Below are 124,393 nucleotides of genomic sequence, written 5' to 3'. Positions count from 1 at the left end.
CACGAGATATAGTCCCGACAGAAATCTAGGGTTGCTACCCAAGCCAGCTGGTCCTTCGTTCTATTGGTTCGGTTCCCTTGGGCACGACCCAAGTAAAGTATTTTTGTTCTAAATCTATGGATTTTGTTGATGGCTGGCAACTTCCTTTTCCTTTGCTAGCTAGCCAACTTTAGCTAACACAGTCATGTCAAACAGTGCAGCTAGAATAACATCAACATAGCTGCATTCGCATTTGTTTAAGCTGTTTTCTAGTGACGTTATTTGGATACATCCATAACAATGAGCTAATGATGCTCAATTTCAACTGGCATAGAAAATGTGTTCTCTCGTCGGGGTACTTGTTCAGAGGAGCTAGCCAACAACACAACTAACCCAGTCACTTCAAACTGGAAAGACTGAACTAGCAGCATTTTGTTTGACCTATTTTCTGTTGACATGTATTTGTATATATCCATAAAAAATATGGTGGTTCATGATTTCGACTGGCTGATAAAAGCTGTCTGCCTGTCTGTCTCATCCCGACCCTACAGGTTCATTGCTATGGGACAGCTGGAGATCGAATTTCAATATTGAAACAATGTTACAAATGTCAGAGACAGACCGCAAGGTTTATACAAATCTCTGCTATTGAAAACCAATTGCTAGTCTAAAAGAAATGGGAGAATGTCTAGATGCTTTTTACAGTGGAGAACAAGTTAATAAATTGTCTGGCTGGGCTGATGAGACGGTGGATTGCGCAGTGAGATGGAACAGAGTAAACAGTCATTTTAACGTCATAGTTTTAGCCGGTGGTAACTTGTGGGATGGACACCGGCTTGAATGGGGTTTTAACCAATCAGTATCCAGGATTAGACCCACCCGTTGTATAAGTCTAAAAAATGTCTATGCTACTCAGAGCAGGGATAGGTATAAATGGCATGGAGAGTGGATCATTCTAAGCCAAGTTATCAGGATCTAACCATCATCAAACTACATGGACCCATTATTTATGTATGCATGTATGGCAATCTACCAAAACTAAAAATCATATAGAATGGAGATAATGAATAAATTTACTTCGACATTAATCATTTCTGCCTTGAAGAACATGTGGGACAACGCATCATCCAACGCAAGTCGAGGTACAGACAAATATTACAGGAGACATCAAATATCACTAAGGAGAACTCGACTTGACTTTGTTTGATGAAACATTTCTAAATTAAAGCTTGAAGAGACAATCCCACATGACATGTTGGATAAGGAGATACAATACTTTACCTTGTTGTGTTTGCATTGATGGTGAAGTTTGGTCGTATTATTGCATTGTTAAAGTACAGAATGTAACGTATAGTATGTATGTTTCCAGTGTTGTGATGGTGTTGGAGAACGTTGTTGATTGACAAGCTTTTATTAACAGTCGTTGTGTGAGTAATAGTGTTTTGTGTGCAGGCTCTTATTTCAGATTTGGTTTTAGTGGACCTGGTACTTAGGCAGTGTGCAAAGTCTGCATCTGAAACGGCACCCTATTCCCTATATGGTGCACTACTTTTGGCCAGAGCTGGCCAAAAGTAGTGCACTACATGGGGATTCAGGTGCTATTTCAGACACATATGGCACAAAGGAATGGATACACACTGGTATAGAAATGCCACTGCTTTGTGGAGTTAACAGGAATAGCCTTTCATTTCTGAAGATCTATATAGATCTGTAAATTACTTCTATACCGCTTTTTGTACCAATACCTTACACATTGTTTTTGTAATGTTCAAAACGGATGCTGTGCATCATGCTAATTATTATTTTTTAACAGTTGGGAAAGCAAAATGCCTCAAACTCCAACCATGTTGATTGAGCTGAGACATAAAGTTGACTTGTTTTTGTGATGGTTGGCGGAGAATGTTATTTGCACAAGTTATGTTTTGAATGTGTAATATTAAAATTGTTAAAGAACTTGAATTTGTCTCTTGGGTGTGATGTTTGGTTCCTGTGGCGGAGGAGATCCAAAGGAGAAGATGGATTGGCCACACATTCTGAAAGCCTCCTCCAACATCACCAGGCAAGCTCTATCCTGGAACACACAATGGAAACTGAAAAGTGGGCACCAGAGAAACATCTTGTGGTGGGAGCTTGAAGCAGACCCCAAAAGATCAGGCACGGGATGGAACGAGATTGACAAGACAGCCTAGGACAAAGTGCGTTGGAGAGGTATCGTCAATGGCTTAAAGAGTTGGGGTGGGAGATGATCCTGAGTGAGTTGTCAAGCCATAGGCAATGGGAGCTAAAATGTGGAGGTGTAGATGGAATGGCTGCTTAAAGTTCTAATCATAATATATATATTTTTTAATGTAACCTTTATTTAATTAGGCAAGTCTGTTAAGAACAAAATCTTATTTACAATGACTGTCTACATGGGCCAAACCCTAACCAGGACGACCCTGGGCCAATTGTGCGCCGCCCTAGGATTGAACCAAGGTCTGTTTTGACACCTCTAGCACTGTGGCACAGTGCATTAGACCACTGCGTGATACCTACTTTGTCTAATTTTATTATATGACTGACACTGGTCTGCCACACTTGCCTCTTTTGAATCAAGAAAACTACAGTGACGTTGATGAATTGATGTCTTGATATGTTTAGTGATGGGTGGGGAAAAGGTCTGCGCAGACTGTAGCTAGCTCTCCAGGATATGGTGACCACTGCTTCATAGGAAAAAGTCTATCTTCTCCTTCCACTAGATGTCAGGATAGTACAGAAGCATAGTATCTACTACTGTATATTTTCCACCAAGGGTAGGCGACAACCGCCACGTGACTTTTCAAGAAAACCTGACAACCACAGTTACAAGACCAGACACCCTCGGTGAACTGTAGTGTTTAGATAGTTGCAGGTAGAAACATGTCATGTAGACACAATTCCACATTCTGTATGACCGGTCTGATCGAGTACATTCAGGTCATGTATTATGTAACCTTGATTTAACTAGGCAAGTCGGTTAAGAACAATTTTGTATTTACAATGATGGCCTTCACCGGCCGAACCCGGACAACGCAATCACGGACGGTTGTGATACACCCATGATTCCAACCAGGGTGTCTGTGGTGACGCCTCAAGCACTGAGTTGCAGTGTCTTAGACCACTGCGCCACTCGGGAGCCATTTCTGTTAAGTTGCACCCATCTGGATATTAAACCCCTGGCATTAGCCGCTGTCTGGTAATGCTATTCAGTGTATACATATAATGAGCTCTGAAAGTATTGGGACAGTGACACAATTTTAGTTGTTTTGGCCCTGTACTCCAGCACTTTGAATTTGAAATGATCCAATGACTACGTTTAAAGTGCAGACTGTGCTATGCTACCATGATTACAGCTAGTCCTGAATGAGTGAGAAAATCAGACACATGTCATACCCCCAAGACATGCTAACCTCTCACCATTACAATAACGGGAGGTTAGCATTTTTGGGGGGGTTTGATATTTATGCCCCTAACTTTCTCACTCATTCACAATTCATTCAGGATTATCTGTAATCATGGTAGCATCCACTTATTAATGTAGAGGTGTTTAGAAACATATTCTTATTTACAATAAGCGACTCCAAAATGACACAATACATGATTTAGCATTCATTTCTATTGGGCACAAAATAATCTGAAACAAAAACAAAACAAACAGCAAAGCATCCAACAAGTTTGTAGTGACACAAGTTTGATGTAATCATTGCCTCCTTTTGACAACTTTGATACACATATGTGAGTTTGTCCCAATACTTTTGGTCCCCTAAAATGGGGGGACTGTGGAAAGTGCTGTAATTTCTAAACGGTTCACCCGATATGGATGAAAATACCCTCAAATTAAAGCTGACAGTCTGCACTTTAATCTTAGTTATTGTATCATTTCAAATCCAAAGCACTCACTGTCCCAATACTTTTGGAGCTCACTGTATAAATCATGTTAGTATGTGAAGATATTGTATGATAACACACTTCTTTCTGATATTTGCATCTAAGCAACATAAATGTAGATGCCTACATACTGTATGTAGTACATGTATTCTTATCAGACCTGGGTTCAATACTATTTAGTATTTTACTTTCAAAGTAAGGATTTGGATATTTTTTCTTTGAAAATACAAGTTGTTAACTATTGGAATGTATTTGGAAAATCACTTGGAAAGTATAGGCAAGTATTTGAGAATGCTCAAATACACAGACAAGTGTATTTTCAAATACAAATATTGAAATACTCCCATGCATGTGAACCCAGGGCCCGTATCCACAAAGCATCTCATCGATCAATTTATCGATCAGTACTCCTACTCTGAGATGCTTTGTGGATACAGGGGTCTATTTGGTATTTGAAATAATGAAAACACTTTAAAATACATCCAAAGGAAGTAGTTGATTCAGGCCACATCGTTTGAAAATACTCAAACAGAAAATAAGTATTTAAATAACAAATTATGTATTTGTTTAACCCAGGTCTGATTGTCACTGAATATCGATTAAATTGTGTGTGTGTGTAATAATTAGACAATATAAAACTCCTGTATTGTCCATACAAGTTTGCAGTGAAGACTTGGAAAACTATATTGCCCTGCTTGGTGTAGAGCAGGGCTGCCAAATCCTGGTCATGAGATTCCGTAAAAACACGCCATTTCTTTAGTAGGAGGTTAGGAGAAAGGGTAATTAGATAAGGTTAGGGTTTAGCGAAAATGCTCTCCTAACCTGATACAAAAAGTCACTGCCGGTCGAAGCGAGATTTTTTTTAGGGAGTTCCCAGCTCCCGAAGGGCTGAAACATTTCTTCTTCTAATCGGGGATTTATATAGTCCAGGGACACCAGGGGAGTAAAATTAACTACCAGGTAGAAAAAAAACAGAAGTGATTTTACCCTCCAAGACCAGGATTGGGAATGCTAGAGTATTTTTCGCTCTTGAATTCTCAGTCATGCCCCTATGTCATTTACAGGAAGGGCGGTGCCGTTCAGGTAAGGCAGAGTCAACACTGAACCACTGCGCCACGCAGAGGAGCTACTGTGAGCGACCAGTAATCAGTTGGAAAACAACCGTGGAATACATGTGCCAAATAAGAACATATTTTATTGAAAGTAACAAGTGAGACATTCGGATGCAAAGTAGATCATTGCGCAAATCTTGAAAGCTGTGGAAAATAAGGAAGTCAAACGTTAGTTCTTGGTTTGGGAACATAGAAGAACAGCAGCATCATGTTTAGTTGGGTGAATAATGAACAAGGAGGCAGAAACAAGGACGGCGAGATGTACCAAACTGTAACGGAGGGTCTTCAACAACTTTACACCAAAAAAATATTACCATTGGAAGAAACGTACCTTTTTCATGATTTCCATTCACCGGCGTTGGAGGCAGCAGATTTTCAGAGCAAGCCAATGGTTCTACTGGTTGGACAGTATTCTACGGGGAAGACGACGTTCATAAGGTAGTCCATCCAGACATCTGCAACAGTTATGCAGCCTCATTTTTGTGACAACTGTATTTTACCTACAGAGCCTGCATGTCAAATTATTGAGTTGTTAAATAATCCCTATGCAAGTACTTTGACAAGTTGAACTGTCAAAATGTAAATGAGGAAACAACCACAGATGAAGGTTGTTGCCCTCTGCAACCTAATATGTAGTGTTAGAAAATGATCTAACATTATGTTGAGGTTGTAGATGGTTTGTTTTTTAAATGTTTCTTTTTAACCTATTCCATGTTCACATTCAATACAACATGAATTAGACTTCCCATTGTCCTTAGATCAGGGGAGGGAGGTGCCACACTAACTGCTTCTTAGATATGTTTTTTTTTAAATGTCAAGAGGTAGTGACATTAAATGTGTGCTGATGGGTGTACTCAAGGACTGGAGTTGGGAAACATTGCTTAGCGAGAACAAGTTAATCCACCAGCCTGTTCTTGATTGGTTGCTTTCGAGTTTCCGCCATTAATATCAATGACACGTCTGGTGACCATTGAAACTTAAGTCTTTTGTGCACTCCAGGTCTCTGAACAACCAACCACAATCGGTGAGAAATAATAGAACCATTATAAAAGTCTAACTTCTCAGTTTCAATGGCAATTTTGAACACATTATTTTTGACTCATCAGGCCTAGAGCAAACACTGTCAGTTTAGTAACTTGGTGAGCGGCAGGTTCTGCATCAAGATGGGACATGCAGCTTCACTATCTTTAGGAAAGGAGCCTCTGGTGGGCTGCCAGCCTGCTGAAAGTAGATGCACAATACTGAGAATTAGGTCAACACACCCATTTTTGTCGCAGGGGTCACATCTCACATTGCAGATTATGTGCACACAAGAAGAAAAATGGTTTCAATTTAGTCAAATCCCTTTTATTACTTGACCTTAAAGTTTAAAAAAAAGTTTCTAAAAAATAAACTTGAGTGAAAACAGTTTCTTATCCTAAGTAGACTACACAATTACTTGGTGTTTGTACTGCTCCTACACAATAGCTGATTTCATTCTTGTAGCGCTCAGTTACATCAGACAGAATCCCACCCAATTCTAAGGAATGTAAATGATGAATCAGGGGAGTTGATCATTGCCTGATCCCATATATGTTTGTGCTGTCTTGTCAACTGCTATGGTCATTGTCAAGCTGAACGTGATGTGTTTGGTGGAACAATGACCACAGGAGTTGGCAAGACTGCACACAACGATATAGGACGGGACTAGGGTAGAAAGCCATTAACAGTCCTCCTAAAGACATGTCTTCTCCTTTGAGTGGATGTGGCCACAAGGCAAGCTGGCGTTCCTCTTTTTGAAGACCTTTGACACAATGTCTTCCCCTCACAGGAAGGGCTGAGTACCTGTAGCATGGCCAGAACTTTGCAGGAAAAACAATGTTCGTTTTTTTTTTTTGTCTTGGGGGGGCATATATCAAGCACTCCGCCAGACTCCGCCAGACATTTTCAACTGCCTTGGCAGATAAGCCCATATCAAACAAAGTGTTTGTTTTTTAACACTCTTGTACATGCTGAATTTGGAATGCACATGAGCGAATGAGAGAACAGATGGGACGCGAGCATCTACGGCGTCATAGCTCTTCAAATTAGAAAGCGAGTCTATTTTTCTGGTGTCTATGCAGAGTAATGCTGGTCAAATAAGCAGATAGATTGCGTGGGTCGTTTTGTGGAAAAGGAATTTGAGGAATTATGATCTTCCCTATGCCAGACTAAAGATGTATTGGGCTGTAAGGTTTATCAGCGTAGTGGTTAGAGCGTTGGACTTGTAACCGAAAGGTTGCAAGATCAAATCCCCGAGCTGATAAGGTAGAAATCAGTCGTTCTGCCTGTGAACAAAGGCAGTTAACCCACTGTTCCTAGGCCGTTATTGAAAAATAACCATTTGTTCTTAACTGACTTGCCTAGGTAAATAAAGTCAGTCAAATAGGCTACAAATCAAATGTATTTATATAGCCCTTCTTACATCAGCTGATATCTCAAAGTGCTGTACAGAAACCCAGCCTAAAACCCCAAACAGCAAGCAATGCAGGTGTAGAAGCACGGTGGCTAGGAAAAACTCCCTAGAAAGGCCAAAACCTAGGAAGAAACCTAGAGGAACCAGGCTCTGAGGGGTGGCCAGTCCTCTTCTGGCTGTGCCGGATGGAGATTATAACAGAACATGGCCAAGATGTTCATAGATGACGCACTTTGCGCACACTTTCTTTTTTGTTGGTTTACATCTCACATTATTTTACATTTATTTATTGTAATTTTGGAAATTCAATTGCGCCCTGGTCATGTGACCCACACACCTCAAACAATGTTCCTAATGTACACTGTGGGCCATGTGACCTACAACCCTCAAACTACTTTCAGAACTTCCAGTCACTAGCCTTATATATTGCACACCCTTTAGTTTGTCTATTTTTATCTCAGGGGATTTTACATAAATGTTTCTGTTTTTCACTGTTTCTAATTTCAATAGCTCCTTGGTCATGTGACCTGCTGGACTCAAACAAGGTTCAGAATGTACACTCAGTGGGCCTACACATTGCACACCCTTTAGTTGGTCCATTTCCATCTCACATGTTTTTAGATTAATTTTGTCAACTTTACAATTGCAATAGCTCCCTGGTCATGTGACCAACTGACTTCAACCTAGGTTCAGATTGTCCACTAACTACCCTTCTATATTGCACACCCTTTAGTTTTTTAATTTATCTCACACAATCTTACATTGATGTTTCAAAAATGTTAGATTTCAATAGCTCATTGGTCATGTGACCTACTGTCCTCAACCAAGGTTAAGAATGTCCACTGACTACCCTTGTATATTGCACACTCTTTAGTTTGTCCATGTTCATCTCAAGTGAATTTACATGAGTTTTTCAAAATTTAAAATGACAATAGCTCCTTGGTCATGTGACCTACTGACTTCAAACAAGGTTCAGAATGTACACTCAGTGGGTCTACACGTTGCACACCCTTTAGTGTGTCCAATTTCATCTTGCATGTTTTTACATGAATTTTAAAATGTTTTTAATTTCAATAGTTTTGTGGTCATATGACCTACAACCCTCAAACTACTTTCAGAATATCCACTGACTAGCCTTCTACACGGCACACCCTTCTGTTCGTCAATTTTCATCCCACACGATTTTACATTAATTGCCTGCTCCGCTCCCCTGAAGGACAGTGTCACTCACACACCTATTCACTTGGCCTTCTCCCTGGGGCTTTCCTGACCCCCAGGCAGTCCTCCATTGACCTGGTGACCTCTGACTCCAGGCCTCTAGCCGTACACTCCCTGCCCGCCTGCCTGCCCTCTCCCTGGGCCTGAGAGTGTATAGCTTACTCCCTGGAACTATAGACCTCCAGGCCTCCACACCTACTCTCCTTACCCGGTCAACCCCCCTCTCCCTTGGCCTTAGAGCAGGGGTGGGCAAACTTTTTTTTGGCTCAAGGGCCACGTTGGGATTTTGAAATTCAATGGAAGGACGCATTTTTGGGGGGACCAATTGTTTGTTAAAATCAATTAGCAGGGTCTTCCCAAGTGGTGCAGTGGTCTAAGGCAGTGCTTGAGGTGTCACTACAGACCTGGGTTCAATCCCAGGCTGTGTCACAGCTGGCTGTGACTGGGAGACCCATGAGGCGGCGCACAATTTGCTCAGAGTCGTCCAGGTTAGTAGAGGGTTTGGCAGGCCGAGATGTCCTTGTCCCATCGTGCTCTAGCGACTCCTGTGGTGGGCCGGGCGCATGCATGCTGACACGGTCGCCAGGTGTACGGTGTTTCCTCTGACACATTGGTGCGGCTGGCTTCCGGATTAAGCAGACATTGTGTCAAGAAGATACCACGAAAATGGGGTAAAAAATAAGTACATGTAAGGTTGTGTGTTCCTTCTAACTCACAATAATTCACAAGGGGTACATAGTGAACACAACAAATAACTGTTTTATTATGGATTCTCATGGCAATTAAGTTGGCATATGCTGTGCTGTGTATGTGCATTGACAGTCTCCTCTCGCACGCAGGTTTTGATGCCGTTGACGGCGTCTCTGTGTGATTTCAACTAGGCAGATGGCACTCCCATAGTAGTGTAGTATAGTATGTGGCATTCACATAAATGTGTATATGCAAGTATTCTTTAGTCGTTCTGCCTAAACAGAAAGGCCTAGTAATAGTAGGCGTTGGCCTGGTGTTTGTGCAGATGTTTCAGTCGGATGTTTCACTCGAGAGCTTTGTAATCATGTTGGAGTCAGATGATCATTACTGCTGCTGTTCTATTACTTCATCTTCATCCACCATCATGCCAAGTCCTGTGTTGTATTGATGTAATGTTTTGCAGATCTCAAAATATATAAATGTCCACAGTAGTGATTTACTCTGTTCTGTTTCAGGTACCTGCTGGAGCAGGACTTCCCAGGCATGCGGATTGGCCCAGAGCCCACAACGGATGGCTTCATCGCTGTCATGTATGGGGAGAACGAGGGGGTTGTCCCTGGTAACGCTCTGGTGGTTGACCCCAAGAAACCCTTCCGTAAACTCAACGCCTTTGGTAACTCCTTCCTCAATAGGTAAAGTGGACAGTTTTTTTTTTCTTGTTTTTTTATTACGGCTAACACTTTACATTAAAGGGGAACTGCACCCGCTGATTAGGCCTCGTTTTTTGGCTTGCTCAAGAAATGCTTTGCGGCCATGCCCAAAGCCAAACGTGATGGCTTGGGGGTGTGGTTTGATGTGGGCTGTGTCCTTGCCACCACCAAGACACACCCATCGTCAGAACCTTGCTCGCAGCTGTTTCCCCCTGCTCAATCACAACAAACAAACCTCCTGCAGGTTGAGTTCAATAACTACAGGCAAATGTATGGTGAGATGCCTGAAGAATCTTTGGATAGGTCAGTAGCCTACAGATTAATATGAGAATGCATTTGCTGATTTTATGGAGATATTCTAAATGTTTTTTTGTTAAATTTTAAATGTAGTAACAGGTCCATGTAGAATAAACTAAACTTTACATAACACCATAGACGCAGTGTTCTGCTAATATAACTAACAATGTGTACCTTTCATTGTCATTCCCAGCCAATACAGATACTGTGCCTATCTGCATTATGTCTGGTGGTAATGGTAAACTTGGCAAACAATTTATTGGTCATACCTTCCTGTGCGGTGTCCCATATACAACAGGAGTTCCCTGATCCTGGTGCAGAATACACAGGGTTTCTCCCTCCCCATATTGACTGAAGCCATTCAATTAAATAATACAAAAAAGACAATGCAAGTCGAATTTGTCTAGTAAACTTTTAATGCTGAGTTCCAGGTCTCTTCATTCAGAGACATCAGTATCAAGCCTGTCTGTCAGTCTGGACTTCATCACATCATTTTGCAAGTCTCCATGTTCTGGCTCCATACATGTTTTTGTGAACACCAATGGCAGTTAGGATAGGGGATATCTGACAAACAAACATACTATGTTGAAGTTTGAACAGGTCAGACTAAACCTACCTAATTCTGGTCTAGCCATCAAACGACTGAGGCTGGCTTCTGCCTATTTCTACAGATGGAGAGTACTGTAGATGCTATTGCCAGAGTTCATGCAGAGTTCATTTGTGACACATGGAATGAAAAGGGTGTTGGAAATACGGGACATTTCTGCTGTACTGTATTATTAGTAATCACCTTCAGTCCCACATTGTGGATGTGTTGAGTGCCAGGTCTCTCTCCATTCAGAGACGTCTGTACCAAGCCTGTCCGTCGATCAGGACTCCATCACATCATCTTGCAAGTCTCCAAGTGCTGGCTCATTTGATCCATCTGTGAACACATGCACACATAGTCACTGTTCTAATACCAATGGCAGTTAGGATAGGTTATATTTTACAAACAAACATACTATGTTGAAGTTTGAACAGGTCAGACTAAACCTACCTAATTCTGGTCTACCCATCAACAACCGTTGGTGAGCAGACGAGGTGGCTGGAGGTAAGGTCTTTGCCAGCTCCACATTGGTTGGCATGGCAGCGTAGATCAGCTCCTGGCCCCTCATCAAATATACTGGTTACACACACACACACACACACACACACACACACACACACGATTACATTGTCAATGGTTGTTATGATTAGCCTGGTGCAACCAACCTGATCGCTGTGTTCACCTTTCTGTTTCACTTCAGATATCATATGATGTGAAATGGAATAGTGAACACAGCGATCAGTTTAGGTTATGCCCTAGACATTATATGGACCTAGGAAGTAGAAAATAAGCAACAAATAATATCAGTTTGAATAAATTATGTTTCACTATTGGGTTATCAAATGTATCAAAGTAATAAAGTGGGTTACCTTCTGTATTTGTACAAATGAGCCTGTGAAAGCTGTTTCCGCTGACAGGTGAAGGTTGATGGCCGGATACTTACCAAAATGTGTCTGACTGTTCCATTCATAGGAATGCTCAAAGCGAGAGCATTTCTGCATGATGCTGATGAGAGCCCCCTTGCTGGTCTTCTCTAGGCTGCAAGCTGGACATCCCTCAAGCAACTGCAGCATGCAATCTTATGAAGTGGTGTTGCCTGGGAGGGCCTGTGAAAGGGTGATGTAATTGACGGCCGAGTGGTAAATTGCATTTTTTTCTAAAGAAAGAACAACGTTTTTTGCTCGTGCAGTTCATGACCAAAATGACGACTAGTTATAACTGCTTGGCTGGGGAATAAGCCTACTAGTTTATTAAGCCAGGTATTTTTTTATACTACAATTCACAACATACCTTACCTGTCATTGTTGATGGAGCCATCTTTGTCATCAGGGCAGTAACTCGGGTCAATATCAGAGGCCTCATGATGGCGTGTCCTTTTCATAAGAGTCGAGGGAGATTTTGGCAACAATGGAGGAGGTGTCACAAGGGTAATTCTCCCATGACGCACATTTATTTGGAGGTCTTCCCTGACAAGCTGTGAAAATAGCAAGTGAACAGTGAATGAAATGATTTTTCGAGGTCAATTGCAATCATATTTCTGGACATGTTAATATACCCACCTTTGCTCCTTGTGGTACGTCCTGGCGTCCGTTCATAACCAGGGGATCAGTCTGCACCCAACTGCACTTTGTCTAATAGAAAAACAGGGTCAACGATTGTGATCATCCCTCACTTATGCATATAGTTAGAGAAATAACGTGATCACGCTTGGAAGCTAATTCTATGCTTTACCAATGTAGACTGACTGGCTCCAAATTGGATTCAGGCCGGTGACGCCGTTACACTATGCAACCAAATGTGACATGTTTTGTTATGGCCCTGGGTTGGTTTGTTTGTTGCTGCTAGTTTGAACACTGTTGTAGTCACACGGGGCGGGAGGTAGCTTAGTGGTTAGAGCGTTGGGCCAGTAACCGAAAGGTTGCTGGATCGAATCCCCGAGCTGACAAGGTAAAAATCTGTAATTCTGACCCTGAACAAGGGAGTTAACCCACTATTCCCTGGTAGGCAGTCATTGTAAATAAGAATTTGTTCTTGGATCTACCCATCCCGGATCCGGGAGAATTGTCATCAACTGACATTAATTATCATAACGCAACGGACACAAATATTACTAGAAAATGAAATCACAAGTGAAATATTTTGAAACACAGCTTAGCCTTTTGTTAATCACCCTGTCATCTCCGATTTTTTAATTATGCTTTACAGCCAAAGCAAGACAAGCATTTGTGTAAGTTTATCGATAATCTAGCATAGCATTATGCCTAGCTAGCAGCAGGCAACCTGGTCACGAAAATCAGAAAAACAATCAAATTAAATTGTTTACCTTTGAGCGTCGGATGTTTTCACTCACGAGACTCCCAGTTAGATAGCAAATGTTCCTTTTCCCCAAAAATATTACTTTTGTAGCCGAAATAACTCCGTTAGTTCTTCACGTTTGGCTGAGAATTCAACCGGAAATTGCGGTCACGTCAAAATATTCCTAATTAGCTCCATAATATCGACAGAAACATGGCAAACGTTGTTTCTAATCAATCCTCAAGGTGTTTTTCAAATATCTATTTGATAATATATCAACCGGGACAGGTGGCTTCTTAGTAGGAAAGAGAGAAACAATGGCCGCATTTGTCTTTTTCGCACATATCACTCAGAGCCTCCAGCTGACCACTGACGCAATGTTGACGTTCAGGCTCATTTTTCTAAATAAAAGCCTGAAACTATGTATTGTGACACTAGACACATTAGGGAAGCCATAGAAAAAGGAATCTGGTTGATATCTCATTCACTGCTCAATAGGGACGCATAGGAACGCAGAGCTTTCTAAATAAGAGTCCCTTCTTGATTGGCTTTTTCTCAGGCTTTCGCCTGCAATATCAGTTCTGTTATACTCGCAGACCAATATTTTACAGTTTTGGAAACTTTAGAGTGTTTTCTATCATAAGCTGTCAATTATATGCATATTCTAGCATCTTGTCCTGACAAAATAGCCCGTTTACTTTGGGAATGTTATTTTTCCAAAAATGAAAATAGTGCCCCCTAGATTCAACAGGTTTTAACTGACTTGCCTAGTTAAATAAAATAAACACACAAGTTAGCTGCATCCAATATTTATTTGTGCCCTAGACATGTGTTGCACATGGTAGGCTAACTTGACTGTAAAAGTAAGTTATGGAATGACATTGCTCAAGTAGGCAAATATCTGTTGCCATTACTGTTAGTTAGCTAATATACACTGGTTCCCTCAATCTTAGTTAGCTGGCAAAATTTATAGCTACTGCATCTTAAGTCAATCTGGCGACATCACAATCATGACAAAAGGTGTTCCTACTAATTATTTGCCTACTTCTGAAAGGTTATCGTGTTTTCAAGCCAAATCTGAGTTGTATTGAGGTAGGCTAACATTAGCCAGCTAGCTGGGTAGCTGTGCTAGTGACCATTGGGGACTAACAAACTCCAACCACGTATTCCGTATGGTAGGGACCTTCAGCAGGGCGTGCAAACCATAGTTGTGCATCCTGCTGGAAGCATGCATTGCCGAGCCGGAGGCATGGTCATTCCATATAGGGCTTTTCAGTCTCAATGGCCATGATCCTTTGAGCCCATTGAGGGAGACGAATCAACGGAGCCCCATTTTAATGAAGGGGGAAAAGTGGGCGGAGGGGCGATTTGCACGTGTAGTTTAGCAAAAGGGGGCATGACACATTTACTTGTTGTGGCGCATTCAGGTTTAAAACTCCGTTTTAGACGAGGCTGAATTTATGACGACAAATTCCTATTTACACGTTGTAGTCAATACTAGAATATATGTTGCTGACTCATATCGATGCGACAGGCCTTTTTCAAAGAGATTAGTTCAGGGGTGGGCAAACCTTTCGGCTCGAGGGCCACATCGGGATTTTGAAATTCAACGGAGGGATGCATTTTTCCGGGGACCAATTGTTTGTTAAAATCCATTTGTGGGGGCTTCCCGAGTGGCGCGGGCCTTCACTACAGACCCGGGTTTGATCTCAGGCTGTGTCACAGCTGGCCGTGACTGGGAGACCCATGACGCGTCGCACAATTTGGCCCAGCGTCGTCCGGGTGAGAAGAGGGTTTGACTGGCCGACATTTCCTTGTCCCATTGCGCTCTAGCGACTCCTGTGGCAGGCCGGGCGCATGCATGCTGACACGGTCGCCAGGTGTCCGGTGTTTCCTCCGACACATTGGTGCGGCTGGCTTCCGGGTTAAGCAGACATTGTGTCAAGAAGTAGTGCGGCTTGGCTGGGTCGTGTTTCGGAGGATGCACAGCTCTCGACCTTCGCCTCTCCCGAGTCCGTACGGGAGTTGCAGCGATGGGACAAGACTATAACTACTAATTGGGGAGGGAAAAAATGGTAAAATAAAAATGTCTTTAAATATATTTTTTAAGTGTCTCACGGCTAGATTGAATTGCCCGGTGGGACGTGCTTTGTCCCCCCTTGGATTAGTTCGTTTTTAGGGGCAGCCGTTTTTTAAGTTGCTCTCACAAAGCTGCTTTCACATTTATGTAACAACAATATTGTAACAAGTAATTAGTGTTACACACAAGTAGAAGCATAGAATTACATTACTTTAATTTGAAGGATCTGTGGGTATAAGAGCAACTCAATGTCAGGGATTACCCACATAGTTACAATTATTACTGAAATGCTGTGGCATGTGGAACTTTCCATTACATAAATAGGCAGCTGAGCCTTGGCGGAGGCTTTGAGCAGAGATATATGTGGAACATCCCCCCTAGCTGATAACTCAAGGTGAAGACATTTTCTTTGATATGAGGATTGATTACGACCAGACACCACCTTCCACTGCCCCATGATCTATTATCTTCTCTACGTTTACCTCCCTCTCTCACTTGTCCTAATAAATCAGACATTAGTGACATGGGGGTCCCTATTCATTATAACATCCTGTATAATTCATTCTCGTGCAACGAGAAAACAACATATTTGAAATGTTTTTTTTTTTTCACATTCTAAATATGTTTTGTTGACTACATTTGTCCAATCCTGCATTCCTGCAGTGCAAACAAACAAAACATGAATTTGCTTTTCTCTCCCTGTGGTTAGAAGGTTTGGTTGGATCCATTTTTTTAATGTAATCATGTTTTAAAAAAGCAGAAGTTAGCGATTTATTTTGGTATTGTCGTCCCATTTCTTCCTGTCAGCCCAGCCCTTTTGACATAGCTGTCATTTTTTTCTGAAAACAGTTAGGAGAGGGAAGTGACTGTCACTTTTCCTTTAGTGTGTGCTGCAACCACAATATCTTTGATGTCTGTTGTTGGCTCAGTCAAGAGGTTCTCTTAACTTTAACTTTAACCAAACAACACTTGTCTGAAGCATGTTTCCTATTTCCAGATGTTTGTAATCCATGGGAAATGGTTAAGTACTTATATGACACTTGGCCAAGTTAAGGTCAAAGACATTCCTGACAGGACAGAGGACATCTCCTCCTTTCCAGAGGAACCTCTGACAATGCACATTGTTTCCAGTGGACGTTAATGTGCGTCACACAAGATGTCACTTAGAGTATCAGTTATTTTACATAGCGGAATTTATATAGCTTAAGAAGGCACACTGGTTGCATACTAGACCTACATCATGTTTTATTTTTGCAGTTGAATCCTTCCTGCCCAAGTGCCCAGACAAAAATAATAGACATCACCGGTGTTGGCCTGAATCTGCCAACAAGCCAGATTTACCGCAAACACTAAAGCTATCTCTGTTACCATCACACGCGATCTGATCTGAATGGCTGAATCACTGCCCTTCCAAAGCAAAAATATACCAGCTTAGAAATGGGAAAGAATGGGGGTAAAAAAAGAGGAAGAAAACATCCTTAATATGTTTAAAATCAAATTTTATTTGTCACATACACATGGTTAGCAGATGTTAATGCGAGTGTAGCGAAATGCTTGTAAAGGTTTAGCAGGGTGTTTTTCTGGAGCTGCTCTTCAATTCATGTCTGTAACATGTATTGTGTTTTCTCTTCTCCTGAAGGTTAATCTGTTCCCAGATCCCTAACCAGGTCCTCCGGGGTATTAGTATAATTGACACACCAGGAATCCTGTCTGGAGAGAAGCAACGCATTAGCCGAGGTCAGTAGCTAGCTATCGAGCTGGGATGTGGCATTGATTGATACAGGAGGAAGGTCTGCATCAATCAAACTACCCAACTTGGGAGCGCTATGGTTGTACATTGCTTTAAGAAATCAAAGTTATTTTGTTTATGATGAATCAATTTAACAAGTCTATGCTTGTTTGTATACATTTCACAGGTGCAGATATTTAACATACTGGCTTTTTATTCAAAAGTGGAATAATTTGATAAAACTAATGGTAAATGGGTAGCTATCAAGTGTGATTTTAAATTGTCAAAGCATGGGTTGTATGGCTGTTTTAAGTGTGTTGTGTAGTTCTTGTCAACAGATAGGTCACTCTATGCCAGCTGTTTGTCCTAATTGTACCAATATTACATCTGATAATATCACAACATGATGCAATGCCTCCAGTGCTGTTTCTCCATAATTAGAATCCAACATTGGCTTTCCAAGCCTCCACTGGAGACCCTGAGATATGAAGTCATACTGAAGTAGGTCTTATGACCCTGCTACACTGCAACCATTGGGCAACTGGCGTTGCAGTCAGACATCAGCCATTGAGGGAATGCTTCCTTTAAAAATCAATGAAAGCTGCTCTACTGCCCATGTTGCGCTCATGTTGCGTCGCGTCCAATGAAAGCATCCAAGCTCAATCGCAGAGGTTCAATTCTTGATGCCTGCATTCATTCTATCTTGTGAATTGAAATTGTGAAAAAAAACTTGATTTTGGCTGCTTATCTTATTTGGATATCCATTAGCTGTTGCGAAAGCAGCAGCCGCTCTTCCTGGGGTCCACACAAAACAGGAAACATGACAATACAGAACGTTAATAGACAAGAACAGCTCGAGGACAGAAGTACATAAATGTAAAAATGACACACACAGCCTACATATTAATACAGACACACAAAATATCTAGGTCAGGTAGGGGAGAGCTGTTGTGCTGTGAGGTGTTGCTTTTAGGGCTGTCCCCGACTAAAATAAATATTGGTTGACTTAGATTTGTCCTGTTTAAACCAATCGATTGGTTGAAATGTTTTTACTTATTTTTCCAAATATAGACAAAATAAAATCAACTGCATATCCACTGAGCTTGTCTGATGCTTTAAGCACACTGTTTTGAATAATTAAGACATGTAAATTACTCAAAAAAGAGCCCGATGGTCACACTATGTTAAAAGAAATGACAGCGAGTGCCTGTGTGACTGGCGCAAGTTGTTGCTCTCCTCCCTGCTGCGGTGAAAAGGCACCACAGCACAGCAAGTTTTTATCACACTGTCCTTGCTGAAGCTGTAACATAATTACAGCCATTTTAGTTTCTTTCTAGTTTGTGACTGAAAAGTTCTGTTACCGAAATCACTTTAAGAAAGACATTCCCTCTTCCCTCAGCCCGTGCTCTCTTTACGTGAAACATGTAAGCATCGCATGCATGTGACCAATAGGTCCTGCCCTATAGCCTATCATAATCACATCAATAAATTGGTTAAAACAAAATGGTTGTGGAGGACGTGAGAAATAAACTCAAAATGAGCAAGTGTTTACTGGTTGCTCAGGAGGGAAAAGGGAAGTCAGATCTGTGGGAGACATTTGACTTACTTGTGGAAACTACTGGAGGGTATAGGAGCAACCATTGCGTGAGTATTATGTGAGCCAAACCGTTGCTGTTAGATTACAATGTTATATTTTTTTCTGACCATTTGGAACAATGTAAACAACCCTAAGTGAATCAGTCTGTTCTAACAATTTTTTATTTATACACTACCGTTTAAAAGTTTGGGGTCACTTAGAAATGCCCTTGTTTTGTAAAGAAAAGCACTTTTTTGTCAATTTTTTTAAAAGATATCCTTAAATTGATCATAAATACAGTGTAGACAATGTTAATGTTGTAAATGACCATTGTAGCTGGAAACAGCTGATTTAAAAAAAAAAAAAATGGAATATCTACATAGGCGTACAGAGGCCCATTATCAGCAACCATCACTCCTGTGTTAGCTAATCCAAGTTTATCATTTTTAAAAGGCGAAGTGATCATTAGAAAACCCCTTTTGCTATTATGTTAGTGTAACTGATGTGAAATGGCTAGCTAGTTAGCGGTGGTTCGCGCTAATAGCGTTTCAATCGATGACGTCACTCGCTCTGAGACCTTGAAATAGTTGTTCCCCTTGCTCTGTAAGGGCTGCAGCTTTTGTGGCGCGATGGGTAACGATGCTTCGTGAGTGACTGTGGTTGATGTGTGCAGAAGGTCCCTGGTTCGAGCCCAGGTTGGGGCGAGGAGAGGGACGGAAGTTATACTGTTACATTAGCACAGCTGAAAACTGTTGTTCTGATTTAAAGAAGCAATAAAACTGGCCTTTAGACCATAGTACGGTGGCAAAACCACTTCACACACCAGCGTCACCTGGCATTTTTTGGTCTCAGAAATTCAACCATTTGCAACCACCGCTCACACTGGGGTTAGCTTAGTCCTAACTATTTGTGACCACAGCTCACACTGGGGTTTGCTTAGTCTGACGTGAATTGGTCATGAGTGGGTTTTATATGTAACAGTAGAAAAGGGTCCATGACACCTAATCTGGGCCTGGGCTCATGGGGGTGTGGCCACTGACTGACTAGTTCATCTTTATGGAAATCCATACTCTTATTTAGAAGGTTAATATCATATTACATCTTTTCACAAATAGTTTAATGTTTAGTCACATACTTTTCACAATATTTAGATGTAAACTTGATAGCTGGGGAATGTACACTTTAAGAGATACCAATATGTGTGTTTCCTGTACCTCATGAGATCATCAAATGAAACACACTCAACATGACTGTCCCTTAAGTGTCCAGGGATCATTCTCAAAAGCAGAAACAATGTTTAATTCAACCATTTTGGTGAATTAGGTGTCTCCAAGTGTCCATTATTCTCTCTCTGTGCTCTCTTTCTGCACGACCAGGGGGAAAGAGTCTCCGCCAGGAATTTATAACCTGAGATAACAGAACCTGGGTGTAGGAGAGGGGAGGTAGCCACGATCTACACCCAGAAAGGGCCACATCATGACAAGATCTACAGTGCATTTGGAAGGAATACAGACCCCTTGACTTTTTCCACATTTTGTTATGCTACAACTTTATTCTAAAATTAATTAAATTGATTTTCACTTTGTCATTATGGGGCATTGTGTGTAGATTGATAAGGAAAATGTTTGTTTTTTTGTCCATTTTAGAATAAGGCTCTAATGCAACAAAATGTTGAAAAGGGGAAGTAGTCTGAATACTTTCCGAATGGATTGTATATGGATGATTTACAAAGCCAGGCACATTTAACAGTTAGGCTATTGATTATAGACCTACAGTTGAAGTTGGAAGTTTACGTACACTTAGGTTGGAGTCATTAAAACTCGTTTTTCAACCACTACACATTTTTTGTTAACAAACTATAGTTTTGGCAAGTCGGTTAGGACATCTTCTTTGTGCATGACACAAGTAATTTTTCCAACAATTGTTTACAGACAGATTATTTCACTTATAATTCACTGTATCACAATTCCAGGGTGTCAGAAGTTTACATACACTACGTTGACTGTGCCTTTAACCAGCTTGAAAAGTTCCAGAAAATGATATCATGGCTTTAGAAGCTTCTGATAGGCAAATTGACATCATTTGAGTCCATTGGAGGTGTACCTGTAGATGTATTTGAAGGCCTACCTTCAATCTCAGTGCCTCTTTGCTTGACATCATGGGAAAATCAAAAGAAATCAGCCAAGACCTAAAAAAAAAAATGTAGACCTCCACAAGTCTGGTTCATCCTTGGTAGCAATTTTAAAAAGTGCAAATCAATCCCACTGCTCCAAAACCGCCATAAAAAAGTCAGACTACGGTTTGCAACTGCACATGGTGACAAACATCATACTTTTTGGAGAAATGTCCTCTGATGAAACAAAAATAGAACAGTTTGGCCATAATGACCATCGTTATGTTTGGAGGATAAAGGGGGAGGCTTGCAAGCCAAAGAACACCATCCCAACCGTGAAGCACGGGGGTGGCAGCATCATGTTGTGGGGGTAATTTGCTGCAGGAGGGACTGGTGCACTTCACAAAATAGATGGCATCATGAGGAAAGAAAATTATGTGGATATATTGAAGCAACATCTCAAGACATTAGTCAGGAAGATAAAGCTTGGTCGCAAATGGGTTTTTCAAATGGACAATGACCCCAAGCATACTTCCAAAGTTGTGGCAGAATGGCTTAAGGACAACAAAGTCAAGGTGTTGGAGTGGCCATCACAAAGCTCTGACCTCAATCCTATAGAAAATCTGTGGGCAGGACTGAAAAGCGTGTGTGAGCAAGGAGGCCTACAAACATGCCTCAGTTACACCAGCTCTGTCAGGAGGAATAGGCCAAAATTCACCCAACTTATTTGGGAGGCTACCTGGAATGTTTGACCAAAGTTAAACAAATTAAAGGCAATGCTACCAAATACTAATTGAGTGTATGTGAACTTCTGGGAATGTGATGAAAGAAATAAAAGCTGAAATAAATCATTCTCTCTACTATTATTCTGACATTGCACATTCTGAAAATAAAGTGGTGATCCTAACTGACCTAAAACAGGGAATTTCTACTAGGATTAAATGTCTGGAATTGTGAAAAGCTGAGGTTAAATGTATTTGGCTAAGGTGTATGTTATCTTCTGACTTCAACGGTATGTAGTGCACTACTTTTGACCAGGGCCCATAGAGCTCTGGTCAAAAGTAATGCACTATGTAGCGAATAGGGTGCCATTTGGGACACATACCATGGGGATATGGGCGTTCTTCTACATCTGTTGTTGGTTGCTCTCTGTGTACAGCTGAGGTTGCATTCCTCAAGCTCTAGCTATTTAAACATTCTTTCAATGACTCATCATAGCATCACGACATCGGTAGTTTTCATGTTGAATTATATTGTACATTTTTAAAGGCCCACTCCTCAAAATCACAGTGGGCGTTTTTGAATAGGATTTAAACATCATGGCCAAATTAAGTCATTCATGATTACTGGACTTGGTGAACTCGGAGTAGTTATCAGAATAAGAAGTGGTATTGATATATTTCCAAGTTCCAATTGATTCAAATTAGTCATACCGATTTAAGTTTGTTTCATGAGTGTCCGTCTATACCAATGTCCTCTGAGTACTCTCTCACGTCATTACAGCGTTGACAGTTCCCACACTATCCTCTCTCAGAACTCCTCCTAAATGGCTTGGCCCTTTTAGGCTGCTCTCATTTTTTATAACCTTGTAATCCCTGCCATTTGTTTGTGTTAGCAACACAGCATTAAAGGGAAATTGATTGCTGCTCGAAGGCAACTTTTTACATTTTCCTTTTGAAATTGAAGCACAATTATTTGAGGATTATTGCTCATTCAAGAAAATCACAATATGCCTCGTCTTCCAGGCAATCATTTGATTGTAATGTCCTTTGCAAATGCATGTATGCACACTTTTACTGGCGACCGTCTACGATACTTGTCAATGGGCCAGCATATGACACGCCTCCTGAAATCTGTAAGACGATCTAGGTGTCTGTCTTTGTGGACCCGTTTTCATTACAACCTGACATGGTTTATTTAGAAAAGGAGTGCCACAGCTGCCACATGCACATTTTGTTTTACCTGGCCCTGTAGGCTAGTGTTTGAACCTCCAATAGTGTGTATTTAGTCAACAGAAACATAAAGGATATATCTGTCATTCATATGTCAACCCTCATTCTATTTCAGGAGGCCCAGAGTGTAGTCACTGGTTGGCTGTTGTATAAACATTAGTGGTGACCTTTAAAGAGATGGTGTGCTCTTTTTCTACTTACCCAGTCAGATTAACTCGTGGATACTATTTGTATGGCTCAGTGTCCAGTTTGAAGGTAGTTTCACTAGCATTTAGCCCAATGATTGGAAGTCTACCGGAACAGCTAGCATAGCTGCAGAGACATAAAAATGGTAGCGGAGAAATACAATTGGTATCTATGAGTTCATCTGACTAGAAGTAGAAAAAGAGCTTAATTGCCAAAATCTCGCACTATCCCTTTTAAGCCAGCAGCATGCCACCCTGCATACCACTGCTGGCTTGCTTCTGAAGCTAAGCAGGGAGTCCTGACTCTCTGAGGTCATTAAAGATCCCATGGCACTTATTGTAAGAGTAGGGGTGTTAACCCCGGTGTCCTAGCTAAATTCCCAATCTGGCCCTCAAACCCTCATGGTCACCTAATAATCCCCAGTTTACAATTGGCTCATTCACCCCCCTCCTCTCCCCTGTAACTATTCCCCAGGTCGTTGCTGTAAATGGGAATGTGTTCTCAGTCAATTTACCTGGGAAAATAAATAAAAGATGGTGCTTTCACCCTTGGGCCACTGTAGAGATCTTAGTTAGAGGATGTATAAAAATCAGACTTTTTGTTGGATTTGTGTCTGATTATTTGTTTGTTCCATCTATCTTTTCAAGTGCAGGAAATCATCACATTGCAATAGATTGTAAATCAGGTGTTCTGCAGACAAGACTGTAACCAATAGCAGTACAGCTACAGTGGGGCAAAAAAGTATTTAGTCAGCCACCAATTGTGCAAGTTCTCCCACTTAAAGATGAGAGGCCTGTAATTTTCATCGTAGTACTTCAACTAATGACAGACTAAATGAGAGAGAAAAAATCCAGAAAATCACATTGTAGGATTTTTTAAATTAATTTATTTGCAAATTATGGTGGAAAATAAGTATTTGGTCACCTACAAACAAGCAAGATTTCTGGCTCTCACAGACCTGTAACTTCTTCTTTAAGAGGCTCCTCTGTCCTCCACTCGTTACCTGTATTAATGGCACCTGTTTGAACTTGTTATCAGTATAAAAGACACCTGTCCACAACCTCAAACAGTCACACTCCAAACTCCATTATGGCCAAGACCAAAGAGCTGTCAAAGGACACCAGAAACAAAATTGTAGACCTGCACCAGGCTGGGAAGACTGAATCTGCAATAGGTAAGCAGCTTGGTTTGAAGAAATCAACTGTGGGAGCAATTATTAGGAAATGGAAGACATACAAGACCACTGATAATCTCCCTCGATCTGGGGCTCAAGATCTCACCCCGTGGGGTCAAAATGATCACAAGAACAGTGAGCAAAAATCCCAGAACCACACGGGAACCACCTAGGGAATGACCTGCAGAGAGCTGTGACCAAAGTAACAAAGCCTACCATCAGTAACACACTACGCCGCCAGCGACTCAAATCCTGCAGTGCCAGACGTGTCCCCCTGCTTAAACCAGTACATGTCCAGGCCCGTCTGAAGTTTGCTAGAGAGCATTTGGATGATCCAGAAGAAGATTGGGAGAATGTCATATGGTCAGATGAAACCAAAATATAACTTTTTGGTAAAAACTCAACTCGTCGTGTTTGGAGGACAAAGAATGCTGAGTTGCATCCAAAGAACACCATACCTACTGTGAAGCATGGGGGTGGAAACATCATGCATTGGGGCTGTTTTTCTGCAAAGGGACCAGGACGACTGATCCGTGTAAAGGGAAGAATGAATGGGGCCATGTATCGTGAGATTTTGAGTGAAAACCTCCTTCCATCAGCAAGGGCATTGAAGATGAAACGTGGCTGGGTCTTTCAGCATGACAATGATCCCAAACACACAGCCCGGGCAACGAAGGAGTGGCTTCGTAAGAAGCATTTCAAGGTCCTGGAGTGGCCTAGCTAGTCTCCAGATCTCAACCCCATAGAAAATCTTTGGAGGGAGTTGAAAGTCCGTGTTGCCCAGCAACAGCCCCAAAACATCACTGCTCTAGAGGAGATCTGCATGGAGGAATGGGCCAAAATACCAGCAACAGTGTGTGAACCTTGTGAAGACTTAGAGAAAATGTTTGACCTCTGTCATTGCCAACAAAGGGTATATAACAAAGTATTGAGAAACTTTTGTTATTGACCAAATACTTATTTTTCACCATAATTTGCAAATAAATTCATAAAAAATCCTACAATGTGATTTTCTGGATTTTTTTTCCATTTTGTCTGTCATAGTTGAAGTGTACCTATGATGAAAATTACAGGCCTCTCATCTTTTTAAGTAGCAGAACTTTCACAATTGGTGGCTGACTAAATACTTTTTTGCCCCACTGTATATCAGTTATAATTGATGTTTATCGAAGAGTGATACCTCTTCAATGTTGGCTGAGCGTCATGATTGTATTTTTTTATTTTTTTTCACTCAACAGGCTATGATTTCTCAGAGGTGCTGCGATGGTTCGGGGAGCGGGTGGACCGCATCATCCTCCTCTTTGACGCCCACAAACTGGACATATCAGACGAGTTCTCTGAGGCCATCAAGGCCTTCCGTGGCCAGGACGACAAGATCCGCGTGGTGCTGAACAAGGCTGACCAGGTGGACAGCCAGCAGCTGATGAGGGTCTATGGAGCTCTGATGTGGTCCCTGGGGAAGGTGATCAACACACCCGAGGTGGTGAGGGTCTACCTGGGTTCGTTCTGGGCCAAACCCCTGCGGAACACGGAAAACCGCAGGCTCTTTGAGGCAGAGACGCAAGACCTCTTCAAGGACATTCAGGGCCTGCCTCGGAATGCTGCCTTACGCAAACTCAATGACCTCATCAAACGGGCTCGACTTGCTAAGGTAATAAGCTGCTACGGTAACTCTACCGTTACTGTTCTCCCCACTCTGCCCTGACAAATCCTGTGCTTTCTGCCCTGCCCAATCAGCTGCTTCTGAAAAAGCTAACAGGGATCTAAATAAACAAACAAACAAAAACAGGAATCCCGCAGCTCTCTGTATTTCTTCCTTCTATGCTGAGAGTGTGTGAGTGTGAGACCATGTGATGTAGTAAAGCACTCTGTACCCCCAGGTTGGCCCTTTTCCCTGGTCAGTGGAGAATGTATGACGTCCTAACCAAAAACTAAGACCCTGCTTACCCACCCGCTCAACCTCTCCCACCCTGTCCCTGCCAGTCTGTCTGCCATGTTTACGCCGACCTTGTCTGTCTTTGTCTGTCTGTTTGTCCATCCCACAATGCCTGCCTGCTTCCAAGAGGAATAAACATGGAAACTAAAGGCAAAACCTTACCTTGTCCCCTGGAGCGAACTTCCTTCCCTTTATTGAGGACATGTTAGTGTAAACATTGGTGTGAATGTTCCCCTGGCAAGGACATCTTAAAAGGTGTAGTCGCACTTGCGAACACATTGATAACCCTGCTGGTCCAACAATGCTTGGAGAGGTTGAAGGACACTGCTGAATGAATGCAATCAACTTCTTTCCGATGTGTTCTATTTTTAACCCACCTTATCATTTCCCCTCATACAATTTGAGTTCACACATAATGTGCAAGTCTCATTATGAAATCAGATGAAAATATCAAAGCATGGAGAAGGAAGGGAACCACACAGATGTAGACCGAGTTTGCTCGACAGCAGCATGACCCCATACCTACAGTGTAATAGGAACTTTATTTCAATATGTGGAAAGCTGAAATCTGCAACTGAATTCAAAAGACAAGTGGTTAATGCTGAAACATACTAATACATTACCTCTCTCTCTCTCATAGGTGCATGCTTACATCATCAGCTACCTGAAGAAAGAGATGCCGTCGTTGTTTGGGAAGGAGAAGAAGAAGGAGGAACTGATCATGAGACTTCCTGAGATCTACACCATACTGCAGAGAGAGCACCACATATCCGCTGGAGACTTCCCCAACGTCGTCAAGATGCAGGTCAGCTGGGTTACCATGGCTCCAGAGAATGAACGCGGCTGTGTCCCAAATGGCACCTTATTTCCTATATAGTGCACTACTTTTGACCAGCGCTATCTGTGCCCTAGTCGAGAGTAGTGCACTATAAAGGGAATAGCGTGCCCATTTGGGACGCATGATAGGTTATCATCTAGGTGCAACTCAATGGCTCATCTGAAAATGCAGAGTATTGTCAAATATTTAACCCTTAATCGGTTTTGTTATCTTGAACACCTCAAGGGAGTTGTGAGACCATACGTGTAGATTCAAGTAAAGGGGATAGGTCATCAACAATGAATCAGAACGTCATCGTTGCCGGACGTTTCCATCCAGTTGAAAGCGAGAGACGGCAACGCCCCAGCCACGCCCCAGCTCTGTGTGAACGCAGCTGTTTTCTGTCAGCTACACAGGAGAGTGAGAGCTAGGCCTTAGAGGTAGACTGAGCCTGGCTTTGGAAGGGAGTAGCTCAACTCGTTGAACCTAGAAAATCATCACAACACTTGGACGCGAGAGCATTGCAGCTGGTTATGAGACATTGTCTAGAGAGAATGCTCCACATTGAGCATGTTCTAGTATGTATGGATCCCCGAGGAGCAGTGTTATGCCCGGTCCTGTTGTTGTGTGTTGAGGAGAGGGACCACCCGCCATAGTCTCAAATTCCTCTGCATTTTAGTCATGGGAGTTTTACTTAACTAAATGTTCTACACAGCACCTCAGAGACCTGTCAATCAAAAACAGTCAAACAATGAAAAGTAACCGTAACATACCCTTTGGTCAACCCACCGTAATCTTAACCCTGATATGATTTTAGGATCCCTTTAATCCAGATCCTACCTGCACCCTACTTATTGGTTGTATGTAGGAAGCCTGTAATGTGTGATTTTGTGCCACAACAAATTACATTGATCTCTGAACGTTCTTTGTTTCTTTTGTTTCTATCTTTTGTTTATACAGGAGCAGCTCCAGCACTATGACTTCAGCAAGTTCCCCTCCCTGAAGATGAAGCTGATCGAGTCTGTGGACAAGATGCTGGCCAACAAGATCTCCGGCCTGATGACCATGATCCGCGATGAGGAGAGCAAGGCGCCACCAGCTATGGTGAGCGGCGGGGCCTTTGAGGGCTCCCAGGATGGGCCCTTTGGCCAGGGCTACGGAGAGGGCATCAGCGCCGGGTCTGACTGTGACGACTGGATCGTGAGCCATGACAAGCACAAGTACGACGAGATCTTCTACTCCTTGAATCCCATCAACGGGAAAATTAGTGGAGTCAACGCCAAGAAGGAGATGATGAGCTCCCGTCTGCCCAACACAGTCCTGGGGAAGATCTGGAAGCTGGCGGACTGTGATAAAGACGGCATGCTGGATGACGAGGAGTTTGCCCTGGCACAGCACCTGATCAAGGTGAAGCTGGAGGGGTACGAGCTGCCCTCCGAACTACCTCAGCACCTGGTGCCTCCCGCTCACAGGAAGAACGAGGTCGCTGACATCCTCTACAACCATGACGCGGACTAAGGACGAGCAAAAGAAACACCAGTGGAGGACACTCCAACTCTGTGTCCCAATGCCCAAACTCATACATTTATGTAGTATGATATGACGTGATGTTTTGGCCATGCATACTAAGTAGTGTGCTAGTGTGAATATTGGGAAATAGGCAGTGATCCAGTCTTAACAGGAAATAAAGCGGGGGGAAATTTGATTCAAAAACAAGCAGTGACCTTACTAAACTAAACTTTTTGACCCAAAGCTTTTATTTTCATCAATGAAGGATTTATTTAAAAGATTGACACTGCACTTTAGTTAATTAGTGAAGGTTAGTTGTATAAGTATCCAGGAGCGGTGCTTACCATACAATGCCTACAGTACCATTCTGCCACACAATTTCACAATTGTCTCAAATATGTTTAGTCTGTAGTCAAAATATAGAGAGGAAATATGCGGAATTGTTTTCTTGAACAAATACATCCTGGGAAGCTGTCTGGGTGAGATACAGAGGAAGTTTTCACATGGAGAGGTTGATGTCATAGACTTGACAAAGGTTAGAGTGCATCTCCTCTTGTTTTAAGTGGCTTGGCCATTTTACCTACCGGGAAAGAGATTTCTATTTTCAGAGAGCACAGTCTGGTTTTGAAAAATCAAGCATTGAGGCAATGGTGGTCTTTTTGCAACAAAATAAACAGTTTGGGTAACAAAATCAATTTTGTCCCATGTTTGTGTGCTTAGGACAGGAGTGGATTCCTTGAGGACACATCACTGATACTCGCAACAAGTTTATGATTGTGCCTTTTGTATAAGTTCTTGTCTGTATAGTTAAGTTAAAATGGTGCACTGTCTTGCATATAGAGAAACTCAAACATTTTAAATGTAATAAAAAGTTAAAATGTGTTTTTGTAACATTTGTTATTGAAATAGTTTAAGTGATATGCATGTTCATCTCTTCAGCCTTAAAGCGACAGTCTGACATTTAGGCAATTTAAACCCTTTTTTTTCTACTTACCCAGAGTCAGATGAACTTATGGATACAATTTGTATGTCTGTGTGTGCAGTTTGAAGGCTGTTGAAGGTAGTTTCTGGAGCCATTGTTAACTAGTGTTAATGCTATGACTGAAAGTCCACAGGAACAGCTTGTTAGCTACCTTCAACTTCCTCCTCTCTGTAAGTAGAAAAAATGTTGCGCTGTCCCTTTAAAACTTCTATGCAAATCCTGTTTTATTTCACTTTATCCAGGTATTTATGATCGGAGAAATTTCCGTATTATTCACCCAAAACAGACCTGTCCTGAGGCAGAATTCATGTTTTCAGAACATAGTTTGCAGGGCGGGGCAATAGTAAACCTAAGATCTCATGCATACAACACTGTCTGTTGCTCTTGGGAGATGTGCTTGAGTGTAAATTCCTGCCTGTCAACATTGAAAAAAACAAAACAATTGATATTGTATAATTTCCTCTCTTGGGAGGTGGAGGCTGTTTTTGCTTGTGTTGTAAAAATGTGTTGTGCATTCGAGTGATTTACTCATTCTAATGACTTATTTTTGGCTCACTAAAAATGTCCAAATTAGCTGGAAAGGGAGGTGAGTTATGAATATACAGGAAACTCTATATCAAATGGGTCAAACCACACGTGATGCACTGAAACCCATCTGAAACATTTTGATTTCTCCTTTGTCAAGATAATCCATCCACCTAACAGGTGTGGCATATCAAGAAGCTGATTAAACAGTATGATCATAACACAGGTGCACCTTGTGCTGGGGACAATAAAAGGCCACTCTAAAATGTGGAGTTTTGTCACTCAACTCTATGCCACAGATGTCCCAAGTTTTGAGAGAGCGTGCAATTGGCATGCTGACTGCAGAAATGTCCACCAGAGGTGTTACCAGTGAATTTAATGTTAATTTCGTTACCATATGCTGCCTCCAATGTTGTTTTCGGGAATTTGGCAGTACGTCCAACCGGCCCCACAACGGCAGACCACGTGTATGGCGTTGTGTTGGCGAGCGGGTTGCTGACGTCAACGTTGTGAACAAAGTGCCCATGATGGCGGTGGGGTTATGATATGGGCAAGCATAAGCTGTGGACAACTTACACATTTGCTTTTTTAATCGATGGAAATTTTAATGCACAGCGATACCGTGATGAGATCCTGAGGCCCATGGTCGTGCCATTTATCCGCCGCCATCACCTCATGTTTCAGCATGATAATGCACGGCCCCATGTCGCAATGATCTGTACACAATTCCTGGAAGCTGAGTGTCCCAGTTCTTCCCTGGCCTGCGTTCTCACCAGGCATTTCACCCATTGAGCATGTTAGGGATGCTCTGGGTCAATGTGTACGAGTACGACTGCAATGTTCCAGTTTCCGCCAATACACAGCAACTTCGCACAGCCATTTGAAAAGGAGTGGAACCACATTCCACAGGCCACAATCATCAGCCTGAAACTTATTGCTTTGCATGAGGCAAATGGTGGCCACTCAATATTCTGACTGGTTTTCTAATCCACACCCCTTACTTTTTTTAAAGGTATCCCAGTCATGTGAAATCCATAGATTAAGGCCTAATGAATTTATTTCAATGGACTGATTTCCTTATAGGAACTGTAAGTCAGTAAAACCATTCAATTTTTTGCATGTTACATTTATATTTTTGTTCAGTGTATAGTCGTAGCCAAAAGTTTTGAGAATGACACAAATATTGATTTCCACAAAGTTTGCTGCTTCAGTGTCTTTAGATATTTTTGTCAGATGTTACTATGGACTGCTGAAGTATAATTTCAAGCATTTCATAAGTGTAAAAGGCTTTTAATGACAATTACATGAAGTTGATGCAAAAAGTCAATATTTGCAGTGTTGACCCTTCTTTTTCAAGACCTCTGCAATCCGCCCTGGCATGCTGTCAATTAACATCCTGACTGATGGCAGCCCATTCTTGTATAATCAATGCTTGGAGTTTGTCAGAATTTGTGGGTTTTTGTTTGTCCACCCGCCTCTTGAGAACCACAAGTTCTCAATGGGATTGAGGTCTGGGGAGTTTCCTGGCCATGGACCCAAAAAATCTATGTTTTATCCCCGAGCCGCTTAGTTATCACTTTTGCCTTATGGCAAGTTGCTCCATCATGCTGGAAAAGGCATTGTTTGTCACCAAACTGTTCCTGGAGGGTTGAGAAAAGTTGCTTTCAGAGGATGTGTTGGTACCATTCTTTATTCATGGCTGTGTTCTTAGGCAAAATTGTGAGTGAGCCCACTCCCTTGGCTGAGAAGCAACCCCACACATGAATGGTCTCAGGATGCTTTACTGTTGGCATGACACAGGACTGATGGTAGCGCTCACCTTGTCTTCTCCGGACAAGCTTTTTTCCGGATGCCCCAAACAATCGGAAAGGGGATTCATCAGAGAAAATGACTTTACCCCAGTCCTCAGCAGTCCAATCCCTGTACCTTTTGCAGAATATCAGTATGTCTCTGATGTTTTTCCTGGAGAGAAGTGGCTTCTTTGCTGCCCTTCTTGACACCAGGCCATCCTCCAAAAGTCTTCGACTCACTGTGCGTGCAGATGCACTCACACTTGCCTGCTGCCATTCCTGAGCAAGCTCTGTACTGGTGGTGCCCCAATCCCGCAGCTGAATCAACTTTAGGAGACGATCCTGGCGCTTGCTGGACTTTCTTGGGTGCCCTGAAGCCTTCTTCACAACAATTGAACCACTCTCCTTGAAGTTCTTCATGATCCGATAAATGGTTGATTTAGGTGCAATATTACTGGCAGTAATATCCTTGCCTGTGAAGCCCTTTTTGTGCAAAGAATTGGCCTACGTCTCGTCTTCCACTGTGCAGAATATAAGATCTCAACAACGATTGGAGAGACTGGTTCAAATGTCTGACTGAAATACGGGACAAATCTACTTTTTTTAATAAATTAATGGTGTTTGAATTTGTTGTTACAATGTGGGACCTGGTTGTTTGGTTCCGGGACGAGGGTCAAAATGCAGGATTGTTCCGCACAATCCGGGACATGTGGTCCCAACTACCAGGGGCCCCCCACCCAGAATTATTATTATTGGGAAACCTGCTAAACGTCCTGTTATTCTACACATTTTGCCATGAGCTTGAGACAAAATGTTGCAGTTTTAAAGCTAATTTCCTCCAATTCAACAAATTTTGCCATGGATATTTACATGTTAATATGCTATCTGGGGGGCCACGACCCTAAAATCCCCCAAAAGCGAGGTCGGTAATCCTGCCCCGACTGTGCTTTAGATCAAATCAGAATCCACATCTACTTCCTTCTCACGCCCCCTTTCTGCAATGTAAGTTGCCTATTCAGCATATTACTCTGTCTGCCAAATTGCCCTATAACGCTAGCCCTTTGCCTCCCATGCAGTCAGGTGAGTCAAGTGTTCATGCTGTAAATCCCTTACTCCAATGGTTTCAAAGTTCACTTCCGCATTACTGGACATGAGAAGGACCCCCCCCCACACACTTAAAATCTGCGAGATGGGTAGATGAGCGTCTCTGAGATTTATTCACATTGTGCATCACAATCTCAATTGATAAGGATACTTTAAAAGGAAGGTAAGCAAAGAAGCCATATCTTTCCTCCTATGGGTTTACGATTCTCTCGTGTTTACTGTGTATCTCCAGATTTGTCTTCCGTGATTTATTTACGTTATTCAAGAGATAATGCTTGTTATACTGTATGTACTGTATGTGTTGACAACAGGTTCATGATGAACACTGTAGTTTACCTTACAAAAGTTTTTTTTTTCAAAAATAAGGCCACATAATACTGCTACAGTACCGATACTGTGTTACCTAAAGTCTTCTTGTCATGCCAGTATTTAGTACGTCCTGTGTACTTCACAGTATGTATGTTGTTTTTAACCTCGTTGCATGTTCAACATATCTTTTATGAGATATTGCTCGTTGTTGTAACTACAGTAGTTTAGGTTGACCAGACACCAATGTCTTAACTAGTTACTGAGTAAGGTTTCTTAAAAAATAAAAAAAACGGCTGTCACATGACTTGGCTCAGATGAAGGATTCCGATGTTGAGTTGAGACAGTTTTAACACTGAAATGTTTTCATCTCTGAGGACGGAGAGAAGGAAAGGTTTGTCCGGTATAGTGTTCAGTTTGAATGTATGTGGGAATAATAGCCTGTATTGTTACTGTAAAGTATAAGTAAGCACCAGCTAAAACCTACTACAAAGAATTATGGATTTAGTTTATCTTAGTCCAAAAAGTACAGTTGAAGTCAGAAGTTTACATACACCTTAGCCAAATACATTTCAACTCAGTTTTTCACAATTCCTGACATTTAATCTTAGTAAAAATTCCCTGTCTTAGATCAGTTAGGATCACCACTTTATTTTAAGAATGTGAAATGTCAGAATAATAATAATTCTTTCATCACATTCCCAGTAGGTCAGAAGTTTACATACACTCAATTAGCCATTTATTTTGGGAAGTGCACCAGTCCCTCCTACAGTAAAGCACCCCCACAACATGATGCTGCCACCCCCGTGCTTCACACCCGGGATGGTGTTCTTCGGCTTCCAAGCCTTCCCCTTTATCCTCCAAACATAACGATGGTCATTATGTCCAAACAGTTCCATTTTTGTTTCATCAGACCAGAGGACATTTCTCCAAAAAAGTACGATGTTTGTCCCCATGTAAACCGTAGTCTGGCTTTTATGGTGGTTTTGGAGCAGTGGCTTCTTCCTTGCTGAGCGGCCTTTCAGGTTATGTTGATATAGGACTCGTTTTCCTGTGGATATAGATACTTTTGTACCTGTTTCCTCCAGCATCTTCACAAGGTCCTTTGCTGCTGTTCTGCGATTGATTTGCACTTTTCGCAGCATAGTATGTTCATCTCTAGGAGACAGAACGTGTCTCCTTCCTGATAGCTGCGTGGTCCCTTGGTGTTTATGCTTGCGTACTATTGTTTGTACAGATGAGCATGGTACCTTCAGGTGTTTGGATATTGCTCCCAAGGATGAACCAGACTTGTGGAGGGCTACAATTTTTTTTCTGAGGTCTTGGCTGATTTATTTTTATTTTCCCATGATGTCAAGCAAAGAGTCACTGAGTTGGAAGGTAGGCCTTGAAATAAATCCACAGGTACACCTCCAAGTGAAATAATCTGTCTGTAAACAATTGTTGGAAAAATGACTTGTCATGCACAAAGTAGATGTCCTAACCGACTTGCCAAAACTATAGTTTGTTAACAAGAAATTTGTGGAGTGGTTGGAAAGCGAGTTTTATTGACTCCAACCTAAAGTGTATGTAAATGTGCAACTTCAACTGTAAATATGTTGGAAATAGCAGACTTCAAACACAGTTCCCAGTCCAGGATATGAGCTGGCATTGCCCTGTGAATACAAAGAGCATGGCATGATCTGGATGATATTATCTATAAAGCCAATCATTTTTACAGTCCTGTTGAATAGGCCAGTAAAAGAAATGAGGAGGTATAAAACTATATGGTCAGCAGCAGGGTTAGGTTGGACTAACTGTGATAATTTCTTCAGATTCACCGTATTGACACAGTCCAAAGACAGAACTTTTTCACTCTGTACTCAAACCATGGGAATCGGGAAAATCATGTTCAGCCACCGGACATAGACGTTGCTATTTAGGCTGATTTGCAAACGGACTACCTTACAGCAATTGCGAGTACTGTTTAGTGTTCCAACCAACAAATAGTTTGTTTTGAAGTGACACAAAATATGGAGATTGGAACGAATACTCAAAACTTTGCATTGAGCCGGGTACTGTAGGCTGATTTGACAAGTAATGGTAGTGAGGTTGATATTACTCTCTCCCTACAGGTATATATATATATAACCGTCAGGATGGACGGGGAGGAGTTCGAGACAGGCCGTATCCAGGTGCTTCAGGAGCAGCGTATGGCTGTCCAGAAGAAGACCTACACCAAATGGATGAACAGTGTCTTCACCAAGAACGGGGTAAGAGGAATGGAGGAAAGCAAATGGCCCTCTGAGGCTATAGCGGGTGTCAACACCCACTGCTTCTCCCTCAACTGTTTAGGGTTTAATCAACGGCCTGGTTCAGTGCCTAGTCCTGCTGCCTTTGTGTAAAACGCCTTTTGTAATTGTTTTGGGGTAAATGTTTTGCTCAGTCATTGTTCTTCATGCGTATCAGCTTTTTAACTGTCGTGCCTTTTAAGTACCGTGCTTATCAAGTGTCTCAAAGTAATGTCATACACTAATCACATACTCTTGGTGCTGGTCGAAAGGTTCAACTTGAAAAAGACCAAAGACAACACTTCACTTTAACCTCTCCTTAGCAGCTGGCTGACCTCCGAGTCAGCCCTTGCAAAAAATGTTTTTAGTTTTTAAACTGCAGTATAAGTCCACTAACTGCAGTCGACTCTGGTATTTTAAAGGCTGTAATTGCAGAATAACGTCGGTGTACTGCAGTGGAACTGCACTGTAACTGCAGTAAAACATTTTTTAAAAAATGGATGCAGTATTTGCAGCATACTGCAGGTATTCTGCACTCTCTCTGCAATCTTTTTTCATAAAGGAGACCTCAAAGTATCTGATTAGCCACTATCTGTGAAAGCTGTAACAACATGTTGAAGCTTGACAAAATCATAATTATCTCACAGACACTAATCAGCTGTTGGCTCTGAGGTAATATTGGCTAATAGCAATGTAATAAGGAAATAGATCTGTGGTAGATCAATGCCAGCAATATTTGATGAATCCAAAATTAGATTAAGATTAAGCTGTGAAATGTGTTCCATTTCGCTACATTACATTCCATCCATTCCTCTGAGATGTACTCAATATGAGCCCGATGGTGCAAAACTGAATGTAATTGGCAAGAAGCTCAAGTTATTCAATTCAATACACCTTTATTCATCCCCTCATGGGCAATTTAGATGGGTAGGGCTATGGCTTCTTATCTCAGATCAGTTAGAGAGGACATGTAGGGCCAGAACTGAGGATTGAACTAGCTGACGGGACCATCATGCTTTATGGACTCTAGACAGGCAACAGTGCTGACGCTTGGTTAATATGTAACCTCACTTTATCATCTATGGCAGGGAGAGGGGAGAGACAGAGAGAATCCAAGATCTGGCATAAATATTGCACCAGCCAGACACACAGGAAGGAAAGAGTCTCTTTTTATAGCATTAGCTTTGTTTAATGTTCCATTTCTAGGGTAAGATAACATTGTTATTCAGATCCCATCACGTCAGATCTCTCCGAGGAACTGAAGGTAACATAATTGGTCAGAATATGGGCACTGTTCTTTCTTTTATGTCCCTCTTTTTCCTGCATGGGAACAAGGCATATTACGATTGTTGACACCCACACCATGTGAGGCAGATGCATGGTTCACCACATGTATTTGAAATGCTTCCCCTTCCCTTCCCTCCCCTCCTCCTCCTCTCTCTGCCTCTCTCCCCCTGAGTGTTGTTCTATCGAAATCATCCCACAAGTAACATTTGCGGTGCATATCACGGTAGTGGAAATGTTGCATGGCAGGCAGAGGCCTGTATATAATCTTTTGACTGGACACCACTTCTCTGGAATTACCCATACATAAGCATTTCACTGTAAGGTCTGTTGTATTCGGAGCATGTGACTACAAAAAAAAACGGATCACAAACACACCAAGTCAACCTGAATCTGTATTTACAGTAAAGCATCATGCATTGCCAACTCCTATGGTCATTGTCATGACATGGTCATAGGTATTTTTTGTATTTTATTAGGATCTCCATTAGCTGTTGCAAAAGCAGCAGCTGCTCTTCCTGGGGTCCACACGAAACATGAATCATAATGACATAATACAGACAAGAACAGCTCAAGGACAGAACTACATACATTTTTTTAAAGGCACACGTAGCTTACATATCAATACATACACAAGCTATCTAATAGATCAAATAAGGGAGAGGTGTTGTGCTGTGAGGTGTTGCTTTACCTGTTTTTTGAAACCAAGTTTGCTGTTTATTTGAGCAATATGAGATGGAATGAAGTTCCATGCAAAAAGGGCTCTATATAATACTGTACGCTTTCTTGAATTTGTTCTGGATTTGGGGACTGTGAAAATAACCCTGGTGACATGTCTGGTGGGGTAAGTGTGTGTGTGTCAGAGCTGTGTGTAAGTTAACTATGCAAACAATTTTGAATTTTCAACACATTGTTTCTTACATAAAAAAAAAGAGGAGTTGGCTATAAAGCACAAACAGATCTGGGATCAGGCTAAAGTGCTCTATGCTGTACTGTAAAAATCTACAAAGACTTGAGCCAGCAGGCGTGCATACTGCAACAGTGATGTATAATAACCAGTGTAATGATGTAATGGATGAGCCCTGGCCTGGTACCCCTCCCAGCCTCCCACCACCGTGGATCCAGAAAGACCAGGGCAGATCAGGCCTACTTAGGCGCTCCCATAATTACCCCTCTAGGAGAGAGGCAGTCAGCAGACCTGAGTAAATACTATTTGAAATCTTTCAAATACTTTGAGCAATTGTTCTTGCCTGCCTGGAGTGGTGGGTTTTGCCGTTTTGGAACTAATGTGTTGGTCCATTAAGCCAGGCAAGCTCAATCAAGCACAGAAAGTATTTGAAATTAATTAGAATAGTATTTGAACCCAGGTGTGGCTGTCAGGAGGTAAAGCAATCTGTTCTGAGACATGATTTCCCTGGCGTCTGGATTAGGGAGTGGCTGTCACACTGGTCCAAGAGGATAGGTGCAGGAAAGGGCGGGAAGGAGAAAAGAGAGGTCGGGGGAGGGAGGGAGGGAGGGAGGGAGGGGAAGGGTGCTTGTCTGAGTCACACTTTAATGGAGCACAGTGGCAGCAGGCCTAACTAACAGGCCCCGATGTCAGAGCCTCATAGCCCTGGCTGCAGCTGGCTGACTGGGCCGGAGCCAATCTAACATTTCCTGTACCTCCTAACCCAATGTCTCAAATTTACACAGGTCACTGAAAATAGACACCACAGTATGTATGAGAAAGTGAATTGGATTTTTGCAGAAGTGAAGGTGATGACGAGTTGATCATAGTTTCCTTCCTGACTTGCACCATCTGTGAATAAAATGTTTCATCACATAAGCATATTGCTAAGGAAGAGATGAGCAGGTTTAGAGCTTTACTCTAACTAGCCGCGTTAGCTGGGTGATCAGGTGACGTCACAGAGGTGCAGTCTCATGACAGGTTTCGTAACACGGGTCAGTCATACAGGTGTTCTGTTAAACAGGAAGTGATTGTTTATCACCTATGTCAGTACATCTTCTATCATGTTACAAATCATGTTACAAATCTTCTATCATGCTATGCTTCCAACTGAAACTACTACTACAATAGCAGGAAATTGGCTAGCTGGACGAAGCATGATCATATATTCAACAGTCCAGTATAGCCATTCTGTGCTGTCAACTAAAACTAATAGTATGGAATTACTTGGCTGGAACATGTGACTGAATAGAAGAAACTATGCACACATATCATGTTTCCGAGTGCATGCAGAAAGTAAATAACGAAAAAGGAAGAACCTCCAGCACTCTGGGGATCATGGACGCTCCACATACAGTACCAGTCAAATGTTTTAACACACATACTTATTCAAGGGTTTTTCTTCATTTTGACTATTTTCTACATTGTAGAATAATAGTGAAGACATCAAAACTATGAAATAACACATATGGAATCATGTAGTAGCCAGAAAAGTGTTAACGAATCAAAATGTATTTATATTTGAGATTCTTCAAATAGCCACCCTTTACCTTGATGAGAGCTTTGCATTCTTTCAGCCATCTTCACCTGGAATGCTTTTCCAACAGCCTTGAAGGAGTTCCCACATATGCTGAATATTTGATGGTTTAGCAACCAATATCTTTTGGTTGCTAAATTATTCCATATGTGTTATTTCATAGTGTTGATGTCTTCACTGTTATTCTACAATGTAGAAAATAATAAAAAGTGGAAACTAGTAAAAATAGAAGTTAAAATAGAAAAACTCTTGAATGAGTAGGTGTCTGTTATTATCTATGCATAGTCACTCTAATATCTCTACCTACATGTACATATTACATCGACTAACCGGTGCCCCTGCACATTGACTCTGTTCCGGTACCCCCCTGTATATACAGTAGTATCGCTATTGTTATTTTACTGAATTACTTATTTTTTAACGTATTTTTCTTAAAACTGCATTGTTGGTTAAGGGCTTGTAATAAGCATTTCACTGTATGGTCTACCTACACCTGTTGTATTCGGTGCATGTGACAAATAACATTGGAATGGTGTCCAAACTTTTGACTGGTACTGTACTTACAGCATTCAACAATTTAATGGACTTCACACCAATGTATTTTTTTACTAGACCTTCATCAGAGTTTGACAACCCCCCCTCCCATTTACCCCCCCTCCCACATGTTGTCTGTCCCTCTCCAGGAGAAGCTGTCCCTTAGTGATGTGTACACAGAGCTGAAGACAGGGGTCCCCCTTGTCCGTCTGTTAGAGTTAATCTCCAGGGAGAAGCTGCCCACTCCCAGCCGACGCACCCTACGGGTCCACTGCCTGGAGAACAACAGCATCGCTATCAACTTCCTCAAGACTAAGGTACATTCACAATACAGAGTTTAGTGAACTGAAGGATTTAGAAATCCCCCAAAATATCTTACCCCGGGACACTTCGCATGATAACTAATTCTGCAAGGGTCTTTGAGGTAAATTTTTAGGGAAACAGGCCTGTGAAGTGTCATGGGGCAAGACGTTTTTTGGGGCTTTTACAGTTCTGTGGTTGTTTCTGAGTTGTTGGGGGTATTGTTTTGCCTCTGACAGTAGTTCACATGAACAAGTATGCTTACTTTTGTTTTGCAATTTCAGAAACTAAAATTGGATTATTCCATCTAGACTAGTCGATAGCCATATTTATTTGATGTTCTCATGTACCCCTTTTACGACTGTACGTTTTGGATTTCTTCTGAGTAGTTATCAACCAGTACCTGCTGACCTTTCAGATTCGTGTGGATCTGATTGGCCCTGAGAACGTTGTGGATGGAGATCGGACCCTGATCTTGGGCCTGCTGTGGATCATCATCCTACGGTTCCAGATCGGAGCCATCAATCTCGATGAGGTATTTCTCATATCAATTTAAAGAGTAGAACAGGCTAGGAACCTCTGGCCAGAATAGTTACATTTCTATAATACACTACATGACCAAAAGAATGTGGACACCTGCTCGTCAAACATCTCATTCCAAATCATAGGCATTAAAATGGAGTTGGTTCCCCCCCTTTGCTGATATAACAGACTCTACTCTTCTGGGAAGGCTTTCCACTGATGTTGAAACATTGCTGCGGGGACTTGCTTCCATTCAGCCACGAGCATTAGTGAGGTCGGGCACTGATGTTTGGCGATTAGGCCTTGCTCGAAGTCGGCGTTCCAATTCATCCCAAAGGTGTTCCATGGAGTTGAGGTCAGGGCTCTGTGCAGGCCAGTCAAGTTCGGACTGCCAGATGGACTGCCGTCGGACTACCAGATGGTGAAGTGTGATTCATCACTCCAGAGAACGTGTTTCCAATGGCGGCAAGCTATACACCACTCCAGCTGATGCATGACATTGCATGGTGATCTAAGGCTTGTGTGGGGCTGCTCGGCCATGGAAATCCATTTCATGAAGCTCTAGGCGAACAGTTATTATGCTGACGTTGCTTCCAGAGGCAGTTTGGAACTCGGTAGTGAGTGTTGCAACCGAGGACAGACAATTTTTACGCGTTATGTGCTTCAGCACTTTGCAGTCTCATTCTGTGACCTTGTTTGGCCTACCACAATATCAGCACTTACAGTTGACTGAGGCAGCTTTAGCAGGGCAGACATTTGACGAGCTGACTTGTTGGAAAGAGGGCATCCTATCACGGCGCCACGTTGAAAGTCACTGAACTCTTCAGTAAGGCCATTCTACTGCCAATATTTGTCTATGGAGATTGCATGGCTGTATGCTAAATTGTATACACCTATCAGCAACGGGTGTGGCTGAAATAGCCAAATCCACTATTTGAATGGGTGTCCACATACTTTTGTATATATAGTGTATTTCCTCTGTCCTGGGCGTGACCTGGAATACACCTCACTGAATGAATAGAGATTATACACTGAGTGTACAGAACATTAAGGACACCTGATCTTTCCATGACATAGACTGACCAGGGGAATTTAGGTGAATCCAGGTGAAAGCTATGATCCCTTATTGATGTCACTTGTTCAATCCACTTCAATCTGTGTAGATGAAGAGGGCGGGACATCCGCCGTTCAGAGGGTGAATGGACAAGACAAAAGATGTATGTTCCTTTTTGAACGGGGTATGGTAGTAGGTGCCAGTTGCAGTAGTTTGTTTCAAGAACTTCAATGCTGCTGGGTTTTTCGCGCTCAACAGTTTCCCATGTGTATGAATGGTCCACCACCCAAAGGACATCTAACCAACTTGACACAACTGTGGGAAGCATTGTAGTCAACATTGGTCAGCATCCCTGTGGAACGCTTTCGACGCCTTATAGAGTCCATGCCCCAACGAATTGAGGCTGTTCAGATGGCAAAAGGGGGTGGGTTCAACTCAATATTAGGAAGGTGTCCTTAATGTTTTGTATTATATGTCATACTATATTTGAAATTTGAACTTCATGTGGCTCAAAGAAATGTGAAAATGTTAATTAAAATTACAAGATGTGATACAGTATATTGTTCTCATCAAGTAAGTGCCAGAAATGCAGACTGCATACTAAGTCTGGTCTACCGGTTTCAGGCAAGTGGGGGTGCCAGCAACGCCCGTCGTTCTGCCAGGGAAGCTCTTCTGATCTGGTGCCAGCGTAAGACAGCAGGATACTCCAACGTCAATGTGCAGGACTTCTCAGGAAGCTGGAGGAATGGGCTGGCATTCAACGCCCTCATTCATGCCCACCGGTACAGAGCAGCAAGGGGAAAATGGCAGGATAGTTCCGAGCGGCAGTTTCTAAGATTCAGATTAAGCCTATTTTAATGGAGAATCTCCATTTTAAAACTGATTTTTAATCATCCAGAAGTACATTTGCTTAATCCGGGTCTGAGAAACTCCCCTAGGAGTTTACAGATGTATAGTTTTTGTTTACTGTACCCATCATATTTTTTTTAATGGATTTCTTTTTGTCGCAGACCTGACTTGTTTGATTATAATCGTCTTCGTGAGGAGGACCCTAAGAGGAACCTGGGCCATGCCTTCTCTCTGGCCGAGAATGAGTTTGGCATCCTACAGCTGCTGGATGTGGAGGACATCGATGTTAAACACCCAGATGAGAAGTCCGTCATGACCTACGTCTCTCTCTACTACCACTACTTCTCTAAGATGAAGCAGGGACAGACCATCCAGAAGAGACTGGCCAAGGTCAGAATCCAAAAACGTTGTTACTAAGATGTGTGAGGAAAGCTTATCCTTGTGTCATATCCACATCAGATCTAGCCAGGGATGGGCCCGTCTGGCCTGGTGGCTCAGTTGGGATGATGATAACAACATCCATTCTCTCTTCAATGTTGACAAAACAATAGGCGAGGCGACTGTGCAGTGTACACAACACACACACACACACACACACACACACACACACACACACACACACACACACACACACACACACACCACATTTTCATATCCAGACCTAGGATTCAGGTGCCCTCTGTAGGCCATTAGTTGAACTGCACCTCTCCTAATCTTGAATGTACTGTAATTTCTAAATGAAGGCAACGCCTCCTCTGACTGACCTGTGGATTAGGCCGGGGATTTCACTGTGGAGCAATGGGAGGACGGGTGGTGCTACTGCTAGAGCTAATCAGATCAGTACAAACACCGATCCTGTAATGCAGACCAATGACTGCCCGTTGTGGGGAGAAACAGACACTGAGACACACTGTAGCCGGAAGCTAGGGGCATAACCTGAGTTTAACCTACTACTCACTGACTGACAACTCCTGCAAGATTGGGCCCAGCCAGCAGGACTGACAACTTGGAAGGAAGGGCTTAATCTGACCCAGTCAGTGAGAGAGACTGTGCAGTTAGTTGCTCTGTAGTGGTTCTGAGGTCGAGAGAGAGACAGGGAGCTCTATCGAAGGACAGTACGCTAGCGTCGTTTATGTTAGCACAGTGGCCAGAGTGACCTGACCTGCAGCAGGACCGAGTGGAGTGCTGTTTGTTTTGAATGTACTGAGCCTGAGGACTGAGCCAAGCCGGGTGACACATCATCATCCTCTCATCATCACCACCATGCTAACACGTGGAAACAGACACAGCAACGTGTTTCTGCAGTGCTGAGGGGGAGAGCGAGAGCCTCTGTGGTGTGATCATAAAGGTGTATTACAGTACAGTAAAGGATGACTGGCAGGTTGCGTCGGGGATAAGGCGGCAGTGAGAACCAGACACTATGAGAATTTACAAAGAGCAGTGGAGCTGACAGGCATAACATGTCCTTCGGTGGCAGTTTGAGTAACCAATGGTTTAGATGGAAACACAGGAGGGAGTCCACCATTGGACCCCGAATGGAGAAACTGAGCAAGGTGTGTACTGGTGTAGTGTATGTGTAGGCCTAGTGTGTATGTACAAGTATAGTGGGTGAGGTGTGTACAGGTGTAGTGTGTGTGTATGTAGCCCACTTGTGTAGTGTGTATGTACTGGTGTAGTGAGCAAGGTGTGTAGCTATGCCTGGACTTAGTTTGGCTTAGAGATTTGGCCTTCTGCACTGTGGGTTTCCCACAAAGACAAAAATGTGGTTGAGAAAGCCCTCAGTGCTGAACTTCTGAATGTCAGTAAATGGCTATGTGACAATAAGCTGTTACTTCACCCTGGAAAAACAGAGTCCATCTTGTTCGGATCCAAAGTGAAACTGAGGAAATCCCCTGATTTGAAGGTGGTAGTAGGGGACATAGTAGCCACAGCAAAATACTCTGTTAAGTATCTTGGATCTGTGCTAGATAACCATCAGACAGGGGAGAGCATGGCACAAAACCTTATCTCCAAAGTGAACCATAAAATTAGGTTCCTGGCTAGAACCTCCAAATATCTGGATAAGAATGCAATGGGGGCATTGTCAGGGGCTCTTGTTCAATGCCACTTTGACTATGCGTGTTCTTCCTGGTACAATAGTGCCCCCAAGATAATGCAAAATAAATTGCAGACATCTCAGAACAAATTAGGATTCTTTTTAAACTTCCAGCAGTTAACCATCTTGACCATTCCCACTTTGAAAGTGGTATGGGGAAAGAAACCTTTTTTTTAAACTCAGCTGCCTTTCTTTGAAATAATCTTCTGAAAAATGTGAAATGTATTACCTCCATAGGTAGTTTCGAGTTCTCACTGAAAATAATTATTCAATAGTAGCATGTCTCAAACGTTTGTTGTATGTGGCTGAGAAGGAAAATGCCCGGGATAGCATATGGTCTGCCTTTTGGTGCCTCTTGCTTATCATGTTGTGATTGTCTTGAATATATTAGGGATTGATTGTTTCATATATTAATGGTGTGTGAGACAAGAGAGATGTACCTGCCCATAGTTGTTTATCATGAAAGGGAATTGTACTAATTATCTGATGTTATGAATCAAACAACAATTTGGTCTCATTGTCTGTTGCCACTACTATTGTCACTTAACTTAGTTGCATTTCCCCTTCCCTCTTCAAAAGGACCACAATGGAAATAAGCGTTTAAGCTTATTGTGTTATCCTTGATGATTTGTCTTGAATTGCATGTGGAGGCGTCACCGGCGAGCGCCCTTGTGTATGATTTAAAAAAAAATGTTTGTTGTCAAATAAATTCAATCAATCTTAACCCTTTTAAAACTCTTTTTGCAACTGCAGTGTATGTAGTAAACATTGTTTGACATCATTGAATAGAGAATAAAGAATGACTGATTGCTCCCAAGCAGCCACAAACTATAAATTATGCAGAATGCACAGTGCCCTCTAGCCTTCAGATTGAATGAGATGACATGAACTTTATTTCAATATGTTTTCATTATCCATAGGAGGTTCTACTGTATGTTTCATGTGTATCTTTCTGATTCGTTAGTTTAATAACTCCCTCCCTTCTTCTTCCAGATCGTGGGTCTCCTGAAGGAGCTAGATGATCAGAAGATCCTGTATGAGAAAATGGTGTCTGACCTCCTGCGGTGGATCAAGACCAAAGTGGTGGAGCTCAACGATCGCTCCTTTCCCAACTCCCTGAGGGACATGCAGCAGCTGGTGGCCTCCTTCAAGACCTACCGCACCGTGGAGAAACCCCCCAAGTACCAGGAGCGAGGGGCAATCGAGGAAAACTTCTTCAGCCTGCGCACCAAGCTCATAGCCAACAACCAGTGGGCCTATGTTCCCCCAGAAGGAAAGACCCTGGGGGACATCGAGAAGAACTGGGCCTTACTGGAGCGGGCGGAGCATGAGAGAGAGGACGCCCTCCAGAGGGCGCTGCTAAGGCTGGAGCAACTGGAGCAGCTGGCCCAGAAGTTTGGCAGGAAGGTAATGTTTTTTGTTTTGTAACTTATTTTTTTTTTATTATTAGGTGTTATTTGATTTATCATTGAGGACCACTTCGGAAAGAAGTGTTTTATTTAATAATAATGCTTGCATGTCTTGGTCTTTGGTTACACTTTCTATAAAGCACATGCATATAATGCTCTATAACATCCTTTATAATGCCTTATAGTACACTTCTAATGGGTTATGACACTGACTAAAATTCAATTCCATCCATTCAGGCAGGGCTGAGGGAGGGCTATCTGGAGGACACAGCCCAGCTGATCAGCAGACAGGACCTGAGGGGGTTAAACAGCCTGGAGGAGGCCCAGGCTGCAGCCCGGAGACTGGAGGCCCTGGGGACAGACACCCTGGCTAGGGAGCCTCGCTTCAGAGCCATCAGCGACATGGCAGCTGTCATCGAGAAGGGGAACTACCACAGCAAGGCCCAAGTCATCCGGAGGTAAGGCTTATAACTAAATTACCACGGTAAGGACCAAGTCACCTGGAGACTAGCAGTTGCCATTGGCGTTGGCTAATGGGGATCCTAATAAATCAAAGTCACCTGGAGGTAAGGCTTAGAACTAAATGACCACAGCAAGACTCAAGTCATCCAGAGTTAAGGGTCAGTTACCACAGCAAGACTCAAGTCATCCGGAGGTACAGTAAGATTCAGTGCTGTAAGACAGTGAAGGTAAATACTTAGTAAATACCCCAACAATCAGTATGTTTGTTTCCCATTGGTCCAAATAATTCATCAAAAATGAAATTAAGCCTACATGATTGAATAGGAACAGTGAGCATGTAGGAAGCATATCTGCACTGGTGTTTACCGTCCGTCGTTTCAGAGAGGTGAGCATCACAAAGCGCTGGAAAGACATCCTGGTTCAGTTGCAGCAGAAGAGAGAGCAGCTGGGGGACATTGTGAACACACTGAGTGTCCTCAGGGACATCGAACTGGTTGCCCAGGAGCTCAGAGATCTACAGGTACACAACTGATGGACAGCAAACAACACAGTAGAATGTATAACAGTATTACGCTTAATGCTTCATCCTTCAATTTTCATACTTAATGTAGGTTTTAGCAGGGTCCTCTGACATTGGGAAGCAGCTCCCGGAGGTGGAAGCCCTGCTTCAGAAACAGGACCTGCTGGAAACACAGATCTCTGCTCATGGAGAGACTCTGAGTGCCATCAGTAACAGTGCCTTAAAGGGGACACACCGAGTTGCACAGCAGATCCAGACCAGGGTCAAATCACTCAATGCTCAGTACAACTCTCTGGTGGCCCTTAGTAAGAACAGGTGAGCACACACACACAACAACTTAGGCCCACATTTAATACATTGTAATAAACCCCTGGTTTATTTATACAACTATTTTAAGTATAAGTGTGGTTGTACCTTAGCAATGACAATATTTGTGTGACAAACGGCTTTCGTGGTGTGTTTGTTTCAGAGTGGTTTACACAGTGTAAACACAATCTGCAATTGATTGAATTGGTTCTTAGTTGGAACTTACTGATAATTGAGACCTATTAGTAGTGTAGTGCTTTGTCAAATCTAGATCCACAGGAATGGTAACTGTTGATTGATGTGGGTCTATTTAAGTGATAATGCCCGAGAAGCTGGTGTTTTGGAGGATATATTGGCATGGGTGTTCGTCGAGAGCCGGTGTTGTGCCGAAAATCTCCCCCCCCCCCTGCCAGAATTCCCCCACCCCCTTCGCGTTCTTCATTGCTGCCACTTGCTTGCGAGTTGAGATTTCTGCTCTTCACTCCGTTGTCAATTTAGCCTACATTTCACTGATCTAAGTAGCAGAAAGCATTTTTGTCTGCAGTTTTCGGTTTGGCTATTTGTTCCAAGTGTATGCGGCGGTTCTAGCTTGTATGGCGCCCTGGGCGAACCCCCCCTTCAGCACCCGCGCCCGCCCCCGGCAAGATGACGAACTGGGCGGCTGCCCATGTCGCCCGTACCTAAATCCGCTACTGATTTTGTATCTATGTAGTCTATTAAATACATCTCTTTGCCAACGTTTGTCATCTCTCCCATGTCTTATTCAACTAGTATTTTTGAAAGTGTAAGGATAATAATTCAGCTATAGTTGTTCTGAAATGTTTATTGCTTTCCAACATTTTTACTTTCCAACATTTTTATTTATCTTTTCAAATCAAATCAAATTTTATTAGTCACGTGCGCCAAATAAAACGGGTGTAGTAGGCCTTACAGTGAAACGCTTACTCGAGAGCTCCTAACCAACAGTGCAGTTTCAAAAAATACGGATAAGAATAAGAAATAAAAGTATCACGTTATTAAAGAGCAGCAGTAAAAAATAACATGTACAAACATTGGTTTCGAGGGCATTATCATTTTTATACAACGGGTTACCAACATATTCAAATAATGATTTACATATTTTAATCAAAAACGTTATTTTTAATAATTTTTCATATAATTTAATCCTTCCACAAAGTCCCTAAACAAATCTAGGGATGCTACCCAAGCCGGCTATTCGCTCTATTGGTTCGGTTGCCAGAGACGCGACTCGGCCTTTCAGTCTTTTTATTCTGTATCTATGGGCGCGGCGTAGTCGTTTGTTCTAAATGTTCCATTGATAAAATTAACTTTCTTATCCCTTGCTTGCTAGCTAGCCAACCACGGCTAACTTACAGTCATATCAAACAGTGCAGACAGAATAACAACAGTAGCTGCATTTGTTTAAGCTGTTTTGTGGTGACATTTATTTGGATACATGCATAACAATGAGCTGAAGAGACACTCTTGTTGGGACACTGTTGTCAAGGGAGCTAGCCAACAACACAGCTAACACAATAACTTCCAACTGAAGCTGGAAAGACTGCAAACTAGCTACACTTCGTTTTGTTACCTTTTTTCAATTGATATTTCTTTGTATTTATCCATAAAAATGATGCCAGCTGATTCACGATTTCGACTGGCTGAGAAACGCTGCCTGCTTCTCTCTCGTCCCTACTCCGACCCCTACAGGTTCATTACCATGGGACAGTTGGAGATCGAACTTGAATATGGAAACAATGTTGCACATGTGGGAGAGACAAACAGCAAGGTTTATACAAGTCTCCGCTGTTGAAAACGAAATGTTAGTCTAAAATAAATGTGAGATAGTGGAGATCAAGTTGATAACTTCCCTGCCTGGGCTGATGAGACAGAGGATTGAGCAGTCAGGTGGAACAGAGTAAATAGGCATTTTAACTTCATAGATTTAGCCAGTGGTAACTTGTGGAATAGGCTGGAATGCGCTTCTAACCAATCAGCATTCAGCATTAGACCCACCCGTTGTATAATTAAGCAATAAAGCCTGAGGGGGTGTGGTATATGGCATATATACAACGGTTTAAGCGCAGCTCTATCGTGCATAAATTTATTTTGTCCCCACACACCAAACGTGATCTCGACACGCAGGTTAAAATATCAAAACAAACTCTGAACCAATTATATTAATTTGTGGACAGGTTGAAAAGCATTAAACATTTATGGCAACTTAGCTAGCTAGTTTGCACCTGCTAGCTAATTTGTCCTATTTAGCTTGCTTGTTGTTGCTAGCTAATTTGTCCTGGGATATAAACATTGAGTTGTTATTTTACCTGAAATGCACAAGGTCCTCTACTCCACCAATTAATCCACAAATAAAATGGTCAACCGAATCGTTTTTAGTCATCTCTCCTTCCAGGCCTTTTCTTCTCTTGATTATATTGCGATTGGTAACTTACATAAATTAGGTGCATTAGTGCCACTGGCCTCGTTCGTCTTTCAGTCACCCACGTGGGTATAACCAATGAAGAGATGGCGCGTGGGTACCTGCTTCTATAAACCAATGATGAGATGGGAGAGGCAGGACTTGCAGCGTGATCTGTGTCAGAAATAGAACTGACTTCTATTTTAGCCCTTGGCAACACACTTGTTGGCGCGCACAAGCAGTGTGGGTGCAATAATTGAATAATATAGATTTCTAAATTTATTTTGCAATGCTCGCGCACATGACACGAGCGGTGTAGTCAGCCTGTTAGCTGTGTATTGGCCATACACCACGAACCCCCAAGGTGCCTTATTGGTATTATAAACTGGTTACCAACATAATTAGAGCATTACAAATAAATGTTTGGTCTTACCAGTGGTATACGGTCTGATATACCACGGCTATCAGCCAATCAGCATTTAAGGCTCAAACCACCCAATGTATTATGTTGGTTATTGTTTTAATAATGAATCAACAGGAGGAAAATGCTAGAGGGCCAGCTGAAGCTGTTTGAGTTTTTCCATGACTGTGAGGAGGTGGAGGCGTGGATCTATGAGAGGTGGCTTCCCCTTCAGTCTGCCAGTCTGGGCAGAGATCTCAGCCAGATCCAGCTGGCAATTCAGAAACACAAGGTCAGACCTTGGTTGCATCACAAATGACACCCTATTCCCTATAGTGCACTACTTTTGACCAGGGCCCTCGTCCAAGTAGCACACTATATAGGGAACAGGGTGCTATTTGGGTCAGGCCTTCTTCAGTCACACAAACAGTGATTATTCAACTTCAAGTTTAATTAAGCTTACATAGCAGTCAATATAAACTTAAACCCATGGCATGATAAATACTTTGGCATAAGCCTATCTAAATACATTGGCATTTAAACAAATGAAAATATGTAATGTCATAATGTGAACCAAACCCTCACTTTTATGTGTTTGTTGACCCATCGCTGTTTTGGCAGGTTCTTGAAGCCGAGGTGCAGTCTCATGAGTCTCTGTGCTCAGGGGTCATGAGTAGAGGTCAGGAGATGTGCAGAGGGAAACACCCCAGTGAGGAGGACATCCAGAAGTCGGTCCGGACGCTGAAGAAACAGTGGGAGCACCTGAAGGATGATGTGGTCAATCGCAAAAACAGACTGCATGCAGCCATCGTTATCAAACAGGTTACAACTATTAAAACAATGCAGAAATAAAAGTCAGAGAAACAGATGGTTTGTCAGAGGAATTACATATAGGAGTATGTACGTAATAGGCTGGTTCATTGACATTCTCTATTTATTTTATAGACCGTGATAGTTTGAATGTAGAGGGGAGACAGATACAGAGGGAGACAGAGAGGAAGGACTGAGACGGGATTTGTACCCACGTCACTAGGGGTATATGTGTTTCGGATTCTGGGGGGCTAACCACAACGCCAGACTCTGGCATGTGATATTCTCCTTTCCAAAGAATTAGATAGAACACTAGATTGGACATTAGCAACCTGGCAACATAACTACAGGACAGCCATCTTGGTCAGGGAAAGTTTTGTTTAAATTGTATTATATTATTTATTATCTGTTATTTTCCTCTTCAGTACTTTGCTGATGTGACCGAGGCCAACTCGTGGCTGAGTGACAGGAAGCCCCTCCTGATCAGCGAGGATTATGGGAAGGATGAGTCCTCCACCAGCGCCCTGCTGCAGCGCCACCTACGGCTGGAAAAGGAGATGGGAGCGTACGTCGTGGAGTTGAAACGCTTGGGAGAACAGGCCAAGGGCGCCTCCCAGCTGGCCCCGCTCACAGTAAGTTCCCCATCAATCACTTCAGAAAGTATTCACACCCCTTTTTCCTAATTGTGTTGTGTTACAGCCTGAATTTAAAATGGATTAAATAAAGATTTTTCTTTCATTGGCATACACACAATACCCCATAATGTCAAAGTGGAATTATGCTTTGACATTTTTACAAATTCATTAAAAAGGAAAAGCTGAAATGTGAGTCAATAAATATTCAACCCCTTTGTTATGGCAAGACTAATTCATTCAGAACTTAAAATGTGCTTAACAAGTCACATAATAAGTTGCATAGTCTCTGTACCCCACACATACAATACTGTATCTGTACAGTCCCTTTTTATAAAAAAAAATAAAATAAAAGTTGTACTAATTTTAGAATTTTTCTTCCACTTTGACATTGAGTATTTTGTGAAGATCATTGACAAAAACAATTCAATGAAATCCATTTTAATCCCACTTTGTAACAACAAAATGTGGAAGAGGTAAAGGGGTGTGAATACTTTCTGAAGACACTGTAACTAAACCGCAGCTTTTTAATGTCATTGTGTCATGAATACATCCTCAAACACATTGGTTTTAATAATAAAAAAAATGCTTATTATTAAAATCCACCCCCATTGACTTCCAAGAGTTGCTGAGGACTTTCATATTTTTCCGCAGGCTGAGGTCCAGCAGAACAAGATGCCACAGTACAGTGATTCCTCTGGTGACGAGGAGGGATTGACCACACCTGGGAGAGTGACCTCCCTCAGAGGAGCAAAGATCACTCAGACATCTACCCAGACCCATACACAGGAGGCTAATGCCAAGATCAGGTTTAAATACACAAGAGGTACAGATTCTCAACTTCAATAGATTATGGATTATTTATAGAAACAAATTGTAGAAAATAAATTGTGAAATGTTTTTCATGTTACGTTTCTAAGGTAAATAGTCTCTGTTTTCCAGGTGTGACGGTGTGGGACCGTGGGGAAATTGTGACTATCCTCAACAGAGACAATGAGGATACGTTTCTAGTGAGGGACAGCAAAGGCAACGAACAGCTGGTGCCAAAGACGTACCTCACAGAGCTCCCATCATCTACAGTAAGCCTCACTATTAGCTGTCTCTGTGGCCTAGTAAAGAGCTTTATGGCACTTTACCCATTTGAATCATCGCAAGTACAATTGTGTGCCTACATTAACTCATTAACCGGCCCGCATAATCCCAGGTTGAGATCAACGATCTACACCCCTCAAATTCAAATCTGGACCTCAAAACCAGTTCCACTGTTTTTCCCCCTGTATTATTCCCCTCTAGTCAGGGACTGATTTAGACCTGGGACACCAGGTGTGTGAAATGAATTATCAGTTAGAACATAACACCAGCAGTACTCCGGACCTTGTAGGGTAAGATTTGAATACCCCTGGTCTACACAGTTTAAACTTCATAATTTTCCATTTTAACTAGAACACTCCCTCTACACCACCTCCATCCACCAATGGGGTTACTGAAAGCCCCACAAAGAGGGTGAACCGGGCGCGTCGCAGACGTTCCATGCGCCGGGGGACCGCTGAGATCCAGTCCTCTTCGATTCCTGATCCACATTACCAGAGAGAAACCATAGAGAGTGCCCAGAGCAGTCTAGACCGGGACTTCAACAGCCTGCACAACCTGGCTAATGTGAGAAATAAGACCTGGGGTTTCAGATTCTCCTCTACATTTTTGGGGAGAAAAATGGTTTCCCATTGCATCACATAAGCAGTACAGCAATACAAATCATTACACTACATCTAAGTTATCTACATTATAACGCTACATTTTGTTTTATGCTTTGACATCTTTGTGAAGACATCTTTGATGATGTAGTGGCAGCGCCCAGTACAGAGAATAGGACCTAGAGTGATCATCCTGTAGCACACATGTAAGTTGTCACATACTGGCAACCAAATTGTGTATTTGTGTCTGATTTCTCCACCATACAGTCCAGGAGGAAAACTCTGGAGGAGACGGTTCGGTTGCACCGCTTCTACAACACCTGTGAGGAGTTTGAGTCCTGGATGGAGGACAAGGAGAACATCCTTAACACCTTCAGTCCTAACTCTGACAACGTGGGTGTGGTGCAGGCCAAATATGAGGTAATAAACCAGCCTCATCACTGAGATTATTCCGGACTTCATAACACATTCATAACACACACAACAAAATAATTAGCAGTACATCAGTGTTTGTCTCTAGTGCTATTATTTACTTGATATAATAGTTGGAACTCACCTTCTCATGAACTCCCCATGTTCCAGAACTTTCTGACCGAGCTGGCAAGTGGGAAGGGCCAGCTCGATGACATCACCAGACTGGGGGAGGAGCTAGTGAAGAGCAGACACAGTAAACACAGAGAGATACAGGCCAAGCAAGGACAAGTCACACGCAGGTAGGTGGACTTGCAGAAAACTATTTTGTAATAGTACTACTGACATCTACTAAGAATAACATGATCAACACAGTTTTTCAGATTAGATAGTTCTTGATTGTCTGTTGTTCACAGAAATGTTTATTGCGTACAGAAAATGCACTGCGTTTTACTGAGACGCACACACAATGTTTAATCATTGAAGAGAGCTGTCCATGTTGTTATTGTTGTTGTTGCTAGGTGGGAGCGCATGCAGAAGCTGAAGGATGAGAAGGGCCATGAGCTGCTGAGCACGGCGGATGTGCAATCCTTCCTCCAGAGCTGTGAGGAGGCCCGTGCCCAGCTCATGGAGCAGTTCACCCAGCTGGACACTGTGGACGGTGTGGGTACTACCTCCACAGCCCTGGACACTGAGGAGAGGGCCCAGGCTCAAGCACAAAGAGACATACAGGCCCTGGAGAGGAAGATATCATACCTCAAGAGTGTGGCTAAAATGTAAGGCACAATTGTAAACCTCTATATGTGTCAGACAACCACCACTAGTCCAAGACTTTATACTGTTACTGTTGATAGTTTTGAGTGTAATGCCAGTTAGTTATTCATCCATCCATTCATTCACGTTCTACTTATCTGTGTGAACCAGGAAGCAGGACTGCAGCCCAGCAGAGGCCGCAGCCATCATGGAAGAGGTGCGGGGCCTGGAGGCTCTGCTGGAGCAGGTGAAGGGCCAGGCATCAGAGAGACAGAGGCTTCTGGAGGAGGCCAAGCGGCTGCAGCTGTTTCAGCAGGAGACCAGGGACCTGCTGCTGTGGGCCGGGGCCGCCCAGGACCGCCTACTGGAGGACGACACAGCCTCGGACGTGACCTCCGCTCAGACCCTCCTGAATGACAACCAGGATCTGAGGATAGAGATCGACGCGCAAAGGGAGAGGTGAAACAGAATTTTGGGTTCTTTCCTTTCTGGAAAATGTACTTATGTTTATAATAATATGCTATGTGCTGCATGCTGGGACATGGAGGTATCTGATGATGTTTTCATTGCAACTATTTCTCAGGTAAGCAGTGTTTCTAAGGTAATGTAGTAGGAGAAGGATAGTTTGTGATGAGACAATAGGAAAGCATACACAGTGGTTTTTTTGTACTGTCCTTTATTTAGTTTCTTACAGACATATTCATGAGTCATGACGCTGGGAAAACATACAGTGCCTTGAAAAAGTATTCAGCCGGCCACAAGTTCTTCTTCAAGTAGTCCCCCAGCCACAAAACCCCATAAGGAAAATAGTAAACAATAAAATAATACAAATAAAAAACTGAAATGTCATCATTTTATAAGTATTCATCCCCCTGGCTCAGTACTTGGTTGAACCACCTCTGGCAGTTATTAAGTCTCTGAGTTTCCCTCCCCCCATCCGAAGTTGGGTAGTCATCCCAGTGACCGGCAGACCACCCCTGCCCCCCCAGATTCCAGGGCCACTGAGAGACCCATCTTTTGAAAAGAGCACACAGAACAGAAGCAGATCAACCGCCAAAAGCATTTCCAACGCCCTCACCTCGATTTGTATTATATATAGTTATCAAAACACACAGAACCAGTCAAAAGTTTGGACGCCTACTCATTAAAGTTTTTTTTAATAAAAAAAATAATAATAATACAAATGTAACTCTTTTCTACATTGTAGAATAATACGGAATACATCAAAACTATGAAATAACACATATGGAATCATGTAGTAACCAAAAACGTGTTAAACAAATCCGTGTTAAGCCACCCTTTGCCTTGATGACAGCTTTGCACACTCTTGGAATTCTCTCAACCAGCTTCACCTGGAATGCTTTCCCAACAGTCTTGGAGGAGTTCCCACTTATGCTGAGTACTTGTTGGCTGCTTTTCCTTCACTCTGTGGTCCAACTCATCCCAAACCATCTCAATTGGGTTGAGGTCGGGTGATTGTGTAGTCCAGGTCATCTGATGCAACACTCCATCACTCTCCTTCTTGGTCAAATAGCCCTTACACAGCCTGGAGGTGTGTTGGATTATTGTCCTGTTGAAAAATAAATGATAGTCCCACTAAGTGCAAACCAGATGGGATGGCGTATATCGCTGCAGAATGCTGTGGTAGCCATGCTGGTTAAGTGTGCCATGAATTCTAAATAAATCACTGACAGTGTCACCAGCAAAGCACCCCCACACCATCACACCTCCTCCATGCTTCATGGTGGGAACAAAGACACACCGGTTGGAACCCAAAATCTCAAATTTTGGACTCATCAGACCAAAGGACAGATTTCCACCGGTCTAATGTACATTGCTCGTGTTACTTGGCCCAAGCAAGTCTCTTCTTATTATTGGTGTCCATCTGAGGTGCAGTTAACTCTAATGAACTTATCCTCTGCAGCAAAGGTAACTCTGGGTATTCCTTTCCTGTAGTGATCCTCATGAGAGCCAGTTTCATCATAGTGTTCAATGGTTTTTCAAATCAAATTGTATTTGTAACATGCACCGAATACAACAGTGAAATGCTTACTTACAAGCCTTTATACAACAAGGCTTTAAGTTAGAGCCAGTTTGCGCTCTTCTGTGAAGGGAGTAGTACACAGCGCTGTACGAGATCTTCAGTTTCTTGGCCATTTCTCGCATGGAATAGCCTTCATTTCTCAGAACAAGAATAGACTGACAAGTTTCAGAAGAAAGTTCTTTGTTTCCAATGTCAAGTCCTAGCTGATGGAGCTCAGGTACAACCCCTTCCCCTGAAACATGCTCTTCCCCCGTTGTGACCATTTTCCCAAGTATCTCTGAGCAGTCAGACCTTTGATCATTCCATGCCACCAGGGCCACAATACTTTTCCCACTCTCTGATTATCTGAGTGTGACCCCCTTCCTATGGGTTACTGCAGGCAGTGTTGCCAGCACTGCCACTACCTGGGTGGGAGCACCCCACCGGAATCCCCACCGGCTTGGTACAAGGTCATCAAGGTTCTCATTAGCAGCTTTGAGAAAATCCTTGTATGTTATGCTCACCCATCAGGGGGCTTTGCCAGGCAGACTCAGAATCTTGAAGGGGCGGTGCTGCTTTAGTAGGTCTCTGATCGCATTTATCTTTCTGTTTTGGCTGCCTATCGGCTACTTGCAGTAGGCCCATAAAACAGATTAGGACTTCTCCTTAGTGTGAGGGTCGTTCAGATCGGTGTCTAGGGTATAGGGTTGGAGACTGTTCCATCATGATAGGACAATAAATAAATCAACTATATTTAGAATTTATTTCAAAATGTATATCCCATATCTGCACAAAATTGAAAGCTCTCTCTTATAACCCCTGCTTTCAGACACACACAAGTCTCTTAACTTTGCACACAGTGATGGAGCACTGTGTTTTGGATCATTGTCATGTTGAAAGACCAACTTCTTCTGCAGTTTGATTGTTGTGGTAGAGGGGCGCAGGTTTTTATCTAGTATGTCTCTTTATTGTGCGTCATTCATTTGATTTGACATGGTGCTCTGGGCTTTGTGGATCAATCTGAGACAACAAAACATGGTAAAAGTGTTGGAGGGTGAATACGTTTTTAAGGCACTGTATGTGTGACACATTTGTTTTTGTAAATGTCACTGTAATGTACTTGTGTTCGTCTAACTAAAAGGGTGAAAGACATGGAGAAACTTGGAAAGTCTCTTGAGGAACAATCGAGGGGAAACCGAGGTGTGAAGGACGTCCAGCAGACGCTGGGAAAGCTGAGCCAGGAGTGGACCAAGCTGGACAAACTCTGGGGCAGTAGGAACAGGAGGCTGGAACAGGGGGTGGAGCTACAGAAGCTGAATCAGGAGGCTGATCGTATCGAGGCAGCCCTGTCTGGGCATGAGGCCAGGCTGAAGGTCAAAGACCTGGGGGTAAGATAAAATAGACTGTACGCTGTTATACAATTAATGGGAATATAATAATAAGCCTTATGGGTATGTGGCGATGGATGTGTCTTTGTGTATGTATGTGTGTTTGTTCAGGTAAGACCACCTCTGTTCTCATCCAGTGTGTTTGTCTCTCCCTCTCTGTGCTCAGGACTCTGTAGACAATGTCCACAGTCTGTTGGGCAGACAGGAGGAACTGGAGGGCCTACTGAATTCTCTGGACCAACAGATCAGCCTCTTCCAAGACAAGAGCAAGGAACTCGTCAACAAACGACACTTTGCTGCCAAACAGTAAGGCTTATGTTGATGACCAGTTTGGAGACATTTCCCCCAAATGTATAGCAAATGTGTAGCAGTGAACAATGTATTGTTCAAATAATTTTTTAAAAACATTGAAATAATCAAATCATTTTTTAATGACTTTTTAGAATACAGGAGAGGTCACAGACTATTCAAGAGCGCAATAAGAAGCTTGGAGAGAGCTGCAAACGAAGACGGACCCTCCTGCTTGATTCACATAAGTATCAGGTACACTTGATACAGAAACCCACATTCTGGGTACCTTTTACAATGGCAGTTAAGCGCTTGAACATTTCTCATGTGTTTGTCATCAGGAGTTCCAGAGAGATGCTGAAGAAATGCTAATGTGGATGGAGGAGAAGTCCAAGATAGCTGAAGACGAGTCGTACCGGGACCCTACCAACATCCTCCGCAAGCTGAAGAGACATGAAGCAGCTGAGAAAGAGATGCAAGCTAACCAAGTGTGGCTAGACAGACTCACACAGGTATCACAGGGCTTTCGCCATCCTATCTTTTCTATACCTAATGGCTCATAATGACACCTTCTCTCATCTTCGCCATGAATCGTGGCAAAACTACAACAACAAAAAAAGCACTTATGGAGAAGAAAAAAAAGTCTGTTCACTGTTTGTTGCTCCCACTTCTTAATAATGCTATTGGTGATACAGATGCAAAGTTTCAACCAACCTGATAGAAAACTTGACAAACGTTCAGTAAAACTGGACCACTAAAACCAGTTGGGGGAGGAGATGCTTGTGGATGAGCACTACCAGAGCCAAAGCTTTAGGATGAAGGCCTCCTACTGTACTGTACTGTTAAATCTTGTACGGTAAGCCTAGTCGCTTTCCATTCGTTTGGGGAGCAAATGCTACTGTTACTGTACTGCTATATTGTACTGTAAGTTAACCTGTTGTCTGGTTCCATCAGTTGGGAGAGGAGATGCTGTCGGAGGAGCACTACGAGAGCCAGAACATCAGGAGGAAGTCGACCCAGGTTAACAGTCGCTGGGTCAGGCTCCAGGGGAAGATGACTGAGAGAGGAGACAAGCTGAGACAGGCTGGGCAGCAGGAGCAGCTCATGGAGCTACTGCAGGTAACACACTAACAACCTCTACACTACCTACCTGGATCTAGTTTGGCTATCGATTTGTGGGTAAGAATGCTGTAGATAAATGTGGGTAGCACGCTTCATTTTACGGTACCTTTTCCACTGGTATAAAATAAATTGGTCAATCATAGGTTATTATTAGGATGTTATTACTATTTTACAAAGTAATTTAATTAGTTATTTCTTGACCATAAATTGAAATGTGTTGATGATGCTTATGATGCCGATCATAATTTGGTCTCGTCCACCAGCCAGCTCTCTCTCTCTCTGTCTATATGAGCTAGCAATTGAACCTGAGGATGGGGTAAATTGTAATCACATTGTTCCCAGGATGCCAAGCTGAAGATTGAGGCCATCCAGAGGATGTTGCAGAATGCAGCCAAAGGTCACGACCTTCGCTCCAGCCGCCAGCTCTTGAAGGAGCACCAGCAGCTAGAGGCAGAGGCCCAGGAACTGGCTGACAAGATTATCACCATCGTGACCCGGGCCAAGCACCTGGCCACTAACCACTTTGACTCCCAGAGGATCCTTCAGGAGACAGATACGTACATGAAGCTGTAAGTAGTAAGGACCGATTAATGTGATCTGTAATTAGTAGCAGTAAAGCAATCCACGGATCGATCCATTGATTGATCCAATTGATTGATCCATTGATTTATGCATTGAATTAGCTAACCTAGTTCTCTATCTAGGGCCCAGAGTTTTTCCGGTTCAGGTAACATGGTCAGAAAAAACATCTGTCTCCTATTCATAATCCGTGTGGATATTTTTGAGACATCATCTCTGTATGCAGGTTCAAGTCGCTGCAGAAGCCTCTGGATTGTCGCAGGGCCCAGCTGGAGGCGTCCGTGGCTCTGTTTGGCTTCTATCACGATGTAGACATAGAACTCTCCTGGATAACTGAACACTACCCATCCACTGGCTCCACCAACTATGACAAGTCCCTGGCAGGGGCTATCAACCTCATGCAGAAACACAAGGTATCAGTCTGGTAACAAGAAAATAATGAGAAAGTTTGATTTACATTTTATTTTATGTCTAGTCATTTTTGTCTCTCTTATCCAGAGTGACTCTCATCCAGTATTTTTGGTTAGTTTGTTTCCTGCCCAGGGTGGACAGATGTAAATGAGTTAAAGCTGGTGCAATATATGTGTTGTGCATAGTCCCTGACAAAAATCAAATGTGTGTTCTGTGATCAGGAGCTGCAGGCAGAAGTGAACGCCCACCGTAAACACTTGAACCGGGTCCTGGAGAAGGGGCAGAGCTTGGAGAAGTCCAGCCAATATGATGGAGAGGAAGTCCAGCAGAGGAATACACACCTGGCCACAGAGTGGGAGGAGCTAGAGGCAGCCTGTGACAAGAGGGCCATCCACCTGAACAGGGCCATCACTAGAGAACAGGTAGGGCTAACAGGAAAGCAGAATCCTGATTGTGATGGATCCAAAGCATTCCAGCCGGTGTCTATTCCACAAGTTACCACCGACTAAATCTGTGACGTTAAAATACCTATTTACTCTGTTGCATCTGACGGTGCAATCCACTGTCTCATCAGTCCAGCCAGGCAATTTTTAATCACGATCTCCACTATAAAAAGCATCTAGACATTATCTCACATTTCTTTTAGACTGTACCTCTGAAGGACAATAATCATTATACCTCATCACTGTACTTTTTTGCTCCTAGATCTTGCTTGACTGTGCGGAGCTGGAAACCCGTCTTTCTGAGACTCTAGCTTTGGTCAGCACTGATGAGTACGGCAAGAACGATCTAGCCACCCAGAGCCTTATCAAGCAACATCAGGTACTGTAACCCCATTCTCCTGTTCTCTTGTGTTTGACTGGCTGTATTCAAACTATACGTCACTGTCAACAGTTCTGTTGTTTGGATATAGTTGTTATGGATAAAGCCATCTGCTGAATGGTCATAGTATGCTGTGATAATCAGAGGAGTTAGTTAAAGCATCTACAGATCTAGGGACCACTGTCTAATGCATCTGTACGGTGAGGAGCATGGTGTCTAATGCAGCTGCACGGTGAGGAGCATGGTGTCTAATGCAGCTGCACTGTGAGGAGCATGGTGTCTAATGCATCTGCACGGTGAGGAGCATGGTGTCTAATACAGCTGCACTGTGAGGAGCATGGTGTCTAATACAGCTGCACTGTGAGGAGCATGGTGTCTAATGCAGCTGCACTGTGAGGAACATGGTGTCTAATGCAGCTGCACTGTGAGGAGCATGGTGTCTAATGCATCTGCACGGTGAGGAGCATGGTGTCTAATGCATCTGCACGGTGAGGAGCATGGTGTCTAATGCAGCTGCACTGTGAGGAACATGGTGTCTAATGCAGCTGCACTGTGAGGAGCATGGTGTCTAATGCAGCTGCACTGTGAGGAACATGGTGTCTAATGCAGCTGCACGGTGAGGAACATGGTGTCTAATGCAGCTGCACTGTGAGGAGCATGGTGTCTAATGCAGCTGCACTGTGAGGAGCATGGTGTCTAATGCAGCTGCACTGTGAGGAGCATGGTGTCTAATGCAGCTGCACTGTGAGGAGCATGGTGTCTAATACAGCTGCACTGTGAGGAGCATGGTGTCTAATGCAACTGCACGGTGAGGAGCATGGTGTCTAATGCAGCTGCACGGTGAGGAGCATGGTGTCTAATGCAGCTGCACTGTGAGGAGCATGGTGTCTAATGCAGCTGCACCTTGAGGAGCATGGTGTCTAATGCAGCTGCACAATGAGGAGCATGGTGTCTAATGCAGCTGCACAATGAGGAGCATGGTGTCTAATGCAGCTGCACTGTGAGGAGCATGGTGTCTAATGCAGCTGCACAATGAGGAGCATGGTGTCTAATGCAGCTGCACAATGAGGAGCATGGTGTCTAATGCAGCTGCACGATGAGGAGCATGGATTGTGTAATGCTGCTGTCTCTGTTGTGTGTACTGCAGGCGGTGGAGGGGCAGATGGAGGTGCTGAAGGCCCAGGTGGAGGAGCTGGGGGATAGTGTGGCGTCAGCCGTCCATGAGTGGAACCTGGACGAGGTCAACAGACCATACAGCCGCATCAGCAGTCAGATGAGCCAGCTGCAACACCAAGCCCAAGTCAGGTGAGCTCAAGCAATCAAAAACATGACATTTGATACAAAGATGCCATGAGATCATGGTTTAATGCCCCCCCCCCCCCCCCCCCCCAAACAACAGGCACCACAAGGAGACATATGTTATGGGTGAGTGTCTTGTGTGTAACAGAGGAGTTGTCTACCTTCTCTTAGGGGCCAAAAGCTGAGGGAGGCTCTCCACCTCCATGAGTTCAGACGGGAGTCTTCAGAGCTGGACGACTGGATCACACAGCAGAGACAGATAGCCTCCTCTGAGGACTATGGAAATGACTATGAACATGTAGTGGTGAGAAATACCATCTACCACTACTGTCTATACAGTATATATTTGCACAGATCTCCAAAATGTTCAGTTGGAAAATATCATCCAGATTGTGAGCGTGACTAATGCCTATTTCTTCCAAAATGTGGCATTTGTCATTGAAAACAAAATTTCAACAAATGTTCTTGATTTCCCATGATAGCTACTGAATGGTAAATTTGAGGCCTTCCTGAAGAATTTGGACGTGGGTTTTGATAGGATGCGGAGCTGCAAAGAGCTTGCTGATAGTCTCATTCAACAGAAGCACCCTCAAGCTTCCACCATCAGGGATACACAACATCAGCTCAGGTATGGGCACCTAATCGATACTCTTTATTGCTCACACTACCAGTCCACTGTATAAATTAACAACGCATGTATCCACATTCAAATGATGAAATACAACTCAAATCTGGTTGAAATGACATCATTACATGCTTCTTAACTTGTTGCAATGATGATGTCATTTCAAGCAGCTATGTCTACTGGGATGAAAGTCATGTTAAAGAGATCTTACCTGAGGACCTGAGTCGGTTGTTTTTGTCTTGTTTCCCTCCTGTTTGATAGTTTGTCATGGAAGGAACTGCAGGACTTGGCCAAAGACCGCAAAGACCGTTTGCTCAAAGCCGAGGAGTGTCACAAGTTTTACAGAGATCTCACCGATGCCTTAGGACATATTGAGGTACAGTTTAAGCATAAATAAATATATTTTGGATGAATTAGAAATTGTCTTGAAAGTAGGGCTCGTGAGTGGCGCAGTGGTCTAAGGCACTGCATCTCAGTGCTAGAGGCGTCACTACAGACACCCTGGTTCGAATCCAGGCTGCATCACAACCGGCTGTGATTGGTAGTCCCATAGGGCGGTGCACAATTAGCCCAGCGTCGTCCGGGTTTGGCCGGTGTAGGCCGTTATTGTAAATAAGAATTTGTTCTTAACTGACTTGTCTAGTTAAATAAAGGTTTAATCAAATAAATACTCTACCGTTCAAAAATGTAGGGTCACTTAGAAATGTCAATGTTTTCCATGAAAACATGAGTTCCAAATTAATAGGAAATATCGTCAAGACATTGACATGGTTATAAATAATGATTTTTAATTGAAATAATAATTGTGTCCTTCAAACTTTGCTTTCGTCAAAGAATCCTCCGCTTGCAGCAATTAAATCCTTGCAGACCTTTTGTTGTCAATTTGTTGTGGTAATCTGAAGAGATTTCACCCCATGCTTCCTGAAGCACCTCCCACAAGTTGGATTGGCTTGATGGACACTTCTTACCATACGGTCAAGCTGCTCCCACAACAGCTCAATAGGGTTGAGATCCGGTGACTGTGCTGGCCACTCCATTATAGACAGAATACCAGCTGACTGCTTCTTCCCTAAATAGTTGCATAGTTTGGAGCTGTGCTTTGGGTCATTGTCCTGTTGTAGGAGGAAATTGGCTCCAACTGAGCGCCGTCCACAGGGTATGGCATGGCGTTGCAAAATGGAGTGGTAGCCTTCCTTCTTCAAGATCCCTTTTACCCTGTACAAATCTCCCACTTTACCACCACCAAAGCACCCACAGACCATCACATTGCCTCCACCATGCTTGACAGATGGCGTCAAGCACTCCTCCAGCGTCTTTTCATTTTTTCTGCGTCTCGCGAAAGTTCTTCTTTGTGATCTGAACACCTCAAACTTAGATTTGTCTGTCCATATAACTTTTTTCCAAACTTCCTGTGTTCGTTCTTTTGCCCATCTTAATCTTTTCTTTGAAATTGGCTGAGATATGGCTTTTTTCTCGCATGGAATAGTCTTCGTTTCTCAGAACAAGAATAGACTGATGAGTTTCAGGAGAAAGTTCTTTGTTTCTGGCCATTTTGAGCCTGTAATCCAACCCACAAATGCTGATGCTCCAGATACTCAACTAGTCTAAATAAGGCCAGTTTTATTGCTTCTTTAATCAGGATAACAGTTTTCAGCTGTGCTAACATAATAGCAAAAGGGTTTTCTAATGATCACTTAGCCTTTTAAAATTATAAACTTAGATTAGCTAACACAACGTACCATTGGAACACAGGAGTGATGGTTGCTGATAATGGGCCTCTACGCCTATGTAGATATTCCATTAAACAATGTGCCAATTCCAGCTACAATAGTCATTTACAACATTAACAATGTCTACACTGTATTTCTGATCAATTTAATGGACAAAAATTGTGTTTTTCTTTCAATAACAAGGACATTTCTAAGTGACCCCAAACTTTTGAACGGTAGTGTATAATAGCTCAGTGCCTTGCTGAGAGGCTCAGTGTTGCTCAGAGTTCATATAGAGTTCATCTCTGTGTAAAATTATCAGTCTTGACCTACAATGTTTACTGTGCTCCTTATCCGTGTGGTGTCAGGACGTCAACTTAATTTAAGGCACTGATCTGACATCCATCCATCCACCCCCCCCCCCCCCCCCCCCCCCCCTCTCTCACTCTCTCTCCAACCACCACAGGAGAGGTACAAGAGCATTCCTGATGACATCGCCAGGGACCTGCGAGGGGTGCTTTTGCAGCTTCGTAAACACGAGGCTCTAGTCCACGTGCTAGCAGGGAACGAGCAGCAGGTACTAAACACAACACATCAATAGTTTACCCACAACTTTTGTGAACAAATGTTCTTATTGACTCGCTTTAACAACAATGCAATCAATGATAATCCGTTCACCCAGAATTCCGATTTGTTTTTGCCCTGTATTATACTGTAGATTGTATAAAACTGTCACTTACTCTTCCATTTTCTTGATCTAACGATTGAGCTAGGGCTTTCTAAGCTGTTCTTTGAGGATATTTCACTCAGTGGTTACTGTAATGGAGGTTTTGTGAGCCACGCTTGTATGATAAGTAACCTTGCCTTAGACTTGCCCAGCGGGCTAACACAATCTTGTGGCGCACAGGTCACTCAAATTACCATCCAGGCCAGTTGTGGGGGTTGCCTGCATGTCTTCATTGTCCATCTATGAATCTTCCTGTCATATGGGTTGTTCTTAGCTCCAGGAGTTGCTGGATATGGCAGACTCCACCCTGGACCTGTGCTCCCCAGAGATGAGGGTTCTCCTGCAGGATCAACAACAGAAGGTGGTGGAGCACTGGGAGAAACTGCGCCTCCACATGGACCAGAGGGAGGGAGACCTCAAACGGGCACGCCAGCGCTACCTCTTCCTCAACACGGTAACTGACTCTATATTAACCATTAGAGACACCATTTCCATTTGCAAACTCTCTCTCTGAGCCTTTACCAGGACTAATAAGCATTGTCAATGGCGATTCTACATTGAACGTGCTTTTTAGTCCAGGGTAGACTTCATTTGAGTCTAGGAAATCAGCATTAAGAGTTTCCTAGTTCTTGTCACACTGATTGTTTTGGATATTACATGATGTATATATTGCATGTTGGTTTTAACGTCAATCTATTTTGGTGTTCTAGGTCCAGGACTATGCTCTGTGGTGTGCCCAGGTGCTGAATGTGATGACAGCGGAGGAGTCTATTAGAGACGTGGCCACCTGTGACCTGCACCTGGCCCAGCACCAGCAGCTGTGGGCTGAGATCGTGGCCCGGGAGGAGACCTACGACCAGGCAGTGGCCATGGGGCAGGAGCTGCAGGTGCAGGACAGACACAACGCAAGAGAGGTATTCAATTTAAGAGATCTTTATTGCCACAGAAACACAATTCAGTTGCAGCAGAATTACACACATTGAATACACACCCTGTATGAGCATATACACACTCTGTATTCCTGTAAATGTCTCAATGTTTTCTGTGAAAATATTGTCTACTGTCCCAGCATTCTGAGGCTTGAATACATACAAGATGAGAGAGTTGGTTTTACATAAATGGTACCTAAATAAGCTGGCAATGTGTGGTGTCTTCCTCCTACCAGGTCCAGGATAAGCTGAGTGGTCTACAGGAGGAGAGGGACTCACTTCATGGCCACTGGGAGAGGAAACAGAGAGGCCTGGAGGGGACCCACCTGGAACAGGTCTTCTACAGGGACACAGAGAGCATGGAGAAGATCACCAACTCCCAAGAGGTCAGAGGTCAAAGCTGGTCAATCAAAGAATATATGCTCTGTTTCAAGACTCACATTGTCAATGCAAGCCCCTCTGACGGTGCAATTACATCCATTTTGAAGCAAAACACATGTTCTCCTATGCTACAGTACATGTTCATATTTTGAATGCCCCCAACTTCTTGTTTTGCCTTCCAGATCCTTCTGAAGAACAGTGATCTGGGGACGTCAGTTGATGAGACAGAGGGACTCATAAAACGCCATGAAGCCTTTGAGAAACTCCTCAGCACTCAGGAGGACAAGGTCTGAATTCAATCCTCCGCTGTCCGTCTTTATGAAGGGCACTATCCTATTGTCCTTAACTCTGAAAGCGCCAACATCATTTTAGCTTACAAACACCAACTGGGATCATTTTTGATAATTAGTAATGATTTCGAAGAGATACAATTGGTAATCATTTCAGAGAGATAATGTCTGTCAAGCAGTGTTCCCCCAAATAAGCATTGGATTTTTTTTATTACACCTTTATGGTCAAAATGTGATGGATCAAAATAGACACGTTTGTATGTTTTTCATGATTTGAACAGATATTTTGATTAATTTCATCCATGGCCACTTGATATTAACATTTGTCTGTTATTCATTCAAAGTGTTGTTTCTGTGGTACTAGGAGGCTGAAAGAGGTGGCGATTGAGCTAATCTGACATACCTGTACGACGTAAAATGGCAACTGATATTGGCTATATAGGTAATAGGTAATATAGGTGCCGGTGCCATCACACTTTCAACTCTACCTTTGGAACATTATGGGCTATCAACTCTGTTCCAATTGCATCTGAAAGATGATAACCACAACTTGGTTATGTAGATTGTGTTATAGTGGCTGCTACGCTCCTGAGGGGCCAAATCTGGGGTTGCTCCATATCTTTAAACGCAGCATGCAACAATTTCAACGATTTTACTGAAATACAGTTCATATAAGGAAATCAGTCAATTGAAATAAATGAATTAGGCCCTAATCTATGGATTTCATGTGACTGGGCAGGGGCACAGCCATGGGTGGGAAACATGGGACCAACACTTTACATGTTACGTTTGTGCCAAATTTGGTTTACAAAGTTTACTATTGAGTCAACATTTTCAGGTTTGCCACACACCACTAGTATACAAAATACAAGATTATTTTTAATTCCTCCATATTAACACAGAAATCATGGTAAAAAAAAATGTAGGTAACTAGTTGCTTGACAAAGTCCTAAAATGTCAGTAGGATAAAAAAAAATGTTTTAAATAAAAAGACATGGGTGATTACATTTTTAAATTGAATCATCTATGATATAACATACACTGTCAAGTGTTCTGTGTATGTGTCTCAGCCTGTTCAACCACATCACTCTCATTGCTCTTTAGATATCATTGCTGAAGGACCTTGCTGAGAGACTGAAGAAGGAAGACTTCAGTCGTGAGAAAGCCGGCCACATCCACAGCAAGTTGAAGGCCCTCCTGGAGAGGCGAAGCAGGATTAAGGGACTGTCAATCAAACGCAGAGAGGAGTTGGCCATCTCCAGGTTGCTCTGCATCTTCAACCGCAATGCTGCCGAGGTACAGTACCCCACATCACCTGTGGTCAGACATGGGTTCCAATCCAGGGGCCAGGGTTCCGGGCCAGAAGCACGCTTTTGACTACACTTACAGTTTTGCTTTGGTACTGCAGTTTAACTGATGTCTGGCCCAGAAAGACAATTCCGGTAGACGTCGACATGGAAAAGTCAAATTTGAACATTTCTAAGACGACACTTTAGTCATCACCTTTGAGTACAAACTATCCATTGACGTGCTTAGCACGCTCTGACAGAGTTCCAAGAGCATGTTCGCGTGATACTGCTGTCTGTCCAGTGTGCACTGAGTGCTAGTGTGCACTGAGAAAGAAAGAAAGATGTAAAGAACCACGAAACGGTGTATGCGAATGTGAGTGGATTACGTTGAAAACTACGGTCGGCCATCTTGGAAGCAGTCTAGTTCTTTTATTCATCAATGATTCAAATACAATTTGTTTTCTTTCAACTACTTTCACCCGTTGAGCCTGGCTGACCTGGAGTGCCAGATGGGCTTGGACTTCGAGACTAGTCCTTTAGTTCCCTTGCACCAGAAAAGCTCAATCAAGTGTAGATGGAGTATTTAGAGATAAATAATTATGGAAAATAATGACTATTTGAACCAAGGTCTGCCTGTGGTAGATGAAGTGATGTTGTGATGTTGTCTGTCTTTGGCCCAGGCTGAGGAGTGGGTGTCGGAGCGTATGCAGAAGATGCAGGAGGACTCCAAGGTGGACCTGAGCAACCTGCAGACCAAGATGAAGCTGCTCCAAAAACATCAAGTCTTTGAGGCAGAGATTCTCGCCCACAGCAGAATCATTGACTCAGTGCAGCTGGTATGAGCTGTTATTAAACTACACTGAGGAGGGTTTCTTGTCAGTGATAACTACAGTGCATAGTTCAGTAACACTTCATCCTTATAATCCTTTACAACTTCTTATAAGGATGTAGGAGCCTTTATAATGTCTCATAATAAGTCATAATATGTCATAGAGATTCATGTATCAATGTTTGAGCTGACTCAAACTGACCCCTGTGCTGGCCTAGGCTGGTGAGGAGCTGGTGTCTCTGCATCACCCTAAGTCCCAGGAGGTTCGTCGTAGTGTTGCAGCTCTGGAGAAACACTGGGAGGAGCTGAAGCTGGCGGTGGCCGCCAGGGGGAAGGTTCTAGAAGACAACAGAGACTTCTTGGAGTTTCTGCAGAAGGTGGACCAGGTGGAGGTCTGGATCAGACAGAAGGTAAGAATGGACTAGAACAATTGATGAATTGATGATCCTAGAAGAGCTATGAAAAGAAGTCCCTGCACACTTGAATCAGATGCAAGTTTCAGTGTTAAATGTGTTAAGCTTCAGTCAACAACAATCTTTTTTGTCAGAGCACACCACTTAGAAAAACAATGTATGAAGGAACTTTCAAGAGGAGGCAGTATGGCAATGTGAGACTTTTTAGATGAGAATGCAACCACAAAACGTTGGATTCCAAGAAGAATGCAGGAGCTACCACGATACCAGTAGTTGTCAGCATGTCTCGCATATTGATAATATGAAAAAAACAAACATGGAAATCATTATTTTTTTACATAGATTTGTTATGTGTTTTCTGTTATTTTTCAGGAGGTGATGATAAACATAGGGGATGTTGGCACAGACTATGAGCATGGGCTCCAACTGCTGAAGAAACTGAATGAGTTTAGAGGGTCAGGCTCTGGGGTGAGTTTGTTTCTGAACGAACATACGGAATTTACAGTACTGACGTTTTCCATCGCTGCTGGACTTGGAACTTTGGGTGAGTTTAGTGACACTTATCAAGAAGGAGAATTGGAAAATTGAATTGAGTGCGTTTTATTTCAGGAAGTCACAGTGGACGATGCTCACATCAAGGCCATCAACAGCCTGGCTGCTCGGCTGGAGAGGCAGAACAGTGACGACCTCGCCACAGTGAAACAGCGCAGACAGCAGCTTAATGACAGGTGACACCCAACCTACTGGGAAAATGTGTTGATGATGATGATGATGACTGTGGTGATGTCTGTCCTTCAAGAGGAAAACTATTTCTACCGCTCACAGGTTCCATTGCCTTTATTCAACCAGAAAAGTTGTAATGTGCTGTACACATACTGTAGTGTAATTATATATTTGTTGGACCTGCTCTAACACCTTTTCTTTTCACCACACCTTCCATCAGATGGAGTAAGTTCCATGGCAACCTGAGCAGCTATAAGAAGAAGCTGGAGGCAGCGCTGGTGATCCACTCTCTCATCAGAGAACTGGATGAAGTCCGGGAGAGAGCCAATGAGAAGGTTGGAATGGCTTCATCTTAACCCTTCTCTATAAAACCTACTTAATATTAAGTCTCTTACTGTAACTTACTGTAACAGATGTCATATGAAGATATCACAGTTCTCAGTTTCAGAGTACAGTATTTGAGTATACACCTGTCATGATATTTTCTAAAGTAATTTCTCTGTAATTAATATTACCTGATTAAACTAATCATGTAAATGTAATTAACTAGAATGTCGAGGCACCACGGAAGAATGTTTATAGAGCTGTTGTCTTCCGAATAAACTCTTAAAGACCTGGTAATCTTTTATATCAATAGCAGTCAATTATTATTATTCTTTATTTTTCACACCTTTTTTCTCCCCAATTGGTAGTAGTTACAGTCTTGTCTCATCGCTGCAACTCCCGTATGGACTCGGGAGAGGCGAAGGTCGAGAGCCATGCGTCCTCTGAAACACAACCCAACTAAGCCGAACTACTTCTTGACACAATGCCCATCCAACCCGGAAGCCAGCCGCACCAATGTGTCGGAGGAAACACTGTACACCTGGCAACCGTGTCAGCGTGCACTGCGCCCGGCCTGCCATAGGAGTTGCTAGTGCGTGATAAGACAAGGATATCCCTGCCGGCCAAACCCTCCCTAACCCGGATGACACTGGGCCAATTGTGCACTTTCGCCTGGGCTCGAACCCAGAATCTCTGGTGGCACAACGCCACTCGGGAGGCCCAATCAATCACCTTATTCAGTCTCATCTGAACGTCGTAAAATTCTTGGTTATCTTCAAGAACCCTGGCTAACAAGTTGAATAAGCAATAAAAAATTGGTTTAATTATTTATTTACTAAATACCTAAATAATCACACAGAATTGCATATACATAGGATGGATCATACATTGATTACTAATTATGTCATACAAGAAAACGTCCCTAGTGGATGGAACCGATATGACAGCTGGTTACACAAAGAAAAGGGGTTGAGTTTGAATTAAAGCGCGGGAAGACTGAGGAACAAAGGGATTGGGTCTCTATCGGACCTTATGAAGCTATGCTATCGGAAATACAGAATCTTATGCATTCTAAATAACCGCTCATTTTGGAAAAGGAAAATGTAAGAAATATTTACTCTGAGCTGTGCTTCGATAGATTGGTTGTAGATGGAAGGCTGGGTTGCCCAGCAGAGATCCCTCTTGTCCTTTGAAGAATATGTTGTGTGGTAGAACGGATACGTTGTAGTACCCTGTCTTTCTGAAGAGATTGTCCGTTCTTTCCTAGCCCACGTTTACAGCTGCTGCTGCTAACTTGACATCTAGGATGTATCACTTCTTTAGTGAATAAGAGTTCAAAGTTCATACCAAGTTGCCATACTTTAAGCTCATGCTATATTCTGTCTGGTATAGTCTAAATTCATCCTTCCAGCGTGTTGATCACCACCTCCACGTTGAAATTCGCCCTTTTAAATGTATGGACATCAGTCCTCACTTCACCGGGAACACAATGTTAATTTCGCTAGGTTGTAGTCGTTCAACCATTTGCAACCAGAGCTCACGCTGAGGTTGGCTTAGTTCTGTAGTTGGTATTAGCCCTTTTAAATGTATGGACAGCAGTCCTCACGTCATCGGGTTCACAAGGTTGACTTTTCCTCAACAGGCTTTTGTAGTGGTGGAGAGAAGGGCATGTTTCATAGTTTACAACCAATGTCTGTTCACATGGTTGGGGCCACTGAGTTGAGCATAGTTCACTTATGAAAACAATTCTCTCATTTAGATGCTAAAATTACATTTCATCTTTTCACAAATAGCTTCATATTTAAACATTTAAATTGCACAATAGTTCCATGTGAATCTGATAGAATGTGTAGACTTTCCAAGATACAGTTTATGTCATCCTATCTTCAGTAATAATGTCTCAGACTTCAACTGATTTGACATCATATTCTTTAAGTACCAACGGATATTTTCAACTGGTTGGATTACCGAAATATGGTTCCGTTCCCCACCCTTTTGATGTTACCAGACTCTCTCTATGTTAGCTTTTCCAAAAGTCAAGTCTGTAGAGTAGAGAGAGGAAAGGGGGGAAAGGTATTTATGGGGGTCATAAACCTCACCAACAAGGCAACGTCATGACACACCCTTGTTGTCTTGACAGTGTGTCCACATCATATTATATTTAATTCCTATCTGCTGGGATTCCTATTGTAGATGCATCTGCTGCAAGGCCAGGACTGTGGCTGGGATGTGGAGAGTGTGGAGAATCTGATACGACGCCACGAGGAGACTGAACGCGAGGCTGGAGTCATACAAGAAAGAGGCAAGGTAAGAAGAAGCCACAACATGGCCCGATAAACTGTAATACGATTTACAGTGAAAAATAAAAATATAGTTGAATTGAATCGAATATTTGAAAGACCAACTAATTGCATCCTGGTCTTGTGTTGATTTGCCAGGCACTGGAAAAGGACACCGCTGACCGCCTAAAAGCTCAGTCTGTGATGGCCGACAAACTGAGCAAAAAGCAGAAAGAGGTCAAAACCGGCCTTGTGAAGCTGGAGAAGGACATTAAACTCAGGTGTGTTGCAAATAATAACTGAAATATCCTGAAAATATGTACTCTTTCCCAACGTGATACACTACACGACCAAAAGTATGTGGACACCTGCCCGTCGAACATCTCTTTCCAAAATCATGGGCATTAATATGGAGTTGGTTCCCCTTTGGCTGCTATAACAGCCTCCACTCTGCTGGGAAGGCTTTCCACTAGATGTTGGAACATTGCTGTGAGGACTTGTTTCCATTCAGCCACGAGCATTAGTGAGGTCGGGCACTGATGTGGGAGATTAGGCATGGCTCACAGTTGGCGTTCCAATTCATCCCAAAGGTCTTCGATGGGGTTGAGGTCAGGGCCCTGTGCAGGCCAATCAAGTTCTTCCACAATGATCTCACAAAGTTGTAAGCTCAGAATCGTCTAGAATGTCATTGTATGCTGTAGCGTTAAGATTTCCCTTCACTGCAACCTAGCCCGAACCATGAAAAACAGCCCCAGACAATTATTTCTCGTCCACCAAACTTTACATTTGGCACTATGCATTGGGGCAGGTAGCTTTCTCCTGGCAGATTAGACCGTGGGACTGTCAGATGGTGAAGCGTGATTCATCACTCCAGAGAACACGTTTCCATTGCTCTAGTCCAATGGAGGCGAGCTTTACACCACTCCAGCCGAAGCTTGGCATCAACTTACAGTTGACCGGGGCAGCTCTAGCAGGGCAGAAATTTCTGACTTGTTGGAAAGGTGGCATCCTGTGACGGTACCATGTTGAAAGTCAATGAGCTCTTCTATAAGGCCATTCTACTGCCAATGTTTGTCTATGGAGATTGCATGGCTGTGTGCCTTATTTTACATACCCGTCAGCAACGTGTTTGGCTGAAATAGCCAAATCCTCTAATTTGAAGGGCTGTCCACATACGTATGTGTATATATAGTGTACTTTGATCTTGCAAAAATGACACAATGGAATCATTATTCAAGTCATTATGACAGTATAGATGTGTGTGCTCTGTTAGGATACCATCTACTTCCATTTGTATTATTATGGGGTATGGGGAAGCAGCAGAGAGACTTATAGGAAGTGATGTTACAGGAAGGAGAGGCTGCAGGAAGCTCACCAACTGCAGCTGTTCAAGGCTAACCAGCGCCTCCTACTGGACTGGACCCTGAAGCAGAGCTCTGAGATGGGAGAGAAAGGCCTGCCCAAGAGCAAGAACGAGGCAGAGCGATTCATAGTAGAACATCAAGACTGGAAGGTGACGACTGATTATGATATTCAAGTTATCTTGGCTCTCTTTCTAGGTCTTGCTCTTTATCTTTCTAGATCTCACTAGAAAAGGAGGTTTACAAATATTTTAACCTCCCATAAGACCCATTTTTAAATTGCAAACGTATGTTTCCGGAAGAGATGAAATGTGTTAATGTGTTCTAGACTGAGATTGATGCACGGGGGGAGCGTATCGACTCTGTCAGAGACTTTGGCCTGAGTCTGGTAAAGTCTGGACACAGCTCATCATCAGAGATCAATAAGTCTCTGACCAAGCTGGAAGAGGCCAAGATGGGTCTGAGCCAGACCTGGCAGATCAGGAAGAAGACTCTGGATCAGGCTCTAGGCCTACAGGTAACCCTAACTTAGAGACATTTGTACAATTTATGTTGTGAATGTAGCTCATCGAACATTATGCATGTTTTCCTGCTTATTTATTGCTTATTGGCAGTCAACGCACCTAATAAAATAAGGGTAAAATACATTTAAACAAGTTACATAAATCTTGTTTTCATTTCAGATATTCCTTGGCTACATGGAACAAAGTGAGAGCTGGTTGAGCAACAAGGAGGCCTTTCTGGCCAATGAAGATCTTGGGGTAGGAACTAAAATGTATTTGCTCATAAATTATGTGTGAACAATTTATGTAGGCCTTTTTAAAGGACTTATGAAGGCTGCATCAGATGTGTTGTTTAAATTGTAACATTGATTGATTATTGCAGAGTTCTCTATCTGATGTGGAGACCCTCCAGAGAAAGCAAGCCCTGTTTGAGAACACTCTGGATGCTCAGATGGAGCAGGTGGAAGGAGTGGAGCGGTTCGCCCAACAGCTGATCCAGCAGAAACACTTTGACTCGGACAATATCAAGTGCAAGAGCGAGTCTGTGCTGCTCAGGTAGAAGCCAACAATGAACTATGAGCCAAATATTTCCCTGTTTTCAAAGACTGCCCATATACAAATTGTATATTGTAAATTGTATATGTATATTGTTTGGTGTATGCAATGATTTCTTCTGCCTTTGTTTGCTATACCTGACTCAAAAAACATGCCTCTCTCCAGAAAAGGAAAACTGTTGGAAATGAGTAAGGTTCGCCGGAAGGCTCTTGAAGAATCTCTACAACTCCAGAAATTCCTGGGTAGCAGTTATGAGGTATGAGAAGTTGGGTCTGCTTGATGAGTCCACTTTAACCAACTCAATGTTAGTGTGGGTCTATGAGGTTGGTATGCAAGACTAAAACATAAGTGTACCCCTGAGTCAATACTTTGTAGAAGCACCTTTGGCGGCAATTACAGCTTTGAGTCGTCTTGGGTATTTCTCTATTAGCTTTGCACTTCTGGATTTGGGGATTTTCTCGCATTCTTCCCTGCAGATTTTCAATGGGATTCAAGTCTGGGCTTTGGCTGGGCCACTCAAGGATTTTCACATTCTTGTTCTGAAGCCATCCTGGTGTTGCTTTGGCTGTAAGCTTGGGGTCATTGTCCTGTTGGAACGTAAATCTTCGTCCCAGTCTAAGGTTGTTTGCATTATGAAGTAGGTTCTCATCAAGGATTTGCCTGTATTTGCCTCCTTTCATTATTCCCTCTATTCTTTCAAGTCTCTCAGTCCCTGCCACTAAAAAGCATCCCCATAGCATGATGTTCCCCCCACCATGCTTTACGGTTAAATGGGTGATGAGCTGTGCCTGGTTCTCCAGACATAGCGCTTTGTATTCATGCCAAAACTTTTTGTCTCATCAGACCACTAAACCTTTTGCCTTATGATCTCAGTCTTTTACATGTCTTTTTCCAAACTGATGTGCTGTAGAGACTGTTGTCCTGGCAGGTTCTCCCATCTCAGCCAAGGAACTGTGCAGTTCTGTGTGTTCATTGGGTTCTTGATCATCTCCTTGACCAAGGTCTTTTTTGCCCGTTTGCTCAGTTTGGTTGGACGGCTAGCTCAAGGCAGAGTCTGGGTAGTTCAATATTTTTTCCATTTCCCAATGATGGAGACCACTGTGGTATTGGAAACTTTAAACACTCTAGAAATGGTTTTATACCCTTCCCCAGATATATGCCTCATCACATTTCTATCTCGGAGATCTACGGACAGGCCCTTGGACTTCATAGTATATTTTCAGCTCTGATATGTTCTGTCAACTGTGGGACCTTATATAGACAGTTGTGTGTCTTTCTAAATCATGTACAAACAGTTGAATTGGCCACAGGTCAACTCCAATCAAGTTGTAGTGACATGGATTATCAAAGAAAATTGGATGCTTCCTAAGCTTAATTTGGAGGTTCATAGCATCGGGTGTGTGAATACTTATGTAAATTTGATATTTCTGTGTTTCATTTTCACTTTGTCATTATGGGGTATTGTGTGCAGATGGGTGAGAACTAATCTATGTAATCAATTCTGAATTTAGGCTGTAACACAAAATGTGGAATAAGTCAAGGGGTATGAATGCTTTCTGAAGGCACTGTAAGTAATGTGTAGTACCTTGAACCTGTAAAGTAATGTGGGATAACTGGAACCTGCAGGTGTGCTCGTGGCTCAATGAGAGGAATGCAGTGGCCCTGGATGAAAGCTGGAGAGACCCCATCAACCTCCAGGCCAAACTGCTGAAACACCAGAGCTTTGAGGCCGAGATCTTAGCCAACCGTAACCGAGTTGACACTCTTACTAAGGTATGTGTGAAGAAGTGCTTTCAGTGCACATTAATCACAGAGTATTATCTCAGTACTTTCCTATGGCTTATGACAGCTCAATACACCTTAAGATAGAATAACATAGCTCTCTGTCCTTCATAGAATCTGCAAGCTCTGAGACCAGTGTCTCGGCAGATGTTATCCACAGTATAGTTAGTTAGCAGTGACTGGTCTAGGCAAGTGTTATTGAGTCAATGTTCACCACCAGGAGGGGGAGAGAATGATAGCAGCGGGTCACTCCACTCCTGGGAAGATCAAACCGTGGCTGAAGGACCTTAACCATGGCTGGGACCTGCTCCTCAACAACTGTAAAGAGAAGAAATCTCGTCTGCAGCAGGCCTACCAGGTATTTGCACCTCATAGATTGTACTCATCTTTGATGATAGATACAGTAGATGATACTGTGAAAAAGAGAATGTAACTTTTATGAGATGATAAACTAAAAATCAAATAACATTTTATTGGTCGACTACACATACAAAAGTATGTGGATTCGGCTATTTCAGCCACACGCGCCGTTGCTGACAGGTGTATAAAATCGGGCACACACCCATGCAATCTCCTTAGGGAAACATTGGTAATAGAATGATCTTACTGAAGAGCTCAGTAACTTTTAATGTTTTTCCGGAGCTTCGTGAAATGGGTTTCCATGGCCGAGCAGCCCCGCACAAGCCTAAGATCACCATGTGCAATACCAAGCGTTGGCTGGAGTGGTGTAATGCTCGCCGCCATTGGACTCTGGAGCAGTGGACACACATTCTCTGGAGTGATGAATCACGCTTCACCATCTGACAATCCGACGGATGAATCTGGGTTTAGCTGATGCCAGGAGAACACTATCAACTGCGAGCCAGGCCTAACCGCCCAACATCAGTGCCCGACCTCACTAATGCTCTTGTGGCTGAATGGAAGCAAGTCCCTGCAGCAATGTTCCTGCAGCAATGTTCCAACATCTAGTGGAAAGCCTTCCCAGAAAAGTGGAGTTTGTTATAGCAGCAAAGGGGGGTCCAACTCCATTTTAATGTCCATGATTTTGGAATGAGATGTTCGATGATCATGTGTCCACATACTTTTGGTCATGTAGTGCATTTGCAGAGACAACATCCCCTCCAGGTAAAATAATCAAGTAATAAAGCATTCTGCTTTAAAGGCCGAATGCAGCTGTTTTTATTTCAATATCAAATCCTTTCTGGGCAACAACCTGACTTTTATAGTTTTCCATAAAAATGGTTGAAAATAAACAAAAATAGCTTTTTAACAAAAAAAAATTATCAAACAAGAATTTAGCTAGGACTGTCTGGGAGTGGTCGGAGTTAGACTCTCTTTAGTTATTGGTCTATATTAAAACAGCAAAACCTGCTGAATAGAAGGTCTTGTGTAGATTGTTGTACAATATGTTTTAAAACATATTTTGACTGCTCTTGGTCTTTAAGTAAAGTGTTAAGCTATAATTCTTCTATGAATTTGTTATTTTCTACCACCAGGCTTTACAGTTCCAACGTTCTCTGGACGACATCGAGGAGTGGCTTGGGTCCGTAGAAGTTGAAGTAACCAACGAGGACTGTGGCACTGACCTGCCGTCAGTCAACAGGCTGCTGAAGGCTCTACAGGACCTGGAGGAGGTAGTGGATGGCTATCTGGAGAGGGTCCAGGGCCTGGTGGATACAGCCAAGGACTTCAGCTCCAAGGGCAACTTCCTGGCCCAGGAGATCCAGCAACGAGTAGGCCAAACTGTCAATAGGTAAGTTGTTGTTTTTTGTCGAAGATATATAAATAATACTGGCAAAGCATATTATGTCTTTGATTCTCCCAAACTACATTTAAATATTAGTCCGAGTACGACACAGATTAACAAAACACATGTTTATTACTATGTAACAGAGCACATACACACCAATACTGCATGGCTGTGAGACTGCGCTTGTGAAAGGAATTGTAAGGGTTTTGCACAGTAGTAAGTTTTGGGACTTTTTTTTTTTACATGATCCTTCAAAACTGATTTTAACCAAATTTCGTTATTGCAGATATAACAGTCTGGCTGAGCCATTGCAGAACCGACGGGAGACCTTAGAATCCTGGCAGCTGTTGTTCCAGTTCTACCGTGACATGGAGGATGAGCTGGTCTGGGTCCAGGACAAACTGCCCTCTGCCTCCGCCAAAGACTGGGGAACCTCCCTACAGAGTACTCAGTCTATGGTCAAAAAACATCAGGTCAGAGACAGGGATGGTCAATGTTCCAGTTTGCAGTTAAAATACTAACAACAACATTGGGCTTGGGGTTCTGTCAAGAACTTTGTGAGAAATGTATTTGTAAAAAGTGTTATGCATGTATGATTCCATTGGTTGATTGATTGAACCTCTGTGTGTATGTGTGTGCAGGCTCTGGTGCAAGAGATAGCGAGCCGTACCCCTCTGGTGCAGGCTGTCCAGAACGCAGGGCAGAACCTGGTGAGGGGCAGACACTTTGCCTCGCATGAGATCAACGAGAAGCTGGCTGAGCTCAAGAAGATTTTTGAGAGCCTGACGAGAGAGTCAGAAAACAAGGGCCGACTGCTACAGGAGGCTCTGAAAATACAGACCTTCCTCTCTGAGGTAGATAACTTTGACCACTGACCATACTCTCTATACATTCTCTTTGGACACAAACACAGGTTCCACAATCCACAAAAACTCTCTCCTAATACATCTTTCTACAGTGAGGGACTTATGTGCCTCCCAGATATGATGCCCACTGAAGAACCTTTTATAAGCTTACGTTTCTCTTTAGGTTTCAGAACTAGAACTGTGGATGGATGAGCAGAGACCAATGTTAGAGTCAAAAGATTTTGGGAAGAGTGAGGAGGCCACCGAGGTCCTCCTGAGGAAGCTGGACTCTGTAGACCTGGACATGGAGAACCAGCGGCTGAAAGTAGAGTCTCTTCAGGAGACTGGCGCTAAACTGGAGCACTGTGGCCACCCCAACAGGTACAGTATACAAACCTTACAGTATGTAAATTTTTCACTTTATCTGTTATCAATGTCAGGAATTAACATATGTGGTTTCACAGATATATTCATATTCTATATTCACATATTTAACTACATTCGCGTATTTGAAACATGTACATTTAGTGATTTCTAAATCCATTTAGTTTATTTCTTAATGTTTGTCTCTCATTCCAAATGTTGTAAGCCCATTGACATGATACCATGTCTCTCATTTCACGTCAGCCATTTAGTGAGTAAGAGTCTTCCAGACGTGCTGGGTGAGTATGAGAGTCTGCTGCGTGTCTCTGGCTCGCGACGGGCAGCTCTGGAGGATCAGCTGAACCTTTATGTGTTTGAGAGAGAGGCCCGGGAGCTGCAGAACTGGCTGTGCTCCCGCAAGACCCTGGCTGAGTCAGAAGACTTTGGACAAGACCTGGAGGATGTGGAGGTATAGATGCAGAGTGGACTATTCCATTGGTTCCATTATACAGAGCAAATTAGGTGCAGCTCAAGTGTTTTTAAAAGTTTTGACCCATGTCTTGGAGGATGGGAATAGGGCCAGTATGGATAAGCCAAGTACTGGACAGTTTGTTTCAGCTGTTGGGTGTATGTAACGTTTATATATTGCTGTAGCGAAAAAATAATCTTTGTGAGATTACAGTCTTGGTAAAGTACTGTAATCAGACAAGTAATGATCGATATCGAATGCATTTTAGTTTAGAGGCAGGCCACACTTTTCATAATAAAGTTACTGTCTTCCAGATGTTGCAGAAGAAGTTTGAAGACTTTGTGGCTGAGGTGAACACGCTGGGCCAGAGTAAACTCAACACTGTTCAACAACTACGACAGGAGGTGAAGTCTGCTGAAGGCCCGAGACGAGAGGCAGCGCTGCACAAATTATGGGACGACCTTAACCAGAATGTGAAGATTAGAGAGGAGGTAAAAGTCTAAGTCCAGTTCTTCTATCAATAACATTATAAGTCACTACTTAAGTGGGACATTAAACGGTAGGGCAGAATCTACTCACAATTCTATAGTGGCCCTATTTCTTTTCTTTCCCCCAGCTCCTGTACCAAGCTTGATGTGCGTTAAACACGCTCCTTCTAAGTATTGTTTATATATTACTGTGGGTAATTGACCTGAGCCATGGTGATTTAGCAGCCATTTTGTGTGACAGAACCTGAAGTCTGCCCGAGAGGTGCACCAGTTTGACCATGACGTGGACGAGCTGAAGGGTTGGATGAGTGAGAAGGAGGTGGTGTTGGACTCTGACGACCACGATCACGATCTACTCAGTATCCAGGCACTCATCAGACAACATGAAGGACTGGAGGTACAGTACACAATCCAAGTTTATTCAACATGTTTGACTGAGATGGTAGCAGAGCAGTTTCTTTGAGGCAGACTCCATTAGCCATCCAAGGCCTGATGACTTGCTTTAGCTCCCTAAACGAATGCATTTAACTCGGTGGGCTAACAGCCGGTTACACTAACTCACCCATCAAATAACTGTTTGTTTCCAGAGAGACTTGGCGGTCATCGAGGGAGAGGTGTCTCGGACTAAAGAGGAGGGGCGGGGCCTAACCAGGAAGTACCCCCAGGTGCAGGCCAGTCTGGGTGAGAGACTACAGGAAGTGGAGGCTAGCTGGGCTAGTCTGCATGCCAAGGCCATCCAACGCAGGAAGAGACTGGGGCAGGCTGAGGCTATGCAGAGATACCTCACAGAGTGGACAGAACTCATGTAGGTCTACTTCTTTTGATTTCATGTAATTAGGTTTGATAAGCTAAGACCCAAGATGAGACCCAATTCTGTAATGTCACATTTATGATGTGCTTATAGATGTGTAATGTATGCTTTATGAACGTATAATTATTGAGGTGTGATTGATCTAATTTGAACATTTTAAAGGAAATTTAAGTGCGATTACGTTTTCAATCATGAGGTTATTTTATTTTTCCCTGTGTTGCCCAGGGCATGGCTGAAAGAGACCCTGTCCCTGGTGAGAGGGGAGGGGTCAGGAGGGGAGGGTGCTGACCTGGAGCAGCTAATCAAAAGACACGAAGAGTACCATGTTCAGATTGACAAGCAGCTCAAGAAATCACAGGCTGTGAAAGATGAGGGCAGATACCTCGTGGAGGAAGGCAACTTCATGTGCCAAGAGGTAATAGCACAGTACTTAACAATTAAGACATAATGTCAAAGAAACCTAAACATCAATGTAATGCTAAGATACGGAAATGTTACGTTTCTCTTTTGCTATTGAATTTTTAGCATTATTTTAAGCATTATTGTCCTTGTTTCTATTAATATGTCTTGTGCCACAATGTTAAACATTGTTATAGGAACATTGAATAAAGCTATCTATTGCTGCCAAATTGCAGTTGGAGGAGCGTCTTCTGGAGCTGCAGGAGCTGGAGACGCGGGTGCAGGAGGTCTGGGAGGAGAGGAGGGTGTTGTACCAGGAGGAACTGGAGATCCTACATCTACAGAGGGAGCTGGAGCAGGCAGAGCACTGGCTCAGTACCTACGAAGCTACTCTGAGGGTAGAGGAGTACGGGGTGAGTCTTTTAACTGGTGGACAGCCCAATTAAAAGCCTAGGTGTTAACATAGGATTGTGGCGCAGGAGACCAGGGTTTGAACCTTGTCACTTATATAAATCATCATGCTTTCTGACAATAGTATGAAATAGTGAATATTTTCTTGAATTCCAGATTTTTGATGATACTGGTCATTGGTTTTTAGTTCTATGTAATTTCCTTTTTGACCCACTAAGTGAAAGTTGGTTAAGCCTGGTTAAGATGCTCAGTGATGTCTCCTTTCCCAGGACTCTGTGTCAGACGTTCTGGAGTTGATGAAGAAACAGGAGGACTTGGAGGCTATGATTCAAGCCCAGAGTGACAGGTTTAGCACCTTACAGAAGAAGAAAACCCAGGTGAGTGAAAGATGAGAGGAAGCTATTCACCTTTCCTGACAGCTGATGTTGAATTTTGGCTGTTGAACTTTGGCTAACTCCATTAAACCACACAACTCCTTTTGGTTTTCTTTGAACAATGACAACCCAAAAGATGGCTTTGGCATGGATACAGTACATTACTCTCACACATAGTTTTATAATATATTTTTTTAGAGAGAGCAGAGATTACAAAGCTTCCATGGTGATGATGGAGACAATTCCAGGAAGAAGCTTTCCAGGGTGACCTCCCTGAAGAGGAAACCGTCTGACCCGAAGACCCCCCGACACACTGGCCCTAAACCCCTAAAACCCACAGACTGGGTCCGCAGAACCAGCACCGGCAAACCTGATCCAGATTCATCTCCCTCCATCTCCAGCGGCCCCAATCCCAGCCCCGCCCCTAGGGCCCTGACCACCCAGAACCTTGCCTCTGTGGCCCTCTCTAGATCCCCACGCTTCGCCCCTCCAGTCAACCCTCCTCCATCCCCTCCATCCTCTCCCGCTACAGAGAGCAGTAGCCACTCCTGCTACAGACCCCATAGATTGTCAGTGAAGGAAGAAGAGTTGCCTCCCACAGATAGACCATCTATCGCCCCCAAGCCAAGGCTCTCCCTCAAAAAGACCTTAGCCAGGCATGAGGAGCTGGCCCCAGAAACACCTGTGTCGGCCCCAGCCCCAACCTCACCTGAGCCAGCCTCACATGCATCTCCCCTACCCTCACCTGTATCTGCACCTGTCCTCTCTGAAAATCCTGAGCAGCCAGATAACGAACCCACCACACCCCCTAAACTCCCTCCCCTCTCCGGAGATGTCCCTCCCCCCTCCGGAGACCTGCCCCCTTCCCCTCTACTGCTACACCACAGGAAACTAGAGGACCTACCAGAGGAGATGGCTACGCTGTCAGACTCCACATCTGATGTGAGATCAGATCACTAACTAACTAATTAACAAACTACACTCTGAATCTGAGTGGATAGCACATGTTTGTTTACATTTTACACTATGTCTACTGTTTTCCATCTTGAGAACTGTGTTGTTTACATCTGTGTAGGTCAGTGGTCAAGTGCCTGCCAGAATGGATGGGATGTTGGAGATCAAGGTGAAACAAAGCGGAAACAAAGTAAGACCCTGTTTTACTTTCTCAATGCGGAGGACCGAAACATTCTGACCTAAAAACAATTGTTGATGCTAGGTCATCTCCAGTGTTTTTTTTAATGATCAAATCATTCATGATTTACAGTAAGATAGAGCAGTAGAACTGTGAAACTGTATTGGTTTGCAGGGGTTGGAGAACTGGGATGCTGTCTATGCATTACTGGAGAGGGAGACACTCAATCTTTTCAAAGACAGAGACGCAGCTACAGAGGTACTGCGTATTCATGAAGTCTACAGAACAATATTTTTAAGTTAAATTCACAGGTGCTTTTAGAGAGAATAATGACTTTTGAACGTACAGTATGTCACTACTTTTTTTTTTTTTTTACAGAGGTCTTCCCTATGGCCCCCCATCAATATGGTTGGAGCAGTGTGTAAGGAAAACCCATACTATAGGAGAAAAGACCATACCTTCAAACTAACGTGAGCCTTAAACATTACTGAAAGAGAATCCATGCTTAAAGTGGAAAATCAAGCTATTTCTAAGTACTGTATAAAACATGCCATGTTAGAAGTTTGAGGATTTGTAGATAAAGTATACAAAGACTGCCTCCTCTGACAAAATGTAATTGCATGTGACCGTCTGTTCTGCTGTCTGTGTATGTCCGTTAGTCTGGATGATGGAAGTCAGTACCTGTTCGCTGCCTTTAGCCGAGAGCAGCAGCTCAAATGGGTAGAGGAACTTCAGAACTGCACCAAGTCTGGAAGCTCCTCTGACTCTGAGGATTCTGAGTAAGGCAACTGTCAAACAGAAGGTCCATTTCTTAAAATGTTGTTATTATAAATTAATAACACATCTTTTACCAGTGCCTTTACTGGAATAGTTTGCCAAATAAACAATTTATTTGAATCCTGGTGTTTTTGAGTGTTGTTCTCATTATAAAATTGAGTGAATATAGTATCTTGATATTTGAAACATTTGCCAATTCCCATTTCTTTCAGGAACTCCTCAAAGGACACAGTAGATCATCAGTACTCCAAACAGGTCAACATCAATGATGCTTCTGAGAACAAAGGGTTTCTCAGAGTTGGCTCCAGTGAAAGTGTTGGTTCCAGAGTTGGCTCCAGTGAAAGTGTTGGTTCTAGAGTTGGCTCCAATGAAAGTTTTGGTTCTAGAGTTGGCTCCAGAGAAAGTGTGGTTTCCAATGAAAGTTTTGAGAGCGATATAGGGCCCCCACCAAAGCCCCCCCATACCTATTACAACAAACACCGCTACCCTACAGGAGGGGGGACCAAAGATGAAGGTGAGACTACACATGCATTAGTTTCCCACAACTTGAAATATTACAAAAAACAGCCATTTTGAAACTGAAATAAATTCCAGGTGAGACTGCATAACCAACATAATGGTTACAAACAACGATTTTGGTACACAAAGAAATTAAATTCTTCACTACATTTTTTGGCATGTTAACATTGTAATTATATTAATAAATCCTTATAAAATACTCTGAAATACTTTGATGCCACATAACATAATGTGCGGTCTTGTTCCAGGGACTGTAATAACTCAGAGCCTGAGTTCCTTACAGGGGAGGCATCCCCCCACCGCCCAACCTCCTCTACCGCCACAAAGCCTCAATGACCCTGAGACCAAAGACAAACCCAAGAACAAGAGTGTCTTCAAGAAGCTCTTCGGAAAGTGATTTGGGATATTTCCTGTGTTATTAGAATAGAGTCATCTTAACAATTTATATCTTAATATTACCTTTACAATGGTCAAATCAAATGCCACAATCTTTCTGTCGTTAACCATTAGCATTGGTTTATGATATGTTAGCAACAATTTCTATGTTCATTTTCTCCTTGTGCTGATCTACTCAAGATGGCTGCATGCTCATGAGATTTTATACCAGTGCCTATATAAAAAGCGAATGTATTTATTCAATAGAAATAATTACATTCAGTTTGGCCTATTTCATTTTACACATTTCAAACCACAATCATTTTCGAATCACCACATTTGGTAATTGAACTAATATCTCTTGTGTAGAAACGTATAAATAGATCATCCTTACCATGCTCAAACGAAGTTTCACGTTAATTATGCATTATGTCAATGACAGATTTGCCGATATTAGAATTATACATGTCTATTTTAAGTAAATATGTCACCGATATTTAATTGTATGGATTATAGGCTGCCAATCTTGTTTTGAAAATGTGAAAATATTTTTAACAGCATATTGAGTGAGAAAGAAATACATGATATGAAGTGTATTCTTTAAATAGTTTAATTGAAATGAGAGGACATTTTTCAACGTTAGTATCATTTTTGCAATTCATTTTAATGATTATGATGGGTGTACTTTTACAACTTTTACATTATACATTTTGCAAAAGTCATTCGTATTTTAATTACTTTCGGTTTAGACTGCAACTAAGAATCAACTAAATGACATATTTTAGATTGGGAATGTGTTAGTATAATAAAAGCCTGCATTCAGATAAAATAAGGGGACAATTTTTGTCATCCAATATTCCACATGTATTACGCTTTTTTGTGTAGGCTAGTAGCCAAAATACCTTCACTTTTGATCATCTCATTAAACGGTTATGAATGTTTTGCGGATTCTGTAAAAATAAATGTCTTTGATGGAAATGTTCAATTTCACTGGAATTGAGAAATGCGTAAAGAATCGGACCACAATATACAACCCTACAATAAGTGTCAGCAAAGTACATGCCACAAATGAATGATCTTTCAGCATTTTCGATCCTAGGCCTTCCGGACTATATGCCTTCTTGAGTCAGCAACATTTGCTACCGCTTGATGGCGTCAGAGACAATAAAGCAACAAGACAGTCTATCCCTTGCAGTTAATTCGAGATGTTGCCGTGTGATTTAACATCTTGAGCTTTGTCTATTTGTGATTATTGCATTTAACTTGTTAAACAATTTGGGTAATGTGCCATGATATTTCAGGTCATGGGTTTGATTACTCATTTGGTGTCATTAAGACTAGACGTGTGGGTAGAATAAAAATCATAAAGGGGATTTCATATGTGGGCTCTTTTATTGCCTCAAACACAATGATTGTAATGTATAGAGGTTATGGGCAAGATAATTTATTTTGGTAGTTTGTTTCTGGATCATTTCTGTGCGGTGGTTAGTATTTATAGTAGGTTTATTTATTACGTTTACATTAGTTTGAGGTTTTCCAGTAGGCCTAATTAAAGGACATTGTGTTTTGAACACGGTAGCCTTAGTTTGAATTGTAATCGAAAAGAAAAAGAAAAAAAAACAGCCCAATTGTATAGTAATAATAACACATTTGACATTTTCAACAATTTAAGGCTTAAGAAGGCCTATACAGAGAATCTTTAGAAATCATTCATAAGCAAATGTCATGCTCTACCAGGTTACAGGGTGGAAAATGGTTTATTTGTCAAAGCACCAGATGTAGCCTTACAAATTCTATTGAATATTAACGCATAATATATGTGCCTGTATTTCCTGTTCTACAAAATCACATCATTCCGCTTGCTTGCAAAAAATATTTCATTGTAAACTATGTTGGTAACCCCAAGCCTATAGAATTGTCTTCATTCGATAGGTTATTTGATCAGAAGCCAGTCCCTAGTTGTTATTCGGATCACGCGTCTCCCAAAGCAGCTGCAGCTGATTTAATGAATCACCACACAGCTCAAAGATTTAACAATGTTGTTCTCGGCCAGTAAAATCAGTCAAATAAATCGGAAATACATTATTCTTGAGAAAATAATTTTAAAACTCCAAATGATAGGCTATTTCCCAAAATGACAAGATTGTAAAAGGGACACATCTCTTATCCTCAATTTTGTGTTTTGTTTCTAATTCATTCAATAGACCTATACACGATAGTAAATTAAAACCCCCTGATGTGTATTCAAATTGGCTTTATATTTAGCGTTACTTTTCATCTTTAAGATTTATTGCAGGATACAAATGTATGCCACACACACATACCCAATTTAAGCCTGGTTAAATTGGGCTCCCACTCCTTGAGTAAACCAATAAGTTCATAAAATAGCCGACTGTACATTAAGGGAAAACGAAAGGCAAATAGTCTCTATTCACCTTTTGAAGTATGGTTCAAATATCCACACATTACTACAGAACACAACAGTCAAAATACTGTAGACTTATCCGACTTATTACACAGCAGCACCTCTAAACGACAAAAACAGCATTGTAAAGGTTGCCGGTAGGTTAGGTCCATAAAAGGAATCCACAACCACACCAATTTGATAATCAAATGTATGATCAAATAATATCGAATACATGATTCATTATTATTTATCAAGTTTATAAATAAATATAGACGGTTTGCTGTGACAACAGTTGTACAGATACTTTATCTTCATACCTCAATTAGCAAATTGTTCTAAGTTGCTTATAAACTGCAGGGTGAACTTGTTTTAATTTTTCCATTAAAACACATGCAGACAATAGTTTTAGGTGAATTTTATTTAAAGTCCCGATCAAACATTGAATTTTCATTGAATCAATTTAATCAAAATTCCTTTCTCCATAAATAATAAGATTCCCTCTCCGGGATACGCCTGCTTTTTAAACCAAAAGCCCTTCGCTCCTCTACCGCTAGGGGGCTCTCTGCTCTCACAGATGTGCGCCAGTTTCCATCAGTTTTATAACGGAGTTTTGCGGTATGTCTGCTTGCCTATCGTCTTATTTCCACACAACACTATTTATTTGTGCCCTAAAGTGAATAATAATGTGTTTACATCAACGGCGTGTTTATAAATATTTTGCAGTAGCCTATGTGTCGAGCAGCCCTGTCATTGTATTCAAACAAATCCATGCCTACACTCAATTTATTATAAAGATTAAACTAGTACTTTCAATAAATTATGGTTGTCAGTCTGAGATTAAATTGTAAGCGTTTTGTTTTAGGTTTGCATCTTTTTTTATACGTGAAACATAACATGATTGGAATTATTGATATCATTCTAGTTTTATGGCCGTAGTTGTGTTCTAAATCAAGGATGGGCAACTTTGGGGGCCACAAAAAACCACACACTCAGTCAGGGCCGGCCCTAGACTTTTGGGGGCCCTAAGCCACATTTAGTTGATGATTACAAGTTTAGATAGCTGGCCACTATACTAATTTACCAATCTTAGCGGACATGGGCTAATTGAGTGACTGTCAGTCACCAGGTTTACATGCAAGCTTTTTATGCCTGTAAAGTAGGCTACATGTAGGATCAAAAACGACAGGACAGACCTGATGAAAATTGAAAATTTGTGCCGGTAAACTTTTCAAATGTAAAAAAATATACTAAATACACTAGGCAAGGTAGGTTCTCTTTATGAGTGTAAAATTAATTATATGAGAAATGCTTGGCTGCCTTTTGACAAATACAAATAATCTCGCTATTTTGTCCATAATAATCTCATCATGTAGGCTATACCTTCTTGGTAAACTTTCCAAATATCGACAAAACTAAATATACTAGACAATGTGGGATCTTTTTGTGTAGGTAAAAGGAATTATGCAAGAAAGGGCGGTGTCAACTGTTTTATGCGCAAATATTGATATAATAACAATCATATTGAAGTAAAACTTGAAGTCACACGATGACATGTTGTGTGGTCCTCCCACTACCATTTGGGAAAGCATACCGTTTATTAGGCTACTGATTAAATAAGTGGCTAGAGCACATATGCCAATACCAGAGTGGGCACACTCGCTATATAAAGCAACATTTTTAGTGACAAACCATCAGTAGAGTTGAAAATACGATGGCATTTATTTATTTTTCTCTACATGGGAACTGAACAGCAAAAGTAATTTTTATGTGCACTATGTCTTCACGCATAGACATTGACCGGCAACAAGTCATTTTGATCTGATTCAAATTGATTCAAGTCAATTTGATTTGATTCAACATCTCTGATGTATAAACATTTTATTTATGCAGATTTTTGAATATTTGCATGAAAATCTGCCGCCAATTGGATGGAAACCTAGCTACTGACTGACACAAGAGAAAAACTTCTGATGCACAACCAAATTGTACCTGGTGTATTCTACTATTCTAACTCTCAACAGTAAGTTGAGACCTCAACTGAGTTCCTAATACAGTACATTCAGCATATTATATATATTAGGAACTCTGTCGGTGTCTCAACGTACTGTTGAGAGTTGAAATAGTAGGATATATAAGGTGCAATTTCGAAATTATATGTGTGTGATATATACATATTTCTTCTTTCGTTTTTGGAAATTGATCCTCTGGCCTACAAAAAGGTTCGCTGCCAGTTGCCCATCCCTGTTCTAAACCAATAGTATCATTCTACCATTTGTTTAATGTAGGTTCCCTTATGGAAATACGGTTTCTATAGTATAAGAATAACATTTTATTTTATTTAAGATAGGTCTATATCACTGTAAACCCCAAGGCATGTTTTAACTCAAATACTTCTAGTAAGTTGTACTCAAAGTCAATGAAAAGTAATTATTACTTAAAACGTTAGTACCACAAACTCAAAAACGAAATGAGAAGTCACACCAACATTTTTTTTAAAAGATATAACAGCATGCTCTACTGCAGGTCGATTTTTTTTCTAGAATTGTTATTAATATCTGTATTTTTGCATGTACATTTAGTGATTGATTGATTAAATGTTATACTACACAAAGATAAAAAAAATTCTAAACTAATCCAGTAATTTCATTTTTGCGCCTGTTACTGAAATGGGTGTTCCAGTTTAAATGGCTTAGGCTATCCAACAGTTGAACTACCCAACACTGGCTATATTCCAATAGGAATTACACGTTACTTTGCATGCCAGCACAATGTGATTTACAGTTTCTGGTAAATTTCCCAGGTTTTCCAGAAATCCTGGTTGGAAGATTAATATATATATATATATATTTTTTTTTTTTTAATGAAAGTTTGTGGAATTTTGCAACCCTACTAGTAGGCCTGATGTGGCTTGTAAACTATGACTTTCAGGCCACTGTATACCGGGAAATTATTGAAGGCGTGGCTTAGTGGGGGCGGGAAATGTAAGAGTCCCTTACAAATAAAATGCATTTGTATTACTCATATGAAGCTAGTACGGCTCACTTCAGCTATTTAAGTTTCTTAACTGAATTTGTTTTAGGTCATCGGTTTCCTCAAAATGTTTGTGTAGCCAGAACTTATCCGGATTTACAGTGTAGGCAACCATTGTAAATCAGAGAGTAATAAAAGTGTTTTATCATGCATTAGTCGCAAGAAATGCTACTTTCCTACTCTTGACTATTAATCCTCAACAGAGATTTGCTGTGCATCAGGCCTGTGCATGGGTTATTGTAGTATGCTAGGTTAGAATGTGCTATATTTATACACCTTATGATTCAGACTTGTATTATTTACTTTCAGTTGCACTCCCAAAAGTCATCATCATCATCAGTAGCTGCAGCATCTCCAACTGTGCTAAACCCTATGATTGTGTTTATTAAAACAAATGGCCTTCAAACATACACTCAACAAACGATTTTTGTAATCCTAATTTGTAAAGTGTAGAATTTTGATTTGTGATGAAATCGGATGCACGTGCTTGAACACCATGGGCACAGCACATGACTATAATTGTCTTTCATCCTATATTTCAAATATATTTAAAGTATAGGCTACTACTGGTAGTTTTCTACTCATATAAATGGCATTTATTCGTTACATTTATTAAATAATTTATTGGTGGAGTGCAAACTAATTTGCTACAACAAAATAGAGGATACAAATTGCAGAGATAATACCAGGCGCTCATGACCTTGTTTGTTAACTTGCTGAAAGAAAGCGTTGACAACCAGTCCATTCCTTTTAAGTGATGCGATAAGGCTGTTCAGGAGTATCACATTCTTTGTACAACAGCTAATCTCTGGGATAGTTGGACTCATGACCACCATGAGAATGCAAGACAAACCATCAGATTGCGCATAGATGAGATATGAGCGTTGCTAGTGCTTGTAGGCCTACACAGTTTACCTTTCTTTTGCAAACCGGAAATGAAATTACAGGACTAAATAAATCGTTTGCACTTGACAATTATATATATCTTACCAAGGGTGTTGATGAAATTTAACTTACCGATTATATTTGGAAAAATGGGCCTACTCAAATATACTCATCATGCTTTGTCCCATGTTTTTGGCCAGTGTTTCTCCATTGACAAACTATTACATGTCTCTCCAGAAATGTGATAAAAATGAAGTGCGTTACAATAACAGCATCACTATTGTTATTATTATTATTACGTAGGCTATTGTTGCGGTTATTATTATTGTGGTAATAATAGCAGCCAAAAGTATCCATGGTAGCCATTCGTCATAGCACTGTCTTGAATCATCCGTGACTAACCACAAGACGACATATTGTATATCATAACAACATAATGAAATGCCCAAAATAGGCTAAATAACATGCTGTTTTTTGTTTCATTGTGTTGTTAAAGGAAAACGAACTATGACTGTTATACAACTATGTGTTATTTTTGGATATCTATGCGTATATGTAATCACTATTTTAACATTTCTTAAAACACATGATGTTGGCTTGACATTTTTAACAAATGCCACTAATATTTACATGAGTGTGCATCAACAGTAGGTCGAGCCAAAAAAAGTCACCTTGTGGGAATTCACGAGGCTCTCTGTTTGTATCTCTCCTTCCCATCAGTTATTTCTCTCCTGTGCGCTTGTGCGCTCTCTGCTTGGTGAATTTGTCTCTGCGTGTGTGTGTGTGTGTGGGTGTATGTGTATGTGTGTGCGCGCGCGCGCGTGCGTGTGTCGCTCATCCTGACAAATATCCATATGAGTTTACCTTAACACACAAATACAACAACGCAAATAGACAGCTATAATATAATAAACTGGCCTGACCTGGAGCTGGTCTGAGCTGAGCTATGTGAAAACCTATGATGTTCAACATTTAGTCTACTCGTTCTCGCAAGGCTGTTACGCACCTGGACTAAAGTAATACATTTGTGTTTGAATGTAATATTTCAGATGAAGACAATGGAGGATGGGTTATGACAATTGACTCGAAGGTGCAAAACTTGTTTCTTGGAGCGTTATGACTACTGGGGACACATATTTGTAGGCTAAATATACTAGTACAGTTCTCCCCTATCGATAAATTCCCACTATAACTGAGAACCCTTCGTAAAAAAAAGGATTAAACAGTTTTTATGTTTATAATCCCGGTAAAAACGTCTCACCCTTGCTCTATAAATTGCAACATCCCTTGTTACCTTGTTACCCGTCATCGTGATTTACTAGTATGGTGATAATTATTCTCATTATAGTAGTAGCCTACCACCAATATGAATACTAGGCCTATAGGCTACTATACTAGGCATACAACTATTAGCAGGAAAGCCTACTACAACTGGTAGGCGAGTTATAGTAAGCCTAACAATTCTACTAATAATGATATGTTGGTGATGTTTGCAACGCCGCATAGCCTATTGGAAAAAAATATATGGATTACTTCTCAAAACCGTAACTCCAAACCATTACGCACGAGCGCACGATGGAGATCTTGGGCTCCAAGTAGCGGTGGGCCGAGGGTTGAATTTACTTGAGCTCTAAAAAGATGGACCGTAAACAAACATTATTAATTATGAATTAAGTATCTTTAAATACTACCTGAACATGTAATAATGACCACTGTGTTACTGTGGAGATCTCCATATAAAAAACACAAATGAATGTCCATTCTTTAACGTCTAATCTAATATCAACATTTTAATAGTAGGCTACTTATGCTTGAGACATAAAGTAGTACCTCTCCTCGGTCGCTACATTTATGTGTCCCTCTTGTGTTTATTACCATGGGAATGTACACAAACTTTTGAAGACGCAGAGATATGTTGAATCAGCAATCTGGAAATATCAAGAGCAGTGAAATGGATTAAGGTTAGTCATATGTGGTATATTTTCTTGGTATGAATTTTGTCCGAGAAAGAAAACCTTTGTTGATGGGGATGAGCCCATTCTGCGTTGCATTGGTGGATGTGTATCCTTGCGCACTTCAGCAACAGCTAAGAACTGCTCTGTGATTGGCTGGAAGGAGGGAGGACGCGTTAATACTTATGGTGCTGTGGTTGGCTCTCAACTGTAAAGGTTCAACCATTTTTTGTTTACATCTTAGTGTCTGTGGCTCCATAATTAATTGTAGCTATCTGTCTCCTATCGATGTGCTGTAAAGAACATGAAATAGTAGTTTTTTATTAGCAGAGTTGCAGGCGTAAGAGATTGAGACACAACTGTGCTGCTGCTTGTTGTCATTTTACCTTGCGTGTGATGTTGGATATGGGAGAACGGAAAGAAGTGAAAATGATTCCTAAATCATCGTTCAGTATAAACAGTCTGGTGCCTGAAGCCGTCCAAAGTGACAACCACCACAGAACCGTCCACGAGGAAGAGGAGAAGATTCCTTTACCTACCCTGGTGCAGGACCCAAAGTCGGAGAACATTTGCACCAAAATCGAAAATTCGTCCAATGAAACGACTTGCACTGACGAGAAGGAAAAACAGGAAGAGAAGAAGGATAGCAAAGAGGGGGAGAGCGGTGGGAAAGATGGTGAAAAGAAAAACGGCAAGTACGAGAAACCACCATTTAGCTATAATGCTTTAATTATGATGGCTATTCGGCAGAGTCCGGAGAAACGACTAACTCTGAACGGTATTTACGAGTTCATTATGAAGAATTTCCCCTATTACCGGGAGAACAAGCAGGGTTGGCAGAATTCCATCAGGCATAACCTCAGCCTAAACAAATGTTTTGTTAAAGTCCCGCGGCACTATGATGACCCGGGTAAGGGGAACTACTGGATGCTTGACCCCTCGAGTGACGATGTGTTTATCGGTGGGACAACCGGCAAACTTCGCAGGAGATCGACCACATCCAGGGCAAAGTTGGCTTTTAAGCGAGGCGCTCGCCTTACTTCCACGGGGTTGACCTTTATGGATAGAGCCGGCTCTCTATATTGGCCAATGTCACCGTTTCTTTCGCTTCACCATCCGAGGGCCAGCAGCGCGTTGAGCTACAATGGGACATCATCGCCATACCCTAGTCATCCTATGTCCTACAGTACAATGTTGACTCAAAACAGTTTGGGGAACAACCATTCTTTCCCTTCTTCCAATGGCCTGAGTGTTGACAGACTTGTGAATGGAGACATTCCCTATGCCACTCATCACCTAACGGCGGCGGCGTTGGCGGCCTCTGTGCCATGTGGTCTATCGGTGCCCTGCTCCGGGACTTACTCTTTAAACCCATGTTCGTCCATAAACCTCCTTGCAGGACAGACAAGTTACTTTTTCCCCCATGTCCCGCATCCATCAATGACCTCCCAGAGCAGCGCTTCGATGGCGGCCAGGGTTGCCTCCTCCTCCTCCTCCCCGCAGGCGCCCTCATCTCTTCCCTGTGAGTCCTTAAGGTCTTCTCTACCAAGTTTCTCTTCTGGACTTTCTGGAGGACTTTCTGATTACTTCACACATCATAATCAAGGGTCAACTTCAAATCCACTTATACACTAACAAAACATCCCACGGGAGCAAGACTGTAAGTGAACATTTTACACCCATTTACATTGTAAAATATATAAAGAAAAGCGAAATTAAACAAAGAGAAAACAAAATGAAAGCAGCCCGAACTGAAGCCCAGGTATTTTTTATTAATATTCTGCATTTATTTCTCTGTACATAATGTAATGTGTCGGGGAGTTGTTTATTATTCCACTGTCAGCAACGTGCAATGTGATACGGAAAAAAAAACGAAGAGAACGTAGTTTTTGGACTGAGGCATTACCTTAGAATGTGTATTTAAATAGTGTCTGCAGATTTGCCTAATTTTAATATTAAGAATCTTGTGATCTAATACCATCACATGAACCACCAGTCTCCATGTTTGCAGTATTATCACGTATCATGAGTGCGCTGGTGGAATATGATTGTTGCAAAGCAATTCAACACTAATTTTAATTGTTTCTTTTCAAATAAATGTGTTTTTAAAATGCAGAATAACCATACCAACCCATGGCTCTTTGTTATTTTGTCCTCTCCCATAATGAACAAAGTAGTAGGCTACTTTATACTGACATTCATTTATATATAGGCTAATATTTTCACAATGTTATACTTTATAGACCAAAGAATGGGTTTAGAAAAAATACTCGAGAATTTCACTATTCAACACCAGAACAGATTCAGAAGGGGACAAAATGAACGAATGCCTTTTAACTTGTGTTGTGCATATTGTACTGTATGTGGTCACCACCTGGTCACATCCATTTTGTAATTAGTCAAATGTCAATATACCTATTGTAATTATAGGTTAACTTTGCGAACGTGTAACCCGTGTTGAGCAAATGCCTCATAAAAATATGGAGTGATTGTTTATGTCGTCTTTAAATTTCATGGTTGTGATATTGTGGTCTTATTCCCGTGTTTGTCGCTAAAACTGTTTATCGAACAAAATAAAAGAATAGGTTACGTCCATATCTGATGAAAACTTTGTCTTTTTTTCCATTCGTATTACAATAGTAGTACGTTTCGGTTGTTATGTTGTATGTGGTTGTTAATTGGATGGCTGCGCAGGCAACATTGTGCGGGTATAGGACCTAGGCCTTTTTCGTTCAGCGTTTGGCTTTGAGAACAAACTGGCACAGAAATGTTTCAGCTTCCTTTGCCTCCCTTATTTTGACCACTTGGTACTTAATATTTGTTAGTTAAAAACAAACCAGTCCTACCCATGTTAAATAAACTACAACCACAAATGACAAGTAGTGTTCTAAAGTGATGCGTAAAAGTAGACACATCTAGTAGTAGGCCTGCATAATGCCGAGACTAATCATGGTCTCGTGCAGGCTGCTTAAGGTTTTGGATACGGTTTGAACGCTTTAACCGCTGTTGTTTGTGTGGTCTTGTATTTGGCCTCCTCCCATCTCATATCTTCTATTTGATGAGTAATGATGTATTAGCTTCGGGGGCATAACTTGTTTAAAAGTGAAGTGTTATGGATTGCAATGTAGACCAGGTCATACATGGTTTCCTAAAGGCACTGTGTTTTAATATAGCCTACATAAATAATAAGGAAATGCATGACATGTCTACTACGACCTGTGGAATACTTTCCACTTCCTGGTTTCTTTGTTTTTGTTTTTTAAATTCCAAATGATAGTAAGGCCTAATGCAAATGAAACACAACATAAGCGTATAACTTTCAATACTGTGCGGTCAGTAATTTGTTAATTTCCTAAAGACCATCGTGTTAAATGAGTCTGAATGTAATGCAATAACCTTACTGCTTTTCACAATGGACTAGTGCAACTCAATATCTCCTCGCTAGATGTTATCGTTCAGATGTTAAATGGGGTGACCACTCAAAAGACAAAGACCGAATGAGGTAGGGTTAAATCTTGAAGAAATATATCTTCCTAAACTACGGAAATATATAGGTGCTACTAGAAATATTGATACATTTGAAGCAGAAAATGTCGTTTCTCACCCATTTCTAAAATAGTATTTAGATGTATTCGTAGTTGAATAAGAAATTTAAAACAGCGAATTCTGTAAATATTCTTATTTCAAGTTTAGGCTATGCCCACAGGGAATATTTGGAATAAAATAAATTGCAACTGGCAAAATAATACTTCTTAGGTTTAAATTTAATATGATTTTTATGCTTATGATTATCCCTATGATTATTATTTTGTATTTAACCTTTATTTAGCTCGGCAAGTCAGTAGAGTACAGTATTTGTTTATATATCAATGTGCGAGTTTTTCGCTTGCCCCTGCCTTCAGTCTTCCTCCTGAGTTTCAGCCACAACAATTAGTAATCAATATACCTGAACCACAGAGGACTCATATTTATGTATTATATTTAGAACAAAGCATCAACTGAAGGATTGCGTGCCAAGCGTTGGTCTTTTATGACTGGGTTGCTTTATGCTGTGCTGTGTGGATGATGTAACAGCTAATCAAGGCGGAAATATAGGCTATAGGTTACTGTCTGTCAGCAAAATAGTAGCTATTTTTAAAGTGAAGAACTTCAAGGGATTGGGTAAGGGCGTGGTTGTACCTCATAGCGATAGCATAGCGATTTGAGGACATCCTCCTGCCTTGTAATCTCCCCATATAGGCTATGGTTCAACCCAGCCACCGGCTACTGAAGAGGCCTAGGGCTACTACAAAGCATATTACCACCGGAAGTGACAAAATCGATTACATATCTAGACCAAAATCTCGACCTTTAGGCCGTGTTAGACAAAATAAACATTTTGAAGTAACCCACATAGGCCTATGCACAATCAACTAAACAGCCTACGACAAACACACATGTTTTTCTTCAAATTAATGATACCACTGATTTTAGAATAACGCCATATCACACGGAATGACATGGACCTCAATACATAGAAACCCGCCGCTTAAGGTAGTTAACAAATATACATATTTACGAATATATGTTGTCGCAGTCAAGTAATGATACCAATTGACTGGGCATTTTTACGCACGTTTACGCACTGATGGGTATAGCGGGCATGTCATGTCTATTTGTTGTCCAATAAGACGCTGCATGCACCAAATCCTGCTTTACTGCATGTAACTAACAGCTGTGTGGCAGGGCACGTGCAGTCACATACTTGATCCTAACCGGCTTCAGTATACACTTAGAGGAGCAATCCCGAGGCTCAGCGCGCACGGGCCTAAACAGACACCCAACTCTCTGACCACAAACATTAACGTCATCAACATGAACAACAAGAGCAACAACAGCCATTGGTGCTGCTGCGTAAGCAGCAATAATAATAATAATACTTACTTTAATTGAATTAATTCATTGTCCGTGTGTGTGAAGAAAGCTCGCATTGGCCATTGTCTAGAATGCGGTGTAGGTCTACGACTCGCAGATTGAGGGCGCTAGAATCTTTTCGAATGCTAGAGCAGATATAACATATCATGCTCTGGGTGTCTTTTTTGATAGCCACCTTAACCCTGCATGGCTAACAATGCGTGCTGTGATGTGGAGAGAAGCGTTAGGGTTATGATAGGGAAGAGCAAGGCTGGACAAAGTGCAGGCAAATATATTTTCAGTTATTTATGATTCCCTCCCAGTAATAAACAAAGTAGTAAGGTGCTGGTCAGAGACGCTGATGTAAAAAGTCTCAATATTAAGTAAACATCTGTCCATTATATGTAGACCTGTAACATATTTACAACACATTGGTGAAGTAATTAGTTTGAAATAGTATTATTGTTTGTGTGTGTGTGTGGGGGGGGGGGGGGGGGGGGGGTGGTAGGTGTACAGGTCGCGGTTAGTTTGTTCATGCCAAGGACCACACCACACCAGTGCGACTAAATGTTGCGGAAAGCTGGTTCAACAAGGCACTTATTTTTTGCGGCAGTCTGGCAAACTTGTCCCCAGCTTGTGAGAAGCAACAGGCTTCCATCAAACAAGCAATAATAAAATATTTGTTGTAGTCTCTGACTGTATTGCTTGGCTAGAGGTTCGTGTGAACGAAGTAGAAAACATTCGACAGATCGTGAATAATCGTTTTAATGAGTGTGTAAAGCGTGCGACTTTGTGCACGGAGGTGTCGGGTTAAACAAACAGCCCCCGTACCCTGACGAAATCCGATTGTGTCATTTCAATTGACGTATTCTTTCCGTAAAACTACAGATCCTACACGGGGCTCCAATCGTATGAAATAACAACTATTTCTTCAACCGATATGATCTCTATTTATTGTTATTTGTAGCCTATTCATGCTCGAACACTTTCTTTCAATAACCTATCGATACAAAAACAAATAGCTGGCCTCGTCAAAGGGCTACTGGCCCGATTTAATTAACGAAAAAAACTTGTGATATCCTTTTGTTCCCGCAGGCTACAAGTTAGTTATAGGTTACATCAAAATACATAAATTGCGCTGGAACTTATTCCATAAAGTTGACTAAATCTCAATTGCTAATATTTGCATTATTATAGACGGTTCTTATTATTTGCCTCGAGCAAATATTAAAGTTTTAGCTATAGGCCTATATAACTGCAGATGCCTACAATCATGCGAAACATTATTAGGGATATTGATAGGTGACAGTGACAGAAAGTGGCAAAACTTCGTGTGTGTGATCGCCGCCGGTAGGTTAGTATCCTGTGACCAATATGTTTGTGCACACGCCTGTATTGGTATGCACATGTTGGGGAACATAATCCTGTTGCATACAACCCAGTTTTATGAATTTGTCAACAAGCAGATTCATCCACAAACAATGAATGATTGCTTCGCTTCTGCCTTGTGGAAATTAGAACAATGGGAGGGTCCGTGTTTTGGCGAGCCAATATGTATCTTGATCAAGCTTCACGTTTAGACTAGGGCCTACTTGACAGATTCCTAAGCCTACAAAGTACCAACATTCCTGATTTTATGGTAAGTTTCAAGTTGTATTTGTCACATGCACAAGTAGAGTGAAATGCTTAACTTGCAAGCCTTTCCCAACAATGCAGTAGCCTATTCAATATCAAAATAATCCGAAAAATAAAATGGAAACATGAGAAAAAATAAATAAGAAAGGAATAGAAATGTGTAGGTCTTTAGACGAATTTACTTCAAGTTGATTCATGGTTGAAGACTGTTGGAAGCGTACTTATTGTCGATATTGAGACATTATTATGTCCTTTGATTGATCACGCCGGGCGCGCACCTGAGGCAACTTGTCACACTCATGCGCATGTTGCTGACCTGGTGCTCAAAGTTGATTGTTTAGCTTAAATTTGGTGTAGGAGGTGCATCATCGCAACTTTTATATATTAAGCTATACTAACGTCCGTTGCTGCTGTTGTTTATAACGCTGCCCTATACCCAGGCATATACATAGACTAAACCTAAACCTTTAGCAGTGCGACCAAATTCTAACCATAGTCTGAAACATTGGTGCTCGTCTAACTGACAGCGAATACAATGATGGACAGATTTTAAGAACAATTAAGCCTACGAAGCATGAGAGCGATTTTGGAGAACTGTTATTTTTACAACTTGGCAAAGCTTGAGGTATAAGGCTATACATGGCCAGGTCCTTTGACATAATCCCGCAGAGTGGTATTCATTCAATAGAGGCCCAAATACTATTTCAGAGAGTTTTCTTTCTACACAGACGGCATGGTTAAAACCAACATTTGTCTGTTGAACGTGGTCACAGAAGGGGGCACCACCTGGGTGAAGGCAACCAGGTGATGATTGTGTATAATAATAATAATAATCATAATTGTAACATAGCTTTTGGAATGATCAATGATAATGACAGAATATTTTTTAAATAATCAAATATTTGTTATTATTAGGATATTGTTTCATTTTATTTTGCAGTATTGTATTGTTATTACTTCACTACTAAATATAATACTAATGTTGACAGTGGGCCATTTCTCTTCTCTCTAAATGTAACTATTATTTTGGTTTAACCCGTGCAATAGGCTACGCGTTCACACATACATTTCCTTTGAAGACACCTGGGTATATAGCCTAACCATCAGAAGTGTAGCATATTCAAGCGATGGCTTGGATTCACACCTCTGATGGTTTCATGTATCAAACTACATCTATACACTCAGAGCCACAAAGCGTTGTGGTTAGCATGGATGTTTCCAAGAATGTAGACTACAGAAAAAAACATTAAAGATATCGTCGATTTATTAGAAGCATAGTAATAGCGATAGTATGAAATATATTCACTTCATAATTCAATTTGTAGTTTTAATTTCAATATCTTAACTTTAGTTCAATGTATATTTTATATTTTCGTTTTGTCAACTTCCGTGAGAGAGAATGATTTGCCTTGCCATGTTTATACTTTGTGGACTTTTTAAATTAATATTTTTAAAAATCTAATAATATAGCACATATGTTTATGATGATGATGATTATTATTAGGCCTAGTAGTAGTGTAATAGTATACCTATTCCTAGTGGTACTGGTAGTAGACTAGCCCTATACGTGTAATAGTATACAGTAGTAGTATCTTGACAGCAGTTGTGACTGAAGCACTCGCACGTTTTGTCTGGTTTCGGTTCCTCATGCGTTGTAAGATGATATTTGGAAACGAATAGCAACTAAACCGGTTCATATGCTACCCCAACCACCGGATAGTTGATATGCCTACAATTTACGGACATTTCTGTCCATATATGCATTGTTATAAATGCCTGAATGAGCTCAGTACAACCACACCTTTACACAATACAACTACTACTGTTGTAACCTCCTCAGCTTCCGAGAACAAGAGGTCCAATTGGTGAAGATGCTTCTGAAGGGTAGGTCTGCAGCAGGCTTTATAGGCCTACTTTGAACAAATATTTTATTTTATACAGTAAAAAGGTTTAATAAACATATTTCTCGTTTTTTTATTACGGTATTTTGAACCATTAGATCCATAGGTCTTGTGTGAAAATCATAGCCTACTGACTGCACCTTTAATGGGGTAGCGGGTGTCGGTCTCTACTGCTGAACAGGCTAGTTAAAACCATTCAAGTTTGAAGTGTCTCAATTCTTTGTTCTTTAAAGTAAAAACGTTTGATATATCTCACACACACATGACAGCGTTATATATATATATACAAGATGGCTATTAAGATGACTGTTAAACCCGCTATATCTATTGCAACTGGCCCATTATAACGACTAGGCTACTTCATGGCCTATATTCGAGTGACTGGCGCTTTGATGCATTCTCAATGAGCTACAATACATTTCGAATTGATATCAAGACAGGATGTGATGAAATATTTTTGCTCTTCGTTATCGATATTTAAGAAAAATCAATACATTCGGTTGAATTTCCTCTTGTATGTGTGTTCAAATAGATGTAATTTGTTAAACACTTCCATGATTTTGTTGGACATTTAAACAATGTCACATGAATCTACAGGAATTCAAATATAGGCCCTAGCGTTCGCACATTTTTTGTTCAGATCGCTTGTGCTAATTAGTTGGAAATTAGATTGCATACAATTATTCATATCCCTTCCACATGTTCAGCACTGCCTAATTTCCTCCCTTGTTGCGTGTAGAGAGATAGTGGAATGGATTATTCTCCGATGACAAAACAGTCTGCGCGTAATGGCAGGGATTAAATCCGCAAACAAACATAATTAGATTGCTGCTGTATTAAGTTCTAAAATATTTTTCACACATTGGACTCAGTTCTCAGCTTCTCACCCACTTTTCGTTTGACCCCTGAAAAAAGAATGAAGATTTTTTTTTATCCCGTCTTTTGGGGGTGAGGTAGGTTGTCTGTCAGTGAGGTGTAGGCGACAGTCTGTCTACAAGCCGTAAGCTGATCTGGAGAGTGCTGGAGGAAAACGGGCAAGATTCCGGGCTTGCAAGTCGAGATATCGATCTACCTCAACCGCCTAAACAAAGACTCACCTGTTTGCCTTGTTCATACTTTATTTTATGCAGTCTAATGCTTGTTTTGTTTGACTTTTCTTTTATTTCCATGGATCTGAGCTTTGATACACTTTTGGGAGTACATAAACACCGTGTTGTACCTGGACATCCCCATCTCCCGTGGAGCTCCCGTGGTTGAAAGTCAAGACCCCCCCCCCCCTCTCTCTCTCTCTCTCTCGCTCGCTCGCTCGCTCTCTCTCTCTCTCTCTCTCTCTCTCTCTCTCCTCGTCTTTTCTCTCGCCAGCCTCACCCACTCATAGACCGGAACAGAAAATTACTCTTCGTTGTATTTCGAATCAGGCTGGGCATAAAAGTTTTCATTCAGCCGAATAGTGTCCAATAACATCCAACGTGATATACGACTAACTACTCCATTATGGCCTCCAGTTAATGTTTCATAAATTGGATCCACTAAAGGGTCGTTTATTATTTATCACCCTTCTCCTTGAGCTGCTTGTTAAACATATCAAGATTAGTTTCTGGGGCTTGTATGACTATTCAGCCCCAGTAGTGGCGCGCAGATCCCTCCATTCACCATTGACCACTCCTTTAAAACAGTTACAATATGACAGTGTTATGTGTTGTGGTGGAGTGTTTGTTCTGAATTTCCTTTTTAAATAAATAATCAACAGTCAGCGATGCTCCATAAAGCAAGGATATTGCGTTTCCAAACCGTTAGAGATTGAAAGATGATCAAAAACGGTTGATAGTGCGTTTTTATGAGGAGGCTGCATGCCTCTTGGTAGTATAGGCCTACCAAGACGGTACATGTGAGTCTATAGTCTCAAATATGAGTCTATACTTTCAAAAAAATCATAAAATATATTGGGAGATCGCATTCCCACCTGAAGCCATTACAGAAATCACGTCTATAAATTGAAATGCGGATATCCACTCTCTTACGCACCATTACGCTCGGACTCAAAGACCCACTCCAACAACATGATGCGGGGAGTCTCGATTTCTCGATTTCTATTTTAATTTCAGCGTTCTTATGACAAACGTTGTAATTGCATGACAGATTGAATTAACCCCTGTGTTATGCAGACCTGGCATATCCTGCTGACATTTTGCACTCCCACACCGGAGTAATAGCGGGCTAACTTATTTAGCTGCTGTGTTTTAACAGGTTGGGTCATTGCGTGCTCTGGTGATCTATAAGCCAGCATTATAGATCCGTAAAGTGGATATCACATGTAGCCTATTAGTGCCAATGGTGAGGGTAATAAGTCTAACCTTAGAATGAGGGAAAACCCTCTCCACCAAACACACTAAATTATTATTTCGTAAGTAGATTTGAACCGTAATTAATATTCTCATCAATACACGGCATGAAGTATACTGATGGCTGCATCTTGATTAAGTAGTATGCACTATGGGTAGAGTTATAGTGGGAGTGTGTGTGTGTGCGTGTACGTGTAAGTGCGTGTAAGGGGCTGTTGTGCTGTGCATGGGCATAAGTTGTGTTATGTGGAAACAGGGGTGTTTGGGGTGCCCTCTTCCTGACCTGAGCCCCTGGCGCTCTAATAGTCTGTGCATGAGCCCGTGACTCTCTGAATAGTTTTCACTACTCATCCCTCCCTGCCTGACCGAGTGCGTGCTTGAGAGAGAGATATTTTGGATTTCATTTTCAATTAAAAGCATTAAAGTAATACATGCACTTATATAAACAAGCAATTATGCAAAGAATATGGTATAATTGTCTGTACATTTGGGATGTAGGCTATAATCAAAACAAGTCACTTCATAGAACATCTATGTCATTGTTAACATCATTAGGACTTTTGTTTTGGATGAAAAAACACTGCATGAAATAAAAACATCAACTGAAATTTTAATGATTTTATTTTAACAAGTAATACAACAACAAACATATTGGCACACTGTTTCAATGCTCCAGCACCCGCCCCTATCTAGGATTACTGCATTTAACCTTTTCCCAAAATGTTTTATGAGATTTAAAAACACATTGGGAGAGATCTTAGACCATTCCTCCATCCACAATCTTTCCAGATCCTTAATATCCTTTGTCTGCACTCATGCCCTCTTCAATTCAAATCACGACTTTTCAATGGTGTTCAAGTCCAGAGACTGAGATGGCCATTGCAAAATGTTGATTTTGTGGTCAATTAACCATTTCTTTGTGGATTTTGTTGCTTATTGGCACCCCTAAAGAAGATCCACTTGCAGCCAAGTTTCAGCCTCCTGGCAAAGGCAACCAGGTTTTGGCTAAATAGTCCTGGTACTTGGTTGAGTTCATGATGCCATTGACCTTAACAAGGGCCGCAGGGCCAGTGGAAGCAAATCAGCCCCATAACATCAAAGATCCAACACCATATTGCATAGTAGGTATGAGGTTCTATTCTGTATATTCATCCTTCTTTTGAGGCCAAACCCACCGCTGGTGTGCGTGGCCAAATAGCTCTATTTTTGTCTCATCTGACCATAGCACCCAGTTCCAATACAACCTGCCAATGCCGTTTAGCAAACTCCAGTCTTTTATATTTGTTTGTTGCTCTCAATAAAGGCTTTTTTTTATGGCAACCAAGATGACCCCAAGATATGACCAAGTTCTGTAATTCTCCCACTGTGGTCCTTGGACTTTTCTTTTCATCCTGAAACAACCATCCTCACTATGCGTGGGGACTAGATACACTTGCGTCCAATACCAGTTTTAAACGTCTTAATTGTTGCCTGAATAGTGGTAAGTGCATATTTGTTTTTTTTCAGTCGTTTTTTTTTGTACCCATTGTCTGATTTATGAACGTCAACAACCATTTGTCTCTTTGTATTTGTGAGTTCTTTGCCTTTCCCCATGGTGATGGATGACAAAGGGATTTTACATGAGTGTTACCTCATTTTTATACCCCAGTGAAACAGGACACCATGGAAGTCCACAAGACAGTTCCCTAAGCTGAGATACATTTTTTACAAAGTAGAATGTTAATGCTAATATAATTTTGTTTGATTTTATTAAGTCTTTGGAGTTCCCAATATTTCAGATTTTTTGTTGTTGTTGTACTTGTTAAATAAAATGTATTTATCTGAGCTATTTTATTAGTATAAAATGATATAATTGTTATGTTTTGTTGTTGCATATGATATAGGGTGGTATTTGTATTATTTATTTTATACAGTCTTTTTTTTTTCATCTTTATCAAGGGTTCCAATATATTTGAAGGTGACTGTACACTGAATCCCCAAATGTACAGCTTCTGTCCTATTGAGAGTATGTATGCCCGGTTTGTAGTCTGCCTTATATGTTGTCTTGGGCATAAGAATATTTTGGCATCCACTGCATCTCTCTGACAGTCCAATCTGGTGAGACATGTTTTGCCAATATTAGTGGTAAAAATGTTTCCTGCTGCTAGCCATAATGCATGTCCGTTAACAACATTAATACATTCTCTGCAAATGACAAGTAGGTTTGTATGCCACCAGTATACTGTTAGAATGCCTTATATGGGTGGTATTTTTTTCTTCTATTTAAACAGAATAGGGGCCCTGTGCTCTAACAATGGCATCCCCCTGAGCTTTGTTTTAATGTTACCTTCTCCCCTGTCAGTCAGGCTAGTCGCTAACTAGATCTGCACTGTTGGGAAAATGACAAGAAATCCACAGATGTGCAGGTCTGTTAGTTTTGGTAACTTTACACACATGAGGCTCCTGAGGGTATCCTAAACATACACTAATGTTACCTTGACAACAATAACAACAGAGCTAGGTTATCAGTTGGGTCCTTTCAGCCATGATTCCCACAAAATAAAGATAACCATCTCTAAACATGACAATCTCTTTTTGTTGTTGAAAAAAAAAAAAAAAAAAACCTTCAGCTAATTCGTCAAATAATGTCTTGCCAATTTGAATTACCATTCATCCACCAACATTGTGCTGCTGGATGTGCTACAGTACTGCCCTTTACAAAACACTGCAATTCAAAGTCACTTTAACATCAACATCATCATCCTGTGATTCTATTTACCTCTCCCCTTCCAAAACAATCAAAGGAGGTTTTATGGTTTTGACAGTAGTCTAGTGCAGAGCCAATACAACTCCTTAGGTTTGTTATTGTCTTCCTCCCAGCCTCTCTAGCAGTGGGAGCAGCAGTAGACTGCATCCGCCCCATGATGTGTTGCTCACCCATGCTGAGAATGTTTACTGTTGTAATCAAGGTCCATGTAACTTGTTTGTGAAATGTTTTGCCTTTATGTTTTAGAGGTGCTATATAATTTGCAAATAGTGGGGCACGAAGTCACAGTTTGATTAAATTGCTGTCTGCAAAAAACGAAAACAAAAGAAGCGTTCCACAAAGTGGAGATGTGTTTGAGGAGAAAGGAATTTCCTGCTTCCCGAAGACAAGCTGATCTAATATTCAGCAAATGTGAGAGTGCGAACGTGTATTTTCGTAGGTGCCATTTATATTCATATTTAAAGGAATATTATGGATACATAATGAAACGCGTGATTGTTCAATGTGACTTACAGATGATTTCTCTATTCTGTTTCATCTTTGATTCAATAAGCTATCTATTCTTTACATTCATTAACATTATACGTCAGCTTCTATAAATAATTGCACATCAATAACAATATGCCAGCTTCTGACAGTAATAAAATGAGTAGCTATCAGAATTTGTACGTTTTCTAATGATACCATGTTGCATACAGAGCTTCAAACATATGTGATGTCACTATATGGTATTTAGATGATGATGTAACCCCTCGGAGACGTTGCATAGAGCTCCTGGGTTACTAGCTGTGTTTCCCCAACTTTTCCTCAAGTTTGCTGACAGAAAAGAGACTGTGGCTATAAACAGACTCCTCTGTGTGCTTAAAAGCTCTCAGCCCCTGGGATCCCCGAACAGTGGTTTGAGCTGTCTGAGACCTTTCCAAACATGTTCAGAGGACTAAGGGGAATAAACATTGACAAACACTTGATTATGAATGATGTTGCTGGTATTGTAGTTAACATTTTGCATACAATCTTTTCCTAAGGTCAAGGTGGGTCTGTGGAGTTGAACTTTATGCTGATTCAGGTTCCAGCCCTTTGTTCCAGATGGATCTGTCTGTGTTTTTTAGGTTCAAAAATCCCCTCGACTTTTTAGTATTTTAAAAGTAAAAAATTGGTTGGTGCATCTGTCTTGCTCTGTGCCTTTTGATACCTTGCCAGGACTGTCTCATTTTGAATGTTGATAACAGATTCAATAAACATTTAACACACCTTCTTCTCTTTTTTATTTTATTTACAGTGGGTGAATCAAAACACTCCTTTTGGGGTAATTTCATTTTGTGTTTGTTTTTCTCAAACGTGTTTGACCTAAATACCATGTGCTATGTTTCTTTTATGTTGTCATGTTTGCTTCAGTATTTATTCCATTGTGGATTATTTCAACTGTAATGCAAATGATGCATTACTGCTACGTCATATCAGTAAGGCAGAATACAATGAGGCCAGGTGGTATAGTCGAAGGGTGAGACCCCCAGCTGCAGCTCACAACAACTCATAGCTGATTGTGAAATTGGTGAACATGTTGTGTAGAGGATGATCAAATTCACATGGGATGACATTTGCTGTTTTCCCCAATACCCAGTGCAACACATTAAACCTTGTCACTGTTGTCATGTCTGCCAGTCCTCCAGTACAGCTCCCAATGTAACTTTCTTGTCAATAATGAGCTTTTCTGGAGTCCCCTCCATCTCCCCCATCTCCCTTGCTCCCCAGGTACTGCCAGGTACTGCCAGCTACTGCCACCTGAAAACGCAACAACAGAAACATATTTTTTTTTTTAGGGTTGGTGGTCTCGCTGTGAAGGTTTCTGAAATTTGTGAAAATCAAAAGGGATGTAGACCCCACCAGCTGAGTTGAACATGGAACCTGGGATGCCCCTGCCACCAATTTTACAGGCCAATTATCTACTTGGAATGGTGGGAGTTGAACAAACAAACAGCAGCCCTGCTGAGCGCTGGCAGGTCTCTGGCTGGTGGGAGACCTCTGAGCCTCTCACGGGGCTTTTACACCAGATCAATTCCTCATCACAAAGCAGAGCCAGCGCCAGCCATGATTCTCCCTGCTCATCCACCCACCCGGTCGCATGGGCTCCACACCAACCACCAACCACTTTTCATTCATTGATCACCTCTGTGTCATCATCGTGAAGGAAGGAAGACCTGGGAAATCTATGCATGTATTGTATTTACAGTATCACAGTTTTTAATTATATACTTATCACAAACTGGGGTTTGTAATGATGCTCAAATAAAGTCCTGTTTTGTTTAGTCTGTGAATAAATATTTTCTCTTTTCTTTTTTGTTTGTTTTGGAGAGATAGAGACTGAGTGCATCAGCAAAGCGTGGTTGTAGGCTGACCGTGACAGTGACAATGGTCAATTGCAGCAGGCAGCAGCACAGACAGCTAGCGATTAGTCAGCCACAGCAGCACTACTGCAGAGTAAAATCAATGGCATCCTGATTAGACTGATGACAGCAAATTCACAGTTTCAGGCGGGAGTGTCCAGACAGAGGCGAGTTGTACAGAAAATAAGCTCTACTTGTCTGCATACAAAGAAAATCCACCCACTTTGTTTATCAGGTGTAAAGATTTGGAATGATTGCTGCGAAAAGGGACATTTCAGTTGTTATTCTCCAACAGGGACATTTCAGTTGTTATTCTCCAATAGGGACATTTCAGTTGTTATTCTCCAACAGGGACATTTCAGTTGTTATTCTCCAACAGGGACATTTCAGTTGTTATTCTCCAACAGGAACATTTCAGTTGTTATTCTCCAACAGGGACATTTCAGTTGTTATTCTCCAACAGGGACATTTCAGTTGTTATTCTCCAACAGGAACATTTCAGTTGTTATTCTCCAACAGGGACATTTCAGTTGTTATTCTCCAACAGGGACATTTCAGTTGTTATTCTCCAACAGGGACATTTCAGTTGTTATTCTCCAATAGGGACATTTCAGTTGTTATTCTCCAACAGGGACATTTCAGTTGTTATTCTCCAACAGGGACATTTCAGTTGTTATTCTCCAACAGGGACATTTCAGTTGTTATTCTCCAATAGGGACATTTCAGTTGTTATTCTCCAACAGGGACATTTCAGCACTGATCTGTTTTTCTTTTCTTGCCAGCAATTTGAATTTAATTGTGCACCATGGACTAGAGTCACACAATGCCCCTGTTATTATTATTACCTGAATATTCTGACAAACAAATTTCTCCCATCTGTCTTAGTAAAAGGCTGGGATAATGTGATGGATAGACAATGGGTTGATTATATATTGATTACGGTGATATTGAATCTGCCGTGACCAAGTGTGCATTGTTGTTAGACTATTCATGCTAATTCCTTTTTAATCATCCATTAAACTTGCATACTTAATCTCCATTTAATTTACTCTCTCTGGTCATGAGTGTTAGTGTTTTATTGCTGACAATAAAGGCCTATTAGCGTCAGACTTAGATGTAGGCCCATTTTCTACGGTGCCCATAATAGGAAGCCCATGTATTACTGTATAGTACTCATATACTTCTAATTTATTCTCACTACTTTGCCTCCAACATAATGTTGAGATGTTTACTTTGATGCTGCTTCATTTGTTTTCAAACTCAACACTGCAACATTTCTCCAGCCTCCCACCAACCCTTTGAGTGCCGTCGATGCCGGTGCCCGCAGTCTCCTTTATATCTGAGACGAGACTGCCTTTGTGCATAAATTGCAGCAGTTACATTTGTTGTGAGAAGCTTGGAGAAAGAGAAAGGAGAATGTTGTTTTTTTCTACTCCACATCTCCAGATCAATCTGTGAGCAGTAAATGGATATTATTAAACAGCATGGGGCTGCATGGAGCGCTAGGTTAGAAAGAGGCTCATCTCTCTCTCTCTCTCTCTCTCTCTCTCTCTCTCTCTCTCTCTCTCTCTCTCTCTCTCTCTCTCTCTCTCTCTCTCTCTCTCTCTCTCTCTCTCTCGCTGCAACAGGGCAATTGTTGACACGCTTTTCCTGCCAATCTACAGCCTTCCTCCAACTGTGGCTGCCATGGCAACCTGCTCTTGCCCGTTGTGGTAGCTGGCAGCCCCACACTTACAGAGTTGTGCTGCTTCCGTGATTGACGACTCGTAAAAAAGAGAGGGAAAAGAGAGGGGAAAACAGGTCTCTACAATACGCATGGCTACTCAGTACCCCAATGATTTGTCTTGGTCTGGCTGGAGTACAAATAGCCCTGACAAACACCATGGTGATTTGATTTCAGATCCCATACAGCGAGGAGAGGGAGAGCATGAATTTCCTTGGTCTATCAGTAGGCCTGTGTATGTGTGTGTGTGTGTGTGTGCGTGCGTGCGTGTGTGCGTGTGTGTTCATGCTGTGCAGTAACACAATACTGTGATAAAAGTATGTGTCTCTTCAGCTACACTACAGGCCAACTCTGTCAAAACTTAATTCCTGTATCAACACCAAGGCCTTGACTTCATTTGACAACCATGCAGCCTTTCCCTATCTGTCACGATCTAAGATAAAAACACAAAAGGTTTCGTATTGTACTACTATAATACATAATTTTTCTGCCCTCCGTGGTACAATTATTTCCCCCCTCAAAACATGAGGCTCTTGCGGCACAGCAAGTCACACCATAGTCATCTCACTATCTTAATCTGTTCCTTTCACTTGCAGTGCAGCGCAACCTGGAATGTTCTCATATGTCAACCTCCTGGCTGCATTGAGCTATCACTTCTGACTGGGGGTAAAGCTTCCCAGTGGTTCACACAGCTAGAAGGAGGAAAGGAGAGGAGCGGGGAACAGAACAGGAAGGATCTTTATCTGAACCAGATGTGATTAGATATACAGCTTCAGCCACGTGTGTATGTTTTCAGACTAATCTGTGTTTAAAGGGAAACTCAACAGGGTCCACCTTTGAGGTCATGGAAAAGTCATTGTGTAGAGAAGACCACCACACATGTTCTCAACAGATAGACGTGTCCCAAATGGCACCTTTTTCCCCTAAAGGCCCTGGTCAGAAATAGTTCTCCGCATAGGGAATAGGGTACTATTTGTGAAGCAACCAAGATTAGGAATGATACTCACTTTCGTTTGACCTTATGTAAAATTCCTTTCTTCAATACAATGTTTGACTTTGTTTTATTGTTGAGAAGTGAGTGAAGAGCCAATGTACCAGTCTGGGACATGCACTGTATCATTATCCTTCCTCGTGATTATGATGTGCATTGTAGACTTTGTATGACCTCTATCAAAAGGTCGCTTGTACCGGTAGTGTTCTTGACAGATGAGGAATAAAGAATATGCCAAATAACCTTTTTTTTGTCTTCATGGTTTATTCTTTAGTAGAGTAACAAACAGCAATACTTCTACACAAACTACATGATTGATCAGGTGCAGAATGTCCTTTTATCACATTAATACATTCCATCTACTTGGGGGTCATTAGGTATTTCTTGAAAATTCACTTGACTCTGGTAGTAGGTAACCCATATGGAGAAGGCTGATGTCGTTCTGAAGGCTTTGACATCTATGGAGATTGAACAGAGCAGCATATCTGACACGAAATATCTTTTTAAAGATAAATATGTTGTGCTATTTCAGAACGCCATTAGAGACATTTTGTGTTGTTACGCTCCATTTTATACATCTCTGTGTGAGTGAAGAGGGCAGAGTGGAGCACACATTAACATCATTTTAGGCTTTCAGCTGTCATGAAATTGCCGCAGAGAAATGTCTTACATGCCATTGTTGAAAATCTGTAATTTTATCATGTTTCGGGAGTCATCTATCCTGTGAAATTGTTAACTGGGTGCTACAATTGGCTTGTAAGTATTAGGACAATAGCAATTCCGGAACAACTGGGGACTTTGTCAAGGGATGTTGAGTAGATTTTTTCCCCTCTAATTCTTTGAAGTACTTTAGGATTGTTTATAACCGGTTGAAGGGCATTTTAGCACATGGAAATGCTTTGGAGTCGATGTTTAAAATACAAATATAGTCCCTCTGAGGAACTATGGAACAAGAAAATATGCAGGTTCGTAGTAGAATTTCATTTATGCAACTGGACAATATTCTAGTTGTAAGTGGAACTTCATTTCAATCTTGTAGCGGGTTAATTTTCTTGTGCTGCCTTCACACATTTGCCCACATTCCCAGTGATCCGGTTACTGTCCCGGCTACAGCGGCTCAGCCTTTACTTAACTAAGAGGCTTTTGGTGGCTGGGAGATTGACCTATGACTCTGCTCCTCCTCCTTCTCCTCCTCCTCCTCCTCCTCTCACAAATCCCTCTCTCATCCAGAGTAGGCACCAATCACGAGGGCCCTCACCACAATGGAAAATACACTACATGACCAAAAGTATGTGGACACCTGCTTGTCGAAGATGTCATTCCAAAATCACGTGCATTAATAGGGAGTTGGTCCCCCCTTTGCTTCTACAACAGCCTTCTACTGTGAAGGCTTTCCACTAGATGTTGGAACATTACTTTGGGGACTTGCTTCCATTCAGCCAGAAGAGCATTAGTGAGGTTGGGCACTTATGTTGGGCGATAAAGATTGGTTTGCAGTCGGTGTTCCAATTCATCCCATAGGTGTTCTATGGGGTTGAAGTCAGGCTCTGTGCAGGCCGGTTCTTCCAAACTGATCTCAACAAACTGTATGGACCTCACTTTGTGCACGGGGGCATTGTCATGCAGAAACAGGAAAGGGCCTTCCCCAAGCTGATGCCACCAAGTTGGAAGTACAGAATTGTCTAGAATGTCATTGTACGTTAAGATTTCCCTTCACTGGAACTAATGGGCATAGGCCGAACCATGAAAACGACTCTATGCATTCGGGCAGGTAGCGTTCTCCTGGCATCCCTCCAACCCACACTTGTCCGTCTGACTGCCAGATGGGGAAGCGTGATTCATCACTCCAGAGAATGCATTTATGCTGCTCCAGTGTCCAATGGCTGCGAGCTTTACACCACTCCAGCCATTGCTTGACATTGCACATGGTGATCTTAGGCTTGTGTGAGTCTGCTCGGCCATGGAAACCCATTTCATGAAGCTCCCGATGAGTAGTTCTTGTGCTGACGTTGCTTCCAGATGCAGTTTGGAACTCGGTAGTGAGTGTTGCAACAGAGGACAGACAATTTTTACGCGCTACACGCTTCAGAACTCAGTGGCCCGTTCTGTGAGCTTGTGTGGCCTACCACTTCGTGGCTGAGACGTTATTGTTCCTAGACGTTCCACTTCACAATAACAGCTCTTATAGTTGACCGGGGAAGCTCCAGCAGGAAGAAATTTGACAAACAGACTTGTTGGAAAGGTGGCATCCTATGACAGTGCCACGTTGAAAGTCACTGAGCTCCTTAGTAAGGCCACTCTACTGCTAATGTTTGACTATGGCTGTGTTCTTGATTTTATACACCTGTCAGCAACAGGTGTGGCTGAAATAGCCGAATCCACTAATTTAAAGGGGTATCCACATACTTCTGTTTATATAGTGTACCTGTCAGTGAAAGTATATGACGAAGCTTTGAACCTGACACAAAACATCTCAAAATATTTTATCAACCGTCTTTCCCGAAAGGCATCAAATTGTTTTAATTGTTGTAAATATGTAGTTTAGGGTTGATAACTGTGGATTGTCAGTCTGTAAATATATGATAAGCCCCTTGTGAACCTCCCTGTGAAGTGTTGAAATTGCAGTTAACCAGCTGGTGTTCATTCTGACTTGAAGGCTATAGGGCCTATCCCTCCCTTCTTTAAACATGTACAGATCACAACCAGGTTCCTGGAAGTTAGCTAGCTGCAGAACTGATCATGTGTTTGACTGGACAACTATTTTAGCATTTTCAAGGGTTAGCAACCTAAATGATGAATGGAAGACGACGAAGAATTACGCAGCTAGGGAATTATTTTATTGTGAAGTGCAGAGAGTGGAGGAAGTCAAGGGAGCTAGAGAGACAAAACCCAGCTGGGCTGTGGATAAAGACAGCACCTTTACATAGCTTTTCATTAGCCAGGCATATCCCCTTTCAGACTGACATAAGCTAGCTACACTACAGACTGTATGTCTCATTCATTTCTCTCTACTTTATCTCACTTCCTTTACCCTGAAGTGTACTGTAAGTGTTTGCTTAGAAAGTGACTCTGATAAAGTCACCTAAGAATTACTGCTATACAATAACACAGGGGTGTCCCACCCTTGTAGATTTAAAGGCCTTTGTGTGAGCTACCGTGGTCCACTGAAGAGGATTGGGTCAGGGTGCATCCTGAAGCTTAGTCGAGGTAGAGGTGATGAGGTCAGCCTAATGTCTTGACTAAGAGATCAGAAGTCACACCCCTCGCCAGGATCTCTTTCAAGGGGGCTTAAAATGGTATCTTCCTGACTTCAAACACTGGTGAGCATCAGGGTTGGCGTCAATTCCATTTCAGTTCAGTCAATTTAGGAAGTAAACTGAAATTCCAATTGCTTTTCAGTGAGGATAACTGCTGGGCATTAGAGTTTAAACCAGCGAACAAACATCAACCGAACCCCAGCTCCAACAGATTTAGACTCCTCAACTTGAACTTTCCATGTAAACACAGTTGGATATTGCCAACAGGGCACACCTCGGGTCAAGCCAGGGTTTCTGTGTGTGTGTGTGTGTGTGTGTGTGTGTGTGTGTGTGTGTGTGTGTGCGTGTGTGTGTGTGTGTGTGTGTGTGTGTGTGTGTGTGTGTGTGTGTGTGTGTGGCAGTGCAGGGGTTGAAAGAGATATGGGAGGCTAGGGTGCACTGAACAATCAGTGACATATTGCTTTCATAATTGGTTGAACAAGTGGCTGTTGATAGAAGGGAACAGAATGTTGGTAAGAGATGTGTGTTAAGAAAGAGATGAATGGGAGAGATCCCCAGGAGGAGGATACGTAAGGGACATGATGAGGGAATCTTACACTGGGTGAAGTGTGATACAAAACATTTGTATGTTAGAGATTAGGTAATTATAGGAGGAAAGTTCACCATACCAGGAGAGGAGTCAATTTCATGATCTGTTCTCCAGGAAGAGACAAATGTTGATGTTGTTATTTCAGTTTTAAGAGCCAGAAGTTCGTCATTCGTAACACAATTCGTATGCAGCCAGCCATCAACTTGATATGAAAATACTTTTAGCAGTTGAACATAACGTATCTTCCCTAACTACAACGTAAGTGATTCCAAACATTCCATCTAATTGGAATGTGCGAAATGGGGGATCATCAAATACATTTCATCAGGACATGACGTTCCGGCTTAAACAGTAACACTGCCATAAAAAGTTAGGATAAGACTGGTGTATGACAATATAAAATATACTGTACATATTTAGCACCTGTTCTCATCAACCTTTGTGTTCTTTTCCCTTAAGCTTCTTTCTGTCCCCAGTGAACGATTTACATGTATACACATTTCATATCACATTTCACTTCATATTTCTCCTCAAATTTAACCCAGAATCAGAGTATTTTCAATCAATCTCCTTAACCAAGCTGATATTAGAGCTATGGTTAAACTCTTTATTTAACCAAACCGCACCACATACTGACACCAATTTCACAACAGACTGTTGGTTAACGTCAGTGTGAGAGTTTTAAATGTGTGACCTGTGTACTTACCGTGTGATCCTTACCTCTTGGCCGTGATCCACGTGAACTTTCTGTGGTTGGCAATATCAGGATTTGTTGTTCTCTTCACAGCTAGTTCACATTTGAACCCCAACCAGTAAACTGAACTTCAAATCCTGATTAAATCAGGATTATACATATAAAAACCTATAAATAGTTCCCTCAACTGGACAACTGTTTTCTGTTTGAATACAATCTGATAATGCCTATGGTATTTCATTGTAGCTACAACAAAGCAGCGTTCACCACATCCACCACATCCACACCCTTTCCTGCCCCCTGTCTGGTTTCTGGTTGTGTGTTTTGGTCAAAGTGGATGATACGTCTTCTCAATGCGTTCCTCTTCTTTTCTCACTATATTTCTGCAGCACCAATCTCCTTTATGAATTGAGACAACAGAAGCAACGTCTGAATAAATTGACACTGGTGAACAGAGCCCCCCCCCCCCCCCCCCCCCCCCCCCCATGGGAGCTGAGGATATGAGTGTGTGCTACTTTCCATTTTTGATATTTGCACACATGTTTCTCTTTGCACACAATCCCCTGTGCTTTACCCTCTTCCCCCTATCCCTCTCTCACTCTAATCACTTTCTCTCTCTCTCTCTCTCTCTCTCTCTCTCTCTCTCTCTCTCTCTCTCTCTCTCTCTCTCTCTCTTTCTCTCTCTCTCTCTCTCTCTCTCTCTCTCTCTCTCTCTCTCTCTCTCTCTCTCTCTCTCTCTCTCTCTCTCTCTCTCTCTCTGTGTCGACTGAGGATCAGCCATGCTGCATATTAACAGTATGTCATGCCCTCACTGTGCCCCTCATCCTCCTACAAAATGACTGGGAACCAACAAGGTATATAATATTATGTTGGAGATGTTTTGTTGATACTATCATTAGCTACACTATATAGGCAGACAAACTGTACTGTATGTGCTCTGACTACACATACTGGAGTGCTTATTGAGACTGAGTTGAACCGTAACAACACATTCTCAATTTCATTGAAGACCACAGACAGAGCTTACCTCTCAGTCATTCAAACACATGTTGTCTTTCAGGTCACTTAACCACACAACATCAATTAGTCACTTGTCTCACTTGTTCGTCCTGCGCTGTAGACAGGTGTTTTGGCAACATCGGTGATGCTAGCAAAGTATTGTGGAGACTGTCGTCTCCTGGGAAATATATGACCACATTGAATCACTGAAGAACCTCCCACTCTAGTAGATACTGCAAGCAGGAGCTTTGAAACCAGTGGTGGAAAAAGTCCTCAATTGTCATACTTGAGTAAAAGTATATATACCCTCATAGAAACTTACTTAAGTAAAAGTGAAAGTCAGCTAGAAAAATACTACTTGAGTAAAAGTCTAAAAGTATTTGGTTTTAAATATACTTAAAAGTATCAAAAGTAAATGGAATTGCTAAAATATACTTAAATATCAAAAGTAAAAATATAAATAATTAAGAATTCCTTATATTAAGTAAAGCAGACGGCACCATTTTCTTTAAAAACATTTTTATGGATAGCCAGGGCACACTCCGACATTATTAACAAAAGATGCATTTGTGTTTCGTGAGTCCGCCAGGCCAGCGGCAGTAGGGATGACCTGTGTTCTCTAATAGTTTGTGAATTTGACCATTTTCCTGTCCTGCCAAGCATTCAAAATGTAACGAGTACTTTTGGTCACAGAAAATGTAGGGAGAATGTAGGGAGGAAAATGTACAATATTTTCTTTAGAATGTAGTAAAGTAAAAGTAGTCAAAAAATATAAATAATAAAGTACAGATACCCCAAAAAACTACTTAAGTAGTACTTTAAATTATTTTTACTTAAGTACTTTACACTACTGTTTGAAACTCAATTTGACTTGTGTGTGAGGATTGAAAAATCCTTGTTGTACACAGTGGTGCATGTTGGTGCATGTTGTCAAACTTGTAGGTTACAGTACAAAGTATTAAAGAAGCATTCTATGCAATCACAGGGAATATACACACATATGTACACAACAGAGGAGGCTGGTGGGAGGAACTATAGGAGTATGGGCTCATTGCAATGACTGGAATGGAATAAATGGAAAGTAGTAAAACATGTGGTTTCCATATGTTTGATGTGTTTGGTACCGTTCCATTTATTCCATTCCAGCTATTACAAAGAGTCTGTCCTCCTATAGTTCCCACCACCAGCCTCCTCTGGTATATAGTGCATTCGGAAAGTATTCAGACCCCTTAACTCTTTTCACATTTTGTGACGTTACAGCCTTATTCTAAAATTGCTTGAATTGTTTTTTTCCCCTCTTCAATTCACACACAATAGCCCATCATGACAAAGCAAAAACTGTTTTTTAGAAATGTTTGCAAAGTTATTAAAAAAAAATGTCAAACTGAAATATCACATAAGTATTCAGACCCTTTACTCAGTACTTTGTTGAAGCACATTTGGCAGCGATTAACGTCTCAGGTCTTCTTAGGTATGACGCTACAAGCTGACACACCTCAAGCTCTGTCAGGTTGGAAGGGGACCGTTGCTGCACAGCTATTTTCAGATCTCTACAGAAATGTTAGATCGGGTTCAAGTCCGGGCTCTGGCTGGGCCACTCATTCAGAGACTTGTCCCGAAGCCACTCCTGCGTTGTCTTGGCTGTGTGCTTAGGGTTGTTGTCCTAAAGGAAGGAGAATCTTCGCCCCAGTCTGAGGTCCTGAGCACTCTGGAGCAGGTTTTCATCAAGGATCTCTCTGTACTTTGCTTGGTTCATCTATCATTCGATCCTGACTAGTCTCCCAGTCCCTGCCGCTGAAAAACATCCCACAGCATGATGCTGCCACCACCATGCTTCACCGTACGGACGGTGCCAGGTTCCTCCAGACGTGACGCTTGGCAGTCAGGCCAAAGAGTTCAATCTTAGTTTCATCAGACTAGAGAATCTTGTTTCTCATGCTCTGAGAGTCCTTTAGGTGCCTTTTGGCAAACTCCAAGTGGGCTGTCATGTGCCTTTTACTGAGGAGTGGCTTCTGTCTGGCCACTCTACCATAAAGGCCTTATTGATGGAGTGCTGCAGAGATGTTTGTCATTCTCTTCCCCAGATCTGTGCCTCGACACAATCCTGTCTCGGAGCTCTGCGGACAATTCCTTCAACCTCATGGCATGGTTTTTGCTCTGACATACACTTTCAACTGTGGGACCTTATATAGACAGGTTTGTGCCTTTCCAAATCATGTCCAATCAATTGAATTTAGCACATATGGACGAAGTTGTAGAAACATCTCAAGTATGGTCAATGGAAACAGGATGCACCTGAACTCAATTTCGAAAATCATAGCAAAGGGTCTAAATACTTATGTAAAAAGGTATATATAAAAAAAATTGCAACAATTTCTAAACACCTGTTTTCGCTTTGTCATTATGGGGTTTTGTGTGTAGAGTGATGAGAATTTTTTTTAAATTCCATTTTAGAATAAAGCTGTAATATAACAAGATTTGGAAAAAAGCGAAGGTGTCTGAATACTTTCCGAATGCACTGGACAAATAAAAGGTAAGGAACATTTAGCTTGCTAACATTCTAACTTAAAAATGAGGAATGAGCTCCAAATACAAATGAAAGCATGATGTTAGCATGAAGTGTACCATCCCTTGGTGTAGCAATCAATAAAAACGTATGTGCTGATCCACTGTGGGTGCTGCCACTTCAAGCCTCGTTCATATTACCCATAATCACTCCATTACGGTGGGCCGGATTTCATGCATTTCAATGGGGACGTCCACAATGCAGTGGAAGGCGGAGTCGCGAGATGGCCCCCCGTATATTTAGACATTTTCCAAACTTTGCGTCGTCTTCCATCCAGCCAGACTCCATCGAAGAAAGTTACCAAACCACAGAAGATGATGTAAATATCTGGTTTTCAGTGATGGTTTTATGGGATAGAGCTTGCAACTTGAAAACAATGACCAATCTTCTAAGTGAGTGCTATTTTAATAGTAATGTTAAATAATACGCATTGGCTATTAAAGGAATACTTCAGGTCAGATGAACTCGTGGACACCATTTTCATGTCTCTGCATGCAGTTTGAAAGAATTTGCTTTCTCTGCATGCAGGTGGACTCCAATCAAGTTGTAGAAACATCTCAAGGATGATCAATGGAAACAGGATGCACTTGAACTCAATTTCGAGGCTCATAGCAAAGGGTCTGAATACTTATGTAAATAAGTTATTTCAGTTTTTAATTTTTAATACATTTGCTACAATTCTAAAAACCTATTTTCGCTTTGTCATTATGTCCTGGGATTCTTCATGTGGGTGTAGGCACAGTGCAGTAGTGATTAGCACCCCTGTGCTACTTGTATGGAAACTGGAGGGGGTCTGTGTAAGAGCACACCTCCTTTTTTAGCTGGGAAAGAATCAGCCTTTTAATGTGGGGTTCAAATTTTTAGGTACCGGGCATATGGTGGAAGATAACCAGAGTATTCTGCCTTAGATCTGCCATAGATACAATTGCAAGATAAAGTATGTGAACCCTTAGGAATTACCTGGATTTCTGCATAAATTGGTCATGAAATTTGATCTGATCTTCATCTAAGTCACAACAATAGACAAACATAGTGTGCTTAAACTAATAACACACAAATGATTGTATTTTTCTTGTCAATATTGAATACATCATTTAAACATTCACAGTGTAGGTTGGAAAAAGTATGTGAACCCCTAGGCTAATGACTTCTCCAAAAGCTAATTGGAGTCAGGAGGCAGCTAACTTGGAGTTCAATCAATGAGACAATATTGGAGATGTTGGTTAGCGCTGCATTGCCCTATAAAAAACACTCACAAAATTTGTGTTTGCTGTTCACAAGAACCATGCCTCGAACAAAACAGATCTCAGAAGACCTCAAATTAAGAATTGTTGCCTTGCATAAAGCTGGAAAGGGATACATAAGTATCTCTAAAAGCCTTGATGTTCATCAGCCCACTGTAAGAGAAATTGTCTATAAACGGAGAGTTCAGTACTGTTGCTACTCTCCCTTGGAGTGGCCGTTCTGCAAAGATAACTGCAAGAGCACAGTCCAGAATGCTCAATGAGGTTAAAGAAGAATCCTAGAATGTCTGCTAAAGACTTACAGAAATCTCTGGAACATACTAACATCTCTGTTGACGAGTCTACGATACGTAAAACACTAAACAAGAATGGTGTTCATGGGAGGACACCACGGAAGAAGCCACTGCTGTCCAAAAAAACATTGCTGCACGTCTGAAGTTTGCAAAAGTGTACCTGGATGTTCCACAGCGCTACTTGCAAATTATTCTGTGGACAGATGAAACTACAGTCGAGTTGTTTGGAAGGACCACACAACACTATGTGTGGAGAAAAAGAGGCACAGCACACCAACATCAAAACCTCATCCCAACTGTAAAGTATGGTGGAGGGAGCATCATGGTTTGGGGCTGCTTTGCTGCCTCAGGGCCTGGACAGCCTGCTATCATCGACGGAAAAATGAATTCCCAAGTTTATCAAGACATTTTGCAGGAGAATGTTAGGCTATCTGTCCGCCAATTGAAGCTCAACAGATGTTGGGTGATGCAACAGGACAATGACCCAAAACACAGAAGTAAATCAACAACAGAACGGCTTCAACAGAAGAAAATAAACCTTCTGGAGTGGCCCAGTTAGAGTCCTGACCTCAACCCGATTGAGATGCTGTGGCAGGACCTCAAGAGAGCAGTTCACACCAGACATCCCAAGAATATTGCTGAACTGAAACAGTTTTGTAAAGAGGTATGGTACAAAATTCCTCCTGACCATTGTGCAGGTCTGATCCGCAACTACAGAAAACATTTGGTTGAGGTTATTGCTGCTAAAGGAGGGTAAAACAGTTACTAAATCCAAGGGTTCACATACTTTTCCCACCCTGCACTATGAATGTTTACACTGTGTGTTCAATAAAGACATGAAAACGTATAATTGTTTGTGTGTTATTAAGCAGACTGTGTCTGTCTACTGTTGTGACCTTGATGAAGATCAGATCAAATTTTATGACCAATTTATGCAGAACCCAAAGGGTTCACATACTTTTTCTTGTCACTATATATTTCTTTGTTTGCCCTATCAGTATGTCTCGGTTATCATATTGTCCCTATCAGTTAACAAGGATCATGTTAGCAGAACAAGTACAGTTAGTCGAAGTATCGTCAAAATCAATATCTGTAAGGGGAAAGATGATTGACAGCATATTAAGACCATGTTGGCTACACTCCTACACTGTTGTTCAAAAGCATGGTTTGTGTAAAATATTTATAATCATTTTGATTATATGTTATGTCTATTTCCTTCTTGTCCTAATTGCTTCTCTATTCACTAAAGTTGGAGGTGAAACAGCTTTTAGTTGATTTGCCCCTCACCTATGGAACAATCTTTGGAATAGTCTACAGTTGGATGCATTGGTGCTTTAGGGTAATTCAGAATGTTGATACATCTTCACTGAGGAATATACAGTGCCTTGCGAAAGTATTCGGCCCCCTTGAACTTTGCGACCTTTTGCCACATTTCAGGCTTCAAACATAAAGATATAAAACTGTATCAACAACAAGTGGGACACAATCATGAAGTGGAACGACATTTATTGGATATTTCAAACTTTTTTAACAAATCAAAAACTGAAATATTGGGCGTGCAAAATTATTCAGCCCCTTTACTTTCAGTGCAGCAAACTCTCTCCAGAAGTTCAGTGAGGATCTCTGAATGATCCAATGTTGACCTAAATGACTAATGATGATAAATACAATCCACCTGTGTGTAATCAAGTCTCCGTATAAATGCACCTGCACTGTGATAGTCTCAGAGGTCCGTTAAAAGCGCAGAGAGCATCATGAAGAACAAGGAACACACCAGGCAGGTCCAAGATACTGTTGTGAAGAAGTTTAAAGCCGGATTTGGATACAAAAAGATTTCCCAAGCTTTAAACATCCCAAGGAGCATTGTGCAAGCGATAATATTGAAATGGAAGAAGTATCAGACCACTGCAAATCTACCAAGACCTGGCCGTCCCTCTAAACTTTCAGCTCATACAAGGAGAAGACTGATCAGAGATGCAGCCAAGAGGCCCATGATCACTCTGGATGAACTGCAGAGATCTACAGCTGAGGTGGGAGACTCTGTCCATAGGACAACAATCAGTCGTATATTGCACAAATCTGGCCTTTATGGAAGAGTGGCAAGAAGAAAGCCATTTCTTAAAGATATCCATAAAAAGTGTCGTTTAAAGTTTGCCACAAGCCACCTGGGAGACACACCAAACATGTGGAAGAAGGTGCTCTGGTCAGATGAAACCAAAATTGAACTTTTTGGCAACAATTCTTCAGCAGGGACAGGGAAAATTGATGGGAAGATGGATGGAGCC

At 41.8% G+C, this 124,393-nt stretch overlaps 3 protein-coding genes across 3 annotated transcripts; all 3 read left to right on the top strand.

Moving 5' to 3' along the window:
• Positions 1-4,743: 4,743 nt before the first annotated feature.
• Positions 4,744-29,291, top strand: ehd4 (EH-domain containing 4). Its single transcript, XM_021573998.2, has 6 exons — positions 4,744-5,435; positions 9,855-10,031; positions 16,950-17,047; positions 25,279-25,691; positions 26,617-26,781; positions 27,754-29,291. The coding sequence occupies exons 1-6, from the start codon at positions 5,206-5,208 to the stop codon at positions 28,309-28,311; spliced, it is 1,641 nt and encodes a 546-aa protein (XP_021429673.1). The 5' UTR covers positions 4,744-5,205; the 3' UTR covers positions 28,312-29,291.
• Positions 29,292-32,368: 3,077 nt separating this feature from the next.
• On the top strand, positions 32,369-86,955 carry sptbn5 (spectrin, beta, non-erythrocytic 5). Its single transcript, XM_036954684.1, has 71 exons — positions 32,369-32,866; positions 35,124-35,261; positions 39,730-39,897; positions 40,299-40,415; positions 42,081-42,238; positions 42,467-42,695; positions 45,394-45,807; positions 46,047-46,267; positions 46,653-46,791; positions 46,883-47,106; positions 50,055-50,208; positions 50,538-50,738; positions 51,152-51,358; positions 52,013-52,184; positions 52,301-52,437; positions 52,802-53,014; positions 53,317-53,469; positions 53,632-53,762; positions 53,982-54,236; positions 54,385-54,672; positions 57,378-57,624; positions 57,791-57,930; positions 58,068-58,167; positions 58,254-58,424; positions 58,867-59,031; positions 59,377-59,603; positions 59,840-60,026; positions 60,246-60,446; positions 60,730-60,846; positions 61,994-62,151; positions 62,317-62,449; positions 62,628-62,773; positions 63,032-63,146; positions 64,946-65,056; positions 65,481-65,660; positions 65,917-66,120; positions 66,372-66,521; positions 66,699-66,803; positions 67,911-68,102; positions 68,776-68,931; positions 69,143-69,334; positions 69,710-69,805; positions 69,947-70,065; positions 70,281-70,395; positions 72,578-72,691; positions 72,823-72,944; positions 74,014-74,176; positions 74,353-74,541; positions 74,708-74,785; positions 74,910-75,082; positions 75,248-75,338; positions 76,709-76,855; positions 77,085-77,222; positions 78,361-78,617; positions 78,901-79,087; positions 79,256-79,468; positions 79,644-79,840; positions 80,087-80,291; positions 80,606-80,782; positions 81,021-81,176; positions 81,367-81,584; positions 81,816-82,005; positions 82,226-82,402; positions 82,670-82,777; positions 82,973-83,716; positions 83,850-83,918; positions 84,081-84,164; positions 84,285-84,376; positions 84,566-84,685; positions 84,896-85,197; positions 85,451-86,955. The coding sequence occupies exons 2-71, from the start codon at positions 35,148-35,150 to the stop codon at positions 85,597-85,599; spliced, it is 12,282 nt and encodes a 4,093-aa protein (XP_036810579.1). The 5' UTR covers positions 32,369-32,866; positions 35,124-35,147; the 3' UTR covers positions 85,600-86,955.
• A 7,103-nt stretch (positions 86,956-94,058) lies between these two features.
• On the top strand, positions 94,059-96,448 carry foxg1a (forkhead box G1a). The gene has a single exon (XM_021573997.2). The coding sequence runs from the start codon at positions 94,248-94,250 to the stop codon at positions 95,484-95,486; it is 1,239 nt and encodes a 412-aa protein (XP_021429672.1). The 5' UTR covers positions 94,059-94,247; the 3' UTR covers positions 95,487-96,448.
• The last annotated feature ends 27,945 nt before the right edge of the window (positions 96,449-124,393 follow it).

The sequence above is a fragment of the Oncorhynchus mykiss genome, chromosome 19 (assembly GCF_013265735.2).
Source record: "Oncorhynchus mykiss isolate Arlee chromosome 19, USDA_OmykA_1.1, whole genome shotgun sequence".
Taxonomy (NCBI): Eukaryota; Metazoa; Chordata; class Actinopteri; order Salmoniformes; family Salmonidae; genus Oncorhynchus; species Oncorhynchus mykiss.
This window is presented reverse-complemented; position numbering and strand designations above follow the sequence as displayed.

Coding starts and splice junctions, on each gene's coding strand:
- ehd4 (XM_021573998.2), top strand. CDS start 5,206: ATGTTTAGTTGGGTGAATAATGAACAAGGAGGCAGAAACAAGGACGGC. Junction 10,032..16,949: donor GGTAACTCCTTCCTCAATAG/GTAAAGTGGACA, acceptor CTTCTCCTGAAG/GTTAATCTGTTCCCAGATCC. Junction 25,692..26,616: donor AACGGGCTCGACTTGCTAAG/GTAATAAGCTGC, acceptor TCTCTCTCATAG/GTGCATGCTTACATCATCAG.
- sptbn5 (XM_036954684.1), top strand. CDS start 35,148: ATGGACGGGGAGGAGTTCGAGACAGGCCGTATCCAGGTGCTTCAGGAG. Junction 58,425..58,866: donor GGCTAGACAGACTCACACAG/GTATCACAGGGC, acceptor TGGTTCCATCAG/TTGGGAGAGGAGATGCTGTC. Junction 80,292..80,605: donor AAGACCTGGAGGATGTGGAG/GTATAGATGCAG, acceptor ACTGTCTTCCAG/ATGTTGCAGAAGAAGTTTGA.
- foxg1a (XM_021573997.2), top strand. CDS start 94,248: ATGTTGGATATGGGAGAACGGAAAGAAGTGAAAATGATTCCTAAATCA.